We start from the raw sequence: 116,542 nt of genomic DNA on the forward strand, positions 1-116,542 counted from the left end.
GAGAGGCTGAGGAGGGGAATAGAAAGAGTGAGGCTGAGGTGGAATAGAAAGAGTGAGAGGCTGAGGAGGGAAATCGAAAGAGTGAGAGGCTGAGGGGGGATAGAAAGAGATGGAGAGGCTGAGGGGGGATAGAAAGAGATGGAGAGGCTCAGGGGGGATAGAAAGTGAGAGGCTGAGGAGGGGAATAGAAAGATGGCGAGGCTGAGGAGGGGAATAGAAAGAGTGAGAGGCTGAGGAGGGGAATAGAGATGAAGAGGCTGAGGAGGGGAATAGAAAGATGGAGCGGCTGAGGAGGGGAATAAAAAGAGTGAGTCTGAGGAGGGGAATAGAAAGAGTGAGAGGCTGAGGGGGGGATCGAAAGAGTGAGAGGCTGAGGAGGGGGGAATAGAAAGAGATGGAGAGGCTGAGGGGGGATAGAAAGTGAGAGGCTGAGGAGGGGAATAGAAAGAGTGAGGGGCTGAGGAGGGGAATAGAAAGAGTGAGAGGCTGAGGAGGGGGAATAGAAAGAGAGAGAGGAGGAGGAGGGGAATAGAAAGATGGAGAGGCTGAGGAGGGGGAATAGAAAGAGTGAGAGGCTGAGGAGGGGGGAATAGAAAGAGTGAGAGGCTGAGGGGAATAGAAAGATGTAGAGGCTGAGTGGGGAATAGAAAGAGTGAGAGGCTGAGTGGGGGAATAGAAAGATGGAGAGGCTGAGGAGGGGAATAGAAAGAGATGGAGCGGCTGAGGAGGGGAATAAAAAGAGTGAGAGTCTGAGGAGGGGAATAGAAAGATGGAGAGGCTGAGGAGGGGAATAGAAAGAGACGGAGAGGCTGAGGAGGGGAATAGAAAGATGGAGAGGCTGAGGAGGGGAATAGAAAGATGGAGAGGCTAAGGAGGGGAATAGAAAGATGGAGAGGCTGAGGAGGGGAATAGAAGGAATGAGAGAGTGAGGGAGACAACAGAAAGATGTAGAGGCTGAGGGGGGAATATAAAGTATAAGAGGCTGGGGAGGGGAATAGAAGGAGTGAGAGGCTGAGGAGGGGAACAGAAAGCGTGAGAGGCTGAGGAGGGGATTAGAAAGATGGAGAGGCTGAGGAGGGGAATAGAAAGAGTGAGAGGCTGAGGAGGGGAATAGAAAGAGTGAGAGGCTGAGGAGGGGAATAGAAAGATGGAGAGGCTGAGGAGGGGAATAGAAAGATGGAGAGGCTGAGGAGGGGAATAGAAAGAGTGAGAGGCTGAGGAGGGGAATAGAGATGGAGAGGCTGAGGAGGGGAATAGAAAGAGATGGAGCGGCTGAGGAGGAGAATAAAAAGAGTGAGAGGCTGAGGAGGGGGGATCGAAAGACAGAGGCTAAGGAGGGGGGAATAGAAAGAGATGGAGAGGCTGAGGGGGGATAGAAAGTGAGAGGCTGAGGAGGGGAATAGAAAGAGTGAGAGGCTGAGGAGGGGAATAGAAAGAGATGGAGAGGCTGAGGAGGGGAATAGAAAGAGTGAGAGGCTGAGGAGGGGAATAGAAAAAGATGGAGAGGCTGAGGAGGGGGGAATAGAAAGAGTGAGAGGCTGAGGGGAATAGAAAGATGGAGAGGCTGAGGGGAATAGAAAGATGGAGAGGCTGAGGATGGGGATAGAAAGAGTGAGAGGCTGAGGAGGGGAATAGAAAGAGATGGAGAGTCTGAGGAGGGGAATAGAAAGAGTGAGAGGCTGAGGAGGGGAATAGAAAGAGACGGAGAGGCTGAGGAGGGGAATAGAAAGAGACGGAGAGGCTGAGGAGGGGAATAGAAAGATGGAGAGGCTGAGGAGGGGAATAGAAAGATGGAGAAGCTGAGGAGGGGAACAGAAAGAGTGAGAGGCTGAGGAGAGGAATAGAAAGAGTGAGAGGCTGAGGGGGGAATAGAAATATGGAGAGGCTGAGGAGGGGAATAGAAAGAGAGTGAGGCTGAGGAGGGAAATAGAAAGATGGAGAGGCTGAGGAGGGGAAATAGAAAGAGAGTGAGGCTGAGGGGGAATAGAAAGATGGAGAGGCGGAGGAGGGGAATAGAAAGATGGAGAGGCGGAGGAGGGGAATAGAAAGATGGAGAGGCGGAGGAGGGGAATAGAAAGAGATGGAGAGGCTGAGGAGGGGAATAGAAAGAGTGAGGCTGAGGAGGGGAATAGAAAGAGTGAGGCTGAGGGGGAATAGAAAGTGAGAGGCTGAGGGGGGAATAGGAAGAGATGGATTGGTTGAGGAGGGGAATAGAAAGAGATGGATTGGTTGAGGAGGGGAACAGAAAGATGGAGAGGCTGGGGGGATAGAAAGAGATGGAGAGGCTGAGGAGGGGGAATAGAAAGATGGAGGGGCTGAGGGGGGAATAGAAAGAGATGGAGAGGCTGAGGGGGGAATAGAAAGAGATAGAGAGGCTGAGGGGGGAATAGAAAGTGAGAGGCTGAGGAGGGGAATAGAAAGACGGAGAGGCTGAGGAGGGGAATAGAAAGACGGAGAGGCTGAGGAGGGGAATAGAAAGATGGAGAGGCTGAGGAGGGGAATAGAAAGATGGAGAGGCTGAGGAGGGGAATAGAAGGAATGAGAGAGTGAGGGAGGCAACAGAAAGATGTAGAGGCTGAGGGGGGGAATAGAAAGTATGAGAGGCTGGGGGGGGAATAGAAGGAGCGAGAGGTTGAGGAGGGGAATAGAAAGAGTGAGAAGCTGAGGGTGGAATAGAAAGATGGAGAGGCTGAGGATGGGGATAGAAAGAGATGGAGAAGCAGAGGGGGGAATAGAAAGATGGAGAGGCTGAGGAGGGGAACAGAAAGATGGAGAGGCTGAGGGGGGGAATAGAAAGATGGAGAGGCTGAGGAGGGGAATAGAAAGATGGAGAGGCTGAGGAGGGGAATAAAAAGATAGTGGGAGGCTGAGGAGGGGAATAGAAAGATAGTGGGAGGCTGAGGAGGGGAATAGAAAGATGGAGAGGCTGAGGAGGGGAATAGAAAGATGGAGAGGCTGAGGAGGGGAATAGAAAGAGATGGAGAGGCTGAGGAGGGGAATAGAAAGAGATGGAGAGTCTGAGGAGGGGAATAGAAAGAGTGAGAGGCTGAGGAGGGGAATAGAAAGAGACAACGGAGAGGCTGAGGAGGGGAATAGAAAGATGGAGAGGCTGAGGAGGGGAATAGAAAGATGGAGAGGCTGAGGAGGGGAATAGAAAGATGGAGAGGCTGAGGAGGGGAATAGAAAGATGGAGAAGCTGAGGAGGGGAACAGAAAGAGTGAGAGGCTGAGGAGAGGAATAGAAAGAGACAGAGGCTGAGGAGGGGAATAGAAAGAGAGTGAGGCTGAGGAGGGAAATAGAAAGAGTGAGAGGCTGAGGGGGGAATAGAAATAAGGAGAGGCTGAGGAGGGGAATAGAAAGAGAGTGAGGCTGAGGAGGGAAATAGAAAGATGGAGAGGCTGAGGAGGGGAAATAGAAAGAGAGTGAGGCTGAGGGGGAATAGAAAGATGGAGAGGCGGAGGAGGGGAATAGAAAGATGGAGAGGCGGAGGAGGGGAATAGAAAGAGATGGAGAGGCTGAGGAGGGGAATAGAAAGAGTGAGGCTGAGGGGGAATAGAAAGTGAGAGGCTGAGGGGGGAAATAGAAAGAGATAGAGAGGCTGAGGGGGGAATAGGAAGAGATGGATTGGTTGAGGAGGGGAATAGAAAGAGATGGATTGGTTGAGGAGGGGAACAGAAAGATGGAGAGGCTGGGGGGATAGAAAGAGATGGAGAGGCTGAGGAGGGGGGAATAGAAAGATGGAGGGGCTGAGGGGGGAATAGAAAGAGATGGAGAGGCTGAGGGGGGAATAGAAAGTGAGAGGCTGAGGAGGGGAATAGAAAGACGGAGAGGCTGAGGAGGGGAATAGAAAGATGGAGAGGCTGAGGAGGGGAATAGAAGGAATGAGAGAGTGAGGGAGGCAACAGAAAGATGTAGAGGCTGAGGGGGGAATAGAAAGTATGAGAGGCTGGGGAGGGGAATAGAAGGAGCGAGAGGTTGAGGAGGGGAATAGAAAGAGTGAGAGGCTGAGGATGGGGATAGAAAGAGATGGAGAAGCAGAGGGGGGAATAGAAAGATGGAGAGGCTGAGGAGGGGAACAGAAAGATGGAGAGGCTGAGGGGGGGAATAGAAAGATGGAGAGGCTGAGGAGGGGAATAAAAAGATGGAGAGGCTGAGGAGGGGAATAAAAAGATAGTGGGAGGCTGAGGAGGGGAATAGAAAGATAGTGGGAGGCTGAGGAGGGGAATAGAAAGATGGAGAGGCTGAGGAGGGGAATAGAAAGATGGAGAGGCTGAGGAGGGGAATAGAAGGAGTGGGAGGCTGAGGGAGGGAATAGAAAGATGGAGAGGCTGAGGGGGGATAGAAAGAGTGTGAGGCTGGGGAGGGGAATAGAAAGATGGAGGGGCTGAGAATGGGGACAGAAAGAGATGGAGAGGCTGGGGGAATAGAAAAAGATGGAGAGGCTGAGAGGGGGAGTAGAAAGATTGAGAGGCTGAGAATAGAAAGAGATTGAGAGGTTGAGAATAGAAAGATTGAGAGGCTGAGAATAGACAGAGATGGAGGGCTGGGGGATAGAAAGAGATGAAGAGGCTGAGGGGAATAGAAATAGATGAGAGGCTGAGTGGGGAATAGAAAGAGATGGAGAGGCTGAGGAGGGGAATAAAAAGATGGAGAGGCTGAGGAGGGGAAGAGAAAGATAGTGGGAGGATGAGCAGGGGAATAGAAAGAGTGAGAGGCTGAGGAGGGGAAATAGAAAGAGATGGAGAGGCTGAGGGGGGAATAGAAAGAGATGGAGAGGCTGAGGAGGGGAATACAAAGAGATGGAGAGGCTGAGGAGGGGAATAGAAAGAGTGAGGCTGAGGGGGAATAGAAAGAGTGAAAGGCTGAGGAGGAAAATCGAAAGAGTGAGAGGCTGAGGGGGGGAATAGAGATGGAGAGGCTGAGGAGGGGAATAGAAAGAGATGGAGCGGCTGAGGAGGGGAATAAAAAGAGATGGAGAGGCTGAGGAGGGGAATAAAAAGAGATGGAGAGGCTGAGGAGGGGAATAAAAAGATGGAGAGGCTGAGGAGGGGAATAGAAAGATAGTGGGAGGCTGAGTAGAGGAATAGAAAGAGTGAGAGGCTGAGGAGGGTAAATAGAAAGAGATGGAGAGGCTGAGGGGGGAATAGAAAGATGGAGAGGCGGAGGAGGGGAATAGAAAGAGATGGAGAGGCTGAGGAGGGGAATAGAAAGAGTGAGGCTGAGGTGGAATAGAAAGAGTGAGAGGCTGAGGAGGGAAATCGAAAGAGTGAGAGGCTGAGGGGGGATAGAAAGAGATGGAGAGGCTGAGGGGGGATAGAAAGAGATGGAGAGGCTCGGGGGGATAGAAAGTGAGAGGCTGAGGAGGGGGATAGAAAGAGATGGAGAGGCTCAGGGGGGATAGAAAGTGAGAGGCTGAGGAGGGGAATAGAAAGATGGCGAGGCTGAGGAGGGGAATAGAAAGAGTGAGAGGCTGAGGAGGGGAATAGAGATGAAGAGGCTGAGGAGGGGAATAGAAAGATGGAGCGGCTGAGGAGGGGAATAAAAAGAGTGAGTCTGAGGAGGGGAATAGAAAGAGTGAGAGGCTGAGGGGGGGATCGAAAGAGTGAGAGGCTGAGGAGGGGGGAATAGAAAGAGATGGAGAGGCTGAGGGGGGATAGAAAGTGAGGCTGAGGAGGGGAATAGAAAGAGTGAGGGGCTGAGGAGGGGAAGAGAAAGAGTGAGAGGCTGAGGAGGGGAATAGAAAGAGAGAGAGGAGGAGGAGGGGAATAGAAAGATGGAGAGGCTGAGGAGGGGGAATAGAAAGAGTGAGAGGCTGAGGAGGGGGGAATAGAAAGAGTGAGAGGCTGAGGAGGGGAATAGAAAGATGTAGAGGCTGAGTGGGGAATAGAAAGAGTGAGAGGCTGAGTGGGGGAATAGAAAGATGGAGAGGCTGAGGAGGGGAATAGAAAGAGATGGAGCGGCTGAGGAGGGGAATAAAAAGAGTGAGAGTCTGAGGAGGGGAATAGAAAGATGGAGAGGCTGAGGAGGGGAATAGAAAGAGACGGAGAGGCTGAGGAGGGGAATAGAAAGATGGAGAGGCTGAGGAGGGGAATAGAAAGATGGAGAGGCTAAGGAGGGGAATAGAAAGATGGAGAGGCTGAGGAGGGGAATAGAAGGAATGAGAGAGTGAGGGAGACAACAGAAAGATGTAGAGGCTGAGGGGGGAATATAAAGTATAAGAGGCTGGGGAGGGGAATAGAAGGAGTGAGAGGCTGAGGAGGGGAACAGAAAGCGTGAGAGGCTGAGGAGGGGATTAGAAAGATGGAGAGGCTGAGGAGGGGAATAGAAAGAGTGAGAGGCTGAGGAGGGGAATAGAAAGAGTGAGAGGCTGAGGAGGGGAATAGAAAGATGGAGAGGCTGAGGAGGGGAATAGAAAGATGGAGAGGCTGAGGAGGGGAATAGAAAGAGTGAGAGGCTGAGGAGGGGAATAGAGATGGAGAGGCTGAGGAGGGGAATAGAGATGGAGAGGCTGAGGAGGGGAATAGAAAGAGATGGAGCGGCTGAGGAGGGGAATAAAAAGAGTGAGAGGCTGAGGAGGGGGGATCGAAAGACAGAGGCTAAGGAGGGGGGAATAGAAAGATGGAGAGGCTGAGGGGGGATAGAAAGTGAGGCTGAGGAGGGGAATAGAAAGAGTGAGAGGCTGAGGAGGGGAATACAAAGAGTGAGAGGCTGAGGAGGGGAATAGAAAGAGTGAGAGGCTGAGGAGGGGAATAGAAAAAGATGGAGAGGCTGAGGGAGGGGGAATAGAAAGAGTGAGAGGCTGAGGGGAATAGAAAGATGGAGAGGCTGAGGATGGGGATAGAAAGAGATGGAGAGGCTGAGGAGGGGAATAGAAAGAGATGGAGAGTCTGAGGAGGGGAATAGAAAGAGTGAGAGGCTGAGGAGGGGAATAGTAAGAGACGGAGAGGCTGAGGAGGGGAATAGAAAGAGACGGAGAGGCTGAGGAGGGGAATAGAAAGATGGAGAGGCTGAGGAGGGGAATAGAAAGATGGAGAGGCTGAGGAGGGGAATAGAAAGATGGAGAGGCTGAGGAGGGGAATAGAAAGATGGAGAGGCTGAGGAGGGGAATAGAAAGATGGAGAAGCTGAGGAGGGGAACAGAAAGAGTGAGAGGCTGAGGAGAGGAATAGAAGGAGACAGAGAGGCTGAGGAGGGGAATAGAAAGAGAGTGAGGCTGAGGAGGGAAATAGAAAGAGTGAGAGGCTTAGGGGGGAATAGAAATATGGAGAGGCTGAGGAGGGGAATAGAAAGAGAGTGAGGCTGAGGAGGGAAATAGAAAGATGGAGAGGCTGAGGAGGGGAAATAGAAAGAGAGTGAGGCTGAGGGGGAATAGAGAGATGGATAGGCGGAGGAGGGGAATAGAAAGATGGAGAGGCGGAGGAGGGGAATAGAAAGAGATGGAGAGGCTGAGGAGGGGAATAGAAAGAGTGAGGCTGAGGGGGAATAGAAAGTGAGAGGCTGAGGGGGGAAATAGAAAGAGATAGAGAGGCTGAGGGGGAAATAGGAAGAGATGGATTGGTTGAGGAGGGGAATAGAAAGAGATGGATTGGTTGAGGAGGGGAACAGAAAGATGGAGAGGCTGGGGGGATAGAAAGAGATGGAGAGGCTGAGGAGGGGGGAATAGAAAGATGGAGGGGCTGAGGGGGGAATAGAAAGATGGAGAGGCTGAGGGGGGAATAGAAAGATAGAGAGGCTGAGGGGGGAATAGAAAGTGAGAGGCTGAGGAGGGGAATAGAAAGACAGAGAGGCTGAGGAGGGGAATAGAAAGATGGAGAGGCTGAGGAGGGGAATAGAAAGATGGAGAGGCTGAGGAGGGGAATAGAAAGATGGAGAGGCTGAGGAGGGGAATAGAAAGATGGAGAGGTTGAGGAGGGGAATAGAAGGAATGAGAGAGTGAGGGAGGCAACAGAAAGATGTAGAGGCTGAGGGGGGAATAGAAAGTATGAGAGGCTGGGGGGGAATAGAAGGAGCGAGAGGTTGAGGAGGGGAATAGAAAGAGTGAGAAGCTGAGGGTGGAATAGAAAGATGGAGAGGCTGAGGATGGGGATAGAAAGAGATGGAGAAGCAGAGGGGGGAATAGAAAGATGGAGAGGCTGAGGAGGGGAACAGAAAGATGGAGAGGCTGAGGGGGGGAATAGAAAGATGGAGAGGCTGAGGAGGGGAATAGAAAGATGGAGAGGCTGAGGAGGGGAATAGAAAGAGATGGAGAGGCTGAGGAGGGGAATAGAAAGAGATGGAGAGTCTGAGGAGGGGAATAGAAAGAGTGAGAGGCTGAGGAGGGGAATAGAAAGAGACGGAGAGGCTGAGGAGGGGAATAGAAAGATGGAGAGGCTGAGGAGGGGAATAGAAAGATGGAGAGGCTGAGGAGGGGAATAGAAAGATGGAGAGGCTGAGGAGGGGAATAGAAAGATGGAGAAGCTGAGGAGGGGAACAGAAAGAGTGAGAGGCTGAGGAGAGGAAAAGAAAGAGACAGAGAGGCTGAGGAGGGGAATAGAAAGAGAGTGAGGCTGAGGAGGGAAATAGAAAGAGTGAGAGGCTGAGGGGGGAATAGAAATATGGAGAGGCTGAGGAGGGGAATAGAAAGAGAGTGAGGCTGAGGAGGGAAATAGAAAGATGGAGAGGCTGAGGAGGGGAAATAGAAAGAGAGTGAGGCTGAGGGGGAATAGAAAGATGGAGAGGCGGAGGAGGGGAATAGAAAGATGGAGAGGCGGAGGAGGGGAATAGAAAGAGATGGAGAGGCTGAGGAGGGGAATAGAAAGAGTGAGGCTGAGGGGGAATAGAAAGTGAGAGGCTGAGGGGGGAAATAGAAAGAGAGAGAGGCTGAGGGGGGAATAGGAAGAGATGGATTGGTTGAGGAGGGGAATAGAAAGAGATGGATTGGTTGAGGAGGGGAACAGAAAGATGGAGAGGCTGGGGGGATAGAAAGAGATGGAGAGGCTGAGGAGGGGGGAATAGAAAGATGGAGGGGCTGAGGGGGGAATAGAAAGAGATGGAGAGGCTGAGGGGGGAATAGAAAGAGATAGAGAGGCTGAGGGGGGAATAGAAAGTGAGAGGCTGAGGAGGGGAATAGAAAGACGGAGAGGCTGAGGAGGGGAATAGAAAGATGGAGAGGCTGAGGAGGGGAATAGAAAGATGGAGAGGCTGAGGAGGGGAATAGAAGGAATGAGAGAGTGAGGGAGGCAACAGAAAGATGTAGAGGCTGAGGGGGGAATAGAAAGTATGAGAGGCTGGGGAGGGGAATAGAAGGAGCGAGAGGTTGAGGAGGGGAATAGAAAGAGTGAGAGGCTGAGGATGGGGATAGAAAGAGATGGAGAAGCAGAGGGGGGAATAGAAAGATGGAGAGGCTGAGGAGGGGAACAGAAAGATGGAGAGGCTGAGGGGGGGAATAGAAAGATGGAGAGGCTGAGGAGGGGAATAAAAAGATAGTGGGAGGCTGAGGAGGGGAATAAAAAGATAGTGGGAGGCTGAGGAGGGGAATAGAAAGATAGTGGGAGGCTGAGGAGGGGAATAGAAAGATGGAGAGGCTGAGGAGGGGAATAGAAAGATGGAGAGGCTGAGTAGGGGAATAGAAGGAGTGGGAGGCTGAGGGAGGGAATAGAAAGATGGAGAGGCTGAGGGGGGATAGAAAGAGTGTGAGGCTGGGGAGGGGAATAGAAAGATGGAGGGGCTGAGAATGGGGACAGAAAGAGATGGAGAGGCTGGGGGAATAGAAAAAGATGGAGAGGCTGAGAGGGGGAGTAGAAAGATTGAGAGGCTGAGAATAGAAAGAGATTGAGAGGTTGAGAATAGAAAGATTGAGAGGCTGAGAATAGACAGAGATGGAGGGCTGGGGGATAGAAAGAGATGAAGAGGCTGAGGGGAATAGAAATAGATGAGAGGCTGAGTGGGGAATAGAAAGAGATGGAGAGGCTGAGGAGGGGAATAAAAAGATGGAGAGGCTGAGGAGGGGAAGAGAAAGATAGTGGGAGGATGAGCAGGGGAATAGAAAGAGTGAGAGGCTGAGGAGGGGAAATAGAAAGAGATGGAGAGGCTGAGGGGGGAATAGAAAGAGATGGAGAGGCTGAGGAGGGGAATACAAAGAGATGGAGAGGCTGAGGAGGGGAATAGAAAGAGTGAGGCTGAGGGGGAATAGAAAGAGTGAAAGGCTGAGGAGGAAAATCGAAAGAGTGAGAGGCTGAGGGGGGGAATAGAGATGGAGAGGCTGAGGAGGGGAATAGAAAGAGATGGAGCGGCTGAGGAGGGGAATAAAAAGAGATGGAGAGGCTGAGGAGGGGAATAAAAAGAGATGGAGAGGCTGAGGAGGGGAATAAAATGATAGTGGGAGGCTGAGGAGGGGAATAGAATAGAAAGATGGAGAGGCTGAGGAGGGGAATAGAAAGATGGAGAGGCTGAGGGGGGAACAGAAGGAGTGAGAGGCTGAGGGAGGGAATAGAAAGATGGAGAGGCTGAGGGGGAATAGAAAGAGTGAAAGGCTGAGGAGGAGAATAGAAAGATGGAGAGGCTGAGAATGGGGATAGAAAGATGGAGAGACTGGGGGAATAGAAAAAGATGGAGAGGCTGAGGGGGGAGTAGAAAGATTGAGAGGCTGAGAATAGAAAGAGATTGAGAGGCTGAGAATAGAAAGAGACGGAGAGGCTGAGAATAGAAAGAGATTGAGAGGCTGGGGGGATAGAAAGAGATGAAGAGGCTGAGGGGAACAGAAATAGATGAGAGGCTGAGTGGGGAATAGAAAGAGATGGAGAGGCTGAGGAGGGGAATAAAAAGATGGAGGCTGAGGAGGGGAATAGAAAGATAGTGGGAGGCTGAGTAGGGGAATAGAAAGAGTGAGAGGCTGAGGAGGGTAAATAGAAAGAGATGGAGAGGCTGAGGAGGGTAAATAGAAAGAGATGGAGAGGCGGAGGAGGGGAATAGAAAGACATGGAGAGGCTGAGGAGGGGAATAGAAAGAGTGAGGCTGAGGGGGAATAGAAAGAGTGAGAGGCTGAGGAGGGAAATCGAAAGAGTGAGAGGCTGAGGAGGGATAGAAAGAGATGGAGAGGCTGAGGGGGGATAGAAAGAGATGGAGAGGCTGAGGGGGGATAGAAAGTGAGAGGCTGAGGAGGGGAATAGAAAGAGTGAGAGGCTGAGAAGGGGAATAGAAAGATGGCGAGGCTGAGGAGGGGAATAGAAAGAGTGAGAGGCTGAGAAGGGGAATAGAAAGATGGCGAGGCTGAGGAGGGGAATAGAAAGAGTGAGAGGCTGAGGAGGGGAATAGAGATGAAGAGGCTGAGGAGGGGAATAGAGATGAAGAGGCTGAGGAGGGGAATAGAAAGATGGAGCGGCTGAGGAGGGGAAAAAAAGAGTGAGAGTCTGAGGAGGGGAATAGAAAGAGTGAGAGGCTGAGGGGGGATCGAAAGAGAGAGGCTGAGGAGGGGGGAATAGAAAGAGATGGAGAGGCTGAGAGGGGATAGAAAGTGAGAGGCTGAGGAGGGGAATAGAAAGAGCGAGGGGCTGAGGAGGGGAATAGAAAGAGTGAGAGGCTGAGGAGGGGAATAGAAAGAGTGAGAGGATGAGGAGGGGAATAGAAAGATGGAGAGGCTGAGGAGGGGGGAATAGAAAGAGTGAGGCTGAGGGGAATAGAAAGATGTAGAGGCTGAGTGGGGAATAGAAAGAGATGGAGAGGCTGAGGAGGGGAATAGAAAGATAGTGGGAGGCTGAGGAGGGGAATAGAAAGAGTGAGAGGCTGAGGAGGGGAATAGAAAGAGTGAGAGGCTGAGGAGGGGAATAGAAAGAGATGGAGAGGCTGAGGAGGGGAATAGAAAGAGTGAGGGTGAGGGGGAATAGAAAGCGGCTGAGGAGGGAAATCGAAAGAGATGGAGAGGCTGAGGGGGGATAGAAAGAGATGGAGAGGCTGAGGGGGGATAGAAAGTGAGAGGCTGAGGAGGGGAATAGAAAGAGTGAGAGGCTGAGGAGGGGAATAGAAAGAGTGAGAGGCTGAGGAGGGGAATAGAAAGAGTGAGAGGCTGAGGAGGGGAATAGAAAGAGTGAGAGGATGAGGAGGGGAATAGAAAGAGATGGAGAGGCTGAGGAGCGGGGAATAGAAAGAGTGAGAGGCTGAGGGGAATAGAAAAATGGAGAGGCTGAGGAGGGGAATAAAAAGATGGAGAGGCTGAGGAGGGGAATAGAAAGATAGTGGGAGGCTGAGGAGGGGAATAGAAAGAGTGAGAGACTGAGGAGGGGAATAGAAAGAGTGAGGCTGAGGAGGGGAAATAGAAAGAGATGGAGAGGCTGAGGGGGGGAATAGAAAGAGATGGAGAGGTGGAGGAGGGGAATAGAAAGATGGAGAGGCTGAGGAGGAGAATAGAAAGAGATGGAGAGGTGGAGGAGGGGAATAGAAAGATGGAGAGGCTGAGGAGGAGAATAGAAAGAGTGAGGCTGAGGAGGAATAGAAAGAGTGAGAGGCTGAGGAGGGGAATAGAAAGAGTGAGAGGCTGAGGAGGGGAATAGAAAGAGATGGAGAGGCTGAGGAGGGGAATAGAAAGAGAGGGAGAGGCTGAGGAGGGGAATAAAAAGATAGTGGGAGGCTGAGGAGGGGAATAGAAAGATGGAGAGGCTGAGGAGGGGAATAGAAAGATGGAGAGGCTGAGGAGGGGAATAGAAGGAGTGGGAGGCTGAGGGAGGGAATAGAAAGATGGAGAGGCTGAGGGGGGATAGAAAGAGTGTGAGGCTGGGGAGGGGAATAGAAAGATGGAGGGGCTGAGAATGGGGACAGAAAAAGATGGAGAGGCTGAGAGGGGGAATAGAAAAAGATGGAGAGGCTGAGAGGGGGAGTAGAAAGATTGAGAGGCTGAGAATAGAAAGAGATTGAGAGGTTGAGAATAGAAAGATTGAGAGGCTGAGAATAGACAGAGATGGAGGGCTGGGGGATAGAAAGAGATGAAGAGGCTGAGGGGAATAGAAATAGATGAGAGGCTGAGTGGGGAATAGAAAGAGATGGAGAGGCTGAGGAGGGGAATAAAAAGATGGAGAGGCTGAGGAGGGGAAGAGAGATAGTGGGAGGATGAGGAGGGGAATAGAAAGAGTGAGAGGCTGAGGAGGGGAAATAGAAAGAGATGGAGAGGCTGAGGGGGGAATAGAAAGAGATGGAGAGGCTGAGGAGGGGAATACAAAGAGATGGAGAGGCTGAGGAGGGGAATAGAAAGTGAGGCTGAGGGGGAATAGAAAGAGTGAAAGGCTGAGGAGGAAAATCGAAAGAGTGAGAGGCTGAGGGAGGGAATAGAGATGGAGAGGCTGAGGAGGGGAATAGAAAGAGATGGAGCGGCTGAGGAGGGGAATAAAAAGAGATGGAGAGGCTGAGGAGGGGAATAAAAAGAGATGGAGAGGCTGAGGAGGGGAATAAAAAGATAGTGGGAGGCTGAGGAGGGGAATAAAAAGATAGTGGGAGGCTGAGGAGGGGAATAGAATAGAAAGATGGAGAGGCTGAGGAGGGGAATAGAAAGATGGAGAGGCTGAGGGGGGAACAGAAAGATGGAGAGGCTGAGGGGGGAACAGAAGGAGTGAGAGGCTGAGGGGGAATAGAAAGAGTGAAAGGCTGAGGAGGAGAATAGAAAGATGGAGAGGCTGAGAATGGGGATAGAAAGATGGAGAGACTGGGGGAATAGAAAAAGATAGAGAGGCTGAGGGGGGAGTAGAAAGATTGAGAGGCTGAGAATAGAAAGAGATTGATAGGCTGAGAATAGAAAAAGATTGAGAGGCTGAGAATAGAAGGAGATGGAGAGGCTGAGAATAGAAAGCGATGGAGAGGCTGAGGGGATAGAAAGAGATGAAGAGGCTGAGGGGAATAGAAATAGATGAGAGGCTGAGGGGAATAGAAATAGATGAGAGGCTGAGTGGGGAATAGAAAGAGATGGAGAGGCTGAGGAGTGGAATAGAAAGATAGTGGGAGGCTGAGCAGGGGAATAGAAAGAGTGAGAGGCTGAGGAGGGTAAATAGAAAGAGATGGAGAGGCTGAGGGGGGAATAGAAAGAGATGGAGAGGCGGAGGAGGGGAATAGAAAGAGATGGAGAGGCGGAGGAGGGGAATAGAAAGTGAGAGGCTGAGGAGGGGAATAGAAAGAGTGAGAGGCTGAGGAGGGGAATAGAAAGATGGAGAGGCTGAGGAGGGTAAATAGAAAGATGGAGAGGCTGGGGGGATAGAAAGAGATAGAGAGGCTGAGGAGGGGGAATAGAAAGATGGAGAGGCTGAGGGGGGATAGAAAGAGATGGAGAGGCTGAGAGGGGAATAGAAAGAGTGAGAGGCTGAGGAGGGGAATAGAACGAGTGAGAAGCTGAGGGGGGAATAGAAAGATGGAGCGGCTGAGGAGGGGAATAAAAAGAGTGAGAGTCTGAGGAGGGGAATAGAAAGAGTGAGAGGCTGAGGGGGGGATCGAAAGAGTGAGAGGCTGAGGAGGGGGGAATAGAAAGAGATGGAGAGGCTGAGGGGGGATAGAAAGTGAGAGGCTGAGGAGGGGAATAGAAAGAGTGAGGGGCTGAGGAGGGGAATAGAAAGAGTGAGAGGCTGAGGAGGGGAATAGAAAGAGTGAGAGGATGAGGAGGGGAATAGAAAGATGGAGAGGCTGAGGAGGGGGGAATAGAAAGAGTGAGAGGCTGAGGGGAATAGAAAGATGTAGAGGCTGAGTGGGGAATAGAAAGAGATGGAGAGGCTGAGGAGGGGAATAGAAAGATAGTGGGAGGCTGAGGAGGGGAATAGAAAGAGTGAGAGGCTGAGGAGGGGAATAGAAAGAGTGAGAGGCTGAGGAGGGGAATAGAAAGAGATGGAGAGGCTGAGGAGGGGAATAGAAAGAGAGGGAGAGGCTGAGGAGGGGAATAGAAAGAGTGAGGGTGAGGGGGAATAGAAAGAGGCTGAGGAGGGAAATCGAAAGAGATGGAGAGGCTGAGGGGGGATAGAAAGAGATGGAGAGGCTGAGGGGGGATAGAAAGTGAGAGGCTGAGGAGGGGAATAGAAAGAGTGAGAGGCTGAGGAGGGGAATAGAAAGAGTGAGAGGCTGAGGAGGGGAATAGAAAGAGTGAGAGGATGAGGAGGGGAATAGAAAGAGATGGAGAGGCTGAGGAGGGGAATAGAAAGTGAGGCTGAGGGGGAATAGAAAGAGTGAAAGGCTGAGGAGGAAAATCGAAAGAGTGAGAGGCTGAGGGAGGGAATAGAGATGGAGAGGCTGAGGAGGGGAATAGAAAGAGATGGTGCGGCTGAGGAGGGGAATAAAAAGAGATGGAGAGGCTGAGGAGGGGAATAAAGAGATGGAGAGGCTGAGGAGGGGAATAAAAAGATAGTGGGAGGCTGAGGAGGGGAATAAAAAGATAGTGGGAGGCTGAGGAGGGGAATAGAATAGAAAGATGGAGAGGCTGAGGAGGGGAATAGAAAGATGGAGAGGCTGAGGGGGGAACAGAAAGATGGAGAGGCTGAGGGGGGAACAGAAAGATGGAGAGGCTGAGGGGGGAACAGAAGGAGTGAGAGGCTGAGGGGGAATAGAAAGAGTGAAAGGCTGAGGAGGAGAATAGAAAGATGGAGAGGCTGAGAATGGGGATAGAAAGATGGAGAGACTGGGGGAATAGAAAAAGATGGAGAGGCTGAGGGGGGAGTAGAAAGATTGAGAGGCTGAGAATAGAAAGAGATTGATAGGCTGAGAATAGAAAAAGATTGAGAGGCTGAGAATAGAAGGAGATGGAGAGGCTGAGAATAGAAAGCGATGGAGAGGCTGAGGGGATAGAAAGAGATGAAGAGGCTGAGGGGAATAGAAATAGATGAGAGGCTGAGGGGAATAGAAATAGATGAGAGGCTGAGTGGGGAATAGAAAGAGATGGAGAGGCTGAGGAGTGGAATAGAAAGATAGTGGGAGGCTGAGGAGGGGAATAGAAAGAGTGAGAGGCTGAGGAGGGTAAATAGAAAGAGATGGAGAGGCTGAGGGGGGAATAGAAAGAGATGGAGAGGCGGAGGAGGGGAATAGAAAGAGATGGAGAGGCGGAGGAGGGGAATAGAAAGTGAGAGGCTGAGGAGGGGAATAGAAAGAGTGAGAGGCTGAGGAGGGGAATAGAAAGATGGAGAGGCTGAGGAGGGGAATAGAAAGAGTGAGAGGCTGAGGAGGGTAAATAGAAAGATGGAGAGGCTGGGGGGATAGAAAGAGATAGAGAGGCTGAGGAGGGGGAATAGAAAGATGGAGAGGCTGAGGGGGGATAGAAAGAGATGGAGAGGGTGAGAGGGGAATAGAAAGAGTGAGAGGCTGAGGAGGGGAATAGAACGAGTGAGAAGCTGAGGGGGGAATAGAAAGATGGAGCGGCTGAGGAGGGGAATAAAAAGAGTGAGAGTCTGAGGAGGGGAATAGAAAGAGTGAGAGGCTGAGGGGGGGATCGAAAGAGTGAGAGGCTGAGGAGGGGGGAATAGAAAGAGATGGAGAGGCTGAGGGGGGATAGAAAGTGAGAGGCTGAGGAGGGGAATAGAAAGAGTGAGGGGCTGAGGAGGGGAATAGAAAGAGTGAGAGGCTGAGGAGGGGAATAGAAAGAGTGAGAGGATGAGGAGGGGAATAGAAAGATGGAGAGGCTGAGGAGGGGGGAATAGAAAGAGATGGAGAGGCTGAGGGGGGATAGAAAGTGAGAGGCTGAGGAGGGGAATAGAAAGAGTGAGGGGCTGAGGAGGGGAATAGAAAGAGTGAGAGGCTGAGGAGGGGAATAGAAAGAGTGAGAGGCTGAGGAGGGGGGAATAGAAAGAGTGAGAGGCTGAGGGGAATAGAAAGATGTAGAGGCTGAGTGGGGAATAGAAAGAGATGGAGAGGCTGAGGAGGGGAATAGAAAGATAGTGGGAGGCTGAGGAGGGGAATAGAAAGAGTGAGAGGCTGAGGAGGGGAATAGAAAGAGTGAGAGGCTGAGGAGGGGAATAGAAAGAGAGGGAGAGGCTGAGGAGGGGAATAGAAAGAGTGAGGGTGAGGGGGAATAGAAAGAGGCTGAGGAGGGAAATCGAAAGAGATGGAGAGGCTGAGGGGGGATAGAAAGAGATGGAGAGGCTGAGGGGGGATAGAAAGTGAGAGGCTGAGGAGGGGAATAGAAAGAGTGAGAGGCTGAGGAGGGGAATAGAAAGAGTGAGAGGCTGAGGAGGGGGAATAGAAAGAGTGAGAGGCTGAGGAGGGGGAATAGAAAGAGATGGAGAGGCTGAGGAGCGGGGAATAGAAAGAGTGAGAGGCTGAGGGGAATAGAAAAATGGAGAGGCTGAGGAGGGGAATAAAAAGATGGAGAGGCTGAGGAGGGGAATAGAAAGATAGTGGGAGGCTGAGGAGGGGAATAGAAAGAGTGAGAGACTGAGGAGGGGAATAGAAAGAGTGAGGCTGAGGAGGGGAAATAGAAAGAGATGGAGAGGCTGAGGGGGGAATAGAAAGAGATGGCGAGGTGGAGGAGGGGATAGAAAGATGGAGAGGCTGAGGAGGAGAATAGAAAGAGATGGAGAGGTGGAGGAGGGGAATAGAAAGATGGAGAGGCTGAGGAGGAGAATAGAAAGAGTGAGGCTGAGGAGGAATAGAAAGAGTGAGAGGCTGAGGAGGGGAATAGAAAGAGTGAGAGGCTGAGGAGGGGAATAGAAAGAGATGGAGAGGCTGAGGAGGGGAATAGAAAGAGAGGGAGAGGCTGAGGAGGGGAATAGAAAGAGTGAGGGTGAGGGGGAATAGAAAGAGGCTGAGGAGGGAAATCGAAAGAGATGGAGAGGCTGAGGGGGGATAGAAAGAGATGGAGAGGCTGAGGGGGGATAGAAAGTGAGAGGCTGAGGAGGGGAATAGAAAGAGTGAGAGGCTGAGGAGGGGAATAGAAAGAGTGAGAGGATGAGGAGGGGAATAGAAAGATGGAGAGGCTGAGGAGCGGGGAATAGAAAGAGTGAGAGGCTGAGGGGAATAGAAAAATGGAGAGGCTGAGGAGGGGAATAAAAAGATGGAGAGGCTGAGGAGGGGAATAGAAAGATAGTGGGAGGCTGAGGAGGGGAATAGAAAGAGTGAGAGACTGAGGAGGGGAATAGAAAGAGTGAGGCTGAGGAGGGGAAATAGAAAGAGATGGAGAGGCTGAGGGGGGAATAGAAAGAGATGGAGAGGTGGAGGAGGGGAATAGAAAGATGGAGAGGCTGAGGAGGAGAATAGAAAGAGATGGAGAGGTGGAGGAGGGGAATAGAAAGATGGAGAGGCTGAGGAGGAGAATAGAAAGAGTGAGGCTGAGGAGGAATAGAAAGAGTGAGAGGCTGAGGAGGGAAATCGAAAGAGTGAGAGGCTGAGGGGGGGAAAGAGATGGAGAGGCTTAGGGGGGATAAAAAGTGAGAGGCTGAGGAGGGGAATAGAAAGAGTGAGAGGCTGAGGAGGGGAATAGAAAGAGTGAGAGGCTGAGGAGGGGAATAGAAAGAGTGAGAGGCTGAGGAGGGGAATAGAAAGATGGAGAGGCTGAGGAGGGGAATAGAAAGAGTGAGAGGCTGAGGAGGGGAATAGAGATGGAGAGGCTGAGGAGGGGAATAGAGATGGAGAGGCTGAGGAGGGGAATAGAAAGATGGTGGGAGGCTGAGGAGGGGAATAGAAAGATGGTGGGAGGCTGAGGAGGGGAATAGAATAGAAAGAGGGAGAGGCTGAGGAGGGGAATAGAAAGATGGAGAGGCTGAGGGAGGGAATAGAAAGATGGAGAGGCTGAGGGGGGATAGAAAGTGTGAGGCTGGGGAGGGGGATAGAAAGAGAGTGAAAGGCTGAGGAGGGGAATAGAAGGATGGAGAGGCTGAGAATGGGGGATAAAAGAGATGGAGAGGCTGGGGGAATAGAAAAAGATGGAGAGGCTGGGGGGGAGTAGAAAGATTGAGAGGCTGAGAATAGAAAAAGATTGATAGGCTGAGAATAGAAAAAGATTGAGAGGCTGAGAATAGAAGGAGATGGAGAGGCTGAGAATAGAAAGCGATGGAGAGGCTGAGGGGATAGAAAGAGATGAAGAGGCTGAGGGGAATAGAAATAGATGAGAGGCTGAGGGGAATAGAAATAGATGAGAGGCTGAGTGGGGAATAGAAAGAGATGGAGAGGCTGAGGAGTGGAATAGAAAGATAGTGGGAGGCTGAGGAGGGGAATAGAAAGAGTGAGAGGCTGAGGAGGGTAAATAGAAAGAGATGGAGAGGCTGAGGGGGGAATAGAAAGAGATGGAGAGGCGGAGGAGGGGAATAGAAAGAGATGGAGAGGCGGAGGAGGGGAATAGAAAGTGAGAGGCTGAGGAGGGGAATAGAAAGAGTGAGAGGCTGAGGAGGGGAATAGAAAGAGTGAGAGGCTGAGGAGGGGAATAGAAAGATGGAGAGGCTGAGGAGGGGAATAGAAAGAGTGAGAGGCTGAGGAGGGTAAATAGAAAGATGGAGAGGCTGGGGGATAGAAAGAGATAGAGAGGCTGAGGAGGGGGAATAGAAAGATGGAGAGGCTGAGGGGGGATAGAAAGAGATGGAGAGGCTGAGAGGGGAATAGAAAGAGTGAGAGGCTGAGGAGGGGAATAGAACGAGTGAGAAGCTGAGGGGGGAATAGAAAGATGGAGAGGCTGAGGATGGGGATAGAAAGATGGAGAGGCTGAGGAGGGGAATAGAAAGTGAGAGGCTGAGGAGGGGGGATCGAAAGAGTGAGGCTGAGGAGGGGGGAATAGAAAGAGATGGAGAGGCTGATGGGGGATAGAAAGTGAGAGGCTGAGGAGGGGAATAGAAAGAGTGAGAGGCTGAGGAGGGGAATAGAAAGATGGAGAGGCTGAGGAGGGGAATAGAAAGATGGAGAGGCTGAGGAGGGGAATAGAAAGATGGAGAGGCTGAGGAGGGTAAATAGAAAGAGATGGAGAGACTGAGGGGGAGAATAGTAAGAGATGGAGAGGCTGAGGGGGGATAGAAAGAGATGGAGAGGCTGAGGGGGGATAGAAAGAGATGGAGAGGCTGAGGGGGGATAGAAAGTGAGAGGCTGAGGAGGGGAATAGAAAGAGTGAGAGGCTGAGGAGGGGAATAGAAAGATGGAGAGGCTGAGGAGGGGAATAGAAAGAGTGAGAGGCTCAGGAGGGGAATAGATAGAGATGGAGCGGCTGAGGAGGGGAATAGATAGAGATGGAGCGGCTGAGGAGGGGAATAAAAAGAGTGAGAGTGAGGAGGGGAATACAAAGACAGAGGCTGAGGAGGGGGGGGGAATCGAAAGACAGAGGCTGAGGAGGGGGATCGAAAGAGTGAGAGGCTGAGGAGGGGGGAATAGAAAGAGATGGAGAGGCTGAGGGGGAATAGAAAGTGAGAGGCTGAGGAGGGGAATAGAAAGAGTGAGGGGCTGAGGAGGGGAATAGAAAGAGTGAGGGGCTGAGGAGGGGAATAGAAAGAGTGAGAGGCTGAGGAGGGGAATAGAAAGAGATGGAGAGGTGGAGGAGGGGAATAGAAAGATGGAGAGGCTGAGGAGGAGAATAGAAAGAGATGGAGAGGTGGAGGAGGGGAATAGAAAGATGGAGAGGCTGAGGAGGAGAATAGAAAGAGTGAGGCTGAGGAGGAATAGAAAGAGTGAGAGGCTGACGAGGGAAATCGAAAGAGTGAGAGGCTGAGGGGGGGAAATAGAAAGAGATGGAGAGGCTTAGGGGGGATAAAAAGTGAGAGGCTGAGGAGGGGAATAGAAAGAGTGAGAGGCTGAGGAGGGGAATAGAAAGATGGAGAGGCTGAGGAGGGGAATAGAACGATGGAGAGGCTGAGGAGGGGAATAGAAAGATGGAGAGGCTGAGGAGGGGAATAGAGATGGAGAGGCTGAGGAGGGGAATAGAGATGGAGAGGCTGAGGAGGGGAATAGAGATGGAGAGGCTGAGGAGGGGAATAGAAAGATGGTGGGAGGCTGAGGAGGGGAATAGAAAGATGGTGGGAGGCTGAGGGTGGTATAGAATAGAAAGAGGGAGAGGCTGAGGAGGGGAATAGAAAGATGGAGAGGCTGAGGAGGGGAATAGAAGGAGTGAGAGGCTGAGGGAGGGAATAGAAAGATGGAGAGGCTGAGGGGGGATAGAAAGTGTGAGGCTGGGGAGGGGGATAGAAAGAGAGTGAAAGGCTGAGGAGGGGAATAGAAGGATGGAGAGGCTGAGAATGGGGGATAAAAGAGATGGAGAGGCTGGGGGAATAGAAAAAGATGGAGAGGCTGGGGGGGGGAGTAGAAAGATTGAGAGGCTGAGAATAGAAAAAGATGGAGAGGCTGAGGGGATAGAAGGAGATGGAGAGGCTGAGAATAGAAAGCGATGGAGAGGCTGAGGGGATAGAAAGAGATGAAGAGGCTGAGGGGAATAGAAATAGATGAGAGGCTGAGGGGAATAGAAATAGATGAGAGGCTGAGTGGGGAATAGAAAGAGATGGAGAGGCTGAGGAGTGGAATAGAAAGATAGTGGGAGGCTGAGGAGGGGAATAGAAAGAGTGAGAGGCTGAGGAGGGTAAATAGAAAGAGATGGAGAGGCTGAGGGGGGAATAGAAAGAGATGGAGAGGCGGAGGAGGGGAATAGAAAGAGATGGAGAGGCTGATGGGGGATAGAAAGTGAGAGGCTGAGGAGGGGAATAGAAAGAGTGAGAGGCTGAGGAGGGGAATAGAAAGATGGAGAGGCTGAGGAGGGGAATAGAAAGATGGAGAGGCTGAGGAGGGGAATAGAAAGAGTGAGAGGCTGAGGAGGGTAAATAGAAAGATGGAAAGGCTGGGGGGATAGAAAGAGATAGAGAGGCTGAGGAGGGGGAATAGAAAGATGGAGAGGCTGAGGGGGGATAGAAAGAGATGGAGAGGCTGAGAGGGGAATAGAAAGAGAGGCTGAGGAGGGGAATAGAACGAGTGAGAAGCTGAGGGGGGAATAGAAAGATGGAGAGGCTGAGGATGGGGATAGAAAGATGGAGAGTCTGAGGAGGGGAATAGAAAGTGAGAGGCTGAGGAGGGGGGATCGAAAGAGTGAGAGGCTGAGGAGGGGGGGAATAGAAAGATGGAGAGGCTGATGGGGGATAGAAAGTGAGAGGCTGAGGAGGGGAATAGAAAGAGTGAGAGGCTGAGGAGGGGAATAGAAAGATGGAGAGGCTGAGGAGGGGAATAGAAAGATGGAGAGGCTGAGGAGGGGAATAGAAAGATGGAGAGGCTGAGGAGGGTAAATAGAAAGATGGAGAGACTGAGGGGGAGAATAGTAAGAGATGGAGAGGCTGAGGGGGGATAGAAAGAGATGGAGAGGCTGAGGGGGGATAGAAAGTGAGAGGCTGAGGAGGGGAATAGAAAGAGTGAGAGGCTGAGGAGGGGAATAGAAAGATGGAGAGGCTGAGGAGGGGAATAGAAAGAGTGAGAGGCTCAGGAGGGGAATAGATAGAGATGGAGCGGCTGAGGAGGGGAATAGATAGAGATGGAGCGGCTGAGGAGGGGAATAAAAAGAGTGAGAGTGAGGAGGGGAATACAAAGAGAGAGGCTGAGGAGGGGGGGAATCGAAAGACAGAGGCTGAGGAGGGGGGGAATCGAAAGACAGAGGCTGAGGAGGGGGATCGAAAGAGTGAGAGGCTGAGGAGAGGGGAATAGAAAGAGATGGAGAGGCTGAGGAGAAAGTGAGAGGCTGAGGAGGGGAATAGAAAGAGTGAGGGGCTGAGGAGGGGAATAGAAAGAGTGAGGGGCTGAGGAGGGGAATAGAAAGAGTGAGAGGCTGAGGAGGGGAATAGAAAGAGTGAGAGGATGAAGAGGGGAATAGAAAGAGATGGAGAGGCTGAGGAGGGGTAATAGAAAGAGATGGAGAGACTGAGGGGGAGAATAGTAAGAGATGGAGAGGCTGAGGGGGGATAGAAAGAGATGGAGAGGCTGAGGGGGGATAGAAAGATGGAGAGGCTGAGGGGGGATAGAAAGTGAGAGGCTGAGGAGGGGAATAGAAAGAGTGAGAGGCTGAGGAGGGGAATAGAAAGATGGAGAGGCTGAGGAGGGGAATAGAAAGAGTGAGAGGCTCAGGAGGGGAATAGATAGAGATGGAGCGGCTGAGGAGGGGAATAGATAGAGATGGAGCGGCTGAGGAGGGGAATAAAAAGAGTGAGAGTGAGGAGGGGAATACAAAGAGAGGCTGAGGAGGGGGGGAATCGAAAGACAGAGGCTGAGGAGGGGGGGAATCGAAAGACAGAGGCTGAGGAGGGGGATCGAAAGAGTGAGAGGCTGAGGAGAGGGGAATAGAAAGAGATGGAGAGGCTGAGGGGGAATAGAAAGTGAGAGGCTGAGGAGGGGAATAGAAAGAGTGAGGGGCTGAGGAGGGGAATAGAAAGAGTGAGGGGCTGAGGAGGGGAATAGAAAGAGTGAGAGGCTGAGGAGGGGAATAGAAAGAGTGAGAGGATGAAGAGGGGAATAGAAAGAGATGGAGAGGCTGAGGAGGGGTAATAGAAAGAGTGAGAGGCTGAGGGGAATAGAAAGATGGAGAGGCTGAGTGGGGATAGAAAAAGTGTGAGAGGCTGGGGAGGGGAATAGAAAGAGTGAGGCTGAGGAGGGGGAATAGAAAGAGATGGAGAGGCTGAAGGGGGAATAGAAAGAGATGGATTGGGTGAGGAGGGGAACAGAAAGATGGAGAGGCTGAGGGGGGATAGAAAGAGATGGAGAGGCTGAGAGGGGAATAGAAAGAGTGAGAGGCTGAGGAGGGGAATAGAACGAGTGAGAAGCTGAGGGGGGAATAGAAAGATGGAGAGGCTGAGGATGGGGATAGAAAGATGGAGAGTCTGAGGAGGGGAATAGAAAGAGTGAGAGGCTGAGGAGGGGGGAATCGAAAGACAGAGGCTGAGGAGGGGGGATCGAAAGAGAGAGGCTGAGGAGGGGGGGAATAGAAAGAGATGTAGAGGCTGAGGGGGGATAGAAAGTGAGAGGCTGAGGAGGGGAATAGAAAGAGTGAGGGGCTGAGGAGGGGAATAGAAAGAGTGTGAGGCTGAGGAGGGGAATAGAGTGAGAGGCTGAGGAGGGGAATATAAAGAGATGGAAAGGCTGAGGAGGGGGAATATAAAGAGAGTGAGAGGCTGAGGGGAATAGAAAGATGCAGAAGCTGAAGGGGATAGAAAAAGTGTGAGAGGCTGGGGAGGGGAATAGAAAGAGTGAGGCTGAGGAGGGGGAATAGAAAGAGATGGAGAGGCTGAAGGGGGAATAGAAAGAGATGGATTGGCTGAGGAGGGGAACAGAAAGATGGAGAGGCTGGGGGGATAGAAAGAGATGGAGAGGCTGAGGAGGGGGAATAGAAAGAGTGAGAGGCTGAGGAGGGGAATAGAACGAGTGAGAAGCAGAGGGGGGAATAGAAAGATGGAGAGGCTGAGGATGGGGATAGAAAGATGGAGAGTCTGAGGAGGGGAATAGAAAGAGTGAGAGTCTGAGGAGGGGAATAGAAAGAGTGAGAGGCTGAGGGGGGAATAGAAAGATGGAGAGGCTGAGGAGGGGAACAGAAAGAGTGAGAGGCTGAGGAGAGGAATAGAAAGAGTGAGGCTGAGGAGGGGAATAGAAAGATGGAGAGGCTGAGGAGGGGAATAGAAAGAGAGGCTGAGGAGGGGAATAGAAAGAGAGAATGAGGGAGGGAATAGAAAGTATGAGATGCTGGGGAGGGGAATAGAAAGAGGGTGAAAGGCTGAGGAGGGGAATAGAAAGAGTGAGGCTGATAATAGAAAGAGATTGAGAGGCTGAGAATAGAAAGATTGAGAGGCTGAGAACAGAAAGAGATGGGGAGGCTGGGTGGGAATAGAAAGAGATGAAGATACTGAGGGGGATAGAAGGAGATGGAGAGGCTGAGGAGGGGAATAAAAAGAGATGGAGAGGCTGAGGAGGGGAATAGAAAGATAGTGGGAGGCTGAGGAGGGGAATAGAAAGAGTGAGAGGCTGGGGAGAGGAATACAAAGAGAGTGAAAGGCTGAGGAGGGGAATAGAAGGATGGAGAGGCTGAGAATGGGGATAAAAGAGATGGAGAGGCTGGGGGAATAGAAAAAGATGGAGAGGCTGGGGGGGGAGTAGAAAGATTGAGAGGCTGAGAATAGAAAAAGATTGAGAGGCTGAGAATAGAAGGAGATGGAGAGGCTGAGAATAGAAAGCGATGGAGAAGCTGAGGGGATAGAAAGATGAAGAGGCTGAGGGGAATAGAAATAGATGAGAGGCTGAGGGGAATAGAAATAGATGAGAGGCTGAGGGGAATAGAAATAGATGAGAGGCTGAGTGGGGAATAGAAAGAGATGGAGAGGCTGAGGAGGGGAATAGAAAGAGTGAGAGGCTGAGGAGGGTAAATAGAAAGAGATGGAGAGGCGGAGGGGGGAATAGAAAGAGATGGAGAGGCGGAGGAGGGGAATAGAAAGAGATGGAGAGGCTGAGGGGGGATAGAAAGTGAGAGGCTGAGGAGGGGAATAGAAAGAGTGAGAGGCTGAGGAGGGGAATAGAAAGATGGAGAGGCTGAGGAGGGGAATAGAATGATGGAGAGGCTGAGGAGGGGAATAGAATGATGGAGAGGCTGAGGAGGGGAATAGAAAGATGGAGAGGCTGAGGAGGGTAAATAGAAAGAGATGGAGAGGCTGAGGGGGAGAATAGTAAGAGATGGAGAGGCTGAGGGGGGATAGAAAGATGGAGAGGCTGAGGGGGGATAGAAAGAGATGGAGAGGCTGAGGGGGGATAGAAAGAGATGGAGAGGCTGAGGAGGGGAATAGAAAGAGTGAGAGGCTGAGGAGGGGAATAGAAAGAGTGAGAGGCTGAGGAGGGGAATAGAAAGATGGAGAGGCTGAGGAGGGGAATAGAAAGATGGAGAGGCTGAGGAGGGGAATAGAAAGAGTGAGAGGCTGAGGAGGGGAATAGAGATGGAGAGGCTGAGGAGGGGAATAAAAAGAGTGAGAGTCTGAGGAGGGGAATAGAAAGAGAGGCTGAGGAGGGGGGGAATCGAAAGACAGAGGCTGAGGAGGGGGATCGAAAGAGTGAGAGGCTGAGGAGGGGGGGAATAGAAAGAGATGGAGAGGCTGAGGGGGGATAGAAAGAGATGGAGAGGCTGAGGAGGGGGAATAGAAAGAGTGAGAGGCTGAGGGGAATAGAAAGATGGAGAGGCTGAGGGGGGATAGAAAAAGTGTGAGAGGCTGGGGAGGGGAATAGAAAGAGTGAGGGGCTGAGGAGGGGAATAGAAAGAGTGAGAGGCTGAGGAGGGGAATAGAAAGAGTGAGAGGCTGAGGAGGGGAATAGAAAGAGATGGAGAGGCTGAGGAGGGGGAATAGAAAGAGTGAGAGGCTGAGGGGAATAGAAAGATGGAGAGGCTGAGGGGGGATAGAAAAAGAGTGAGAGGCTGGGGAGGGGAATAGAAAGAGTGAGGCTGAGGAGGGGGAATAGAAAGAGATGGAGAGGCTGAAGGGGGAATAGAAAGAGATGGATTGGCTGAGGAGGGGAACAGAAAGATGGAGAGGCTGGGGGGATAGAAAGAGATGGAGAGGCTGAGGAGGGGGAATAGAAAGAGTGAGAGGCTGAGGAGGGGAATAGAACGAGTGAGAAGCTGAGGGGGGAATAGAAAGATGGAGAGTCTGAGGATGGGGATAGAAAGATGGAGAGTCTGAGGAGGGGAATAGAAAGAGTGAGAGTCTGAGGAGGGGAATAGAAAGAGTGAGAGGCTGAGGGGGGAATAGAAAGATGGAGAGGCTGAGGAGGGGAACAGAGAGTGAGAGGCTGAGGAGAGGAATAGAAAGAGTGAGGCTGAGGAGGGGAATAGAAAGAGAGACTGAGGAGGGGAATAGAAAGAGGCTGAGGAGGGGAATAGAAAGTATGAGATGCTGGGGAGGGGAATAGAAAGAGGGTGAAAGGCTGAGGAGGGGAAAAGAAAGAGTGAGGCTGATAATAGAAAGAGATTGAGAGGCTGAGAATAGAAAGATTGAGAGGCTGAGAACAGAAAGAGATGGGGAGGCTGAGAACAGAAAGAGATGGGGAGGCTGAGAACAGAAAGAGATGGGGAGGCTGAGAACAGAAAGAGATGAAGATACTGAGGGGGATAGAAGGAGATGGAGAGGCTGAGGAGGGGAATAAAAAGAGATGGAGAGGCTGAGGAGGGGAATAGAAAGATAGTGGGAGGCTGAGGAGGGGAATAGAAAGAGTGAGAGGCTGGGGAGGGGAATACAAAGAGTGAAAGGCTGAGGAGGGGAATAGAAGGATGGAGAGGCTGAGAATGGGGATAAAAGAGATGGAGAGGCTGGGGGAATAGAAAAAGATGGAGAGGCTGGGGGGGAGTAGAAAGATTGAGAGGCTGAGAATAGAAAAAGATTGAGAGGCTGAGAATAGAAGGAGATGGAGAGGCTGAGAATAGAAAGCGATGGAGAAGCTGAGGGGATAGAAAGATGAAGAGGCTGAGGGGAATAGAAATAGATGAGAGGCTGAGGGGAATAGAAATAGATGAGAGGCTGAGGGGAATAGAAATAGATGAGAGGCTGGTGGGGAATAGAAAGAGATGGAGGGGCTGAGGAGGGGAATAGAAAGAGTGAGAGGCTGAGGATGGTAAATAGAAAGAGATGGAGAGGCTGAGGGGGGAATAGAAAGAGATGGAGAGGCGGAGGAGGGGAATAGAAAGAGATGGAGAGGCTGAGGGGGGATAGAAAGTGAGAGGCTGAGGAGGGGAATAGAAAGAGTGAGAGGCTAAGGAGGGGAATAGAAAGATGGAGAGGCTGAGGAGGGAAATAGAAAGATGGAGAGGCTGAGGAGGGGAATAGAAAGATGGAGAGGCTGAGGAGGGTAAATAGAAAGAGATGGAGAGGCTGAGGGGGAGAATAGTAAGAGATGGAGAGGCTGAGGGGGGATAGAATGAGATGGAGAGGCTGAGGGGGGATAGAAAGAGATGGAGAGGCTGAGGGGGGATAGAAAGAGATGGAGAGGCTGAGGGGGGATAGAAAGAGATGGAGAGGCTGAGGAGGGGGAATAGAAAGATGGAGAGGCTGAGGATGGGGATAGAAAGAGATGGAGAGGCTGAGAGGGGAATAGAAAGAGTGAGAGGCTGCGGAGGGGAATAGAACGAGTGAGAAGCTGAGGGGGGAATAGAAAGATGGAGAGGCTGAGGATGGGGATAGAAAAATGGAGAGTCTGAGGAGGGGAATAGAAAGTGAGAGGCTGAGGAGGGGGCAATCGAAAGACAGAGGCTGAGGAGGGGGGATCGAAAGAGTGAGAGGCTGAGGAGGGGGGGGAATAGAAAGAGATGGAGAGGCTGAGGGGGGATAGAAAGTGAGAGGCTGAGGAGGGGAATAGAAAGAGTGAGGGGCTGAGGAGGGGAATAGAAAGAGTGAGGGGCTGAGGAGGGGAATAGAAAGAGTGTGAGGCTGAGGAGGGGAATAGAGTGAGAGGCTGAGGAGGGGAATATAAAGAGATGGAAAGGCTGAGGAGGGGGAATATAAAGAGAGTGAGAGGCTGAGGGGAATAGAAAGATGCAGAAGCTGAAGGGGATAGAAAACGTGTGAGAGGCTGGGGAGGGGAATAGAAAGAGTGAGGCTGAGGAGGGGGAATAGAAAGAGATGGAGAGGCTGAAGGGGGAATAGAAAGAGATGGATTGGCTGAGGAGGGGAACAGAAAGATGGAGAGGCTGGGGGGATAGAAAGAGATGGAGAGGCTGAGGAGGGGGAATAGAAAGATGGAGAGGCTGAGGGGGGAATAGAAAGAGTGAGAGGCTGAGGAGGGGAATAGAACGTGTGAGAAGCTGAGGGGGGAATAGAAAGATGGAGAGGCTGAGGATGGGGATAGAAAGATGGAGAGTCTGAGGAGGGGAATAGAAAGAGTGAGAGTCTGAGGAGGGGAATAGAAAGATGGAGAGTCTGAGGAGGGGAATAGAAAGATGGAGAGGCTGAGGAGGGGAATAGAAAGAGGCTGAGGGAGGGAATAGAAAGTATGAGATGCTGGGGAGGGGAATAGAAAGAGGGTGAAAGGCTGAGGAGGGGAATAGAAAGTGAGAGGCTGAGGAGGGGGGAATCGAAAGACAGAGGCTGAGGAGGGGGGATCGAAAGAGTGAGAGGCTGAGGAGGGGGGGGAATAGAAAGAGATGGAGAGGCTGAGGGGGGATAGAAAGTGAGAGGCTGAGGAGGGGAATAGAAAGAGTGAGGGGCTGAGGAGGGGAATAGAAAGAGTGAGGGGCTGAGGAGGGGAATAGAAAGAGTGTGAGGCTGAGGAGGGGAATAGAGTGAGAGGCTGAGGAGGGGAATATAAAGAGATGGAAAGGCTGAGGAGGGGGAATATAAAGAGAGTGAGAGGCTGAGGGGAATAGAAAGATGCAGAAGCTGAAGGGGATAGAAAACGTGTGAGAGGCTGGGGAGGGGAATAGAAAGAGTGAGGCTGAGGAGGGGGAATAGAAAGAGATGGAGAGGCTGAAGGGGGAATAGAAAGAGATGGATTGGCTGAGGAGGGGAACAGAAAGATGGAGAGGCTGGGGGGATAGAAAGAGATGGAGAGGCTGAGGAGGGGGAATAGAAAGATGGAGAGGCTGAGGGGGGAATAGAAAGAGTGAGAGGCTGAGGAGGGGAATAGAACGTGTGAGAAGCTGAGGGGGGAATAGAAAGATGGAGAGGCTGAGGATGGGGATAGAAAGATGGAGAGTCTGAGGAGGGGAATAGAAAGAGTGAGAGTCTGAGGAGGGGAATAGAAAGATGGAGAGTCTGAGGAGGGGAATAGAAAGATGGAGAGGCTGAGGAGGGGAATAGAAAGAGGCTGAGGGAGGGAATAGAAAGTATGAGATGCTGGGGAGGGGAATAGAAAGAGGGTGAAAGGCTGAGGAGGGGAATAGAAAGAGTGAGGCTGAGAATAGAAAGAGATTGAGAGGCTGAGAATAGAAAGATTGAGAGGCTGAGAACAGAAAGAGGTGGGGAGGCTGAGAACAGAAAGAGATGGGGAGGCTGAGAACAGAAAGAGATGGGGAGGCTGAGAACAGAAAGAGATGGGGAGGCTGGGTGGGAATAGAAAGAGATGAAGATACTGAGGGGGATAGAAGGAGATGGAGAGGCTGAGGAGGGGAATAAAAAGAGATGGAGAGGCTGAGGAGGGGAATAGAAAGATAGTGGGAGGCTGAGGAGGGGAATAGAAAGATAGTGGGAGGCTGAGGAGGGGAATGGAATAGAAAGTGATGGATAGGCTGAGGAGGGGAATAGAATAGAAAGATGGAGAGGCTGAGGAGGGGAATAGAAAGAGATGGAGAGGCTGAGGAGGGGAATAGAAGGAGATGGAGAGGCTGAGGAGGGGAATAGAAAGAGGCTGTGGAGGGGCGGAATAGAAAGAGATGGAGTGGCTGAGGGGGGAGAAAGAGATGGAGATGCTGAGAGGGATAGAAGGAGTGAGAGGCTGTGGGGGGGAATAGAAAGAGTGAGAGGCTGAGGAGGGGAATAGAAAGAGTGAGAGGCTGAGGAGGGGAATAGAAAGATGGGGAGGGTGAGGAGGGGAATAGAAAGATGGAAAGGCTGAGGAGGGGAATAGAAAGATGGAGAGGCTGAGGGAGGGAATAGAAAAATGGAGAGGCTGAGGGGGGTATAGAAAGTATGAGAGGCTGGGGAGGAGGGTAGAAAGAGATGGAGAGGCTGAGGAGGGGAATAGAAAGAGTGAGAGGCTGGGGGAATAGAAAGATGGAGAGGCTGAGTAGGGGAACAGAAAGATAGTGGGAGGCTGAGGAGGAGAATAGAAAGAGTGAGAGGCTAAGGAGGGGAATAGAATATAAAGAGATGGATAGGCTGAGGAGGGGAATAGAAAGATGGAGAGGCTGAGGAGGGGAATAGAAGGAGATTGAGAGGCTGAGGAGGGGAATAGAAAGAGAGGCTGTGGAGGGGGGAATAGAAAGAGATGGAGAGGCTGGGGGGAGAAAGAGATGGAGATGCTGAGGGGGATAGAAGGAGTGAGGCTGTGGGGGGAATAGAAAGAGATGGAGGGGCTGGGGGAATAGAAAGATGAAGATGCTGAGGGGGATAGAAGGAGATGGAGATGCTGAGGAGCGGAATAAAAAGAGATGGAGAGGCTGAGGAGGGGAATAGAAAGATAGTGGGAGGCTGAGGATGGGAATAGAAAGATAGTGGGAGGCTGAGGAGGGGAATAGAATAGAAAGATGGAGAGGCTGAGGAGGGGAATAGAAAGAGATGGAGAGGCTGAGGAGGGGAATAGAAGGAGATGGAGAGGCTGAGGAGGGGAATAGAAAGAGGCTGTGGAGGGGCGGAATAGAAAGAGATGGAGTGGCTGAGGGGGGAGAAAGAGATAGAGATGCTGAGAGGGATAGAAGGAGTGAGAGGCTGTGGGGGGGAATAGAAAGAGTGAGAGGCTGAGGAGGGGAATAGAAAGAGTGAGAGGCTGAGGAGGGGAATAGAAAGATGGGGAGGGTGAGGAGGGGAATAGAAAGATGGAAAGGCTGAGGAGGGGAATAGAAAGATGGAGAGGCTGAGGGAGGGAATAGAAAAATGGAGAGGCTGAGGGGGGTATAGAAAGTATGAGAGGCTGGGGAGGGGGGTAGAAAGAGAGAGGCTGTGGAGGGGGGAATAGAAAGAGATGGAGAGGCCGGGGGGAGAAAGAGATGGAGAGGCCGGGGGGAGAAAGAGATGGAGATGCTGAGGGGGATAGAAGGAGTGAGGCTGTGGGGGGGAATAGAAAGAGATGGAGGGGCTGGGGGAATAGAAAGATGAAGATGCTGAGGGGGAGAGATGGAGATGGTGAGGAGCGGAATAAAAAGAGATGGAGAGGCTGAGGAGGGAAATAGAATAGAAAGAGATGAAGAGGCTGAGGAGCGGAATAGAAAGAGATGGAGAGGCTGAGGAGGGGAATAGAATAGAAAGATGAAGAGGCTGAAGAGCGGAATAGAAAGAGATGGAGAGGCAGAGGAGGGGAATAGAAGGAGATGGAGAGGCTGAGGAGGGGAATAGAAGGATGGAGAGGCTGAGGAGGGGAATAGAAGGATGGAGAGGCAGAGGAGGGGAATAGAAGGATGGAGAGGCAGAGGAGGGGAATAGAAGGAGAGAGAGGCTGAGGAGGGGAATAGAAAGAGTGAGAGGCTGTGGAGGGGATAATAGAAAGAGATGGAGAGGCTGAGGGGTGAAAGAAAGAGTGAGAGGCTGAGGAGGGGAATAGAAAGAGTGAGAGGCTGAAAACGGGGAATAGAATGAGATGGAGAGGCTGAGGGGGGAATAGAAAGAGTGAGAGGCTGTAGAGGGGAATAGAAAGAGATGGGGAGGGTGAGGAGGGGAATAGAAAGATAAAAAGGCTGAGGAGGGGAATAGAAGGAGTGAGGTTGAGGGAGGGAATAGAAAAATGGAGAGGCTGAGGGGGGAATAGAAAGAGTGAGAGGCTGGGGGGGAATAGAAAGATGGAGAGGCTGAGAATGGGGATAGAGAGAGATGGAGAGGCTGGGGGAATAGAAAAAGATGGAGAGGCTGAGGAGGGAAACAGAAAGAGTGAGAGGCTGAGGAGGGGAACAGAAAGAGTGAGAGGCTGAGGAGGGGAACAGAAAGAGTGAGAGGCTGAGAAGGGAAAAAGAAAGAGAGAGAGGCTGAGGAGGGGAACAGAAAGAGAGAGAGGCTGGGGAGGGGAATAGAAAGAGTGAAAGGCTGAGGAGGGGAATAGAAAGAGTGAAAGGCTGAGGAGGGGAATAGAAAGAGTGAGAGGCTGAGGGGGGAAATAGAAAGATGGAGAGGCTGAGAATGGGGATAGAAAGAGATGGAGAGGCTGGGGGAATAGAAAAAGATGGAGAGGCTGAGGGGGGAATAGAAAAAGATGGAGAGGCTGAGAATAGAAAGACATTGAGAGGCTGAGAATAGAAAGATTGAGAGGCTGAGAATAGAAAGAGATTGAAAGGCTGAGAATAGAAAGATAGAGAGGCTGAGAATAGAAAGAGATTGAAAGGCTGAGAATAGAAAGAGATTGAGAGGCTGAGAATAGAAAGAGATTGAAAGGCTGAGAATAGAAAGAGATGGAGGGGCTGGGCCTCGGGGGAATAGAACGAGATGAAGATGCTGAGGGGTAGAAGGAGATGGAGAGGCTGATGAGGGGAATAGAAAGATAGTGGGAGGCTGATGAGGGGAACAGAAAGAGAGGCTGAGGAGGGGAATAGAATAGAAAGAGATGGAGAGGCTGAGGAGGGGAATAGAAAGAGATGGAGAGGCTGAGGAGGGGAATAGAAGGAGATGGAGAGGCTGAGGAGGGGAATAGAAGGAGATGGAGAGGCTGAGGGGGGGAGAAAGAGATGGCGAGGCTGAGGAGGGGAATAGAAAGAGTGAGAGGCTGAAAAGGGGGAATAGAAACAGATGTAGAGGCTGAGGGGGGAATAGAAAGTATGAGAGGCTGGGGAGGGGAATAGAAAGAGTGAGAGGCTGAGGAGGGGAATAGAAAGAGTGAGAAGCTGAGGGGGGAAGAGAAAGATGGAGAGGCTGAGGATGGGCATAGACAGTGAGAGGCTGGGGAGGGGAATAGAAAGAGTAAAAGGCTTAGGAGGGGAATAGAAAGAGTGAGAGGCTGAGGGGGGAATAGAAAGACAGAGAGGCTGAGAATGGGTATAGAAAGAGATGGCGAGTCTGGGGGAATAGAAAAAGATGGAGAGGCTGAGGGGGAATAGAAAGAGAGTGAGAGGCTGAGAATAGAAAGAGATTGAGAGGTTGAGAATAGAAAGATTGAGAGGTTGAGAATAGAAAGAGATTGAGAGGCTGAGAATAGAAAGAGATGGAGGGGCTGAGAATAGAAAGAGATTGAGGGGCTGAGAATAGAAAGAGATTGAGGGGCTGAGAATACAAAGAGATTGAGGGGCTGGGGGGAATAGAAAGATGAAGAGGCTGAGGAGGGGAATAAAAAGAGATGGAGAGGCTGAGGAGGGGAATAGAAAGATAGTGGGAGGCTGAGGAGGGGAAGAGAAAGAGTGAGAGGCTGAGGAGGGGAAAGAATAGAAAGAAATGGAAAGGCTGAGGAGGGGAATAGAAGGAGAGTGAGGCTGAGGAGGGGAATAGAAAGAGATGGAGAGGCTGAGGGGGGAATAGAAAGAGTGAGAGGCTGAGGAGGGTGAATAGAAAGAGAGAGGCTGAGGAGGGGGAATAGAAAGAGATGGAGAGGCTGAGGGGGGAACAGAAAATGATGGAGAGGTGGAGGATGGGAATAGAAAGAGATGAAGAGGCTGAGGAGGGGAATAAAAAGAGTGAGGCTGAGGGGGAATAGAAAGAGTGAGAGGCTGAGGATGGGAATAGAAAGAGTGAGAGGCTGAGGATGGGAATAGAAAGAGTGAGAGGCTGAGGATGGGAATAGAAAGAGTGAGAGGCTGAGGATGGGAATCGAAAGATGGAGAGGCTGAGGAGGGGAATCGAAAGAGTGAGAGGCTGAGGAGGGGGAATAGAAAGAGATGGAGAGGCTGAGGAGGGGAATAGAAAGATGGAGAGGCTGAGGGGGGATTGAAAGAGTGTGAGGCTGGGGAGGGGAATAGAAAGAGTGAGAGGCTGAGGAGGGGGGAATAAAAAGAGAATGGAGAGGCTGAGGCGGGAATAGAAAGAGAGGCTGATGAGGGGAATAAAAAGATGGAAAGGGTGAGGAGGGAGGAATAGAAAGTGAGAGGTTGAGGGGAACAGAAAGATGCAGAAGCTGAGGGGGACAGAAAGAGTGTGAGAGGCTGGGGAGGGGAATAGAAAGTGAGAGGCTGAGGAGGGGGAATAGAAAGAGATGGAGAGGCTGAGGAGGGGAATAGAAAGAGATGAAGAGGCTGAGGAGGGGAATAGAAAGAGATGGATTGGCTGAGGAGGGAATAGAAAGAGATGGATTGGCTGAGGAGGGAATAGAAAGAGATGGATTGGCTGAGGAGGGAATAGAAAGAGATGGATTGGCTGAGGAGGGGAACAGAAAGATGGAGAGGCTGTGGAAGGGAGGAATAGAAAGATGGAGAGGCTGAGGGGGGAATAGAAAGACATGGAGAGGCTGAGGGGGGAATAGAAAGACATGGAGAGGCTGAGGAGGAATAGAAAGTGAAAGGCCAAGGAGGGGAATAAAAAGAGTGCGAGGCTGAGGAGGGGAATAGAAAGAGTGAGAGGCTGAGGAGGGGAATAGAAAGAGTGAGAGGCTGAGGGGGGAACAGAAAATGATGGAGAGGTGGAGGATGGGAATAGAAAGAGATGAAGAGGCTGAGGAGGGGAATAAAAAGAGTGAGGCTGAGGGGGAATAGAAAGAGTGAGAGGCTGAGGATGGGAATCGAAAGATGGAGAGGCTGAGGGGGAATAGAAAGAGTGAGAGGCTGAGGATGGGAATAGAAAGAGTGAGAGGCTGAGGATGGGAATCGAAAGATGGAGAGGCTGAGGAGGGGAATCGAAAGAGTGAGAGGCTGAGGAGGGGGAATAGAAAGAGATGGAGAGGCTGGGGAGGGGAATAGAAAGAGTGAGAGGCTGAGGAGGGGGGAATAAAAAGAGAATGGAGAGGCTGAGGGGGGAATAGAAAGAGAGGCTGATGAGGGGAATAAAAAGATGGAAAGGGTGAGGAGGGAGGAATAGAAAGTGAGAGGTTGAGGGGAACAGAAAGATGCAGAAGCTGAGGGGGACAGAAAGAGTGTGAGAGGCTGGGGAGGGGAATATAAAGTGAGAGGCTGAGGAGGGGGAATAGAAAGTGAGAGGCTGAGGAGGGGGAATAGAAAGTGAGAGGCTGAGGAGGGGGAATAGAAAGAGATGGAGAGGCTGAGGAGGGGAATAGAAAGAGATGGATTGGCTGAGGAGGGAATAGAAAGAGATGGATTGGCTGAGGAGGGAATAGAAAGAGATGGATTGGCTGAGGAGGGAATAGAAAGAGATGGATTGGCTGAGGAGGGGAACAGAAAGATGGAGAGGCTGTGGAAGGGAGGAATAGAAAGATGGAGAGGCTGAGGGGGGAATAGAAAGACATGGAGAGGCTGAGGAGGAATAGAAAGTGAAAGGCCAAGGAGGGGAATAAAAAGAGTGCGAGGCTGAGGAGGGGAATAGAAAGAGTGAGAGGCTGAGGAGGGGAATAGAAAGAGTGAGAGGCTGAGGGGGGAATAGAAATTATGAGAGGCTGGGGAGGGGAATAGAAAGAGTGAGAGGCTGAGGAGGGGAATAGAAAGAGTGAGAGGCTGAGGGGGGAATAGAAAGAGTGAGAGGCTGAGGATGGGGATAGAAAGAGATGGAGAGGCTGAGGAGGGGAATAGAAAGAGTGAGAGGCTGAGGGAGGGAATAGAAAGTATGAGAGGCTTGGGAGGGGAATAGAAAGAGTGAGAGGCTGAGGAGGGGAATAGAAAGAGATGGAGAGGCTGGGGGGGAATAGAAAAAGATGGAGAGGCTGAGAATAGAAAGAGATGGAGGGGCTGGGGGGAATAGAAAGAGATGGAGGGGCTGGGAGGGTAGAAAGAGATGGAGAAGGGGTAAATACAGGAGAGCGGACGAGAATGAATGTCCGTGTGTGCTGGGCCGAGAGCTGCCTCGCGGTACCCTTTAATCGACCACTAAAAATTCGCATTTTCTACTAAGAAATCCATCAGAACTGAAATAAATGATTTCATGGACTCAAACAGTTACGCTGAGATCTGAGGCCAATATAACTGGAAAAGATGCGCTGTATGAAAGCCATTTGCTAAACCCTGACATTCCTGCGTCCCATCGGAGGGCGGACATTGAAATGCACGTCCCGCGCTCTGGAAGTCAGTCTGGGATTATTCCGTCTGTCAGAGCGCGGGCCTCTGGGGTCTTCTGTGCAGGAATGTTATTATGGCAGAAACGGCTCAGCGGGGCGCAGATTAGAAGCCCCCCCTTTCCACGCCCCGCCAGGCACAGCTCGCAGCCCCCCTCCCTCCTCCAGCTAATTTCCGAGCCCAGAGACAGGCGCGCATCTGATGGAGTGAGTGGTCGCCCGCGGTGGCCAGCAGGTGCCCAGCGCAGCTGCTGGCTGTCAACGCAGCTCCCACGCACGCTAGCTCAAGGCTTCTAGGCACAGCTGCTGTTCTTCTGCTGGCATGAGGCGCAGACACCAAAGCGGGCAGTTTGGGACCACCTATTTCACGAAGACAAGCCTAACACTGCACGCGTTTCAAGAAATAGTCGAGAACGGGGCTCTAAAATGTGCGAAAATGTACTTGGAAAGACTCGAGATAAAAACCTATGGCCTCGCTGCGCTAGAATGAGACGGTATTTCATTTGTGCGCAGTAACGGGTCAAACTAAATCGCTGCAAAAATCGGTGCGTGGAAAAATACGTTCCCAGCAAAGGGTAGGGCTTGGATTTCTACACAATGCATTCGCTGATATATACTGAATGTTGTCCTTCAGCCCCAAAATATCTTAATTTCGTTCTCCCAAATATTTACGCAGGAGGCCCCGGGCTGGAAAACGGACACCCCGAGAACATCCAACATGGGTTTACCGAAAAGAAATGTAACCAAAACCCATCTTCTAGAATTTTCTCTGCGCACATCTAATACAGAATAGAGCGCATAGAAGCGGGCCACAGAGCTGATCTCAGCAATATAAAAACCTGTACATGTAAGTACGTTAGTCCAAAACTCATGCGCAAGTCCACAAAAATGATGTGATGCCAAGTTTAGGAGGCGCTGGGATGAAACCCACCAAGTAGGCCTGTGACAAGCCGGCTGGGCAGAGACCGCCTCGTGTTGGGCTCTGCCTGACATAGGACAGGCTCCTTGGGGCTCCCCCGATCTAACCGTAGGCCACCACCAGCTGTCAATCACCCCGAGCACAGAGAGCCTCTTCCTCACCCCTCCCACTGCTGGCATCAAGGGAGTTGCCCTCATTTCTCAAAGGGGGAAGGGTCGCATTTCTGGACCTAGCCGAATGTTGCCCTATCTGCAAGGAGGGGGAGTCACCTGTCCCTCGACTGCTGCTGCTGGCACTGGCAGAGGGACCCAGGCTCCATGCCCGGTAATGGGAGGGGCTTGGGGGTGTCTTCGCCCCTCCTCTGGGCAGCACTATCTGTCCCAGGACAGCTGGCACACCTCACAGAAGCCTGGATTTTTTTAAAGAAGCGCCGCTGTCTCGTGCAAAGCTTTCCCTAGGTGCCAGCCTGGCACCACATTGAATTCTGGTCAGCCTCCTCCCCCACACACACAGCCGGTTGTTACATCAATGGAAACTTGAAGATGGGAAACCACAAAAGGTGGAATGTTCTAGCACACAACACACACAGCGCGACGGTAAACACAAACTACCATTCACTCACAAAAGCCTGGCAGCAAACAAGGGATTAGAAAGGCGTAGCTCTGCCCAGTAGAGCACAAAGATGCCAGGAGCCTTGGTACAAGCAAGGGAAATTACCCCTTTGACTGCAGTGTGAGTAGTAAGATACAAGTATCAGGATTCAAGGGGCCCGGCGCCACTGCAACTGCTGCTCCCCGACTCCGCAAGTAGCAACATACACACAGCACTGGTCCCTCCTGCCGATAGTTCAGGGGGTGGCGGACACCAGGGCACGGGCCGCAAATGTTTGTGAGGGACATCGGAGGGCGAAGCTAGAGCAAGGCTTCCGGACGCTTGACCCTTCACCCTACTATGTACTTCCGATGTCAGAGATGAAGGGCCCTGCGGCTGTCACCACTCTGGCCTAGAGGACGCAATCATTAATGCTAATGAGCAATAGAACAGCCCCCAGCCTCACCCCGCCCAGAATAATCTCTCCAAGGAAGCAACGTGTGGAATCCCAACTTGGGTTGGTCACCTTCTGCACCCCCCCAAACACTCTCACTCTGTGGACTGGATCTCCGACGCGCCAGCCCCCCCCCCCCCCCCAAGAGAATGTCTAGGTCCAAGGGAATTAGTAAAGCGCGCTCCTCACCCGTGAGGGTCTCAGGGCGCTGGGGGCGGGAAGTGGGGGGAGGGGGAGACACTCCTAAAAGCAACCAACTACCTCGAGGGCGATGCTGTGACCCTTCCAAGTAAAACTTTTGTGAAGCGAGAGGGTACATGCCAAGAAAACATTTTCTGGAAGTAAGATGGGGCTTCGCCGTACAGCGCCTTATGGACCATGCACAGTGCCCGGAATTCCTCGTTCGCTGATTGGCAGCCATTGTAAGATGTACCTTTGGAGATGGCAGTTCAGCAGCTGTATTTTGAAGTGATTTGAGATTCAATTGTAGTTGTTTCTGGATACCCAAATACAGTGCGTTGCAATAGTCTTTCCTAGGTAGCACTGATGCTATGATGACCTTTTTTGCATTTCCGGAGGGATGTATGGAAACACTTTCTTTACACTCCAAGAAGGAAGCAGGAGGAGGTGACCTGGTTTATTTGACTGGAGAAGCAAAGCTGTCCATCAAACAACTCCAGATTTTTGACTTTCTGAACCGGATAACGAAGAGGTCCGATGTGAGGGGGCCACCAAGAAGTGTTCCAGAACGAAGTATCAGATCCAAATAAGACAACATCTGTCTTTTTAGAATGTAACTTTATGAAATTCTCTTGTATCCATAGAACAATGTTTGCCAGGCAGTTTCCAAGTTTACTTCGACTTCATCAATATCCAATGAAACAGACACCTCTATTTTTGTGTCGTTGGCATAGGCCACAGCAACAAAGCCATAAGACCCCGAAAAGTTTAGCCAGGGGGTGATGTAAATGTTGAATAACGTGGGGGGCAATGATGAACCCGGAGGCACCCCAAAGGGTAAGGAAAAAGGATTTGAGACAAAATATCCAAAAGCACACTTTGTTCTCCATCACAGAGAAAAGAGCGGAGGATGGCGAGGGCTGCGCCCCAATCCCGATACTCTCTAATTGGGTGTCAAGCAGAGAATGATTCACCGTGTCAAATGCGGCAGAGATCGAGAACAGGCAGCACAGCTCTAGCTCTTGAGTCCTCCTGCCTACAAATCTCTTATCTGGCATCAACTAATGCGGATTCCATACAGTGTATCGACCTGAAATCATGCCGAGAGGGATCTGGAATAATATGGACATCTGGGAATTATATAAGATCTTCATTATGCGCCTTCTCCAGAATTTTAGCAGATAAATGTAGTCTACATATAGGATGATAGCCTTTAGTGTCCTCTGGATCCAAAGAAAGTTTTCCAATAACAGACAGATAGACACCCTCTTCCATTCTGTTAGACACCGACCCACAGACAGTACCCTATGAAGAAGAACAGTAGAGACGACTGTCTTAGAAACCAAATGTAATACAAATGGTGGACAGGGGTCCAATGGTGAGCCTTACTTAGTGGTCTCAAGAAGTTTGATGGTTCTATCCTCAGTTATGGGAGTGAAGCAGGCCAGCATATTCTGACTCCAACATACTTCTGTAATTTCTGGGGTGGTGGGGGGAGAAATATTGCTCAAGATACTAATCTTACAATTCAAGGAGGATTCTTCATAGACACTATTCACCTTTGCCTGAAAAAACTCGGCCAACTTATTGCAAAATATTTGTGGAGGAATAAAAAGTTGAGCGTTATTGCAGTTAGCAAGAGAGGTAACTGTTTTAAAAAAGTTCTTTAGTTGAATCTTTAGCTGCACAATATCTAGATTTCTCCACGTTAATTTTTTATATTCTTCAATAACTAATTTATATTTAGTTATTTTCCTCACTATAGTAGGCTATTCACTTCTGAATTTTTATTTAAGTATTTTTATTTCTGGCTTGTACCATGGAGCAGAAGGATCTTTTCTAAAACTTTTTAGGGTTTTCACAGGCGCTACCTTCCTGGCTGCGTTGTCCATCCAATTTGTAAAATTGGCTGTGGACCCTACCAAATTGCAATTTAAGGCCTGGCTATTATTATTAGCAGCTCATCAAGTTCCAGGCTTACTATTTTCTGCCATCTCTGCGCCTGATGTCCAGTAACTCCTCACTGACATGTCAGAAAAGAGGCTGGGGTTCTGGCGCTTGGCGCTGTCTGCCAGTGGAGGGGTGCAGACGGCTTGCCTCTGGTACGCCTGCAGCACAAAGCAACTGACTTGCCACATGTTGGACACTCAGACCCGCACCTCACTCCTGGGGGGTGTATGACTGTTGTCAAGTCAGTGATGGACTGTAGGGTCATCAGGTCTGCGCCTCTGGCATTTTTTATAGGCAGTCATGCCAACTAGTACAGAGGTGGTGTGTGCAGGCTGGCACTGCCGCTCACTGTGCCCTGCAAGGAAAACTTCCACTGCCTGCATTACTGATCTCACACATCCAGGATGCACAATTACAGCAACAAAACACCACAAAAGGAAAAGATCTGTTTTTGACTTTTTAATTTAAAACCAGAGAAAATACCTACAAGGTAGACATATATAATTGGGAAATAAGGAATAAGATCGAGCAACCGGAGTACAGTATTGTCCCTCTAGCCTGCGCAGTGCTGAAGTGCCACACACCACCGCAGACTGGCAGCCTCCCCCGGGATCCATCACACAGCAACAGCCCCGCAAAAGAGGCAGGGAAGAGGCCTGACATCAAGCACACACTTCATTAAACCAATCACTGCTGCCGGCTGCCCGCTCTCCCTCTCTCGGCCCAACGGGGCCTGCAGCCTGGAGAGACGTGTCCATATCACACACGGGGCAGGTGCCCTCACCGGTCCATGCTGGTGCCCATGCTGCGCTCACTTGTACCAGTCTCACAAGGAAGAGTCTGTGCGGGGCCGGTGTAATGTGACCGAGGACAGCCGTGGCCACTGGGCTAAGCCAAGGCTCCTTGTGGGAGAGCAGGAAGCCCGGAGGAGAGGCAGACAATACCAGTTAATACTCGGCTCTACGGTTACTCCTCACATGTAGAAGTACTTGTGCAGAGGGGGAGGTGAAGAAATATAGAGCACCGGGTTCAGCCCTAGGCGAGGAGGAAGTCCACCGGCGGGGGTGTAGGATCCGACGCACATCTCTGGGTCTGTGGGACCCTGGCTCGCAAGCCGCCCTGCAGAGTATCGATCCATCTCATGTGCTTCCGGTACAAGGCCCCGTCCGGGTCCCGCCTCGTGGGCACAAGCTAGGGGACGCAGGACAGAGCCCGGGCCTTCATCCAGACCGCTGGCTGGAACAGCTCCGAGAGGCGGAGGCGGCTGGAGGCACAGGGCGGTCAGTCGCTCTCGCTGTCCGAGTATGCTCCAAGGAGGCTGAGGGAAGAGGCCACTGTGGAGGCGGGGACAGCAGCGCTGGAGCTCACTTCCTGTTTCTTTACGTCACCAGCACCTGCAAAAAAACAAAAGAGCACATTGTGGAATTCATTTTCAGAAATGTTTATCACTGTACGTGAATGTCTGAAGTGTAGCACACTCTCCTAATTTACACAGTCAACTAAAGTTCTTCTCTATCCAGCTGTATCTACAGTTCCTTCCATATCCACCTCTGTTATTACATAGCGCTTTGAAGCAGCCTAAGAACGGGGCAAGCATGCACGCTACCCCCAACGGTGATGCAAACATACCGGATACACCTAAAGGTGGGACAAGCATAACTGATACACCTAAAAGTGGGACCAGCATACTGGATACACACCTAAGGGCAGCAGAAGCATACCCGATACACCTAAGGGCGGCGGAAGCATAACCGATACACCTAAGGGCGGCGCAAGCATACCCGATACACCTAAGGGCAGCGGAAGCATAACCGATACACCTAAGGGCAGCGCAAGCATACCCGATACACCTAAGGGCAGCCCAAGCATACCCGATACACCTAGGGGCGGCCCAAGCATACCCGATACACCTAAGGGCAGAGGAAGCATACCCAATACACCTAAGGGTGGCGCAAGAATACCCGATACACCTAAGGTCAGAGGAAGCATACCCAATACACCTAAGGGCAGCGGAAGCATACCCAATACACCTAAGGGCAGCAGAAGCATACTCGATACACCTAAGGGCGGCGCAAGCACACTCGATACACCTAAGGGCGGCGCAAGCACACTCGATACACCTAAGGGCGGCGCAAGCACACTCGATACACCTAAGGGCGGCGGAAGCACACCCGATATACCTAAGGGCGGCGGAAGCACACCCCATATACCTAAGGGCGGCGGAAGCATACCCCATATACCTAAGGGCAGCGGAAGCATACCCGATATACCTAAGGGCAGCGGAAGCATACCCGATATACCTAAGGGCAGCGGAAGCATACCCGATATACCTAAGGGCAGCGGAAGCATACCCGATATACCTAAGGGCAGCGGAAGCATACCCGATATACCTAAGGGCAGCGGAAGCATACCCGATATACCTAAGGGCAGCGGAAGCATACCCGATATACCTAAGGGCAGCGGAAGCATACCCGATATACCTAAGGGCAGCGGAAGCATACCCGATATACCTAAGGGCAGCGGAAGCATACCCGATACACCTAAGGGCAGCCCAAGCATACCCGATACACCTAAGGGCAGCCCAAGCATACCCGATACACCTAAGGGCAGCCCAAGCATACCCGATATACCTAAGGGGCAGCCCAAGCATACCCGATACACCTAAGGGCGGCCCAAGCATACCCGATACACCTAAGGGCGGCCCAAGCATACCCAATACACCTAAGGGCGGCGCAAGCATACCCGATACACCTAAGGGCGGCGCAAGCATACCCGATACACCTAAGGGCGGCGCAAGCATACCCGATACACCTAAGGGCGGCGCAAGCATACCCGATACACCCAAGGGCGGCGCAAGCATACCCGATACACCCAAGGGCGGCGCAAGCATACCCGATACACCTAAGGGCAGAGGAAGCATACCCAATACACCTAAGGGTGGCGCAAGAATACCCGATACACCTAAGGTCAGAGGAAGCATACCCAATACACCTAAGGGCAGCGGAAGCATACCCGATACACCTAAGGGCGGCGCAAGCATACTCGATACACCTAAGGGCGGCGCAAGCATACCCGATAAACCTAAGGGCGGCGCAAGCATACCTGATATACCTAAGGGCAGCGGAAGCATACCCGATATACCTAAGGGCAGCGGAAGCATACCCGATATACCTAAGGGCAGCGGAAGCATACCCGATATACCTAAGGGCAGAGGAAGCATACCCGATACACCTAAGGGCAGCGGAAGCATACCCGATACACCTAAGGGCAGCGGAAGCATACCCCATACACCTAAGGGCAGCCCAAGCATACCCGATACACCTAAGGGCAGCCCAAGCATACCCGATACACCTAAGGGCAGCCCAAGCATACCCGATACACCTAAGGGCAGCCCAAGTATACCCGATACACCTAAGGGCAGCAGAAGCAAACCCGATACACCTAAGGGCAGCGGAAGCAAACCCGATACACCTAAGGGCAGCCCAAGCATACCCGATACACCTAAGGGCAGCCCAAGCATACCCGATACACCTAAGGGCAGCCCAAGCATACCCGATACACCTAAGGGCAGCCCAAGCATACCCAATATACCTAAGGGGCAGCCCAAGCATACCCGATACACCTAAGGGCGGCCCAAGCATACCCGATACACCTAAGGGCAGCCCAAGCATACCCGATACACCTAAGGGCGGCGCAAGCATACCCGATACACCTAAGGGCGGCGCAAGCATACCCGATACACCTAAGGGCGGCGCAAGCATACCCGATACACCTAAGGGCGGCGCAAGCATACCCGATACACCTAAGGGCGGCGCAAGCATACCCGATACACCTAAGGGCGGCGCAAGCATACCCGATACACCCAAGGGCGGCGCAAGCATACCCGATACACCTAAGGGCAGAGGAAGCATACCCAATACACCTAAGGGTGGCGCAAGAATACCCGATACACCTAAGGTCAGAGGAAGCATACCCAATACACCTAAGGGTGGCGCAAGCATAGCCAATACACCTAAGGGCAGCGCAAGTATACTCGATACACCTAAGGGCAGCGGAAGCATACCCGATACACCTAAGGGCGGGACAAAGCACCTTTGATACACATAAGGGTGGTACAAGCATCCATGACACACCTAAGGGAAGCACAGGCATCGACGACACACCTAACGGCGGCGCAAACATTCATGATTCACCTAAGGGTGGTGCAAGCATCCACGATGCACCTAAGAGCGGCACAAGCATCCACAATGCACCTAAAGGCTGCGCAAGCATCCACAATACACCTAAGTGCGGCCTAAGCATCCACAATGCTCTTAAAGGCGGTTCAAGCATCCAAAATACAATTCAGGGCCCACAACCATCAATGAAACACCTAGGGGACAGGCAAGTATACACGATACAGCTAAGGGCAGGACAAGCACACCTGATACACCTAAGGGCGGGACAAAGCTACACGATACACCTAAAAGCGGCACGAGCATCGACAACACAAGTAAGGGAGGCACAAACATCCACAATACACTGAAGGGCGGTGCAAGCATCGACAATACACTTAAGGGCGGCCCAAGACTCCACAATTCACAAGGGCAGCACAAGACTCCAGGATACACCTAAGGGCAGCGCAAGCGTTAATGATTCACCTAATGACGGCGCAAGCTTTAATGATTCACCTAATGACGGCGCAAGCATTCATGATACAGCTAAGGTCAGGACAAGCATACCTGATACACCTAAGGGAGGGGAAAAAGCATCCATCATACACCTAAGGGCAGAACAAAGCATTCATGATACACCTAAGGGCGGCGCAAGCAGCCATGATTAACCTAAGTTGGGCACAAGCATCCACGATACACCTAAGTGCAGCACAAGACTCTACAATACACTTAAGGGTGGTGCAAGTATAGGAAAGTCCCCTCTTTCTGGCATGGTTACCCCCACTTTTTGTCTGATGCCAGTGTGCTTAGACTGTTTCCACTGGGATCCTGCTAACCAGGATCCCAGTGATTGTGCTCTCTCCTCCAAATTTGGTTGAGTTGGTACTTATTACACCCCAACATTGGCAAATTGGTGTACGGCTGTAAGTCCCTAGTATATGGCACCTATGTACCCAGGGCATTGGTACACCGGGGGTCGCCCAGGGGCTGCAGCATGTATTATGCCACTCATGGGAGCCCATGCAAACTGTGTCTGCAGGCCTGCCATTTGCTGCTGGCGTGAAAAGGTGAATGGACCCTTTCACTGCTGGTCACTACACCAGGTCACTGTAAGTCACTCCTATGGTAAGCCCTTCCAGCCCAAAGGGCAGGGTGCAGGTACCTGTGTGTGTGGGCACTCCTATGAGCAGAGGTGCCCCTACGAACTCCACTTCATAAGCGCGGGGAAGACGTGAGCTATGCACTGGCCACAGGTCACTCACTACCTGTGGCCCACCTATATAATGGTAACTCCTAATCTAGGCGTATTTGGTATCAAACATGTCGGAACCATACTCCAATACTGATGCCAGTATTGATGGCATGATTCAATGCACTCTGGGGGCTACTTAGAGGATCCCCCAGTACTGCTCCTACCAGTCTTTCAGGGTCTGCGGGCAGCCCACAATGCTGCAGCCCCTCAGACAGGATTCTGCCCTCCTGCTGCTTGACCAGTTTAAGCAGGGGAAGGGAGGACAAAGGATTTCCTGTGGGAGAGGGGATACAACCTCCTCTCCCTTGGAAATAGGTGTCACTGGGCTGGGAAGGGGTAGTCTCCTCACGCCACCAGACTGCTTTGAAGGCACATTTGATGCCCTCCTTGCATAATCTGGTTTGCATAAGTCCAGGGACCCCCTGTCCCTGCTCCGGTGCTAAACTACACAAAGGAAAGGTGAGTGGCCACTCCACTGTCAATCACCACCCCAGGGGTGGTGCCCAGAGCTCCTCCAGGTGGCCAGTTGTTTCTGCCATCTTGGAAACAAGATGTGCAGAGGACCCTGGGAGCATCTGACTGGTCAGGTTAGGAAGCTGACCTCAGTGACCCACTCTGATATGTGGTCACCTCAGAGAGTGACCAAGTCCCTTTTTGGGCTGTTTAGGGTCACCCTAACAGGAGGGTCCCCAGATTCGTCATGCAAGATCCCACCAGGACCTCTCTGCAAAGGCATCTTCTGCTCCTGGCCACCAGAACTGCTGCTGGACTTCAGAGGAACCGAACAAAACTTCAATGCCTGCGACGACCTCTCCTTGCAACATTGTCTCCGTGGCTCCTGTCAGCCAACTGCAACATTTCCACAGCTGTGCATGCTCTGCGGTTGGCAAGACTCCAGCTGTACCAAAGATGCAAGAAGAAATCTCCCTTGGAGTGAACGAGTCACTCCCCTGAAACCGCAGGCACCTAAGGCAACGATGTCCTGCTGCTGGGCTCTGCTGTCCTTTGGACTTGCGAAGATTCTCCAACACAGGTGGTGGTGTTGAGGGGTCCTCTGGGTCCTCTCTGCCTACTGTCCAACTTGGGAGATGGTGAGCCCTTGCCTCTTCCTCCAAGACAGAACCCATGTGCACTGCGACTGTTGCAGCAACCAAGGCTTGTTGACTTCTGCTCTGAGGGAGCTTCAGGCTCCAAGTCGCCCCAGCCCCCAGCACTCTACATCTGCAAGGACAGTCTCCTCTCTGCTGCTCCAGCGACGTGGGACTCCACATCAGGTGTGCTGACTGGGCCTTACTGTGACTTACTCTGCCTGCTGTCAGTGGGTTGCTTGTGGGGGCTCCGACTGCTTCTGTTGGCTCTCTTGTCTTCACAGGGTCAGCCCGGACTCTCCTCCCAGGGTCAAGTCCCCAGGACCTTGCTGGTCCTTTTCAGCTCTGCAAATCCCCAACAGCTCCAGTTGCATTTGCTTGTGCTTGTTGGTGGTCCTCCTGACCACTGACCCATCTGTAATCCGGCGACAGACGAGGGACGGCTCCTAGGTAACTTCAGGGACTTCTCTGCTGCTCCAGGGCACCAAAGCTGGACTTCATTCATCACCGTCTCCCAGGATCTTCACCCACAGAAAGGTAGGCATAGCCTTCTGCCCCACCTGGACACTCCTGCATGGACTGGACTCTGTTCCCTTCTTCTGCAGGTCTTCCTCATCCAGAATCCACCGTTGGGTTTCACCGGCCTGGTCCTGCATTTTGCAATATTCCATTTACGAGTCCCCTTGTTAGCCTATAGGATGACCAGGTAACTTACCTCTCTTCTCCTGGTCGCTGGGGATCTTCTAGATGCTTACCTCTCTCTTGGGGTTCCACTCTCTCCCAACCCTTGGCTAGCTACTCCATATCCTCTGGTGGGGGACTCATTCTCACATTCCACTTTTTTAGTATATGGTTTTGCCCCCCCATAGGGCCCTCGCTATTTTATGCTTTTTCCCAATACTTACCTGTGCATATTTTGTTTGTACTTAACTCCAGAAGGGGGTTTACCTATAGTAACCTAGTTTGGTGCTCCTGTAATGAAGTAACTTTATTTCTGCAACACTGTGTGATTCCTTTCATGTGTGATACGTTACTGTGTGACTGCTGTGGTATAGCAAGTGCTTCACACTCCTCCTAGATAAGTCTTGGCTGTTTACCACAGCTAACACTAGAGAACCCTGGCTATCTAGACATTGTAATACTATCCAATAAGGGTTGACTTGACCCAGTATAAGGTGTAACGCCATAGGTGTCCACCACACACTGGACCAGCCTGCTACAGCAAGCATCCATGATACACCTAAGGGTGGCACAAGCATCAGTGACACAGCAAAGGGCAGGACAGGTTTACGTGACACATTTAAGGGTGGGAAAAAGCATCCATGATACACATAAGGATGGGACAAAGCATCCACGATACGCCTAAAAGCGCCGCAAGTATCCACAATACACCTAAGGATCGCGCAAGCATCCATGATACACCTAAGGGCTGCGCAAGCTTTCCCAATACATCTATGTGCAATGCAAGCATACATGATACACCTTAGGGCGGCACATGCATCCCTGAGACACCTAAGTGTGGTGCAACCATCCACAACACACCTAAAGCCGGCACAAGCATCAAAACACCTAAGGGTGAAGCAAGCATCCATGATATACCTAAGGGTGACGCAAGCATCCATGATATAGGTAAGGGCGGCACAGGAATCCACAATGCTCTTAAAGGCAGCACAGGCATTCACAATACACCTAAGGGTGGCACAACCATCAATGATATACCTTAAGGGATGCGCAAGCATCCATGATACAGCTAAGGACAGGACAAGCATTCCTGATACATATAAAGGGCAGGACAAAGGATACACTATACACCTAAGAGCGGCGCAAGCATCCAAGATACACCTAATGGCGGCACAAGCATCCATGATATATCTGTGCGGCACAAGCGTCCACAATACAGTTAAGGGCAACATAAGCATACCAGATACACCCACAGGCGGTGCAGGCATTCATGCTACAGCAAAGGTCAGGACAAGCTTATGATACACCTAAGGGTGGGAAAAACATCCATGATACACCTAAGGGCGGGACAAATCATCCACGATACACCCAAGAGCAGCACAACCATTCATGTTACACCTGGTGCAAGAATCCAGGATACACCTAAGGGTGGTGGTGCAAGCACATATGGTACATCTAACAGCAGCACAAGCATGCACGATACACCAAAGGGCAGAAAAAAAGCACCCGCGATACACCCAACGTTGAACCTAGCATCCACAATACACCTAAGAGCAGCGCAAGCATCCATGATGCACGTAAGGGTGGCGAAAGCATCCATGATGCACGTAAGGGCGGCGCAAGCACACACGGTATATCTAAGGGCAGCGCAAGCATCCAAGATACATCTTAAGGCGGTGCAAGCATCCACAATACATCTAAGGGGGGGCGCAAGCATCCATGATGCACGTAAGGATGATGCAAGCACACACTGTACATCTAAAGGCGGCGCAAGCATCCAAGATACATCTTAAGGCGGTGCAAGCATACACGATACATCTAATGGCGGCGCGAGCGTCCATGATGCACCTAAGGACGGTGCAAACATACATGGTACATCTAAAGGCGGCGCAAGCATCCAAGATACATCTTAAGGCGGTGCAAGCATACACAATACATCTAAGGGCGGCGCAAGCATTAAAAAAAAAACACACACACCATGAGCGGTGCGTCCCCATTTTCACTGTTGTGTAACAGATTGCCCAAGTGTGATTTGGGCCGAGATTGGGTTAAGAATTTAAAAAACAATCCTGGCTCTGGGAAAGCATTGTGGATGTTAGGAATACATAAGAATCAGTTGTGAAGTAAGCACACAGCCAAACAGTGTGAATTTAATGTTAGTGACTGGGTCATCATCAGGAAACACAATAGGGTCAGAAAAGGTGCGTCAAGATTCACACTGCCTGTCAAAGTTGCTAAGGTATCAAAAAGTGCCATTCATTCAGCGTAATGCGGAGTCAGATGGCGGAAGTGTTGATGATAATTATCTTCCAGGCACTAATTCGGAAGTCTTGCCGTCCTCTACTCTCCACAGATGAATCTTCTACAGAGGACGGTGTCCCTTCTCCTAATTTATTTACAGGACCGAGCATTTCAGGACGGGGTCGTCTAAATGTCTCGCTATCAAATTCAAAGACTACTGTTTGCATTAATGTAGTTTGCTGAACATTTTCTGTTTGACGTATGTTCTTTTTAATCTTACTTTTTGTCATGTTGTTCAACCTTAAATAATTTATATTTCTATAGTATGAGTCTCTGTTTTTATTATTACAAGTTTATTTATTTGTTATTAGGGGAAGGGTGGTGGTGTGTTATAGTACTTTTCATGTGCTCTGAACTTCTGAGACTTAATGGTGCACTCTTATTTCTTTAATTTATTTTGCACTTTGCACATCGGGTGCTGATTTGCACACCTTGTTATATATATATTTAAGTACCGACTTCCTCCGTTTTCAGATGAGCTGTGAAGCTATCGTTTATATCCTCTGTGCTTTTTAATTGGAGCCTTTTAACCGTGTTTGTCTTTAATCTTTCATGATGCTTTGTGTTTAAGGATGGAATGAAGAATTGAATGTGTTTGTCCTGCTGGCTCCATCCTTGCTGTGCTAGGGGGCGCTGCTCAGCTGCAGGGAGGCACAAGGACGCGAGCGGTGCAGTCATGGGCCCCCTTGTTAGTGACTCCTAGGACACCCCCATGCAACAGCCCGTTTGGAAACACAACCTTCTCCGAGACTGAATCCCGCGCTCCTCCCTCTCGTATTACCACCGTCTGGCTTGCTTACACCACGTGCCGGTGACACAAGAACTTCAGAAGACCCTTCGATGCCACCCGTCTCCTCATCTCGGGCCCAGCACATTGGTGCCAGCCGAGAGGGATCCGTCAAAGGACTCCTGGGGCCACCTTAACATGGTCTTCAGTTACAGGGAACTGAATATTCATAAAATACTAACATCAAGGTCTGAAAGTGATCAAAGCGCGGGCTCGAAGATGCATTTGTGGGCCTCAAGAAGCAGGCAGACACAAGCAGGTGTCTGCTGCCACCTGGTGGACACTGAATATAGCAGACTACATCCAGCGCGCAAAGCCAAAACCGCCCATGTATGCAGGCCCGCTGCAAAGGAGTATTGCGATTTCTTTACGTTCATGTTTAAAATATTAGTTGATCTTGGTTTGTGCGGCAGAATTTCCCTCTCGGAGGCTCAGACATGGAGGAATTCTCACTAACTCATACTTTTATCGGACTAGTGCAAAAAACCTGGCAACAATTCTAGAACAAACCCTCGAAGCAAACCCTAGTACATGCATATGAAATAAAACAGAGGCACGTCCCCGCCAAAGATAACCGAGTGGAGAAAATGCTGCCAGCAGCCCCCCTTCTGCATTTCCTTCAGAAACTGAAAGATATAACAGCACCCCACAACTCGAAATCAGGTACAGAATGATGGTGATTCCCTTTCCTGAAAACCCCAGTGTACCCTAAACTCCTTACTCACAGGACAGAACTGTGTATGGCCCCACTACTTTCCATTCCATGGCAAGCCCTCCATTGGCAGCCCAACTCTACATTCAGAACTCACTAGGGTGGCCACCTCACTCCACGTCACCATGTACACTGCATCCAGACCTGGAGTTTTGTGTCAAAGTCCAGTGCATTCTGGGTGTCGTAGTTTTGTTTTGCCTCCATGAAATTAATTACTACTAGAGCACCTGAAATCAAGGATTTAAAAGGAGAAGGTTCAGGACTGCACGGGGCCAGGTGCCCACTCTACAACTCAACTGACTTCTGCTCCTCTCATGGTTCATTTCTCCCATACCCTGTCAACTACTAGTTGTGAACCAAGCTTTACTGGCATCTTGAAATGCAACCCCCCCTACACTGCAGTTAAAACAAGCATTTGCAATGCAATGTTTGCTCGAGTTAGAGCTATTAGCGTTGTAAATTCCTAACTGGACTATTCTTGCACATAAATTGAAAATGAAAAGCAAACAAGTTGATATAAGCGGGCCGATTCAAAGCGCTATGGCCGCCGTGAGCATGATCGCAAAGGAGAGATACAAAAGGAAAAAGAAGTTCGCTTGCAGTCAAACTAATTGGCAAACGTGCAACTATCCATCTAACAGGGTCGGTGTCCAAGGCGGTACCAAAACCGCCCCAGGGAGTGACAAACGTAAAGCATTTACCAATGTCATCAAAGGATTTTTGGAAGGCGAGCCCATGAACTAGTTAGTGATGGGCGTGCGGTGCACGTGGTTGAAAGCCCACATAGATACAAACACACATGCTCGACCTAAAAAAAGGTTGCAGAGTGCCAATTTGCTTACCACCGGGCGGTTCTCCCAGCCACACCTATTTGGAAAATCGCTAGTCTCCAGGCATAAAGCTGTGTAGCGAGTTTACATTATACGGTAAGCAGAATATCTGGTGTTAATGAACAACAGTATCCCTGGCAGCCCTATTACTGAGTTGGAAACCTGTATTTTCAATGTCGATGATTTAACGTGACAGTACTAGCTGCTTTATGTGCCGATAGCCTGGTTACCTAGCGGGGTGTGGTCTGCCACGCTTTTCACGCTTTAGAATTCACGAAGCAGCGACACAGATTTCTGTAGTGTTCGTGTGCACGGTTGGTGTCAGTCTGCATTTAGAATAGACAACATGTTTCGGTTTTGTTTAGCTACTTGGCTTACAAGTTGGAGTGTACAAATTTACAAGTACTCCAAAGCCTGCTCGCTAAACGGAAATAAGCAGAGCCCAATTAAATGGCTGTTCAGTGCTGTCTGCAATTAAAAGTCTGTTTTAGGAAGGGTCTGCACATTATTTGCAGCGCAGTTAAAAAAAACTCATCAAGATCTAACAAAACTAACACAGTTAAACAAAAATGACAACAGTTCGGCGACTGAATTATAAGCAAATCTCTGATAAGGTTTGGCTTCACGACTGCTGCATTCTTTTGCTAAAGCCAAACACGGTCATGTTGCAGGAATGGGAAAGAGGCCGTAGGAAATACTACTTCGGATTCACCAAGCTGCAACCATCATGCTTGGGGAACACAATTTTGCTTGTTCCCTATGTACCTGCCACAGAATTTTCTGTTTTCATTGTTTGCTACTGGTAGAAAAGAAACAGTCTTCACAGAAATCCAAAGCAGGAAGGCCATTGCCTGGTCGAAACAAGATTCAACTAGCCTGGCAGTCCTCTCTCCCTTTTACGAAGAAATATTACGCGCCGCCCCTCACGTTTAATCAAATATAAACACGGTTAGGAAACGCTTCAGATGATCAGAATAAATGAAAAACGTGAACAGGTTACTTAACACGCTGTTTTATGCAAAATGTCTAACACAGAGGCAACTTGAAAACAGTAAAACATGTCAAACTTACACCAATGTATTTTTCTTTATCTATCTGCATGTCTCGAGTTGCCAAGAGGGCCCTGGCACGTGGACACCTTCACTTTTTAGCCAAGAGGACTTTACATTCTTGGAGTTGGACTATCTATTTATCATCTTAAGTAGAGGCGTACAAATCCCAGCATGCTAAAGGCAGCTGGGCAGGAATCATGAGGCACCCAGCAGTGCTCTCGTGAGATGTTACTCAGAGGTCCCCTGCTGCACTTCACTTCGTCAACCTAGCTGTCCACCAACCTGAGCCTCTGGGGCTCATCCTAACATATGTTTGCGTTGGTGCTCGATGAAAATCCGTGTACTTATGCCAGTCAATGCCCATGTTTTATGCACAGCAGTATGACGTGTTCAAGTGCACGCAACATACAAAAATAAGCATTTGCACATTTTGAACAATTGTCATCTTTTGACAACAGAGCCCACAAGCAAAAAACAGAAAAAAGCTCTAATGAAGTTAGCAGAGCAGCCTGAGAAGATTTATGGCTCCATAAAGGAGGTAAGCAATGCCCTGTGTGGGATGTCATGAGTGCTGGCAGGGAGGGGCCCTGGAGAGAGATGTGATGCAATGGGAGGGCATATGGTGTTTATTTAGTAAAATCAGCTTATTTTAGGAGCAGGGTAGAGGACAGCAGTAGAATAAAGCCAAAACAAATGTCAGCTTGGGAGGAGCTGGGAGGAACTGAATGCTGCAATAAAACACAGGCAGCTATCAGTCTAAACAGTACAGTGAAAGGAGAGCACCAAAGAAATGTCAAAAATAGTCCGTCACAGCAACAGATACAGAAACCAAAGTGGGAAAATACAGTACTAGGTTACTGCTCTCAAACAGAAGAAGGAGGGAGAAAAAGGCAGAACTGACCGCTAGCGGGCAAGAATTTTGAAAGGACAAGGCAACCGACAAATGAAATTGCTTTAACCCACAGTATATGTATACTAAAAGTATACACCAGGTCAAACGCTAATGCTCGACCTAAAAATAGGAAGTGCTCTGAAAAGGACATTCGGATGGATCAGAAAAGACAATCCTTGGAACATAAAGTTCTTCTTTCTACACTCCCTCACAGCCACACCCTTTGTACCTGGAGGATTGGAGGAAGCAGGTGACCTAGCCGGCTTGTAAGGGGCCTGCCCCATTAAAGTCCCATTGCTGATGGGTGACTCCTGCTTCTCAGATGGTTTCTTTACCACAACCAGTCCTGCCAGCTGAGACTTGCAGCTCAGTTTCCCAACGCTCCGCTCCCAGCTCTCAGTTTTCTGCTTCTTCCTCTGGAGTTCAGGATTCTGCAGAAAAAAGAAAAGATTGCAAATAGTATCTCCGAGGGTATTCAGAAGGAAGAGGCGTTTTTCATGCCACCTCTATCAACTTATGCCACTCTTCTATAGCGCACTATCCTTCCAAGTGACGCAGCGCCACAGCCTCTTCAATGGAGGGCTGATCAGTCTTCTTTCCATCACTAACTCCTGCTCCTCATGGAGGAACTAGTTTTTCCTCAACTGAATAGAGCCATCTTCACAGCACGCCCCATTCAAGGACAACACGAGTGACTGGTTATCACCATTAACACATAACACGTCAGACATTGCACCCCCAAAAATCCTTATAATATGGAAGATGCAAAAATGTGGAGGAAAAAGGGAAGTTATCAAGTAAATCCTCATATCGCAAAATGGACAAGGCCATTGAAATTGGAACAAATCTCACATTTCCCCCAAACCCAAAAAAACAACGTAGGGAGAGTGTACAAAGCTGGACCTCTCTTTGCAAATATCCCCTCCACTTTGTGCTAGTGTTCAACTGTACCCCAATTGACAAAGGCTTTAGGACCACGTAAGTCCCTGGTAAATGCTTCCCCTGGTACCTATGGCTTGGGTACCAAATATGTTTCCTGAGAGCTACAGCATGGATATTGAACCCACACACAAACACAGGTAGACTGCCATTGCAGGCTACGTGAAAATGTGCCTACCACTGTGGAAACATGACAAGGCACACACACAGTGTGCCATGCCCACATACACTGCATGAGATATATGTCACCCAAACAACAGGCCCAAAGGTAGGGTGCATTATATTACATGTGAGGACATATCTGCATGAGCAGATATGCTCCTGTGATATCTAGTTTAATTACTAGATATGGCAAGTGAGCTGGGAAATCATCTTAAGGACATGTACTGGACACTGGTCATTACGAGTTACCCAGCTGCATGATTGCTTCAGTGAAACTAATGGTGTTTGGTATCAAACGCCTGTAGGAGGCTGGCTCTTTATACAGTATACCAAAAAGAGGTGTGCTGTGCAGAGTCCAGGGCGCCCTTGTAAGTGGACAGGGGCTTACTTTAACAATTCCAAGGTACTCTATGTGTGGTAGTGTGGCGGAGCAGCATTAGGCTTATCAGAAGGGAGCGTTAGGCATTTGTTACATGCACCTAGTCAATACACGACACACACACTCAAGGAGGAGATCCACAGCAATCAAGAAAAATTACACATATTGTTATATATATATTTCAAAACCAAAAACTTTGTAATTGGAAAGTACTTTTTAATCTATCACTTCTACAGATTTTAGCAGTTAGCAAACAGTGCATTTTCCCTATGGAAGAAGAAACGTGTACATACAGGTACTTGCAATATGATTTCGAGGGTCCCCTTTAGGAAGTGAGGTATTAGGGGGAACAAGTCCCAAGTTTCACCAGCAGTTTGGTTTTACCTGCCCTAGAGTGTCCGGGTGCAAAGGTGCTGGATGGGTTGGTAGCCTTGCACACTAGACCATAGGAATAACGGGGACCACCCAGAAATAGGCTGCAAAGAGGGGCTTGGGGACAACTCTGGGAGCTTCCAATAGGGGTGAGGGGGGACTATCACTCAGTTTGTGAGGGCCCTGGGTGCAAGAGGTCACTGGAACTGATGGTTTGGTATCAAACACCCTGTCCTAATGAATCTATACTGCTTCCAGTATTGGATTTATTATGACATGCACCCTGAGAGCACCTTATAGGTGCCCCTGAAAACCTACCCCTGTCTAGAGTGCCTAATGACTGGTATCTTCCCGCCTGCCACCATAGACTTATTTCTGATCCCCTCAAGAGGAGAGCTCCCGCTCTCAGAGGTCAGAAACAATTCCTGCTCTGGCAGGAGATGTTTACAACTCTTCCAGCCGAATAACTAGTGATTTAGCATATCAAGACAAGAGACTTTAAAGCCTCTGCTGCCTTTGATATGTCCCCCTGGCTTCCCCCAGACCTGGGAGATACCACCCCCTGTCCTGAGGCCCATTTAGCACCAGAGAAGGTGGGAAAATGAGCTTCTCAGAAGGTTTATCACAATTACAGGGCAGGCACACCCCCAAGGAGGGCCACCTCAAGTGGACAGCTGAGAAAGGGTTTCACCATTTTGAAGTTGGTTAAACTAGGAACTCTGGGTCTGGTTTATGCCCACTCAGTGGTCATGAAGGGGGTGCAGTCATCCCAGGGGTCAGTAGCCCATTGGCTACTCTATACTCCTTCTAATGCCCTTAAACTCAGTATTTAGGGGACCCCCTGACACCAGGACTTCAGATTTGTCTGCTAGGAACCAAAGGAAGGACAAAGAAGAGCAGAGACTGCAAGAAGTGAGTACTTTACCACATCTTGGCTCCACACCTCGCCCTGCTGCTGGAACCTAGACAATTTCACTAACCTGACTCGTCCAAAGGCTGTGCATCCTCCCAAAGCTGTGGAGGACTACCAGAGATGTTAACAGCCAAGCAGCATCTCCCTTGAGGTGGAGGAGCCACCCCCTGCATCTGCAGGCACAAAAAGCATTTAGCATATACCTTGTGTTGTTGGCTATCAGACCACAGAGGGAGCAGCGCGACAGGAGGGGGTTCTTGGGTCTCTAGGAGGTCAGCCCTGTATCTCTGCTGAGTTTAGAGATGCTAGAACCTTCAGATGCACCCCTGCTCCAACACCCGATCAGGGCACTTTCACCCACCAAGGCTAGTCAAGGCTCTTCTAGATAGGTCAGCCCCACACCAAGAGTGGGCTTGCTGTTTTTCATTCCTATCTTCTGCAGGTACCCAAAGAACCTTGACAGCCTCTGACACCAAGTGGCCAGCCAGTCAGCCAGCACCTCTGTATGTGAGCCGCACAGCCCGGGTATACAACTTATGCCTGTGTCCCCTAGGCCTAGGAGTCCCCACAAGCTGAGACCTGCATTAGGATTTGCTGGACTGGTCCCCCTGGCAGACTCTGTTGTTTGAGAGGTCCTTTAAACTTTTACCCCATTGCCCCATAGCGCTCAAGCCTACCAATGCGACCAGCACCCTCTGCACCCAGACTCCCCAGGGCAGTGCGACTCGAACTGCTGGTGTTTTTTTAAACCCTTGGCTCAAAGCACCTTAACCCCCTAAAGGATACCTTCTACGACCGTTTGCAAGTATACCTGTGCAGCATGTCTTTTCCTCTCATAGAATAACATTACCACATTCAAGACTCATGCCTTAAATCTGACAACCTTGATTTTCTACGGTTTACCTGTAAAAATCAACAACATTTAAAGTACTTACCTGATCCCGATGCCTAAAAATATATCAAATACTGTGTTATTTTTTTAAAATTGGTCTTGGATCTCTTATTGAGTGTGTGTCTCATTTATTGACACAGTATGTTCAGCAAGAGCTCAACATTCCCCCCTGATAAGCTCAGACTGCTCGACCACACTACCATAAGTAGATAACTCCGGGACTGTTAGAGCAAACCCCTGTAAGCCAATAAGGGATACCTGAAAAATCTGCACAGTGTACCTTGTTTTCGTACACTATATAGAAAGTAAGGTTCCGACAGGAAGCCACTTTTAAACAGATATTCAGTGTACCAAGCCCCTTCTGACCCAGTAAAGGTGAATCCCAGAATTGGCAGGGGGGGTGGGGGTTGGTGGCTTTGGAGGGAGTATTGTTGAATTCACTGATTGCCATGAAGAGTTCTCTCGCGTTTGCATTCTTGATGCGTCGATGATGGGCAGCAGTGGCCGCTCTGAAGGAGGCGAGGTCTTCGCTGGTTTTGCTGTATATCCATTTCTACTCTAGGCATCTGCAGGGGCGTTTGGATTCTTGGAGTTTGGTGGTGAAGCAGCTTGCTTTTTTTGGGATGAGCTTGACTGAAGTTGATTGGAGGGGGTCTAAAGAGTTGGCGCATTCGGTGATCCAGGAGTTGAAGTTGCATGCTGCGGCGTTGGCATCATCGGTGGGGGTGATTTGGCAAGGGTCGGGGTGAGTTGCTTGGGGGTGATTTTGTTCCATTTCCTGTGGGGGGCCCAGGGGACGCGAATGTGGCTGTTGGGTGCGGTGATGGCGAAGTGTAGGCAGTGATGGTCAGTCAGTCCGGGGAAGAGATATTCTGGATGGTAACCCAGTTGCTTGAGGTGAAAACGGGTTTTAGTGTGTGCCCTGTGGCGTGCGTGGGCACAGTGATCAGTTGTCTGAGGCCGAGGGTGGTGAGATTGTCGAACGGGGAAGTGGTGTTTCGGTTGTTGCAGTCCTCGAGGTGGAAATTCAAGTCGCCCAGGAGGAGATAGTCGGTGGACGCCAGGGCGTGGCGATAACTACAATGGCATTGATGAAGGCTGGGTGGGGGCCGGGCAGTCTGTAGACCAGGGTGCCGTGGAGGAAGGAGTTGTGAGTGGCATGGATCAGGAAATGTAGGTGTTCCATTGTGGTGCAGTGTTCCTCCGTGATGACCGTGAGGCGGAGTGAGGACTTGTGTATGATGGCCAGTCCTCCCCCCGGACGGGAGGGCCGGTCCTTCCTTGTAGCCGTCCAGGATTGCGATGTCTGGTCGGGTGGAGTCGATCAGGTCCCAAAGTTCAGTGGTGTGCTTAAGGAGGGAGAATTTATTCAGAAGGAGGCAGTGGATGAGGTTGTGGCGGGTGTCGGTTGTTTCAGGTTTGGGGTGTTCCGGGTGTTTGTTGCGGCTGAAACTGAGCTTGCAGTTCCGGCAGGAAATATGTCCGTGGGTGTCCTTAGGAGATGCGGTGCAGCAGGCGTAGAGATGTCTGGTATTAAGGTGGTGGAAGGTCTTGGCATTGTAATGGAGGTTGGGCAGGGAATGGCTTATCAGGGATTCAAGGTTCCTGCCACTGGGAGGGGTCCAGGCGCAGACAGCCTTGCCTTTAATGCGGCTTTGGCCCACCAGCGGTGTGCCCGCTGCACACGGCTGCCATTAAGAAGGGGAGGGAGGGGTCCGGTCACCTGGGAGGCGGAAGGGCAGGAAAGAGCAATTTGCGGAAGGGGGTGGATCCACAGGTGCAGCGGCGGCTCGGGGAGAAAAACACAGATAGAGCCAGAAGTGAAAAAAATAGAGTACAGGCAGAAGTAAAGAAGGTAGGAGTAAAGAGGTGAAAAGGTGAAAAGAGTAAAGAGAGGAAGATACTTACGTTCAGATGGCCACTAGGCCACCAGGGATGAGGCACAGGCGGGAGCCTGGGGGTAGCGGTGGGCCTCGAACTGAGAGTCAAGTAGGCTCTCAGTTCGTTTCCAGGTAGAGGCAGAAGCAGCAGCAGCAGCAGCAGGAGGAGGAGCTGGGGAGGGCAACAGACGCTGACCAGGAGGTCAGTAGAGTCGCCCTCTCACAGCGCTGCAGCCGGCATTAAAAAGGGGAGGGACGCAGGGGGTCCGGTCAGCTGGGAGGGTGGGAAAAAGTGCTTTGCGGGAGGGGAGGGAGGTGGAGCCGCAGCGGCACAGGGAGAAAACTGCAGAAAAAGAGCCCGAAGTGAAAAAAAATAGAGTACAGGCAGAAGTAAAGAAGGCAGGAGTAAAGAGAGGAAAAGAGTAAACAGAGGTCGATACTTACGTTCAGATGGCCACTAGGCCACCAGGGATGAGGCGCAGGTGGGAGCCTGCGGGTGGAGGTGGGCCTCGAACTGAGTCAGGCAGGCTCTCAGTTTGTTCCCAGGGAGAGGCAGCAGCAGTAGGAGGAGCTGGGGAGGGCAACAGACGCTGACCAGGAGGTCAGTGGAGTCGTGCTGGTGGGGTTTCTCAAGTGTTGGGTAACTTCTGTGGGTAAGATAGGTCTGGTCCTAGCAAAGTTAGGGATAGAAGAGGTGGGCATTTCACTACCCCGAGTAAAAAGGGGAGGAAGAAAAGGGTGCAGTTGTAGTGAAGATTCAATTTAAAATGGGTCATATCATTGCTGAGATGGGTCAACGTCCCAGAGGAAGTGACCTGGACAGAAGGATGTGAGGCAGAGTATGCCCTGCACTAGTTCAGTCTTCTTCCTTACTTCTTCCTCACCTAACAAATCAGGAAACTCTCCCAGGGTTGGGCTGAGTCTCCTGGGCATGTTGGCTAGTGGGGGAGCGGGGAGTAGGAAGCTGGACCTTTCTTTGCAGATGCCCCCCTACACTTTTTGTCCCCATCTGAACTACTAGATGTTGCTGTTCAACAGTGCAGTGAAGACTGCTAACCAGGCTCCAGTGCTAGTATTCTTTCCCTAAAACAGGTAAATGTTCAATTGTACCTCCAAGGGCAAGGACTATGCCCCCCTCTCCAATGGGTACTAAAGAGGGTCCCTACGGGCTTCAGCATGTATTGCGCCACCCCAGGGAGCCTATCGGAAGATGTGTTCTTGTTGTTGTAGCCCCCTAATTTTTACTTCGGTCTTTGATGCAATTTCGACTGAAGTGCACTAGGTTTCTGCTAACCAGGTCCCCAGGGCCAGTGTTCCTTCCCCAAAACAAGACACCTGGTCACTTGATCCCCAAGTGACCAGGCCCTTTAGCACCTCTGTAAGTTCCTTTGAGATAATGCCACTGGTACCTAGGGCATGGGTCCTGAAGAGGGCCCCTAAGAACTGCAGCACAACTTGTGCCACTCTAAGAGACCCAGCATCAAACCTATGCAGACTGCCACTGCGTGACAGGGTGCTCCCAAAAGTGAAAACACGATACGGCACACACTTGTGTGCCAGGTCCCCTAAAACGCTGCTTGTAATATCTGTAACTCACCCCTACATCAGGCCTTTCAGCCTTATGGAAGGGTGCACCATATTACAAGTGAGGGCATATATGCATGAGCTCATATGCCCCTACTTTTTTTTTGTCGATTCACAGACATAGTAAATGTGCAGGGAAGCCATTTCAAATATATCTGCTGGACACTGGTCAATACGAGTACCCCAGCTACATGATCGCTTCTCTGAACACAAGAATGTTTGGTATCAATAAACCCTCACTGATCTAATTCCAGTGATGGCTTTATTAATACATGCACCCAGACGGCACCTTAGAGGTGCCCCCTGAAAAACCTACCAACTACTGACGAGCTCACTGACCAGTTCTGGCCAGACTGCCACCAACAGACGAGAATATGACCTCCCAGGGTGAGAGCCCTCGCTGTCTAGAGGTCAGAAACAAAATACTGTCCGGGCTGGGGTGTGAAACTCCAGGGCTGGAAGCTTCAAAGAAGCCCATCGCTTTTGGTATGCAGATATGGTCTCCCTCAGAGGAAGATGCCAACCCCCCTCCCCAGGTCCCATCTGGCACTTGGCAGGCATGCAAATTAGCTGAGCAGGAGCGACGTCACATTTCCAGACTGGGAACACCCCTAGGGTGACCAGCCTGAAGTGGACACAACTTGGGAAATTCTGCCATCTTGTGTGTGGTGGAATTTAGGAACTTTGGACAGGGTGATGCCCACTCCCTACAGGAAGTGGTTATCTGTCGGGTGTAGTGACACCCAAGGGTAAGTAGCCATTGGCTACTACCCTTCACTTTCCTTAGTGCCCCCTAAATGGAGTATTTAGGGGACCCCCCTAACACCAGAACTTTGCTAGACACAAAAGAAGAAGTGGACAAGAAGCCTTCTGAACCAAAGAACCGAGGAGCAGTTCAGTTGGCGCCAACCTTGCTGGCCTGCTTCCTGCATCCGACCCTCAAGGGGCAACTGACCTGCCCTGTCGCTACAGCCTCCAAGAAACTGGGAGAGCTGCCAGTGCTTCTCAAATCGCCAGGAAGAACTCCCTTGGAGTAGGAGAGCTGATCCATTGCATCCGCAGGCACCCAAGAAAGAACTGTGAGGAACGGGACCACCAAAAATACGATGGCAGACACCAGTGCACCCTCGCAGCCTAGCCCGTGTTGAAGTGGGCCAATGGCGTCACCGTTCTCCCCAGGCCCTCCAGAGACGAAGCTCATCCTGAGTTCAACCACTGTGGACTTTGAGACGGCGTCTGCAGTCTGTTTCTGCAGACCCCCATGCAACCGCAATTGACCAGGAGTCAATAACCCCGCACATCAGGATACCTCTAAACCCATCCGCCCTGGACCGAGGAGAAGAGAACCAAGGATGTCCCCACGTCTCCCAGCCCCATGAAACCTGGGCCCACTTGTTGGCTTGGTCAGACTGGACGCCCAGTCCACGCCTGCAGACTGCACCCTCGCAGCCTAGCCCGTGTTGAAGTGGGCCAATGGTGTCACCGTTCTCCCCAGGCCCTCCAGAGACGAAGCTCATCCTGAGTTCAACCACTGTGGACTTTGAGACGGCGTCTGCAGACTGTTTCTGCGGGCACCTCTGCAACCCCAAGAAACACCCGCACCAGACTCAACGTCAGAAGACACCACTGCACCCGCGCCATACAGCCTGAAGAGGAGTGGTCTGATGGTGTCCCACTTGCCAGAGAACCATCCCTGCAGCAACTTTGTAACCAATTCCCACAGATGAATGGGACACCCAATGCCGTAACACACCTCTGCACCCAGACTCACCAGAGCCACCCGAGGTGACCTGCTGGTGTGGCTTTAGACCTTGCCCCATACTCACCTTAAGTGCAGGAGATTGGTCCTGCAAGTCAAGTGCTTGTTCTTCCTCCATAGGATACAATTACTGCATGTGAAAATTGAAAAGTGTCGACTTTTAAACAACTCTAAAAACTTATCTCTCAAAAGTACTCACCTGAATCTTGGTATCAAAGTTTGTATAAAAGTATGCGCTATTTTTATAAATTGGTGTCGGATTTCTGTAATGAGTGTGTGTCTCACTTAATGTATGAGTATGTGCCTTACATGCTTAGCACTACACTCGGATACGCCTAACTGCTCGACCACACTACTGAAAGAGAGACCATTTGGGATGTCATTTGTGCCTCTGTGAAATCTCTGGAGAGTTGCTTGTACTCTTTGCACAGTGTATCTCATTTTGGTCCAGTGTATAAAGAGTCATCTTCCTAAAGAACTCCTCAACACACTCATGCAGACTGCCACTGCAGGCTGCGTGAAGTGGTGCCAACCATTGTGAAAACATGACATGGCACACACCCTGTGTGCCATGCCCACAGACACTGCATGCAAAATATAAAAGTCACCCCTACAGTAGGCCTTACAGCCCTAAGGCAGGGTGCATTTATACTATATGTGAAGATATATCTGCATGAGCAGTTATGCGCCTGTGTCTTAGTGTCAAATTCTAGATATTGCAAGTGAGCAGGGAAGCCATCTGAAGGACATATACTGGGCACTGATCATTAAGATTAACCCAGCTACATAATGGCTTCACGGAAACTAATGGTGTTTGGTATCAAACCCCTGTAGGAAGCTGGCTCTTCATATAGTACACCAAAGAGAGGTATACTGTGCAACTGTGACTCTAAAGTGCTTACCTGAGACAGAAGATCTTGGTGTCTAAAAATATATAAAATACTGTGTTATTTTTTTTTATTGATCTCAGATTTCTTTTTCAGTGTGTTTCATGTATTTACTCTGTGTGTTCAACAAATGCTCAACCCTCTGATAACCCTAAACTGCTCGACCACACCACCACAAATTAAGCACTCTGGGGATACCTGGACTTTCTGCATAGTGTACTTCGTTTTGATATACTACATAGAAAGCCAGCTTCCTAAAGAGAGGGACGGATGAAAATTCCCTAACACTCGGAAGTTATATAGTTTTACTGATTTCTACACAGACACAAAATCTGAATTTCAGTCTAATAACAAATGGAAATAAACGCAAAACCTGGTTTGATTGACGTCCCAGGTTGTTACTCAGTTTTCTGGGCTAGTAGTGCAGGTTAACAGCCCTAACAGGCTATCAAATAAACAGGAAAAACATTGGAATGCCCTAGCCTTTACCACAGCTCTGCAGTCATATTAAAACCCTTACATTTACTGTTCAATCAGACTTAACAAGCCTCATCTCCACCGAACAGGAAGCCTGATCCACTTTAGCCTATGCAAGTGAGATTTGAACGAAAACTGTCTGCCTATCAAAATAATGGTATTCATCACTTTTAGTTGTGGCCCCACAAAGCAATGGATGGATAAACACTTGCTCAGAATCAACAACTACATTCTCAATCACAGCAGAAGGGTTACTGCATGCTGGTGATAGTGTGTGCTAACTCTCACTGATGCGCAACGCTTCTCACTCCAGTGTTACTAATACGGTAAAGTCCTAATGGTCCTAATATTTATTGTACTTTGATCAGGTTGGGTTTGGGTCCTACAAAATTTCAACAACAATAATAATAACAGTAACGTGCATAACAAAATTTTATTTAAAACAAAAATTGTTGTAGTGAATCGGCTGACATAATTAATGTAGCATAAAAATTTCTAGCAGTATCCTGGCAAATGCACATTTTTCAGAATACACTGATGAGACAACACCTCATGCAAATGGGTGCAAAAACAAATATGGATACATGCAGAAGGAAATTTCAAATGAGAATACCATTAAAGAGCTAGCTTTTGGTTACATTGTAACAAAAACCTACGCAGTGGGCCAAAGTCATTGTGTGAAACATAATGTGAACTTCGAACATCAGCTGCAATGACTTGGACATATGTATCGACTGATCGCCTTCTGCAACCACATTCTCAATTATTCCTGGTGCTTTGCAAAGGGGAAAACATGGCTGTGCCCTGGTTCATTTTGGTGAATCCCCTTCCTAAATGGAGTATAAACAGCAGTGCACTCACCTCACTTAGGATGTCTGTAGGATTTGACTTTATTGCATCCTTGGGTGGTGCCCGGACAGCTTCCTCATCGGAATCCGACTCCTCCAGACATCGCCTCTTCTGGGACAGCTCCATCATCATCCTGAATGGTGGGGAACAGAGATCGTAACAAAGTCCCTGATGAGAACTGCGTCTACTTACACAAGACACTACATTGCAATCCTATCCATCATATAAAATAGTCAAGAATTTCCTTCCAAGCTTCCCATCTTCTTGTTCCAACCTCGAATTTCTGAGCAGCGGATGTCACTGCAAACCATCAATAAAGTGTCTCCGACACACAAACACAAATCATGGCTGCCAGGTGGCCCTATGATACTCGTTACCTCAAGCCAGTTCTCACTTTCTAGTGAATGATGCTCAATATGGTGTGCCTGGCAGTTTCACTTTCAAGTTAGGGTGTCTTACTATAACTGGGTCATACGCCAGCATAATCTTAACAGTAATTTGTTTTTTTTTAAATGAAAGCCTATGTCCATGAACTTCCCTCAATAGTTTAAGTCACAAAAAGTGGTAGATGGTCCTCATGTTCAACAGCCCCGCAAAAGAAAATGAAGACTTGACCAAGTCAGAAAGTTGATTTCAGACTCTGCCACTGCAATCAAAATAAGAGATAACACACAAAAGTTATCAGCCTCCACCCCAGATGCCCCAGTCTGAGACTTCCTCTTTTTGGATGACCAGGATCTGAGCCCAGGATCTTACTTCATTTCCCTCTCGTCTTCTTCCTTCTCCCGGCGTTTCATCTCCTCCTCATAGTCCTTGTACTTCTGCAGCATGGACTCAAAATCCACACTTGCCTGGCGCTGATTCAGCTCCTTCAGTTCCTGCAGGTTTTCCAAAACTTCCATCTCCAGCTTGGAATCTTTTGTTCGGTTTTCCAATACCTGGAATTGTGCAACACCTTGTTGGAATTACTACCCATCAAAGAACTACCAGCAGGGACGAACATTTCAACAGTACATGCAGGTATGGCTGCTAAAACTTCTGGGGCACCATTAACAAAGGCAAAATTGAGGTTGCCCCAGATGTAATTTGTGGTATTAACAGGTCCAACTGGTGGAGCTTTAATAAAGTTACCTACATCTACCTTGCAATGTAGTTGAATATTTCCAACCTCTAGGCCAGGTGTCTCCATCCATTGATCGCAAGCTACCAGTAGCTCACAGACACCTTCAGAGTAGCTCACAGTCTTGAGTTTATTGTTGAGTAAGCACAGGGTCACATTTTCCTTTTAAAGTTGAGGGAAGGTTTATTTTACATTATTATCTTCAGGCTCCAGATAGCAGGGCCTGACAATGAGGAGTTCTGGAGTCAGATGTATGACCCAGGGCAAAGAGGCGAAGAACTGAAGCACTGAGGTATTTAAATCTTAAATGAAAGTCTTCGTCAACTGAATATTGGAGCTTGAGAAAAAATGTTTCTGAATGTTTTTAACTTCGAGGATACTAAAAGGAAGAGTTAACTTAATGAATAAGTTAACTCTTCATTTTAATTTTCTCCCATTTCAAAGTGTCACATTTACACAGGCAGGCATCCCGCTCCCAGTGGCTAGCAGACATAATGTCACATTTATAACTGAAGAATGCAGCCATTTTGTTTAAGTAGAAGAAATTTAAAGTGCAGAAAAATGACCCAGATTATCAACATATTTTGCAGAACACTTTTCTGCACTTGAAATTCCTCCCATGAAAAAGGGTTGTATGTTTGTGTTATACATTTGATAGTGCCACATACTGCTAAAGGGATGTCCTGTGCCACAAGCGCCCACGGCATAGACTATCATTCAGCCTTACACACAGATCCCACTCATGTGCACACGTTTATAGATCCCCAAAGACAGTAATCTCACTGACACGCATGGCAGCCCTGTCATGTTGCCCCTAACCTAAGTATTTTGATCAAACCATAGTCTGTCCTTATGGCCAATAGGCTTAAATTCAATGAAACTGGGCATGTGGGTGCCTGGTAACATTACGCAAGTGACTTGGCCTTCAGTAGCTCACAATGATTTTCACTGGTCAGTAGTAGCTCTCACTACAGAGAAGGTCCGAGACCCCTGATCTAGGCTGTGCAAACCCTCAAGTAGGTGTTAGACAGGACTGTGAACACTTCATCTACTCCTCCAGTAACTTAAAAGGGTCCTTTCTAGCAGTAACAGCGCTGGCATTACCATTTCATGCTCTCCGACTTTACCATCGAGTGCTCTCAGTAGTGGATGATTGAGCTTTACTTTCCTAGTACTCAGCGAGGCGCCAGATTCACAGAATCGAGTATCCTCGCTCCCTTACATCAAATGTGACTATTTGTGTTCTCACTATTATTTTAATTTTTTGTATTCGTTTTCACTCGTTTCCAGTTAGTGCAGCGCCTTGAGAGCTAGGCACCAGTGCTGGGATCTGCAGGAATCCATTTTCATTTACTTAGCATTTCCCTTTCGATTATGTAAGCAGCGATAGGAACCTATTATTTGAACCTACAGGTGGATGGCACTCTGCTGCCATCATGCGTCCACTGTTGGCATTGTAGGCATTCAAGCCAGGGGCTTTGACATGCCAATGCTTGTGTTTCTGTAACCAACATGCATTCGTTAGCGTAGCTTCATCGGCAAGATTTTTTTGGGGCCCGGGTGGGAGGAATCAGGCTGGCATAGAGTGTTTAAATACATTATACCTCAAGCAGGGTGCACGAGAGGGGCCCAAGGGGCAGTGGGAGAGGAGTGGAGTGCGGACGGGTAGGAGTACTAAGAGACTACATAATATTTTGTCAAATAAGCACATTTTAAGGACTTTGAAAACAGAGAGGGATAGAGCGTGTGTGCGTTTTTGTCCATGGGTATGTAAAAAGTCCTGATGCAATCCGACAGAAAACTCAGCATACCCGACTGAAAGCACCAGGACCCACATATTTATCAGAAAATACTCTTATTAGGGGGGTGGGGTGCTACCGCATACACCCCCTCCCATGCTACGCCCCTGTTTGTTATTCATTTTAGTCTATGCTGTCTCGTGTTATCTCGTAGACAGTGCTATCTTGTTGTGTTGTATGCAGAATACATTAAAAAAACACGCAATGCATTTCGGGAAAACAGTCCCTTCTTCAGGGGTACCTGTGTAATGAAAATGGAAATGGGGGACTGTTACTAGTTCAGTTGATGAAAGAAACAAAGAGAAAACGTGTCATGTGAAGAATTCTTCCTCTCGTGAAATAAAGTGTGGCTATTTTCCGCTTGTGCGTCCATCGCGGCCCATGCAAGAACAACTTCACGGCGCTATTAAATAACACCGACCGCGAGTGAGTAATTACAGAAACCGTGACCTGCGCACTCCTTACCCCATCAACTAACCAAAACAGTCAGCAACTCGAGAAAATGCACATCATGAGAGCGGACTTACATGCTAATGCAGTGAAAACGTCACAAACAGGACCAAAGACACTGAGTGCACCGGCTGTTTTCAGTCTGTCACTCCCCTTCGAGGGCCTACAGATACCAGCATGCAACATTCAGGCTTAGCGTGGGTCCCAAGAGCATCACCTCAGGTGAGAGGGCCTGCACCAAGATCAGCAGTGAGCACAGATCTCTATTCAAGCACAGAGGGTATCCCCAGGATTTAATGGACTCCGCTATGGAAAGCAATGGATAGTAAAATTCCACTGCAGAAGACTTCAGGGGACAAACCAGCCATGTTCCATATTTGTATCCAAATTTGTCAATCAAAATCTCCACCAATCAAATGCATTATTCGTAACAGGTTAGAATTACTTCAATTTGAGCTAGATTTTAAAGGATTGTTCCAGCACAAGCCAGTTTGCACAGTCATGCGCCAAAAATCCGCAGGAAACTCATGACACCAGCAATCACGTTGTTGGGGACCGAAAAATGCCAAAATTGCATTCACTGCAGTAACTTGATAGTAGGGAACACCACGGTTCATCCCACGATGAGGCAACCTATCAAACTAAGACATCCTTGAGAGTGCAACACATGAAATGTCATTTACAGCATCAAGTGAGCATGCGGACTGCTGTACATAGGTAAAACGGAAAGGAAGATGAAAGTTCGAATTACTGAACATAAGAGCATAAGAAACACGAATCAAAACTCCAGTTCGACAGTACATTGGTTGACACAAAAACACAACATTGCTCAATTACGTTTTCAAATTTTGGAGGCGATCAGAGGGAATCCAAAGATCAACACATCCAAATTGTTATCACAGAGAGAAACTTTTTGGATTAAAAAATCCGACACACTTTTACCTAAAGGACCTCAATTACAAAGGAGAGATGCCATTTTTTTTTATAGATGACTGCGTCTACGTGCTGCATAGGCCTAGCGTGCGGAAGACATTGTGATGCAAAAGGGTTAATTAGCATGGGCGGTGCTGATGAGAGAGAAGGTATATGGAAAGGTCCTCTGTGTGCCATGTTGGATTTGCGAAGCATGTTTTTGACATTCCACAGTGGTTTCCACGTCTCGCAGAATTACAGTATTCTTTTTATAGTACCAAGCTGCACGGAGCACATGACACTTGTTTTCAACATTCCGAAGATACTGATATCCCACAGGTGTTCAAGATGGTCTGCTTATCGTACTACGCTGCACCAAATGTATGACGCATGTATAACTTTCTTAGAACACTGCTATCGTATTTACTGCATACCATGGAGACCGTGTTGACACCAAGAGAGCTTGGTCAGAAGATTGATTAATGCCAGAAAATGCGGAGTGGTAAACATGGATAATCACACCAAAATCTGGGAGAAGTGAGCGGAATATTGGAGAATGTTGCGGAAGTCGGCTTTTAGTTTATAAAAGGCACAGGCGTCAAAGCTCAGGAGTCCTTCAGCCCTGCACACCATCACCACCCGGTTGTGCCACAGTCACCAGCAGCTGAAGAAGAAAAGACATCTACAGACAGAGAGACTGACTGGGCTTCCTGGCGCTGTGGAAAGTTAAGTCCCAGGGGGATAAAAGAGCCCAACTCTGCTGCTTTCTTCCAGTTCACATTCTGGTTGATTTTATTATGCTGTGATTGATCTCATTGTGAACACACTCTGCTACTCGATTCTTGTCACCAGTATTTGTGCCCATATTATTGCTTGATTAAAGTGCAAATGCACTGACTGTGTGTGCGTGTTGCTCCTGACTGAGTGTCTTTATGGATTTGTCATTGATTTCCCACAGTTGGATTGGTGACCAATCCCCGTCCAAGACAGTCTCCACCCCTACGGCACCTCGGTCGCAATTCAACATCTGTATACATCTGTCATTTATATCTAACGCAGCACACGGGCAGGTATTTTTCCATATCAGTCTCCGACTACATTTCCATTCAGAGTAATCTACCCATATATCGGTCTCCGACTACATTTCCATTCAGAGTAATCTACCCATATATCGGTCTCCGACTACATTTCCATTCAGAGTAATCTACCCATATATCGGTCTCCGACTACATTTCCATTCAGAGTAATCTACCCATATATCGGTCTCCGACTACATTTCCATTCAGAGTAATCTACCCATATATCGGTCTCCGACTACATTTCCATTCAGAGTAATCTACCCATATATCGGTCTCCGCTAATCTACCCATATTTCCATTCAGAGTAATCTACCCATATATCAGTCTCCGACTACATTTCCATTCAGAGTAATCTACCCATATATCGGTCTCCGACTACATTTCCATTCAGAGTAATCTACCCATGTGATATCAGCTCCATCAGGGTATATTTACGCACACAATTCATTTTATCAGCATTTTGTTTTACACAAGGTCAGCGTCTTTGCCACTATGAAGCCTCATCATGTCATTTCAGTTGTTTGTTAGGTTGTTGATTATTGTTCTACAGAACCCGCGCTGGTGAATGGCAACAGAATGCACCAATGTTACTCTGTCGCTTTACTAGACTTTCCGACAAAGTTTTTTATTAATGGTGACCAACATATGGCATCCATAGAGCTCGTTAATAATTTGCTCTTCATAAGTGTAGTACATCCCTGCGCCACGACGTCTGTACACATCACCTTCCTTGACTGGTACATTCATTTAGTCGCGGTTCCATTTCTCTGTCGGTGATCAGTGCGCCGAGAAGCCTTCACGCGGCGCTCTGGTGCTAAAGTCCTCGGGCCTGGCATGGTTTGCGGGGGGTACGCGCTTGGTGTCGAGACGAGGTAATGAGGTCAGTCCGGGCTCGGGGGGAGCCGATTACAATGCACTTTTATCTCTTTGGTTTAAAACTCACTTGATGTTCCCTTTTAGCAGAGGGAGTACATGAGTTCGCTCCTTGTGGGTTCGCACAGCTGGGGGTGTCCGTACAAAATAATGACTAGCTTGTTTGTATTCAGTGGGACCCACCGCGTTGTGCTGAGGCTGTGATCATCTCATGCGTGTGGGACATCCTGGGTTACGCCATTAATTTACTTGGTTTGTATACAATATCTGACCTGGACTCACATCCCCGTCACTTGCCACTGATAGTAAACTATCCCACTGACGTCAAGCCTGAGTGTTGCATGCTGGTATCTGTAGGCCCACGTTGGGAGAGCGGGGGCGGGGGGAGGTGACTGAGTCTTTGGTTTAGTTTGTGACGTTTTCACTGCATTAGCATGCAAGTCAATTCTCACGATGTGCATTTTTTGAGTTTGTTTTGGTTAGTTCATTGGGGTAAGGATTGTGCAGGACATGTTCTCTTCTTAACTACTCACTCGCGGTCGATATTATTTATTTGTAAGGTGAAGTTGTTCTTGCATGGGGCACGGTGCATGCACAAACGGAAAACAGGCACACTTTATGTCACAATAAAGTCCTACTTCATATGACATGTTTTCTCTTTGATTCTTTTACCAACTGAGCTCGTAACAGACCTGCTTGTTTCCACTTTAATTTCACAGCTACCCCTGAAGAAGGGATTGTTTTCGTAAAATGCATTGGGTGTTTTTTTTAATGTATTCTGCATACAACACAACAGCCCTGTTTACAATGAATTTCACAGTTGTGGAACGACATTGGTACGTGAACTGATTGGAACATTATCCTGATTCCTCAACTAAGCATTGAAGATTTTAAGAATATTTGAGTTCAACTTTTTGTGAAGAATTAGCGCGGAGCATGTTAGGATTAAGGTGTTAAAGGCTGGTGGGCTTCGGCCATACAGCAGTGCGCACTGGGTCTGGCCCACCACGAAGGTCCAGCTCTTCAGGATATTTATACCCTGCTCTTGACAAACTAGTTCTAACCGTGTAATGAAAGTCTCAATGTATATGTTCCAGTACTCCTATGAAAGACTCAATCTAGTACCCATTCAAGTCCAAGGTTGTTTTTCTAATGCATTTTTTGTGTTTGATATATCTATGATGGTTTAGGGTGTCTTTATTTAAAAACCCTATTGGCCTGTTTGCAGGCATCGATGCACCAGCCATCCCAAAATGAATCATGCATGCGCTGCTACAAATAATAGGGCAGTAATCACGTAAACAACGTTGTAAATCTTAAGAGAAGATTCAAGAATAAATATCTAATTGAAATGTAAGATTTCCTTTTGAGATAACAAAGCGGAAGATCTACCACACCTAGTGGGATCATCTGTGTCAAAGCGTCCACATCTGCAAAACTGGCATTTATTAACTCTCTAAAACAGGGCCCCGTAGTTACAAAAACACCTGGCACACCTTAGTCCCAAGATAACCATAATTTCTTTAGCTAGTGCAATTTCTCAGTCAGTTCAACACTAAGGCCCTCATTATGAATACTTTGCTAATTGGTTTGACATTTCTCGTCCATAGTAAAGTATGGCTCCCCTGAGTCTGAATGTGTCAGGTATGACAACTTATGTCACACATTTACAAGTTTTCTCAGCTAATGGGGAATATCGTGCAGATCTTGGGGTTCACTACATGCGCATGTCCCAGTATTTTCTGGACATTTTCACCCAAGAACGATCGACAGGTCTGACCTGCTGAAATGTACCCGGGGTCTGTGTTTTTCATCACAATACTTATCGTTACGATATGTATGGTACATTTAAAGGCCAATGCGGGGGCCACGGAATGCAATTAAAGCAAACTTAACTCCACGTACAGTTACTTTATCACAGTATAGTTAAATTGTAAAGGATGTTGGCCTTTCTTGGAAAGTTACTATAAAATGCAAGGACTGCTGTCTTGGCCTAATCACTTTGGCGTAATGTGTGTCTTATGAAACCAGTCCTGTCCTTTTTATATCACTTCTTTAACAATCCTACCCAAACCAGGGAACTTCACCAGATTCCTAACTAATGCTAAAGTAACCAGCTGCTCCCAGACCACTCTAGTTCATTACAATTTCTGATGATAGGAACACCACCTTAACACTCTGCAAGATCATCTGGTCCATGAGAATTCATCCCCATGAACATCAGTCAAACTTGGATTACAGGTGTGCCAACCTGTACCAAGAGGTCACTTCCGCCCAGGAAAATACCATCTGCGAATCGCAGTGCGGTTGTATTATACCTTGCGTTCTGGACATCAACTCATGGAAACCATCTCACAAGAGTTACCCATCACTTCTCACTACAGACCCCTTCTAGATGTTATGTAATGTTAGACTGTGTAGCGCACTGATCACCCAAGATGGTCTCCAGGCGCTAGGGCAAGCGTGTAGGCGTGTGGTCCCCAAGGTGCTTATACAAGGAGCTCAAGAAGCGAGGAGGAAGCTCTGGTGAGTTGATGGCACCAGCAAATTCAAGCAGTGAAGTACCTTCATGGGGTTGTTCAGCTCTTCTTCTTCGCGTTCCCTCTGCTGTCGTTTCTCATCCTCTTCAAGCAGTTTCTCGGCCTGGAAGTTGCGAGTGGCCCCATGCTCCATTGCATAGTCCGTGTTCTCCGGGTCTGTCTAATGGGAAAAAAGGACATATAAGCATGCATGAATGGTGTTCTCGGTTTTAAAGAAGGCAGTATTAACTAATACCTGACGGTACATCAACAACTTGCTATAGGCAATTCAGCACCTCTGTCCTAGCTAAACCAATGGGAAGACTCTTTGGTTACAACACCGTTTGCCACATTGTGTTTTTCTCTTGTCTAAAAATGGCTTTCCTAGTAAAAACGAATGTGAAAATACACAAAAGGAAATTTTAGGGGGGGGGCACAGGAATACATCCCCTCGTACGCTATAACCAGGTAGAGTCGCTTGGATTTAAAATACAGCACTGGACAAGTATGGAGGTGAGGATGGGAGGAGGAAGGGCAGGCCTGATTAGTTTTGTTCACCAAGGGCAGCAACACAGCTAGTGTGAAGGATTTCACCCTTGCATGTGCAGTGCCGTATGAGTGGAATCAAGACCTTACCAACCAGGGCTTGGTCAAATGGAGATAGGTTGTCGTTGGGACCATGAGAGCGGTTTGGGTCACAACCCCCTGCGCCAAAAATGCTTCTTTTGGCGTCTGGGGAGGAGGCGCAATATGGTCCATGAAAAGGTTGCATAGATGCTGTTCACATCCCCAAATGTGATTGCTGAGCCAACCTGTATCTGGCTCGCTTAAGTATGCAGCAGAAGGCGATATCCCAGTTTTTAAATAGTTGTATTGGTACCAAGATTGTTACCGACTTTGACTACTGTTCCATTTGTTATTTCATTCATTTAACATGCATACTCAGCCCGAGGGAGTATCCTCGCCTTTGAAATGAGGAAACGCTTCTGCTCCCATCGCTACCTGTACTACTGGGTCAAGTGTCATTAGGCTTTTTAGTACAAACAGAGGTCTCTTCTGTGCACCTCTTGCAAGGATGAGCCGTGTAAAAGCGTCTGAGCATGCGAGAAAGCCAGGAACAAATGCTACTGCACACGTGGCAACAAACACTCAAAGGTGCAACAGACCACACTAGACAAACAGACCCACCTGCACCCAACGCAGCAGCTGTGCAATCTGCCATCACTGTCCTCATGACATCACTTCCCATCATAAGACGCCAGACACCAACATCCACCAGAACATATCCGACAGAATCTTTAACATACATACAACATGTCGTAACAACACCCTACAACCTGGCATCACGACCTGAACAAAACACCCATAACATGCAACCAACAAGGTGAACCGGATTCCAGTCATACATGTTAACCCTGACATCATACGAACAACAGTCAGCCTAGGAAAACACTACAAGGTCAACCAATAGCAGAATGTGTCCTTTACAACTACAGAAACATGGCATTTAACCCAGGGGGCACAAGCTCACTTCACACAGGACAACTTTAGGCCGATGTCCAAATTATGAGCTGGAGGTGTGGGACATTCTTAATCCTAAAAGGTATAAATAAATGAACATCTATGCAACACATTTCAACACTGCCTGCTCTTCCTAGTCTCGCTGATTGCGACAGACTGCTTTTTTTGTTAGTGGTTTAGCTGATTTGCTTTCCACCTTGATATTCTTATTTTATTCAAAATGATTTCCCTGTCCTCCTGCACCAGTGAGCGGGATGAACCATGAGTGGATGTCAACGCTGTAGGTTCAATCAACTACACCACTGTGTGAAACGAGGCTACCATACTAGTAGTCAATGATCTGTCATCATAAAATGCAGACCCACAAAATGGAGTGGTCTGACGGGAAACCCCCCACCTCTATTACACAGTGCAGCGGAATAATGGCTCGCTCACTAAATCAGTGGCGCGTGATAACTTTAGCTTTAAAAAAAAAAAAAAAGTCAAAGGAAAAAAAATAACGAGATCCCTAAATAATAAATGGAAAAAAGTAATCCCAGGAACATAAAAACCTCCAAAAAATTCGAGAATGGACAGGAAGGTGCAAGACTACAGTTAATATTGGATACAAGCGAAATTGTTTGTCCAAAATAAGTGACAAAAATGGATACCGGAAATATTTTCTCCAGGATTAATCTCCCGAGACTAAAATCAGAACCATTTTTGGCTCTAGAATAATCACACAGAACTAACTAAGTTTCCCATGCTTTTGGGGCTGATTAAAGACAGCGTGAATGCACACAGCCACAACTGCAACTAAAACGAAGCCTCTTCTAGTGGGATACCCCTCCAACCATCAGAAATGGCATTTTTGGCCTCCTGCTCTGAAAGCATAGCATTTCGGATGAAGGATTTACAAGCCCCCACCTGGAATTAGCACTGGCCTGAGAGGCCAGACCACAGATTTCTAAGGTCCTAAATCACCCAACACCACTCTGTGCCCCACAAACACCACTCTCGGAGTCACCAAAGTGTCACAATGAAGGACATGACTTCCAAGACACCTGCGGTGTTATACTTTGGGTTAATCATTTACATCACTGCCTTCAGTCCTCTTGCCCAACTGTAATGTGAACTTACTCATTTTTTCCCTTCAGTATTTTTATTGAGCATTTTTCGCAGCTTACAGCTTTAATCCGCTGTTACTCGTTACGGGAGTATTGTCCCAGCGTGAATCATTGTGTGGCTGACAATGTCAGTAACATTCAGGCAATGTACAGCATTAGAAGTGTCTAAAACGAGGATACCAAACAGCAGAGCGAAGCCAGCTCAGCCATCAGTGCACTTACTATTAAACCTCTTGGGAAGTTGAAAGTGCGCAGGTCCCTCCCATGTTTCCAAGAATCATGTTTCACTTCAGCCCATTTCAAAGCTTGTTTGTCAATCAAGTCCACAAGAAACCTGCCAATGGAAAACATCACAATCCCCATTTTCCCCCAAAACCTGTGAGGATTTTACCTTGAACGTAATCTCGGCGAGGCACCGTGTGCACTTGATGTAAAAGCGGAAGATGGGGAGTCCCAAGTACAACTCGTTCTGCACCGTTTCCTTGCGCGCATTGAACTTCTTGCCCTTGTAGATGTATTCCCCGCAAGTCTTGCACCTGAACAGAGAAAGGCACAGTAAATACAAACATGACTGGCGACATGGGCACAGAGGCTTCGCTTGCCACAACAGTGAGTCTGTATAATCCAAGCATGGAAGATTCACACATTCCAGGGCAACTAGGCGAGCTTCTTCCACTATGAATAGCCAGCCATCAGTGCTCCTCAATGCTTGTGGGCAGAGAGGCCTTTCAGGCTATGAAGCGCACATTACACCTTCTCTACGTTAATGTACACAAATACAGATACGTTCCCAGCTTCCAGGGTAACATCTCACTACCAAATCAGTTTGATGCCCAAACACCTGTAATACCAAAGGAAAGTGAGAATGGTGCTCAGGTGCCTATGAAGGCACACTCCCTATCTAATGGATAGAGAGGAAACTCTGGACATGTCCAGCAAAACTTAATTGAGTGGAGCAAAAAGTAAACCAATGCTGTGCATCTCATTCTAAGAATTTGCTATATTGCATAGGCCTATTAGCTCCGCTAGGTATGCTGAAATGACCTTCCATTCCCTGTTCACTCACAAACCTGGTCACACGGCTCACTATGATGCTCAGAACATCACCCACCACACCTCCTAAACCCTGTGAAGTATCATCAAAACTCTTCCTCGGCCACACCGAGCCGCCATCTCTCACCTCATGTTGAATGGAGCCATCAATCGCACCACATACTGGCGATCTTTGGGAAGTTTGAGCTTGGGGATTTTTGACGGATCGAAGTCTGGTGGGTAATATTTCTATAAGAGAAGAAAAGGTAAAACATATTTGAGCCACGAGAATGTGTGCTGCGCAAATATCATCAAACGAAGGGTCACACTCGCTCAATCAGGCCAGCTAAACTTGCGGCACACGTTGACTTACGGGCAGGATCATTTAGATCTATCCAGTGGAGATAAAATGAAAACTCATGCTATCTGAGATGATTTTCTATATTGATTTATTTGTTTTTATTTTTGCTCCTGCACTAAAGAAAGTAAATGGGCATACTGCAAGTGATACATATAAACAGTAGCAATTACTGATTGAATAAGAGATGGTAAGGGGTACATCAAAATAACAAAAGTCGTCTTTCAGATGTAACAGAAGAAGCAAGATTTTAGGTGACATCTGAATGACATAAGACAAGATGTGATGCTTTGATCTGCATGAAGAGAACTCCAGAAAGCAGTTGCCGCTGCTGAATGAAATTGCTCTTATGCATGGGCCAACATTCAGATAACAGATTCCTGCTTCTTGGTGCTCGCTGCCGCCCTGAGACGTTCATGGTATGAAAGCTAACGCAAATGTAGGGGTTTGTATGCTGGGCATCCAATTTTCAATTTGCCTCTTGCCGCAACTGGTAACCAATGTAAGCTGGAAAGCAGTGGTGGCAATACCGGACCCATTAGGTGAGGATAAGAATCAGGCCTTGGAGTTTATGACAGCCTTGAGGAAGGTGGGGGATCCGAGGCATCCTGGCAAGAATGGTATTGTCAAAGTCCAAGCACGAAAGAACCAATGCATGGCCAGCAATGCTTGGACTATAGATGACAACTGGACAAATTGATTGAAGGAGTTGAGGTGAAAATTGCACCCCAAGAGTAAAATGTTCATGCTCAAGGTTCACACTTATCAGCTTTTAGCTATATGGTTCATTACAGTCTGTGGTTATCCCTTTTTAGGTTGCAGACTACTAGACGGCGCACCTGTGTAGTATGTGAAAGACACCATGGGGAGTTCTAGAAAGTTTACCTGGGAATACATTCTGCCCATTGCTTGTCACTGGCTTTCTAACTCACGTTTTCTGGCTTTCCATTTGCTGGCTTTATTTGCTGTAGACTCCACAGCTCGAGTTCATACCTCCCCATGCCAAAGTTATGTATATAGAATTCTTCCGCAAACTCATTTTCTGTAATAAACAGGCATGTAAATCTGGTTCTTATTGCATCACATTTGCTGGGCATTAAAAGACAGAGGTCAAATGCCAAGCAATGTCTTCATGGAGCCTGGAGTTTATTTTGCTTTCAGCTGACTTCAAAGTAAAAGTGTTTACAGGAAAGAGGAATGCAGCATACTTACTCCATGAAGCCTGCTTGTGCCCTTTTTTCAAACATTTTATTTTAGACATAGCCATCTCAAAAGCTATCTTGTTCTTCAGCTGCAGGAAACATTTGCCTTTCACTCATGAGGCATGAATTCATATTGGCATTGTCAGGGTGGGTGGAAGCGTGAAAGTTTCTAACATCATGTTTGAAAACTATTACATACAAAAAAAAAAAAAAAAAACTTGCACTGATTTAATCGGATGCACTAGTACTACTAAGATGAAAAAGTTCTGCTATTAATTAAATACATTTTTGGACTTTTTGGCAGAAACTCTCATATTTAACATGTTTTTGCAAACTTTCTTTACAAATGAAGGTGGCCCATAAGTTAAGTGTGTTGGACATCCTTGTTAAAAGTTTTATTTCATGTCAATTAACTTGAAAATAAATGTATGTCCGTTTTAAAGCCGGGGGGGGGGGGGGGGGGGGGGGGGAGGGTCAGGGGTGGGGGGGGGGTGCGTGCAAAGTTCAGGCGTGTGCTTCCGGAACGCATTGATTAAGTCTGATGTACTAGTACTACTAAGATGAAATAGCTCTGCATGCAAATGAAATAAGTTTGGAATTTTTGCTGAAACTTTTTCATATTTACCACTTTTTTGTGCAAAATTCCTCTTGTTTGGGGAGTCATTTTATTTTTAACTGCCTTTTTTCAGAACAAAGTACAAAACCGCATTTCAGTCTCAGTTTCTGTCTAACATGTGGTGATTGTGGGCAATTTACACTGTTTCTGGCCCATTTACTGTCAAGCACAGGATAAGATCTTTTCACAGGAAAAACCCAGCCACATTGTGACAATTTAAAAATGCTTGGTTTTCACTTTCATGTGAAAGCATATGCTTTACTTATGACTTCTGTGGCAACTCTTTTTGGAGAGCTGGTTAAGTTTTAAGACACTTTTTTATGAAAGCTTTTGTGTATGTGTAACTACACAATAATTATGTATTCTATCTGCAACTGTGCCTTTTTTGGAATACATATATTACTGGCTATAAACGATTTCCTCATTTGTCTTTGCAGGTACTAGCGTCATGACTTGAATGGTGCAGCAGGTGCAGTGTCACAGGGGACCAAAAGGTTCAGAAAACCCACTGATTGCTATATTTTACTACTAAACAAGCACTCACAAGTGCAATTATCTTGCAGGCACTAAGGTCATGATTTGAATGGTGCAGCAGATGCAGTGGCACAGGGGCCAAAAGGTCTAAGAAACCCACAAGTATATTTACCCTGTAACCACTATGGTTATGATTTGAATAATGCCGCAGGTGTAGTGGCACAGGGGGAAAAGGTCTAGGAAACCCACTGAACACAGATTATTGCTATATTTTAGTACAAAACAAGCAGTCACAAATGCAATTACCTTGCAGGCACTAGGGCCATGATTTGAATGGTGCAGCAGCACAGGGGCGAAAAGCGCTAGGAAGCCCACTTAATACCAATTATAGATATATTTTACTAGTACCCCCAACTTGGAACCAGCTATGGCTGATATCTCCTCGAGCCCTAGAGACCGTCTGCTGTCCTAGTGCTCCCTGTGGCACGGTGCAAACACCGCCTCCCCTACCACCAAGCTTCCTGAACCTTCCTCTCTCTCCCCTCACAGGAATCCATCCTCGCAGGCTTCCTCTTCACCTTAAAAGTGTATGGATCACCTTTTTTTTTTTTTTTTTTTTTTTTACACTAAGAGCAGCTTTTATAACAAGCATTGGCAATGCAAATAGGTCTAGCATTTGCAAGAGTTGGCGCTATTGGCCTTGTAAATGACAATGGTGGTCATTCTAACCCTGGCGGTAAAAACCGCTAGGGCGAATGACCGCGGTAGCACCGCCAACAGGCTGGCGGTGCACCGCTGGGCATTCTGACCGCGGCGGTTCAGCCGCGGCCAGAAACGGAAAGTCGGCGGTGTACCGCCGACTTCCCGCTGCCCTTGAGAATCCTCCATGGCGGCGGAGCGCGCTCCGCCGCCATGGGGATTCTGACACCCCCTACCGCCAGAGACCCGCCAGGAACAGGATGGCGGTAGGGGGTGCTGCGGGGCCCCTGGGGGCCCCTGCATTGCCCATGCATGGGCATGGGCACTGCAGGGGCCCCCGTAAGAGGGCCCCAAAAAGAATTTCAGTGTCTGCCTAGCAGACACTGAAATTCGCGACGGGTGCTACTGCACCCGTCGCACTCCAGCAACTCCGCCGGCTCCATTCGGAGCCGGCTTCATCGTTGCTGGGTCTTTCCCGCTGTGCTGACGGGCGGCCTTTTGGCGGTCGCCCGCCAGCACAGCGGGAAAGCCAGAATGGCCGCCGCGGTCTTGTGACCGCGGTGCGGTCATTTGGCGGTAACCGCATGGCGGGCGGCGACCGCCACCCGCCGCGGTTAGAATCACCGCCAATGTCTTTTACCCTTGTGTTATGGGGGGGATTATGTGGTGTGGAGTGGAATTATGTGGGCTGGATTGGCATTGTTAATTGGAGAATTTTGTGGCTGGGAATGGTATGAATGTGTGCAGTGCAATTATGTGGCATGGTGTGCAGTGGAATTATATTGATAGTAATTATATGGTTCTGAGTGTCCTGGAATTATATGGAGTGGGAATGTGTGTGATGGAGTGTAACTATGTGGAATGGTATTTTGTGATGTGTAGTACTATGTTGTGGAGTTTAATTATGTGGTGTGCTGCTAATTTTGTGGCATGGGATTCTATGGTGTGAATTGGATGTATATGGTGTGTTATGTAAATGTGTTGTTGAGTTGAATTATGTGATTTGTTGCCGAATTATGTGATGTGGAATAGAAATGTATGGAGTGAAATTGTATTGCGTGGAACTGTGGGGCATTGAGTGAAATTATGCTGATTAGAATAATGTGGCGTGATGTGGAGTGTATTTATGTGGGTTGTTGCTATGTTGCAGTTGCCAGTGTCCTTGAGTGGAATCTGACTGCCCTAGAATGCAGTGGTGCAGATTAGAGTGTTGCATAGTAGAGTGCAGTGGTGCAGAGTGTATTGGTGCAGCGTAGAGTGGCATAGAGTGCAGCGGCGTAGAATAGATCAGAGTACAGTGGCAGAGAGTGATGCAGAGTAGAGTATAGTGCCATAGAGTGCAATTAAATACAGTGTAGTGGAGCAGAGTGAAGTGGTGTAGTGATGCAGAGTAGAGTGGCATGGAGTGGTGTAGAGTGCTTTGGCAAAGAATGCAGCAGTACAGAGTAGAGCGGCGTAGAGTTCAAGTGGTGTAGAGTGCAGTGCTGTTGAGTGGCGTAGAGTGTACTGACGTTAAGTGCAATGGCATAGAGTAGAGTGGCATAGATTACAATGGCACGGAGTGGTGTAAGGTAAAGTGCAGTGGCATAGAATAGAGTAATGTCAAATGGTGTAGAGAGTAGTGGCGTACAGAGCAGTTGTGTAGAGTAGATTAGAGTGTCGTACAGTGGATTGGCAGAGTGCAGGGGGTAGAGTGGAGTGGTACAGAGTAGAGTGCATTGGCATAGAGTGGAGCGGCACACAGTGGAGTGTTGCAGAGTGGCGTAGAGTATAGTGATGTAGAACAGAGTTGTGCAGAGTGGAGTGGCCTAGACTGAAGTGGTATTAGAGTGCAGTGGCGAAGAATGCAGTGGCAAAGAGTAGAGTGAAGAGGCACAGAAGGGAGTAGTGCAGACTGAACTAGAGTGTAGTGGCACAGAGTGCAGTGATGCAGTGTACAGTGGAGTGGTGCAGAGTAGAGTGGTTGAGAGGGGAGTGGTGCAAGGTAAAGTGCAGTGGCATAGAATAGAGTGCCATAGAGCAATGGCAATAAATGGTGTAGAGGGGAGTGGCATAGAGTGCAGTTGTGTAGAGTAGATTAAAGTGTCGTACAGTGGATTGGCATAGATTGCAGGGTGGTAGAGTGGAGTGGTACAGAGTAGAGTGCATTGGCATAAAGTGTATTGGCATAGAGTGCAGTGGCAGAGTGGAGTGTTGCAGAGTGGCATAGAGTATAGTGATGTAGAACAGAGTTGTGCAGAGTGGAGTGGCCTAGACTGAAGCGGTATTAGAGTGCAGTGGCTAAGAGTGGTGCAGAGTAGAGTGAAGAGGCACAGAAGGGAGTAGTGCAGACTGAATTAGAGTGCAGTGGCACAGAGTGCAGTGATATGGTGTACAGTGGCGTGGCGTACAGTGGAATATGCATGGTGTGATAGCATTCCGTAACAGACGGCACATCTTCAATTAAATTTACCATTACATTTGAACAGACATACAATTTCACTCATAAAAGTATACAGCGCACAAACTATACTGTGTGGCAATGTCATAACCTAGTGCATTCATTTGTTTTGATTGTTTTTAAAATATTTGTTTCCACCACACTTCAGAATTATCAAAAAAACATGCTTAATATGGGCGTTTCGTATTCTGAAGTATCTGCACAGTTCATTTAACCGCTACGGTGCCTTGGACGAGATCACCTCGTCCTGCAACCGGGAACAGGGGGGAGCGCTAGCGCTCCCCCCATGGGCCCCACACCCACACCCCCTGGTCGTGGATAGAAGGGGAATCCCTTCCCCTTCCACCCCGACCCCCCACCCCCCCCGCCTTCCCGCCGTGACGTCAGCGTGCATCGCGCGCTGACAATCACAGAGGCCTCCTCCCATCGCTAAGCATTTATCTTCCGATCACGTGGAGGAGGCCGGAGAGGCATCAAAGGGAAGGAAATTAATTTCCTTCCCTTTGAAGTCTCTCTGAGCGTTTCAAGCCGAATTGTAATCCGGCCTCATAAAAATAGGGCAGATTGGCCTATTTTGGTGAGGCCAATCTGCCCCCAAGGGGGACAGAAACCACTAGACACCAGGGAGTTTTTTTTTTCTTCGTGAATTTCACGCAATGGGAGCGACCCCTTAGGCAAGGGTCGTTCCCCTGGGGGGCAAATTTATTTTAGGCCATTTCTGCCCCCCTGGGGGGGGGGGGCAGATCAGCCTATTTTAATGAGGCCGATCTGCCTCCAAGGGGGGCAGAAACCACTAGGCACCGGGGATTTTTTTTTTTGTGCCAATGTCACGCAAGGGGAGCGACCCCGTAGGCAAGGGTCACTCCTGGAGGGGGAGGGGAGGGGTGTTGGGGAGGCAAATTTATTTTAGGTCATTTCTGTCCCCCCCCCCCCCCTGGGGGCAGATCGGCCTATTGTTATTAGGCCGATCGGCCCCCAGGGGGGTCAGAAACCTCTAGGCGCCAAGGCAAATTTCTTTTTTTTTGTGTTTTTTTTAAAGTTTTTTTTTTTAGAGATGGGGAGCGACCCATTAGGCAAGTGTCGCTCCCCTGGGGGGCAAATTGTATTTATACCATTTCTGCCCCCCTTGGGGGCAGATCGCCCGATTTTAGGTCAATCTGCCCACAAGGGGGCAGAAACAACTAGGCATCGGGGATTTTGTTTTTGCGCCAATGTCACGCAAGGGGAGCGACCCCGTAGGCAAGGGTCGCTCCCGGGAGGGGGGGAAATTTATTTTAGGCCATTTCTGCCCCCTCTGGGGGCAGATCAGCCTATTTTTATTAGGCCGATATGCCCCCGGGGGGGCAGAAACCTCTAGGAGCCAGGGCTAATTTTGTTTGTGTGTTTTTTTTTTGTTTGTTTGCTTTTTAGAGATGGGGAGCGACCCATTAGGCAAGGGTCACTCCCCTGGTGGGCAAATTGTATTTAGACCACCTCTGCCCCCCTTGGGGGCAGATCAGCCAATTTTTGTTAGGCCAATCTGCCCTCATGGGGGCAGAAACCACTTAGACACCAGGGATTAGTGTGTGTGTGTATGCGTGTGCTTTCTTTAGGGAGGCAGCACCTTGGGTAAGGATTGCTCCCCATGGGAGCACATTACTGTTGGCCATATCTGCCTCCCATTGGGGGCAGATGGGCCTATTTTTGGAAGGCCCATCTGCCCCAAGGGGGGGCAGAAAGCCCACCAGAGGCCAGGGAAGTTTTTTTTCCAAAAATAAGAAGATGGGGGTATGGCCATACCCCCACCCCAAATAAATGGGGCCAAAGTTGTTCTGCTAGTGGGCAGATGGGGCAATTACCCCTAATCCACAAAAACAAAAAATATTGGGGTGGTGGCTACCAACCAGTATGGGCCTGGTTACGCCCCCACCTCAACTGAAGGGGGTAACAGTCTTTCAGCTCTCCCCCACACTCTAAAACATCTTATCCCACAGCAAGCAAGAAGGCATTTGATTATTTTGGGTTTTAGTTTTACATTTGGGCCATGAGATCTTGGCTCACTCTCAAAATCGTCCCACTTGGAATGGTGAGGGCTGCACTTTACGGACTTTGGGACGCTGCTATGTAGAAAAATCCACAAGACCTAGACACATCTGAAAACTAAACATCTGGGTGATTCCAGACTGGTGTGTTTCACATTCACCCCGCACCATTTTTGTACCCACAATCCCCTGCAAACCTCCAACTTTGCTGGAAATCACACATTTTTCCCACGTTTTTGTGATGGAACCTTCCGGAATCTGCAGAAATCCACAAAATACCTACCACCCAGCATTGTCTCGTCTATACCGATAAAAATTCTGCTGCACTTGTCAGCCTAAAAAAGATTTTTTTGCAAACTGCCCTTTTGGACCCCCTTTGTTCCCCCTCAATATCGACATGTTTTTGGCTCTTCCCTTTCACAAGCATTTGCCCCACCTACACAAATGAGGTATCATTTTTAGCGGGAGACTGGGGGGAACATTGGGTGGTATGAAATGTGTCCCAGTGTGGTGATCCCACACAGAAATGTGGGACAAATGTGATTTTTTAGCTACATTTGAGGTTTGCTGAGGATTCTGGGTAAGAAAACATTGGGGGAATCCACGCAAGTCACACCTCACTGGACTCCCTCGGGTGTCTAGTTTCAGAAATGTCTGGGTTTGGTAGGTTTCCCTAGAAGGCTGCTGAGCCCAGGACCAAAAACGCAGGCACCCCTCTGCAAAAACAGGTAGTTTTGTATTTGATAATTTTGATTTGTTCACGTTGTGTTTTGAGCCATTTCCTTTCGTGGGCGCTAGGCCTACCCACACAAGTGAGGTACCATTTTTATCGGGAGACTTGGGGGAACGCTGGGTGGAAATTTGTGGCTCCTCTCTGATTCCAGAACTTTTTGTCACCGAAATGAGAGGAAAAAGTGTTTTTTTTTGGCCAAATTTTGAGGTTTGCAAAGGATTCTGGGTAACAGAACCTGGTCAGAGCCCCACAAGTCACCCCATCTTGGATTCCCCTAGGTGTCTAGTTTTCAAAAATGTGCTGGTCTGCTAGGTTTCCCCAGGTGCCGGCTGAGCTAGAGGCCAAAATCCACAGGTAGGCACTTTGTAAAAAACACCTCTGTTTTCTGTGAAAAAATGTCATGTGTCCACGTTGTGTTTTGGGCCATTTCCTTTCGTAGGCGCTAGGCCTACCCACACAAGTGAGGTATCATTTGTATCGGGAGAATTGGGGGATCATAGAATAGCAAAACAAGTGTTATTGCCCCTTGTCTTTCTCTACATTTTTTCCTTCAAAATATAAGAGTGTAAAAAAAGACGTCTATTTGAGAAATGCCCTGTAATTCACATGCTAGTATGGGCACCCCGGAATTCAGAAATGTGCAAATAACCACAGCTCCTCATCACCTTATCTTGTGCCCATTTTGGAAATACAAAGGTTTTCTTGATAGCTATTATTCACTCTTTATATTTCAGCAAATGAATTGCTGTATACCCGGTATAGAATGAAAACCCACTGCAGGGTGCAGCTCATTTATTGGCTCTGGGTACCTAGGGTTCTTGATGAACCTACAAGCCCTATATATCCCCGCAACCAGAAGAGTTCAGCAGACGTAACGGTATATTGCTTTCAAAAATCAGACATTGCAGGAAAAAGTTACAGAGTAAAACTGCTGTTTTTTTTACCTCAATTTCAATGTTTTTTGTCCGGTTGTTATTTTCTGTAGGAAACCCTTGTAGGATCTACACAAATTACCCCTTGCTGAATTCAGAATTTTGTCTACTTTTCAGAAATGGTTAGGTTTCTAGGATCCAGCATTGGTTTCACGCCCATTTCTGTCACTGACTGAAAGGAGGCTGAAAGCACAAAAAAAATCGTAAAAATGGGGTATGTCCCAGTAAAATGCCAAAATTGGGTCTTCTGATTCAAGTCTGCATGTCCCTGAAAGCTGGTGATTTCAGCACCGCAAACCTTTTGTTGATGCTGTTTTCAGGGAAAAAAACACAAGCCTCCTTCTGCAGCCCCTTTTCCCCATTTTTTTTTAAAAAAAGAAAAATAAATTGTCACTGTAATTTGACTAATTTCTTGGCCTCCTTCAGGGGAACCCACAAAGTCTGGGTACCTGAAGAATCCCTAGGATGTTGGGAAAAAAAGGACGCAAATTTGGCATGGGTAGCTTATGTGGACAAAAAGTTATGAGGGCCTAAGCGAGAAATATTCCAAATGGGCAAAAAAAGGCCTGGCACAGGAAGGGGAAAAGGCCTGGCAGCGAAGGGGTTAAAGACATTCAAATTATGTTGTGTGCTGGGAAAATAAATAACATTGTACAGACTTCCTCAAGCACTCGCTGGAGCCAGCATAATTGTCACATAAATCCTCTAACTTAGAAGTCACATGAAAGAAAATTAAACACCAAGATCCTTGAAAGACTGACCCAGACATCTGACCTTTGGCTTTAAATGCACAGCAAACGTTACAAGATAAGAACAATATTAAAAGGCCTGTTTACAGAAATCGACCACTGGTGGACCAATACAGTAAATAGGGTTTGGGCAAGGAAAGGGACGAACTTGAGCTGGACAGCCTAAAACAAGGAGAGCCCACAAATAGAAAGCAAGCAAATGTGAGTTACAAACTGCAAAGCCAATGCTAAACAGCAGGCAGAATGTATTCCCATGGAAGCTTACAAAATATCCCCAAGATGTAGTTAGCAGACTGTAGTCCATGACCTACAAATAGGACTTTTAAACCTTTCAGTAGCAGGCCCTTAGCCCTTCACCATCATCTTGCTGAAACTAAACATTGCCCAAGCAAGGAAAATATATATGCAGGGGCTCTATTCTTGAGCAACAAGGAATAAACAAGGAGGAAACGATTGCTTCATGGCACCAGTCTCAAATTGAAACACTAACTGCAGTGTGTTGCTTAATACCCATGTTTCCTTTAGTCAAGCTGACAAAGGTATTCAACTGTCCGCAGTCTCAATTAAATCTAACAATGACACATTCAAGAAAAGCACCACCGCTCCAACAGTAAACAGCTAGTGCCAAAAAACAGGCTTGGAAGGCAGAAGATTGATTGTGCCTAAATAGTTCAGAGATGGAAATATTGCAGATAGAGAACTTTGTAGTGGCCAAATAGCTGGAGACCAGCCCCAGGACCATTAAAACTTTGACATATAAACCATTCTACAAACACTTCGAATGGATGAAGTGTTTTGAGTGTTATACTTAACATCAGATGACACAAGTCACCATTTACTTCAAGAAAGGGCAGACATCTTCTGGAGCGATAGTCTATATTTATAGCATAAGTGTGAAATATGTTCAATCAGTCATGAGGGCAGGCAACCAATTGCAACTCCACTAATCCTGTACAAAGACACGACACATTAGCAAAGCCAAAAGGCCTCGCTTTTTAGACATACAAAGGATTAGTGGCAGAGAAACGAAGAACAGTCAGGAAGAGAGGTAAGCGAGGCACACAGTTATAAACCAAACACACCTCAGATTTGGGTTTAAAAGCAAAATTCATTATGGTTTTTTTTAGGGACAAACCTTTTCTAATGTATTCTTCATTGTAAACATGTTTGTTTTACAGGTCGTTACATATTATGTGTATATTGTAGGATGTGTGTGTTCACCTATAGGACTTCATTAAAGCCCTTATGAAGTTGAGCTGGAGCGACAATGTAATGAAACCTCCATCCTGCCCTTAATGCCTAGCTTTAGGGTACGTAGATTTCGACAGGTGGCAAAGTGCCAGCTGCATAAATTAAATCCTAAAAGATATAATTCCTAAAATCTTTACATGGAAATTAAGTGTATTATAAACACTCTGCACCGATTTAGAATATAAACTTAAAGGACCGGTGTTTTAAATGGGATAAAATAACGGCTGCCCTGAAGTATTGCAAAACATTTTGGGATGTGGCCAATGAAGCACACAAATAAAGAAACAACCCATACCTGACAGAGGGTTCCCCTCGGCTACACCCCTTAAAATGAGAACTGGTTTAAAAATGTTCTCATGACCCTTGCTACAGAGAGACTGCAAGTGATGGTACAAGGCAAAAAATTGTGTAACTAAAGATATCTCACACAGGTCGCACCCTTAACCAGGTACATTAACAATAATTATGAATCGCGAGACATGTGTCATGCAATAGGTCTTTGTGAGTAAAGACCACTACACAGACAGGACTGCAGCCGCTGCCAAGCCACTGGGTCAGCAACCTCACCAACCTGAAATACCCTGGACCGAAGGAACGATCTGGAGGGACCAGGTCATCATATTAAATAATAATGTAAAATATTGTTCAGTGCCAGCGTTTTACCCGTGGGTTTAATTAAAAACATTTTTTTTCAGCTAGCACCTTTCATGCATTCCTTGAACTCATATTTCATGGAATATATGTAAACTAAGAGTTACACCCTTCAAATTATGGTAATTTTTAAAAAGGAGTGCTAAATTATAGCAGTCCCTCTAGAAAGAAATTCGGAGCAGAAATATTGCGCCTGTTTTTTTTTCCAAAGAAAGGCACACAATTACACACTTCTTTCGGTCCTACCTAAAGGTCAGATCTACCCCCTCCCCAATCTTTCCTCATGAATGGAAGCTCGGCACAGACAACAATGGCATCCTAGCAATGAGACTTTCACCAATGCCTGAAGCAAAACCCATGATTTTGTTTAGCAATTTCTGCAGTGTGTATTGTGTTTGAAAAAGACTGCAGAAAGGCCACAATCATCTAACAAACAAATTACTTTCAAAGCATCTCTCAATGTTAATGACTTGACATGGCTCGATTTCAACATGTATTTCACATGTAGCTAACAGGCACACACTATCCTCACACAAAAATCTACTAAACACAAGAAATGAAAAGCAGAAGTCTAACTCAACAGGATGAGCTCCTCATGTCTGGACTCAGGAAACAACTTCTGTCAATCGATATTTTCTGTCTCGAAATAGGGCCTGCTAACTGGGCCATCTGACCCTGCGCTAATCAACTGCTCCTAGCAGACTATATGAGACCTTGTTCTTGCATGTTTAGCCACTTCTCCCATTTTAGAATTTATATTCTCAGCCCCCACAGTCCGCCCTGACCTCACTGCCCGCAGTCTGTCCCGTCATCAAAATTCCTGCCCTCTGAGACGGTTTCTCTCCAGCTCTCCCTTAAAAACGTGATGCAGGCAGGAGCTGTCTCGAAAGAGCATGCTGCATCAGTTAGCATGAGTTGTTTGGGGTCGGTCTGCTACAGCACCAATCTGCAGGTTTGGCCAAAAAGAGAACTGCATTTGTTGCGGAGACCCAACCTTGGTAGATGCTGGTGAAGCCAGGACACCGGGAAATTCCCAGTCAAAATCTTAGAAAATTCCTGGTTTGATAATACCGAAATTCGCAGGATTTTCTGTATAGTTGTGGTCCTAAACTGACATATTGAATATATTAGTTAGGTTCTGAGAACTCAACCCCCCTCACCCAAAGATTTTTTTAATGCATTTTATTCCTGCTACTTTGGCACTTGCAAAACAGTCGGTAAACTTAAAACTAACCAGTTTGGAGGGTTTGCAAAGGGAACAGGGTCTGCAACACGGAGAAATGGTGGTTGGGAGGAGATTCTAAAAGCAGCAACTCGGAGAAGAGCATGCGGCGTAACAGCCAGAGCTGCCGGTTTTGGAAATGAGGAACAGGGTTTGAGTCTCAGCGTCGACTCAACATTCAGTTCTGGGCAAATCACTTGATTTGCTTCATGTAACCAAAGAGTTTAATTGATGCGCACTATAAGCAAATGCAAAAAATAAAGTGTTGGTGGGAGTGGAAAGCAGCAACAAAGTAAAACAAAACCTGTGCTGTCACAGGTTGGACAGAACTTTCACTATATGTAAGTTGTAAACACATGCACTCTCGAAAGAGTGCTTAGTGCTGGTAAACAGGAGATGAAAGCTGTAAAACACACACATTCTCAAAATGAGCAGGAATCAAAGAAAACAAAATAGTCCCCAAAGCATAAAGATACCATACTTGGTCCCTGCTCCTTGGAAGCAAAAGGAGGGACAAAGAGGAAGGATTGACCTCTAGCAAGCAAGGACACAGGTTATTGAAACAAACAAATGAAAAGCAGTTAAGCCCACAAAGAAGTACATACTAAAGTATATACAGGAGGTCTTGAAAGCTTGACCTAAAAACTTCTATAAAGTATTTCAGCGCTTTATAAGAGCACCAGTTATATTACAAAAAGACACTTTTTTTATGGCATCACAGGATGTTGATCCTACGCCGAGACTCGAACCTGGTTCCACAACTTGGCAGCTCTTTCCATTACTTCACTTATTTATTATAGTCATCTGCAACATGTACAAAACACATTGACAAAGACCATATATTTTGCATTGGTGAGAGCTATTGTCTTTGCTAATGCTTGTTCTTTATTATTACATATTATATGATTTAGAAATACATACCTTCCGGATGTGTGATGTACGAAAACTTCTCCAACATTTGATTTTACTAAAATATTGTCCATGTAAAATAGAAACCCAGCCCATCTAAAGGGTGCCACTAACTGACTTGCCTCTTAGTTCTCTGTTGGCAGTCAGTGTGAGTGAAAGCATGAATATCTCAAAATTAATGTTTGAAAACTGTTCCTTAAAAAATACCTGCATTGATTTAGTCTGATCTACTACAACTAAGATGAAACAGTTCTGCAGGTGAATAAAATACATTTTTGGAATTTTTTAAGAGACTTTTTTTTTTATATTTTACGTTAGTCGGAGAATGACTTTATAAATGAATATTGCCCAAAGGTTGACTGTACAGGACACCCTTGTTACTTGCTTTCTTTCACGTCAATTAACTTGTAAATAAATGCTTGTCCGCTTTAAAAAGGGGGGCCCCATGCACAGGTCAGGAGTGTGCTTGAAGCCCCGATCTACAGAGACATTATAGTAAAGATTATACCGCAGCGCTGGCCTCAGTGCAGCATAGCTGCAAGGGAAAAAAAAGCCGTAACGCAGTCAACGCTGGCTATTTATCTTTAACTTCAGCCAATGGCAACACAGCTGAAAAAACAGTGGCAAAGTCAATAGATCTTGCATAGGCAAGACCTATTGGCTTGGCAAATTACTGTTCTATCAGTCAATGGATGAGTTGGTCTAGTGCTTCAACTGGTTGTAAATACGAGATTTAGAAAGCTTGTCCACATCATGTTAGAATAGGGGAATTCTCTCCATCAAAAAGGCTCTCTTTTTTAATTGAATTGGGGAGTAAATTGAGCCATAATGCTCAGATGCACCGCTAACGTTCTAATTTGGACACGGATTGCATCATACTGTATATTCCTCTATAACTTCAGCTTAATCAGGTTCAAGACCTGGCTTAACACACATCTTTTCCATCTCCGTTTTGGGGCAATCAACTGTTCTACAACGCACTGCGAACACAGGGACCATACTTATAAGCCAACAATATAAAAAAGTCCCATGTCCAACAGCCCCTCCTTATTTTTCATTCCTTCTATACTCCACCCTTCTGAAAAACAACCAGAATTTGTTACCCATGCCTTAAAGTGCTTGGACAGAAAGCCTGCACTACAATTAGCTGTGCTCGACTATCTGTTGATTTCCAGCAGCCAATCAAAAAACATTAAACACAAAAAATACTTATTCTAAGAGCCCATGTAGTCCATACTGACATCCAATCATATGCCTTTCCTATCTATCTATATATATATATATATATATATATATATCCAGAACTACAAAGTCCCTCCTCTTTCTTTGCTGCTTCCAGACAGAGATAGGTGATCCCCTCTTACTTATGTTCATAACGTGATTGTATCTAATTGGGAATTGTAATAATTCTTGCAGCGGGAGCAGGGATTTGAACCTGGCAAGCCGCAGTGCATTTTCTGAAGCGGTGCAATCACGCGACCTGATCAGTGCATTTTGCGCAACCAGTGCTGGCTGACTTCGCAGTTTATGCCATTTATACCAGAGGCATTTCTAACATCCGCTCGGGCATCCCTATGAGCGTGCCTTGCCTTTTAGATCATCTTGGGTGGCGCAATCTGGGACGCCTTAACGCTACCGCTGGTTGTGGATGACTCAGTTATCTTTCCATTTTAGTCGTCGTGCATGCGCACGGATCAGTTTTTCTGACGTTTTCATGACGATCGGCTCGAGCACAGAGCAAGTCAATCCCAAATTGCCCTTTAATCCCCTGGAACGCCCAACGGGGCACTTAATGGTTGGAAGGCTCTGCCTTAGGGGTTGTTTAGCAGGTGCTCCCTCCACATTTAATTCTGCTGCTGTGAAAGGGTGTCTGATCACCTTTAGTGATTTTAATAATCATTATCATCCTGCTGGGGCTGCCCCCCTTGAATTCCTTCACTCCTCTATTAAACTGACATGGTGTACTTCTCCAAAGAGGAAGAGTATTAGCAGGATTTTCCTGACATGCCAGACGAACATAAGATGGAGGAGAGATTAGTAGAGGCCCTGGGGCACCATGTCCAGGACTCTATCAACCAGCCTCTTATTATGGTCTAGAGGCCCTTCACCCAACCTCTGATGAGATTTGGCCATTGTGAATTAAGGGGGCCACCCTCCCCCTGAGAATACGTCCAGGGTCGACATGGCATCTGATTTGGGCTTTGCCCAGACAGCCTCACTAGGGCTAGCTTCTTCTGCTGAGATTCTTGCACACATGGCTGCGTCTGTCATTAGAGATCATGAGTACGGGCCCTTCACATCGCTTGATTCTTTGGAATTCTTTCCGGGGACTTCTACACAGACAAAAGAGGCGTCCCCCTCTACTTCCTCCCAAGCATCCAACTCTGATCAAGCACAGGACGATCCTAAACCTTCGGGTAAATGCAACTGTAAATCCTGCAGCCTACAGGAGGACATTCTGGTGCAATGTACATTGGCGTTTGACCCTGAGAATATTATCTACCCTCGTTCCATTGAGTGGCTTCCTTGTGCTGAAGTGGCACATTACATGCAGGACAGATTGAGGAAAGGGTTCAACCGCCATGTGCGCAACACACTGTGGTTCAAATGTCCCTGCCCTTCTCTTTTAGATAAAGTGGCAGATACTCCCAAATTAGACCCTAATATAGTGAGGTTTATTAAGAAAGTCATTGGGGACCCTAAGAAGGGCGTGGACAGCGCATGGAAGGGATGTCAGGATAAGCTCCTGGACATTTCCGGTCCCATTATGAAGACTCTGGAACTCACAAATTCAAGCAAAAGAAACTGATTCTCTGCTGGACCTGGACACTGTACTGGAATGGGCTCAATGAGCCATCTCCCTCTTGGGTAACGCCAACCGTGCAATGTCTACGGAGCGCAGATGATTGCTTCTGATGCTCATCGACCCGAAGTTGGCTGAATTGGCTTCTGATGAGCTGGGATTCCTGGCAAAAGGAATGCTATCCGGGGATAAATTTGTCAAAGACTTAGGGAAGTATGTAGCCACCTTTTCAGCATTAGACAAGGCCCAGACATCGATGAAAAAGATGTTCAGTGGGGGTGTTTTTGCCAGGGCTGGACGCTACAGAGGTCGAGCGCCAGGCTGCAGATTTTACCAGGCCTCTGGAGGCTATCCCCAAGGAGGGCAAAGTAATTCCTATGCAACGTCCGGATTCTATCCTACCCGATCCTGAAGAGGTCGGGCCATGGCTTCAGAGGCTCCAATCAAGGAGGTTTCAACACTCCAGATGGCGCAACCACAGGTGAGAGTCATTCCCATTTCAGAGATAATTCTGAGGGGAAGGCTAAAGGGGCAAATTACAGCCTGGGAACTCATCTTTCAGGACCTGTGGGTATTACAAATGGTCTGGGAATTCAGACTAGAATTTTACTCCTTCCCTCAACAGAGAGGTCCTCCAAATCCCATTCATTTTTACCCAGACAGAGAGCGATTTCATAGACATCAAAGTCAATGCGCTTCTTCACAAGCAAGTAATAGTCGCAGCGATCCCACATACCTCCCTCCGGTTTTGTCAGCACAATCTTCTTGGTGCAGAAAAAAGGCTCCCGGCTAGTTCTCAACTTGAGAGTGTTCAACTCTTGGTTTATCTACCGTCACTTCAAGATGGTGGGTATCCAGCTGTTGAGAGCTCTTTTGCAAGAGGGAGATTTCCTGGTGTGGCTAGACCTCAAAGACGCGTTTCTTACAGTTCCAATTTACAGTCCGCACAGACGGTATCTTCAGTTCAGTTGGCAAGGCTAATTGTACAAGTTCACCGTGCTCCCCCTCTAGTCTATCCTCTGCCCCTTGGTGCTTCACCAAGCTTTTGCACCCGGTAGTGCAGTTCTTCAACGAAAGAGGCGTCCGCCTTATTATTCATCTCCACAATATTCTGATCATGGCTCAGAGTAAAGAGCTAGTCCTGAGGCATCTGTTGTGGACGATGCAGCTTCTTCAGGACCTGGGCTTCCTCATGAACTCAGACAAGTCGATCCTGATCCAGTCTCGAACTATACAATTCTTAGTCTTCCAAGTAGATTCTATCAAGACTCAATTATTGCTTCCCCTGATGAAGCAGAACTTTATCAAGAAAGAGTTGAGGAGAGCCCTTTCCTCTCCGACTATATCACTGAAGTTGCTTGCTCGTCTGGTGGGTCTCTTGGTCTCTTCTATCCAGGTGATATTTCCGGGTCCTCTTTATTACAGGGCTCTTCAGCGACTGAAGATTCTGCATCTTCACAAAGGGCTCTCCTTTTCGGAACAAATTCTGCTGTCCGATGAGGCCAGTGCGGAGATAACCTGGTGGTTGGATCACTTGGATGCGTGGAACGGCAGGGCCATATTTGCCTCAGTTCCGGAAGCAGTGACAGAATCGGATGCCCGCTGGTGGGTCCAGGGAGCTCGATGTGGATCAGAGGAGAAAGGGAGACGCTGGTCCCCGGAGGAGCTGAAGCTCCATATCAATTGTCTGGAGCTCCTAGCGGGAGCGTTTGCGATTTGGATCTCTTTCTCCATGCAAAGCGAGTTGTTGTATCCTGCTTCACATGGACAACATTTCAGGAGTGCGATATATCAATCGCCTGGGCGGTCCCAGATCACGAGCTCTAGTGGAGATAGCCAATGAGTTCTAGCAGTTTTATCTTCAGCACCATAATTTGGTGACAACTGAGTATATCCTGGGACACGGCAATCTGGTGGCAGACTGGAACTCTCGCCTCCTGAAGGATGGCAGCAATTTAAAACTCAGTCTGCAGATTTTTCGCCCCTGAACCAATTTTGGAGTCCGTGTTCAGTAGACCTATTGCATTGAGACTGAATACTCAGCTGCCAAGGTTTTTCAGCTCAAGACCAGATCCCCCAGCAGCGGGATCAGATGCTTCCTCCAATCGCGGGGATCGGGGCTGGTATATGCATTTCCTCCATTTTCCATGATTCAGAGAGTACTCTCTCAGGTGAGGAGACAGGAAGCGGAGATCTTGGTGACGCCGCTTTGGATGGTTGAACCGTGGCTTCCTGTGGCAATGGCAATGTTGTATGCACGACCGATTTGCATCCCTTTTGATGCTTCTTTGCTTCTGGATCTAGCAGGGTTGCCTCATCCTTAGATAATAGCAGGGCAGTTGTCCCTCATGGCGTGGAGACTTTTCGGCGACGCTGGCAAGTGCCAGGAGTTTCAGACAACGCAATGTTTTTCTTGTTCCAATCCTGGGCCCCTTCCAGAGAAGGGTCTGTTGGTATTGTGAACAATGTATTGATCCAATGGGAGCAAACATTAATATGATTGTTAATTTTCTGTCAGAGTTAGCTTCCCTACCGTACCATTAATAATTTCAGGCCTGTAGTTACTGCAGGACATCCCCATTTGGAAGGTAAGCCTGTAGGAGAACACCCGCTAGTATGCAAGTTGCTACGGGGCATCAGGATGGTTAGGCCTCCTCAGCCTAGATATTCTTCTTTATGGGATGTGGACTTTTGTTTTTTGAGAGACTTGCGTTGTAATGAGGACCTCTCTCCTAAACAGTTGTTGGCAAAGCTTACTCTGCTTTCTTTTTCTGATTTCTTGTCAGCGTTTCTCGGGTGGTCGTGCGTTAGACTTAGCAGGTAGAGTATTTACTCCTTCAGGAGTTTTTTTGATATTTCCAAGTTCAGGGCACTCTCTGCCCGTGGAGCCATGGCTTCAAAGGCGTTTTGTGCAGGTTCTCATTTAGAAGACATAAAGGCAGTGGCAGACTGGTCTTCGGATCCTACCTTCAAGATATATTTTCATAAACCTATTGTTGATGTGGCATCTACTCTATCTGATCAGCTTTGAACTGGCATAATCTGAAGCCTCTGGCCCTGACATAGAATAAAAAGTTCTAGCTTACACGTAAAGAATTTTCAATTCTATTAAGGACACAGAGGCAAGGATTATCCCGCCCGTAAAATGAAAGACATTGGATATTGTTATGAATAAATGTTTATTTCTATACATAAAGCTGTAATGAGGTTTTTGATATGCCCACACATTGATCCATTTGGGTCAGAATGAATATTTGTATATTTTTCACTTGTCCTAGGTTCCGACAAAAAAGGCACATGAATGATCGAGAAATATGGAGAAGTTTTCAGCTCTTGGTTTGGGCCAAGTTGGCAGAAACTGATTGGAGAGGTCTACGGTTCCCTCCTTTGTTTGGATTCCAGTCCTGAGGATTCAGGTTGATAAGTTCTAGTTGATTGCAAAGAAAGAGGAAGGACTGTGTAGTTTTAACACACACACACACATTATTAGATATATACATATGTATATATATATATATATATATATATATATATATATATACATATATATATATATATATATATGAGAAACGCATATGGATATCAGTATGGACTACAGGGGCTCTTGGGATAAGTAGTTTTTGTGTTTAACGTTTTTTGATGGGCTGCTGTTTATTCTTCAGTAAAGAAAGAGAAGCATAATCCTCGCCTCCATGTCCTTAATAGAATTGAAAATTCTTGACCAGTAAGCTAGAAAAAAAAATTATTCTCTGTCAGCCATGATAACCGGGGGGCTGAAAAAGACAAGGTTCCCTCTCATCTTCGAACTGTGTGTTTATGAGTGGAATCCTTAAATTTCACGAGAACTTTGTAAGGCTACATTGAGCCCAACATATTTCTCAGAGCAATATGGCTCACAGCTGCTTGGCTAGTCAAACATGTTTTATACATGAAAGTACTTAATACTTTCAATCAAACTGCTTACTACATGCATATGGTGACTCTCCTGCCAGCAATCAAAGATGAGAAGTTTTTTTTATATACATAAAACAAAGTATTCAAAACGTGTTCTTTACCACAAAAACACAACAGAACATAAGCAAAATTGGAAACCAAATACAAACCAGAATCTGACACTAGACAGAGGACTGCAGTCCCATCTCAAACCCACATCCATGGCAGCACTGATGTGTAGTTTAAGAGCTCAGGACAGTTACCAGTATGGTGATAACGCGGACTCAGCTAGTTACCCTACAACACCTGTGTATTGATCCAATGGGAGCAAACATAAATATGATTGTTAATTTTCTGTCAGAGTTAGCTTCCCTACCGTACCATTAATAATTTCAGGTCTGTAGTTACTGCAGGACATCCCCATTTGGAAGGTAAGCCTGTAGGAGAACACCTGCTAGTATACAAGTTGCTATGGGGCATCAGGATGGTTAGGCCTCCTCAGCCTAGATATTCTTCTTTATGGGATGTGGACTTATGTTTTTTGGGAGACTTGCCTTGTAATGAGGACCTCTCTCCCAAACAGTTGTCGGCAAAGCTTACTCTGCTTTCTTTGTCTGATTTCTTGTCTGCGTGTCTCGGGTGTTCGTGCGTTAGACTTAGCAGGTAGAGTATTTATTCCTTCAGGAGTTTCTTTGATATTTCCAAGTTCAGGGCACTCTCTGGAGTCCGTGGAGCCATGGCTTCAAAAGGCGTTTTGTGCAGGTTCTTGTTTAGAAGACATAAAGGCAGCGGCAGACTGGTCTTCGGATCCTACCTTCAAGATATATTTTCATAAACCTATTGTTGATGTGGCATCTACTCTATCTGATCAGCTTTGAACTAGCATAATCTGAAGCCTCTGGTCCTGACATAGAATAAAAAGTTCTAGCTTACGCGTAAAGAATTTTCAATTCTATTAAGGACACGGAGGCGAGGATTATCCCGCCCGTAAAATGAAAGACATTGGATATTGGTATGAATAAATGTTTATTTCTATACATAAAGCTGTAATGAGGTTTTTGATATGCCCACACATTGATCCATTTGGGTCAGAATGAGTATTTGTGTATTTTTCACTTGTCCTAGGTTCCTGATCGAGAAATATGGAGAAGTGTTCAGCTCTTGGTTTGGGCCTAGTTGGCAGAAATTGATTGGAGAGGTCTACGGTTCCCTCCTTTGTTTGGATTCCAGTCCTGAGGAGTCAGGTTGATAAGTTCTAGTTGATTGCAAAGAAAGCGGAAGGACTTTGTAGTTTTAACACACACACACACACACATATATATGACAAAAGCATATGGATATCCGTATGGACTACAGGGGCTCTTGGGATAAGTAGTTTTTGTGTTTAACGTTTTTTGATGGGCTGCTGTTAATTCTTCAGTAAAGAAAGAGAAGCATAATCCTCGCCTCCGTGTCTTTTTAAAAAATCATTTTCTGTTATTGCTTTTTCAAGAACAAAACAGTGAGATAAAAGAACAAATATGGGCCAGCTCTCTGTAAGTCCCTCCTACCACCGAGTTCCAGCATAATCATTCACAAAATACATGTCAATATACATTCCCCCGCCGCTCATCCTCCCTTGATTGCAATTCAGTCACAAAGTTCGAGTTCAATGTACTGTGATGGCCGACTGGTTCCAAGAACCTAACATATTTCTTGTGGACCCCTCGAGCTCTATATACTAGTTTCTTCATTGCAGCACATAGATTCCGTTTTCGTTTTTATTCTACTTTATGGCGAATATAATAATGTTCCGTATCCTTTCTGTTTGTTGTTAAGTTACTCTTGAACAGAGTGAGGGTGTTTGCAGGAAATGACCACACTGCTCCGAAAGCAGGAGTGAGGGATAGAGGACTCATCTAACACTGCATGTGCTTGTGGCAGACAGCCCCAGCTCCAGGGGATGGTGTTTATGCTGGCGATCTCAACTCCGACTGCTTGCGATTCTGGGAGACAGACAGCCCTAAGTTAAGCCCATGTGTTTCTGGGAGACAGTCTCTTAACGCAGACAAGATATTCTGGCTGAGGTGTGTTGGGTATTCGTGGGATGGCCACGATATGGCAGACAATGTGTTTACGGAGACCACAACCCATATAAAAGGTTGTAAAGGGAAGCATTCTCAAGTAATATCCTGGGTGTAACGGAACAATCTCGCAGCTGAGGCTGAAAACGTTTATGGCGGAGAAATTGGGAGGCCTGAATGTATTGTTTAGTAGGGAAAGAGACCCGCACTGAATATGTGGGTCACACCCCTGACCCGGGGAGTATAGGGGGCATCCTTTGGGCTCAAGCCACAGGTGTTGTAGGGTAACTAGCTGAGTCCGCGTTATCACCATACTGGTAACCGTCCTGAGCTCTTAAACTACACATCAGTGCTGCCATGACTGTAATTCTCATGGAAGAAAACCAGGACTACAACAGCATACATGCCAACACTTTAGATGAGAAAAGTGGGAGATTTACAAAAAATAATCAGGATAATGTATTACCCTCATTGGCTTCTATGAAAGCAGGGGCAATTTCAGGCTGGAGACTGCCAAATAAAGCCATGTTTTGCCTCAAAAATCGTGAGTCTTCCGCCTGAGTCGTCCGATTAAATCCCAGGACTGGAAACCGTGTTCCTGGTGACACTGCACGAATGGTCATCCCTTCTCTCACTCTTTGGGCGCAAAAGTAGGAAGGCTCCACCCTCGCTGAGGTTCTTTGGAAGGCAGCACCCCCAGCATTTGCAGCAGGTGTTTAAAGGGAGCAGAGTCATACTAGCATGGGTGAACCCCGGCCCTGGACTTCCACCGCCTGAAAGGGCTGAATGTCTGGACTCATGCAACAAATAGCTATGCGGAACAATCCCCACTGCGTGCTGCAGATGTTTACTGGAATTGCGGGACTTCTCGATACCTTCCATCCTCCAGCAGGGTTCCTCCTTTTAATTATTCTGCCCGCTACATATTCCTGTTAAATTCCCCTGTCTCTTTCTCTCGAGGCCCCCGCCCTCCCAAGGATACTCACGTTTAACACTTTTCGCTCAGACATCTTGTCGGGTTTTAACTCTCACGGTGAGACAGACTCCTCTGGCTACAGAAACAAACCTCTGCACTTCCGGGTTGCGCCTCGCAGCACGCTCCGTACCAAAACAGCCAAGCACTTCCGGAGTCACCGGCCTTTGAAAACAAGCTCAATTTCCTTTGGAAAGAAACCCAAAGCTGGTTCAGTCTCAAATAATGACAACGACGGTTAAACACTGACTTGACTGTTGAATGAGCACTTGAGTTAGCAAATATGTATGACTTACTAGATCCAGCCTATAGATAGACTTTGTTGCAGGGCATGTTGCTTATGTCTTATTGCCAAGGTGCATTGAAGGGAATGTCTAAAGGTGGCAGCGACACCTCCCCAACTCTACTTAGCCTACTATTCCTGATAATAGAATAGTTGCTGGGACCAGAAGATCGAAAATGGTGTGAGAAGTGTCATTGAACCAGGCCTCAATAAGGATTAGTAAGTCAAGGTTGTAGTTGGTGATGGTATCTGAGATTTCCAGCTTTTGTTTTGTTGCAGACCTGCAGTAGTGAAGCATACAACACAGGTGACTGTTTTGGTGTATGGGATGTCAGGGAATTTATATGATGTTCCTATAAATCAGTGGGTGGGTTGCAAGTGACTGGTGTTTGCTTCGTGCCAAGAAAATGGAGGATATTGTTATGTCGAGACCATGTGGTTCTGTCTGTCAGGGGTGTACTGTTCAGTTTAGAATAACCTCCGAGTGAGGTTTGGGTTACACCCCTCTGACGGACGCGTTTAGGTGGTATGTTCCTGACGTCAGGAGGACAAGAAATAAAGTGGCTGGTGGCATTGGCGCCAAAGGGAATTATCCACAAACCATCCAAGGTGTTGTGTGTTTTTCTTTGTGACCCCATCACACGGTCTAGGCCACACACGCATACCATAACAGATTGGCGACGAGGTGAGGAACGGACCTCGCACCTGCCAGCTCCGGTGTGTGAGTGCGATAGCGGGCACCAGTACACTACGCAGAAGCCTGATGTCCGTGCCTGCAGCGGCCGCCGAAAGGACAAACCGGCTGGGAGGCGCGGTGCAGACGTGCATAGACGTTTCCTTGTTTTTTTTGCACCAGTGAATAGAAGACTGCGGTGCCCCCACTCCCTGGCGTGTCTCCGGCAACTAATCATCAAGTTCATTGGTGAGTCAGCTAACGGAGGCTGAGGCACCGGCTCCGCCCTGGTTCTCTCCGTAGTTCGCAACACTAGCTTTCTGGAAGGTGCGGAGGGCACGCAGAGACAGTTTTTGTTTTTCCTGCAGATTTTCCTTCCTGCCCATCATACTGCAGTCCACAGTGACGCTGCATAGAAGGAAAGCAAGAGCCTAAATTACTAACACACTGTGCCTGCATTAGGGAGATTGAAAGAACAGGCCAAGCGCCTCAGAGAGTGAGACTCACAGATTCACAAGTTCTCAACATACCAGACTTTAAAGAGACATATTCTATTCTGTCTGCTCACAGCATTTTTGAACAAGTTTTCATTGGCAACCACAGCAGAACACAGCACCATGGCCTCCTTCCTGGCGCTCGAACCTTTTTTGGTAGATGGACCCCCCGTCAGCTCATGCAGCAAAATGGAAGTTGTAGGTAGAGCGTTTGGAAAACTACTTCACAGCAATGGCAGTAGACCCTTAAAGGAAACGACCAGTGTTCCTGTATTTGGGTGGAGCAGCAATCCACAAAGTTAGCAAGTCGGTGGTTGAAGAGGGACCTCCATTTTCATATCAAATGTTAAAGCGTGCAATCACAGCAAACTTTGAACCCCTGGCGAACCCGGACTATGAACGTTTCCTTCTCCGGCAAGCCAGGCAACTGCCAGAGGAGTCAGTAGATGCGTTTTACGCCAGACTGAGAGATCTAGCCAGCACGTGCATGCTGCCAGACCCGGCGGATTAAATAAGGGCGCAATTTATTCAAGGGTATCACTGTACAAAGTTAAGGGAGCACATATTACAAGTCCCTGGCATGAAGATGGCAAATATGTTGACCATGGGCCGGTCAAAGGAATTATCCTGGGTGAGGGCGGCTCACATGGAATCCGCACTTGCACAGTCCATCAAGGCAGAACCAGTAAATGCAATCACAGCAGGTGCTACTGGAAAGAAAAGAGAGAAAACGAAGTTGACAAGCACGAATTGCTCCTGTTACATGTGTAGCAGATCATACCCACACCAAGGAAAATGTCCAGCGGTAGGAAAACAATGTACCAACTGTCAGAAACTCAATCATTTTGCTAAGGTGTGTCGCTCAACAACAAGATCCAAGTCCGACAGACAAAAGTCAATTCATGCAGTGAAAGCAATTTAACAACAGGAAGACATTCCAGACAGGGATAATGACGACGAGCCGGAGGGAACGGTGTACATCATCCATACCACTGAGCCAGGTAGTTCAGCCAGGAGGAAAGCTCCCAGGTGCAGAATAAAGGTAGCATGTAAACAGGTAACTGCACTCATTGACACGGGGGCCTCAATCAACATATTATCACACTCTGTGTTCAGACAGTTACCACATCGCCCTCCTCTTCTCCCCACATCAGTACAAGTATTTGAATTTGGGTCAGCCATACCGATCCCATTAGTAGGAGTGCTTACGATGGATATCACACATGAAGACACAATAACGAGAGCCAAGATATATGTCACGAAGATAGGCACCGGAATGCTACTTAGTTGTCGCACAGCTGAAGAGTTGAAACTGGTGGTGTTTGCATTCAGCATACATCTAGGGGCGCTGGAGGGCCTGGAAGAAGAGTATGCAGACATTTTCAAGGGCATTGGTTGTCTGAAGGACCGCCAGGTAAAGCTGCACATTGACAAATCCATAGAGCCTGTGGCCTTCAAGCACAGATGAATAGCATTTCATCTTCGACCTCAGGTAGAGGCCGAACTCAGGAAGTTGAAAGACACGGATATCATTGAGAAAGTTGAAGGACCAACCCCTTGGGTGTCTCCCATTGTAGTCACGAAAAAAACAAAACAACCTGGAGAGGTGCGCATATGTGTCGACATGCGCCTGCCAAATGTGGCCATCAGGAGAGAGCGCCATCTCACCCCCATGGTGGATGACATTGTAGTGGAAGTGAGCGGCTCAAGGTGGTTTTTGAAAATAGACCTTTGTGTACGCTATCATCAACTGATGTTGGCACCTGAATCCAGGGCAATAACAACCTTTTCCACACATGTAGATTTGAGAAGGTACAAGCGGTTAAGCTTTGGGATCGCTAGTGCCGCCGAGCTGTTTCAGGACACAATACGAGGGGTGCTGGCTGGTCTTGAGGATGTCATCAATGTGAGCGATGACATCCTGGTGCACGCTCCCACACTGGAAGTACACTTGAAGAGACTACGTGCTATTTTTCACCAGCTGGACCTAAGTGGGCTCACCCTACATAAGGAAAAATGTGAATTTTTGAGACAAGACATCGCTTTCTTTGAATACCATTTTTCGGAGAAAGGAGTTCGGCCAGACCCTGAAAAAGTGGCAGATATCAAATCTGCCCCGCCCCCACATCGATCACAGGCGTCCACAATTTTTGGGGGATGGTCACATACTGTGGTAGATTGATCCCGAATCTGACATCCCTCACGGCTCCCCTGAGGGAACTCATGAAAGCGAACACCCCATGGGAGTGGATGTCCACGCAGGATTCTGCATTTCAGGCGACCAAGCAGGCACTATCGGCAGATACCACGCTTGTCTATTTTGATCCATCCAAAGACACTGAAATATCTGTAGATGCCAGCCCGGTAGGACTTGGGACTGTTCTGTCTCAGAAAGGCGATGATGGGGCATGGGTATCAGTGGCGTATGCCAGCAGAGTGTTAACAGCTACAGAGCAACGCTACTCACACATTGAAAAAGAGGCGATCGCCGTACATTGGGGCTGTCGTCATTTTTATTTATTCATATATGGTCACCCATTTGTTGTGCACACAGACCACAAGCCACTAATACCGTTGTTCAATAAATCTGCAACTCAACCCCCACCCGCCTAGAGAAATGGATCCTCCATCTGCAGGAATACCAGTTCTCAGTAGTGTTCTCAGTAGTGTACCGACCGGGTGCACAAAATCCATCTGACTACCTCTCCAGGCATGCGAGACCAGTCACACCTCACAAAGAAGAGGAAGCTGAGGCAGTTGAAGAATACGTGAGGCTGGTGGTGGAGAGATCCAGGCCACTCCCGATGTCATAAGAGAAATTCAGGAGGCTACTCAGGAGGATGCGACCTTACAGCTGGCGATAGCATGTGTCCGTGATGGACAGTGGCATTGATTGAAACAAAACTTATCTTGCAGAGCGGCAGAGGCCAGTTCAACACTGCAGTCATTGCACTGCATCAGACATGAGTTAGCGGTCCCCTCTGAAGACTGTCTCCTGAGGGGCAGTCATTTGGTCATCCCGGAGCTTTTGCGACAAAGAACAGTCGACCTAGCCCATGCTGCTCATCAGGGCATGGTGAAAACCAAAGCAAGGCTGCGAAGCAAGGTATGGTTCCCCGGTCTGGTTGCACGAGTAGAACAGACCGTACAACAGTGTCCCATGTGTCAAGCACTTGGCCCAGCTGATCCTCCGCCGCCCATAATCACGGAGCCCATCCCTTCAACCCCATGGCATAGAGTCAGTGCTGATTTAGGCAGCTTACTGGACGGCCGGCACATGCTAGTTGTCATAGATGACTTTTCAAAATATCAAGAGGTAGAAGTCCTGGAATCCACCACCACAGACAAAGTAGTACCCTGTCTGGAGAAAATAATGGCAACACATGGGGTCCTACAGGAATTGAGAACCGGCAATGGGCCCCCATTCTTGAGTTTGCTCCTATCTAGCTTTGCACGCCATTCATCACCGAAAAATCACTCCTCATTGGCCTCAAGCCAACAAGAAGCGGAGCGATTCATGAGGACATTAAACAAGGTACTGAGGATTGCAGTAGCTCAGGACAGGAATGTGGAATGTGCGTTATATGAGTTCTTGAGAGAATATCGCATGACACTTCACATCACCACGGGGGTGGCACCCAGTGCAGTTTGCTTGCTGCGGGGAGTGCGAGATACGATTCCCCAAGTGAGTGTTCCCACTCAGTTAAATGAGCAGGTGGCAACCCGGCTCTGCAATCGTCAAAAACAGAATGATCAAATGTCCAGGGAAAGACAAGCTCATACCCGAGATTTGAGAGTAGGAGATGTGGTGTTGAACAAAAAACCGACATCAGAATTTAAATTGCCATTTGAATCTAATCCATGGACAATTGTCCGAGTAAATGGCACATTGGTAACTGCCAAAAGAGATAATGAAGTAGTAGCTAGAAATGTGTCATGGTTTAAACAATATCATTGTGAAGTGCATGAGCAGGGGCCATCCGAAATGCCTAATTTGATCCCTAGCGAGGATGAGGAATTTGGGTAATCCCATCTGCCGATGGGAGATCGCCACCTGAGGATGAGAGTTTGTCAGGGAAGGTGCCAGGTCTGCCTGGGGCGTTTTTCAGTAATGAGCCCGAGGGTGATACTAGTGGGCTAAGGACTGATCCTCCCTCTGATAAACCCCCAGCGGATGTTATGATTCGACAGGGTGCGAATAGATACAATCTACGTCCCCGACCTTCTGCCACTGTAAAGCTAAAGGACTACGTGTGTTAGCAAAATTAATGTTATTCTCTGAAGTATGGTTTTGTCCTAAGGAAGTTTGTGGATGTTAGACATCCCTGTTTTGGGAATAAGGATGTGCACATTAATGGGTATAGATAATGAGGGTATTCCTTTCTCATGTTTATTTTGTTTTCAATTTTAGGTGAGGAGGAATGTTATGTTTAGACCATGTGGTTCAGTCTGTCAGGGGTGTACCTTTCAGTTTAGAATAACCTCAGAGTGAGGTTTGGGTTACACCCCTCTGACAGACGCGTTTAGGTGGTATGCTCCTGACGTCAGGAGGACAAGAAATAAAGTGACCGGCGCCGTTGGCGCCAAAGGGAATTATCCACAAAACATCCACAGTGTTGTGTGTTCTTCTTTGTGACCCCATCACACGGTCTAGGCCACATATGCACACCATAACAGATATGATACATTGCTTTGTGTTGCATAGAAAGCAAAGAGTGGGGGAGGTAGGGGTATTATAGTTACAAGTAAATTAGAAAGTTCACTTTGGGAGAGATTGTGCAAAGCTCGTCTGGGGCCTGAGAGAAGAGAGGTCCTCGGGATTGAGCGTTTAAGGTACTGAGTACCCTTCCAGGAGAATACGAAGTCCAGGGCTGTAGATATTTTAGACCATAAGTGGGAAATAGTGACTTCAAGCTTGGAGATTGTGGACTTCTGGTGCCCTAGTTTGCTTTCAAGTGTGTGCAGAGCTCTGCAGGGAATGTTATGATGCTGGATAGGCTGGTTCTGAGTGTTGTTGTTTTTGAAAGGCACAGTGGGGGATAAGGCTATAAGGGGAATACTGGATTCTGGTGTGCGGGTGCAAGTTCAAGTGGTGTTGGTTGGAGGTGAGTGTGAGTGCTGCTGTGGAGTAAATGACTTTCTCAGGGCATTCATTGAGAGAAGCAGACATGTTGTATAATGTTTGGGGTGAGGATGGGTGGTAGTTGTAGTGGGGCAGAGGCCTGTGTGTTAAAGGGTTGTGATGGAAGAAGATGGGGGCAGAAGGTCTGAGTAGTTTGAAGTGAAGAGAGGGGAATAGGGTGGCAGCACTTGAGTTTGGTTGCACAAGTGTGTGGGGACTGGATGCGTGGATGATGTGAAAAATTGTCCAGGAGGATAGATGGAGAGAGTGGATAGTTCTTCTTGACTGGAGAAAAGAGGAGGGGAGAGGTTGGCATGTGGGGGGCATCGGGTCGAGTGAATATACAGGAATGAAGAGTGGGGGGAGTGGTTGTGGGGAAAAGGATAGCATCAGTGTGAGAGGAGAGGGAGAAGGGTAAGGTAGGTTGGGTGGATAAGGAGGAAGATCATATGGAGGAGAGGGCAATATGTGACCTAGGGCATCTGACTGTTTAGAGTATGGTCTGGTTGGGGAATTATTTAGCCCCGTTGAATGGGAGATCTCTTTGAAGTCCCTGGATGGTGCATAGGGAGAGATGCAAGTACTGGCTGATGGTTGGGATGAAATATTGAGGGTGAAGTTCTGGCTCAAGAGATTGATAGGAGAGGAGGTGAGGGGACAGGGAATCCGGTACCTCCTAGGGGATTGGCATTATGGTACTCAGGTGGATTGGGTAGTGTGTAGTGAAGCTGGAGTCCGTTGGCGAGTACGGGGGTCGGAGTGTCAGGAGGAGTGAGCAGGGCTGGAAATATATGGTCAAGCAGAGATAGATGGGAGTCTTTAGCTTGATTCATGACCTTACCGTTGTTGTATAAAGAGATAGTGATTGATCTATTGAAGCATGCTGAAGGGGAGACTTTAGGCTGGTAGCCATGTGGGATTCTGGAGGAGGATGTCACGTTAAGTGAGTCGTGGAAGATGGTAATCCAAGATGGGATGTTGTGGGCAAAGAAAATGAAATCAGTTTTGAGCCTCCCATACCGGCTTATCCCATTTGTATCCCAGTTTGTCAATCTTGTGTTTGTCCCTCCCATGAAGCATACACTCTTACAATCTCTTACATTGGCTGGCATCCTTGCTTTCAGTGCTTGATTTTCAAACACTACTTTTTTCTTTTGTGTAAAACATTCTATTAAAGTGTGTGTGTTTTTCATCCACCTGCTTTGTGCACTTTACATCCCCTGCTCTCTGTGTTTCTCTCTGTTCCCTGAGTGCTTCTCCTCACCCTTCTCTTGCTTGTGCTCATGTGCTTCTTCCTATTCCTTTTTCCTACCAGTGCCCTACATTTTGCTTTCCTCCAACTCCATGTTGCTGTCTCCCTCCACCGCCAATTGCTTTTGCACCCCTCCCATGTAGCTTCGGTGTTCCTCCCACCCTCCCCTGTGTTGTTTCAGCTCTGGCACCCGCTTCGAACAAAAGCACTTTTGAGTCATGAAGGTGAGACCTATTGACTTTGCCCATGATTATTTATTTATTTTGTTAGTTGTTTATTTACAGTTTTGTATACAACAGATATGACCTAAGGGCATTGAAGCGCTTTTACCCTGCTCTGCATAAATACGTGCCACTGAGCATACAATCTTGTACTACCTGAGGAAGGAGCAAGCCAAAACAATACAGTGGAAATGTATTTTTGTTCTTTGGTGAATCCTGTTTGAGTCATTTCTTTCTTGGATATATAAATAATTGTGGTGCACCCATCCCTATCAGATTAAAATGCAAGCCCACTCCCACTCCAGAATCTGTTTGAAAATAGTTAAAGTTAAAAGTTGTCCCTTACGACTAACTTCACCAGGACATCACTCACAAACAAAATGTATTTAAATACGTTTTTAAAATTAATTTTAAACTAAGTGACCCAGTCAGATGTTGGAACAAGAGTAAATAAAAGAGCAAGACCTGTAGTAACTGACACGTCTTGATTACTTGTCACCTTTTCAAGTCTAAAGAGAGGGTGATACTTGTGCAGTGATTCAAACAATTCTGCCTTAATGCTCAAGATTGTTGCTATAATGGAAATTTTGGCACATATGCAGGGTGACCAGATGATTTTATGTCAGAGTAACACAACTTGTCCAGTCCTGGATTTTGATCTAACATATCAGTGTACTCTGGTAGGTGTAGTGTTGTTTTTTTCTAATTGAGGCAATTGGACCAAAACACCTGATATCAATGATTTATAAAAGCAAAGCCCAGGAATGAAAAAAATGTCCCAGAGGGAGAACGCCATCTGATCATTATACAGATTGGCACATTTTAAAGCACCAAAAACGAATAACTTTGGTCAACACAGTTTCAAGCCCACTTTAAAAATAATTGGGAGTTTCTCCAAGGAATCATTTCTTCAGACAGTGGATTTGATCTTACCCAAGATTTTCTAATAAGTTTTGTAGAAATAGAGTACTTTAAAATACATTCGGCCTATAACTTTAGTGCAAAGAGATGTGGCTTAATACGACTTGTTGGGAGGTAGGTGTCTCCCCAATTATTCTATTCTGAATAGTGTGAAACTGGGTATTTTGAAGGACATTGGACTACTAAACTTGATGAGAAATGATTTGTCTCAAAAATCAATGTACATGGGGAGTATGCTGGACCTACCAGCAGAAACATTTCTCAGCTTCGATGGAAATAGTGTATTTTAAAGCAAATTTGGGGGGGTTTGCATTGGTCAGAAGTTATATGGCTTTAAGTGCTGCTTTAGTAGTTGGAATTTATTTGTATTGTTTTTGTGTGTCCACAATGTTCTTTAAGTGATCAAGAGGTTCCTCTATCCCATCATATGGAATACATTTTAAAAAACCTTTACAAACATTGGGGGTTATTACAACTTTGGAGGAGGTGTTAATCCGTCCCAAAAGTGACGGTAAAGTGACGGATATACCACCAGCCGTATTACGAGTCCATTATATCCTATGGAACTCGTAATACGGTTTGGTGGTACACCAAAATTGTAATAACCCCCATTGTGTCATGAAAGGCAGTGACCTGGGGAATAATCTGCTTGGAATAATAATGCCTACAGATTGAGCGGCCTCTTGTAAACTGGCATGCAGACTACAGGGACTTTCACGTTTGTTGGATAAAAGGATTGGAGGAAAACGTGTGGGTGTGTTGCGGATTTCAGCCTAAAAAACATGATTTGAATCATAGCTTCCCTTTTAGAATTTATTGTGTGATTCTGTGATTATAGGGAAATCAATCTATTAGTCAGATCTATTATCTTACTAAGAGTTTTTAAAGGTGTCTCAGTCTGCCTTGTATGTGTTTACAAGAGTATTAATGAACAGTGATCAATGTTTCACCACCCATGAGACATATAAAGGCAGGTTTGAAACAGAATACATATGTCTGATATTTTTTTTTTATTTACATCCCAGACAGTTCCCACTCAGGCATTTCAGTACTAATGCTCAAAGTATACACTTACATGATGATCAAACTATCTTTTTAATTCTGTATTTTCAGTTGCCCGGTCTCAGCAGCTGAAATGATGTTATCCTTTCTTTTGCAACATTTCTTTATTGAATATTTTTGCAAAGGAAAAAATGGATACAATGACAATGTGTATTTGTGCATACATCATAGAAAGAAGAGGATAACACGTAACTGACAGCCAACATGAGTTAACAAAGCAGAATAACAAGAAAAAAACCGGGTCCAGACAGTTGTCGCATCTATGCGGGGAAGGGACAGGACGGGTGGAGGAGGAAGACAAGACTGGGATCTTTTTGCCCCGCCTACAAATGCTCCTCGTCCACACTTTTTGGGGATAGATACTCTCTTGGTTCCATTGCCTCAAAAGCTTTTCTTTGATTTCCCCCTGATTTCCCACTTCCCAAAATTGCTTCAGAGGATTTGGGGAGAAAGCTATGGTGATCCTCCTAATTGCTGCCTCCTGGCAGAGGAGGGCCTTCTTTTCCTCCCCTATCACAAATGGCAATGAAGCCTTGGGTCTCTCTACCTCTTCATCCCAATCCCCATCAATTTACAGTGTTAATATTTAAGGAGTTTCCTCAATTATGACTGATGTACAGCAATTAGGAGGTCCCAAAGAGGTGGCTATGACATCCTGTTGTCGAGAAAAGATTCAACCCTTAAGTGATATGCGAAGCACTCAGTAAGCTTTTCAAAGTGGAGCAAGGAATCAGGTTTTAATCCTGTTAGAGGAGACCCATTCAGGATTTTCTAAGGGATGAGTTCTCCAAGGGTTCGCTCCCTCTACTAATGATCACACCTAACTGGTATTAATACATCACAAAGGAACTGGTGTAAATGTATGCACTTTTTTCTTAAGAGCACATGACTAATCACAGAAACCATCTATAACTACCAGATTAACCATTAACCTTGAGTTCCAGACAACTGTGTTGCTTGCTGTAAATTGCGTCAACTCCTTATCAGGGTAGTACGAGCTATATAAATACTATTACAATTACTCTAACAGCTCAGTGGGCTACAATTAATTCCTGTAGAGGTGCTTCTGGGGATCTGTCACTTTTTGTTTTCTTAGCAAAGAAACTCCTAAAATCTTTTAGGTTGAAAATACTTAGAGTATGGAATCCAATCCCTTCATTTGATTTTTCCCTGGTTTTGCAAGAATTACAGCAAGCACGCTTTGAACCATTAGATCAGACTCACCTTTTATGGGTTTCTGCGAATGTCACATTCCCGGGAGACAGTACATCTGCAAGAAGGTGGAGGCAATTGACATCTCTGCTGATTTCCTACCCTTCTCTAAAATTCCTTCCTGATAAAGTAGTTCTAAGATCCGACCCTTGATTCAAACCAAAAGTGCAATCTCATCTTCATTCATCCCCAGAAATTGTTCTCCCAGTTTTTTGGGATTCTCATAATGTTCCTTCTTCTTTAGATGTCAGAAGGGCTTTGCTGGTAAGATAGACCAAAATAATGTAGAAAATATGAGGTTCTATTTGTTTCTTAAGGCTCAGCAACCCAAGGAAAAAAAGGTCAGTAGAAGGGTCAAACAACCTACGATTTCTCAAGCCTACATTGCTATGAGGGAACATCTTCCACATACTGTGCTGGCTAGATCAACTTGGCCATGGCTACATCTTGGGTGGAGGCTGAGAGTGTATCTATGGAAGAGATGTGCAGAGCTGCCACCTGGACAAATCCAAACACTTTTCTTTTGCATTATAGATTGGAATTGTTTCTGGAAGATCCTGTACATTTTGGTGCCTCAGTGCTGAAATATGCAATGAAGTAATTGCACAATGAAATAATATTTTTTTAGCAATATAAATTGTGTACCTTTAGGGTATTTCTCCTTATCATAGTAGAATCATATCTTCCCTTCTAGTTCTTGTGACACAATTTATAGCTTGCTAACAAGAAGTGCCTGTAGTTGCAGAGATCTTTATATACCAACCACTTTTAGTGTACTTCAAGCTAGCTTAGGTAGCGATCCCCGTGGGAGGTGGGCGGTCTCACTAGTACTAGCAGGACCATGACAAGGAGGTCTACCTGAAGGGTTATGAGGCTTACTGGTATGTACCAGGTTCTTTCTGTTGTTACTTTAACCCCTTCCACCCACCTTCTTCCCCTTACCTCTATCTGCTTATCCCTGCCCCCATCTTTCCTCTTACTAAGTTTGACACTAGACTAGTATTTTACCAATTTGGACAGTATTTTTACATTAAGGCCCATAAAGAATAAGTCAGATCAGCAAAAGCACACAAGCACACTATAAACCTAGAACAGCAAACCCAAGAAATCGCTTCAAGGCACTTAGGGCCTGATTACAACTTTGGAGGAGGTGTTAATCCGTCCCAAATGTGACGGATGTACCACCCGCCGTATTACGAGTTCCATAGGATATAATGGACTCGTAATACGGCTGGTGGTATATCCGTCACTTTTGGGACGGATTAACACCTCCTCCAACATTGTAATCAGGCCCTTAGTATTTATTATTAATGTAAACAAAGGCACGCGTGTCAGCCTAAGAAAGAGTACAGCAAATTTTTCAACTCCTGGCCCTTCCAGAACCTCAAAATGTGAAAAAGTAGTCTTTTGTTTAGAGGGTGCCTCCCTGCCATTCCTTCTCCCTTTAGTACTCTGTTTTATCTGTTTCCTTTTTCTCTTCCCTCATTCTTTTATATTTTTTACTATCTATCCCCAACAATACCCACCTACCCTGGCTCTCCTGACTGCAGCAGGAAATACCTGTGTGTCCTTCAGGATATTGTGTGGCTGGTAGAGCAGTGTGCCAGGAGGTCTTTTCAATACGCTGCAAAGTTATATTTAGGACTTCCGGTTCTATGCATTTATTTTTTTAGACTTTTCTATCTGTATTTATCTTTTTTTGCAAATGTCATCTGCAATTATGCATATTATCTTTGCTTATTGTGAAAAACTGTATTAACGGCTAAACATACACTCACTCATGAATGCTTAATGTTTTTTTGCTATAGGGAGACATATATAATGCATCACTCATAGGCAATACACTTGTGTAAATATCAGCTTTGCAGTATGAACACGTGCACGTCTGCAATTGCTTTAAACTTCAGTTCTACATCTCTTCCCTTTTTATATCCCTGCCCCCTCCCCTCCATCGGTCTGCACAACCACTGGCCTGGCAGTCCTTATTCACAAAATTGACAGTCACTGAAACAATAATCTATTTTGCTTTTTCCCGTATTTCAAAATGAATAGACACTTAGGACTAGATGGTTTTCTGTCTGTATTTATCTGTAAAGATCTGTGAAAACTGAAAACTGGGAGCCTTAGTGATGACATGCCTTCTGTGGGTCAACGAACAGCCCACCATCGTTCAGATGGCAGACAATGATGGGCTCTCAGAATGCAGCCTTATATGCATGCCTGCTGCATGAATATGATGAAATACTGCCCACTATGGCACAGCCTTGTCCTGTATGCAGTGGCGTAACATTGGACCCTGCTGCTCCTGCAGTCTGGGGCAGGGATGGGGGGCAGGACTCCAGGAGCCCCCTCAGAACAGCTGGCACTGTGCAGTGGGCCCAAGGCCTGGGAACACCTGACAGGATCTGAGGGGAGGGGGGCCCCTCCATGTACTTTGCAGGGGGCCCCTCAAGTTTCTTTACCCCACTGCCTGAATGCAAGGTACTTCACAATATGACAGTGTTGTCCTGTATGACACAACGCTGTCTGACAACAGTGGCGTACTATGTGTGCTTCTGCCCCGGATGACTCGACTCTAACCAGTATAGCAAATCTCCACCCACTGTGGCATGGTGGGACCCGGTAGGTCATAGTGCTGTAGGGCCAGTGCTTTAAATGGGCAGGTGCTGTCCAGTACTGAGTACCTGCACTTCTTTAGTTTGAAAGGGAGAGTACTGGCACTTTTCAGCACTGCAGCAGTGCATTGAATGGGACAGTATCTGCCCTTCTCAGCACCGCAGCAGTGCATTTAAATGGAGAGTACCTGCACTTCTCAGCACTGCAGCAATACATTTAATGTGAGACTACCAACACTTCTCAGCACTGCTGCAATTCATTTAGTGGGAGAGTAGCAGCACTTCCAAGCACTGGTGCAATACGTTTAATGGGAGAGTATCTGCACTTCTCAGCACTGCTGCAGTACGTTTAATACAAGACTACCAGTACTTCTCAGCACTGCTGCAATATATTTAATGGGAGAGTGTTGGCACTCCTCAGCACTGCTGCAACACATTTAATACGAGACTACCAGTACTTCTCAGCACTGCTGCAATATATTTAATGGGAGAGTGTTGGCACTCCTCAGCACTGCTGCAACACATTTAATACGAGACTACCAGTACTTCTCAGCACTGCTGCAATACGTTTAATGGGAGAGTACTGGCACTTCCAAGCACTGCTGCAATATGTTTAATGGGAGAGTACCGGCACTTCTCAGCACTGCTGCAGTACATTTAATACGAGACAACCAGTACTTCTCAGCACTGCTGCAATATATTTAATGGG

At 47.8% G+C, this 116,542-nt stretch overlaps 1 protein-coding gene across 1 annotated transcript; it reads right to left on the bottom strand.

Moving 5' to 3' along the window:
• Positions 1-41,142: 41,142 nt before the first annotated feature.
• Positions 41,143-102,105, bottom strand: YJU2 (YJU2 splicing factor homolog). The gene is made up of 8 exons (XM_069217161.1): positions 101,992-102,105; positions 78,098-78,198; positions 77,309-77,453; positions 74,337-74,471; positions 66,295-66,476; positions 65,551-65,671; positions 54,675-54,876; positions 41,143-42,090 (listed from the first exon to the last, which is right to left on the bottom strand). The coding sequence occupies exons 1-8, from the start codon at positions 102,013-102,015 to the stop codon at positions 41,978-41,980; spliced, it is 1,023 nt and encodes a 340-aa protein (XP_069073262.1). The 5' UTR covers positions 102,016-102,105; the 3' UTR covers positions 41,143-41,977.
• Between the last annotated feature and the right edge of the window lie 14,437 nt (positions 102,106-116,542).

This window comes from Pleurodeles waltl, chromosome 12 (genome assembly GCF_031143425.1).
Source record: "Pleurodeles waltl isolate 20211129_DDA chromosome 12, aPleWal1.hap1.20221129, whole genome shotgun sequence".
NCBI classification, from domain to species: domain Eukaryota; kingdom Metazoa; phylum Chordata; class Amphibia; order Caudata; family Salamandridae; genus Pleurodeles; species Pleurodeles waltl.

What these genes read in the sequence shown, in the direction of transcription:
- YJU2 (XM_069217161.1), bottom strand. Translation starts at nt 102,015, where the DNA reads ATGTCTGAGCGAAAAGTGTTAAAC. An exon ending in CTGAGCGAAAAGTGTTAAAC is followed by an intron (nt 78,199 to 101,991) that starts GTGAGTATCCTT and finishes CTTCTCTTATAG; the next exon opens with AAATATTACCCACCAGACTT. An exon ending in ATGGCTCCATTCAACATGAG is followed by an intron (nt 77,454 to 78,097) that starts GTGAGAGATGGC and finishes TTCTCTGTTCAG; the next exon opens with GTGCAAGACTTGCGGGGAAT.